This window comes from Colossoma macropomum, unplaced genomic scaffold (genome assembly GCF_904425465.1).
Source record: "Colossoma macropomum unplaced genomic scaffold, Colossoma_macropomum, whole genome shotgun sequence".
Taxonomy (NCBI): Eukaryota; Metazoa; Chordata; class Actinopteri; order Characiformes; family Serrasalmidae; genus Colossoma; species Colossoma macropomum.
Genome location: NW_023494794.1, coordinates 20,781,317 through 20,901,213, shown reverse-complemented (window position 1 = coordinate 20,901,213; position 119,897 = coordinate 20,781,317). Strand labels below are relative to the sequence as shown.

Genomic DNA, 119,897 nt, shown 5'->3' with positions numbered 1-119,897 from the left:
GAAAAACAAAAAGAGAGACAGAAAGAATGAGAGACAGAATGAAAGAGAGACAGAGAGAAACAGACAGAATGAGAAACAGAAAGACAGAATAAGAAGGAGAAAGACATAATGAGAGAGAAACAGACAGAATGAGAAAGAAACAAAGAATGAGAGAGTGAAAAAGAGAATGAGACAGAATGAGAGAGGAACACAAAGAAAGAAACAGAAGGAGAGACTGAATGAGAGAGAGAGAGAGAGAGAGAGAGCCCCCCCCTCCCTCCCTGCTTGTTGACAGCGTGGTGTGCTTTCTCAGACCTCCATTAGAGATTAAATAGCCTGCGCCTCGACTCGGGTCACTTCTCGAAATCTTCTGCGAGGGAATCGTCTCATTATGGGAGACATTACTGTGTGAGACTGTGTCTCATACGCTCGCACTTAATAATAACAAGACATCTAATGGACTACACAGCCTGACCCTGCCTTAATTACACTGCATTATGAAGGCTTTTACTCAAAGCACGCATTAATAGATTACCGAGGAAACCACCACCGCAGCGCCACTCTAATGTTACCCTCCGCTTTAAAGGGGAATTCCACCGCTTTTTCAAAAGTTCTGCATAATCACACCCTGAAGATGTAAACAAAGCCACTCGGAGTGGTTTGGTGTGAAATGCTCTGTTCTAGAGAAACGTACAGTCAGAATTGTTCACAGTGGTGGTGATAGGAACCAGACGTCTGAACAGTTGAATGCCTCTGTTACTAAACTCCTTTGAGGGATGACTGAACTGAACTCCTGACTCCTCAGTGGTGCACATATCCACGAGTGATTAGTGCTCAGCACTGTGGTTGTACTGGATTTGTGCATTTTTTGGCAATTTACACACATGATATTAACTAAAAATCACATACCTACTCACTTTACACTCAAATTAGCAAGATTTTGTTATTGGGATGTGGCAGAATGTTGTCTTAGGTCATGAGAGGGCAGCGGGATTATGAGAGCAGCACTGGAGCAGCAGCCAAAGTTATGTTGAGAATTTTACAAGAAGAAAGCTGCCAACCGGTAACAGCGAGGAACAATGTGAAGGAAATAAAAATTATACAAGTTTTTCACTTGTACTGTAATGTATATGTATTTTAAATTAATGCTAAATGCATGCTAAAAGTATTTTGCTCAACCCTGTAGGTAGGAACGGCTTTTCCTCCCACCATCTCCCACTGCTTCTCACACACAGGCACATACAGTCCAGTTATTTCATTCCACTGACCAGTCATATAAGGAGATTTATAAAACGGATAGTTCCGGTCCTGAAATCTGATTGGCTGAGCCGCGTTTGAAGCCGTTGTAAAATCCACGATTTACCACTTCTATGACCGCCTCACAGCAACTGAACCCTGTATCACTGCGCCATAGCATAAAAAACCCTTGTGCTGTTAATGGAATAATCTCTGACATGTTCCTTGCATGGACCACTGAGGGGCTGGTGACCTATGTTCTCAACTAACTAGTTAGAACTAGGCTGGTCAAGTAGCCAACAGGCTAAAAGATAGCTAGCTAACAGCCTAAACAACTCCATCATTAATATTACAGGCTTGAATTAAAGTACTTACAGTATGATTAACTGTAAAACGGCAGTATAAAAGTCTGAAAATGTCACTTAAATGGCTTACATGCTTCAAATGTTTGTGTTTCAGTCAGAAGTAGCATCAAACCCAGGCTGAATCCCAAACGGCTCCGTACTCCCTAAAGAATGTGCTAGCTATGGAAGTTTAGAAATTCTAGCCTCTGCAACCAAATATGTGGATGTGACTGCGTCCTAAATTACTATTTCTTTTCTGTATTTGGCACCTTTGGGGAGCAGGATCCAGTATTTAAATTCCTACGTAGTGCACTATGTAGGGAGCAAGGAGCCATTTGAGATTCAGCCCCAGCATGAGAAGAGGGACGCCGCTGGATTGGTGCTAAATATGACTCGCGGTGGTAATTTGGTGACCAAAAAGTACTTAGAAAGTGAACGTTTTTTGCATTAAACAGTGCTGAGTTACCATATGTTCATTCTTATATGACAAAAACTTCCAAAAATTCATGAACTGACCGCAGTACACAGCGACGGGCGACCGAACATTCTCCTCCTTGAGCGGTCCTTGGTTGCTTGGCAATGATACCGTACTCTAAAGGAACAACACTTCTTGGCGGAATATTGTCGATTATTATTAAAAATAAATTATTTTCTGAAAAGTTATGTATTTTATCATATTTTATGTTGGCCGCTGTTTTATAAAAGCAATAAGACACTTGAGGCAGTGGTTACTGCGATTTTATTGCGGGAAGGTTTAACACCCCTAAGAACACCCTTCCATGATGAACTGCAGTAACCCCCAGCCTATTGCTTTACTGTTTCATATTAATGCATTTTTTAAAATGTCCAGATTTACTAGTTTGTACAAAATAATCATTGCAGAAATAGCAAAGAACCCCATTTTACGTACAACAAGAACACTTTTTGTTTAAGGAAAAGTAGCGGTATCATCCGTCCCTAGCATGAAAATGGCCTACTTAAAGAGCCGGAAGGGACAAAGAGACACAGGTGATAGCGTTCAGTACGCCGCAGTCCTTAGAGAGTACAGTACCCATGAGAGTCAGCGGTGGCACCACAGTTCTTCATCATTACAGATGGCTAATTAGTCCTCATTAATACTAACTAGCTACTCCTGGCCAAGAGCAGTGTAATACGAAGTGGATGAAAACAGCTACTTCCAGTAAAAACAGCCTTTCTCCAGGTTCTGCACTGGAGCCATGAAAAGAGTTGAGCAGCCAGTTTTCATGCTACTGTTTTACTCATGCGGTCTTCAGACTGCAGCACTAAGACTCTTTGTTCTTGTTTCAGTATTGTTTGTATGTGCCCTCGCTGACTTGCCCTCACCGTTTTCTCATGGGAGCAACGCCATCACCATCTTAAGGCCATTCCATTAGCCTGCTTTTCATCAGCTTGCTGTATGAGCTCTTGGAGGAGATTGGGTCAACAGCTGCAATCTGGGTAAGCCTACCAAACTAAAACCCTTAGCTAGTGCGTAGAACCATGGCTGCCACTGGTAGTGTTCCCAAACATTAGTGCATATGAATTTAAATAGCATACTCAGAATAGAGCATTTTGAGAATAACATGAATTGTTAGACCGCAGCATAATAAACAAATCAAGGATTTTTACGTAGGTTATGGTTTCTATGAGTATCATAAAATGCACCAAACAACGGCTTCATTTTAAGGCCTGTCCACCCAGCAGGTCAAGTTGAAAATGAACACATATTGATGCAGGCATATTGATAGACTACATTTTTTGATTGAAGCCAGCTTGATTTTCTGTGTTGAATTAATGCATTAAATATTAGGCTGACCAATCAGAGCTCTGCCATCATGGCTGCAGAAGAAACAAATGTGAATCAGTGTGGCGGCAGAATAGCTCGGTCATTTTCCCTTCGAGTGGGAAACCGTGTCACAAAGGTTGCAGGGCTTAAAAAGAAGCTTAAAATATTAGGCACAGCTCCAAAAGTCAGTATGTACATTCACACAGTTGACCTAATATTAAATAATACTTTTCCCTTATGATTCTCTGATTTGTCTTTTTTATCCTGTTTCGAAGTCGCTCTGCATCTGTAAAACAGCTCGACACAAAACCAATTTTCAACATTTGAGAAACCATTTTTAATATAAAACAGTATTTTTAAGAGGTTTAACTTAGGAATTTGTATGAAGTTTACTTTTTTATATCATTAACATGATACTACATTTTAAAAATATGTATTTTATTTAAAAAATTCATTTTGGTTACTGGTGTCATCAGGACTCTTATGTTACAGTTTAACATAGTATTTTCAGCTCTATGAAACTGCTTCTCTGAGGCCCATCAGAGAAGAAGCATCCTAAGGTATGAGAAGGTGAGTCACACTTGCTTATTATATTTCATTCATTTCTTAATAATTGTGTTTATCAGGCAGCTCATAACTTCTATGTGTCACTGGTGTTATGTGCTGTAATGGCTCGGTAATTAAAATTTTGGCAAAATAATGGCAAATATCATTTTTATTACTGAATAGTTGCACAAGGTCACCTGACCGCCACTGAGTCAGCCAATTTACAAAATCCTCAGTTTTAACCAGAATGTCACTGGAGTCACAGTCACTGGTGTTACACCATATTCATACAACACCAGAGACTGTAAACTATGTTTGGAATTAAGCTCTCCTTTTTGCAGATATGATAACAGGAGATTATTAAGGAGGAAAAATAGGAGACATATTAAGATTATTTAGTTTGGGGTTGAAAGAAATTGCTTTTTAAAAATGTATCCACTCGAATTCCCATTTCAAATGAAGAATGACCCAGCTCATCTTGCCATTAATATAGATTAAAACAACAAGCAACATATTGGCTATAAAAATGTGCATTTTATAGTCTATATGTATAGTCAAAATACATGGCAGACCATAGCTGAAAGGCTGGGGAATGGCAGTGAGTTCCTTAGTACAGCATAGCGACTGTTTATAGCAGTTTTACAGTTGTTTGATTGTTTATCTAAGTGTTAATTCTGTTCATGCCTGGGAAGCAGTGCAAACTAGTGTTAAAAAAAAACATATTGGACTTGATGTGAAGGTTCCACTGCGTTAAAAACTGTTTATTTTTTTCATCATACTTGGTGTGAATAGAGCTGGCCAACTTGGTAAGACAAGTGGGGAAAAAAGTAACTGTTGTGAAGAGATGCGCATGCATAGGAGTTGAAACAACCTGGGAAATAAAAACTTTTTTGTGCATTATTTGAGCCAAACACCATAAACTATTTATGTGATTCAAGACCAGCAGCATTTTCTGTTTTATAATGCTGTTTTATTAAAATACTTTTAGATGGGCAACTAACACAACTAAAGGGGCCTAAAATTAGCATGTAATATGTTATCTTCCAGTATGTCAGCTTCTAAGCAATAACATTAGCTATCTGGCTTCCTTCTGCAGTAGCCAGCTAGCATGAAAAGAAACAATCAAAGCAGCTTGCCCATACACACATCCAAGTGCTTGTAGGTCCTCCCACCTTTAAGATACATCATCAGAAGGGGGTTTTCCCTCATCTTTAAAATGGAAAAACTCATCCTAGACTACTGCGGCACAGCTGTAGGATAAGAGTAGGCATGTTCACAGGATGGTTCATGTGATGGTTATACTCTTCATTTTGGACAGAATGCCTCTTTAATCTATACATAACAGCTGAACTAACCGTTACTTTACTCTGCCAGCTAGTTTTTTAGCAAATCTTATTTGCATTAACATTAGTTTGGTTTTGTCCTCCTTCCATTTCAGTTCTGTGCAGTTTGAAGGAAACTGAGCGTATCAGGAATTGGCTTTCAAATGGATATGTTGTAATATACAAGTGCGAGTGCGTTCTTATTGAGTCAATCTGCTCCCTAAAGCCTCCTCCTCTGTCTGTCTCCACTCACGACTGACATAGCTGATACAACTTGGAAGTGTATGAAGGGAAATTGACAAGGGTGTGTTGAAAACAGCAATGAAAAACAAGTTTGGGTGTGTTCAAGCACAGTAAAATGAGTTAGATATGTGTACATAACTTCTCTCTCATTTCCCTGTTTACACTAACTTGTAATAGGGGCAACTATTATAAGTAGATTTTCAGGGACTCAAAATAGGCCCGTTCTCTGTGCAGCAGCCTCAGACTCCTGTTACAGAGCATGACTCTGAGCTACGTCTGCATGATACGGACATGCAATGCGATATTTTACTAAGCTGTTGGAGATCATGATGCCTACGAGAACCTATGAGAAGTTATGATTACAAGTGTTCTGACTGTTGCTAGTACACTTTTTCTTTTGCTCTGTAGACAGATATGTAACTAATGTCTTCTTTAAGCAAATAGCAAAAAAGCTATCTATCTATCTATCTATCTATCTATCTATCTATCTATCTATCTATCTATCTATCGCTGCTGTCAGAACAAAACCTTTTTTCAGTTTTTGGCATAGTTTGAAAATGCCTGTTGGCCTTTACATTGTATATAAATTTCATGATGAATGGACCAAAACAAATGGCTCAAAATGACTTAGATAAAAGTCTGGTTCCATAGACTTACATTAAAAATAAAGTATGGTTTTTGCTTCTCCTGTAAAGTTACCATTTTTGAGATTAAATGTTTTGTTCCGACAGCAGTGATATATATTGTTTGCATTATATATATATATATATATATATATATATATATATATATATAAATAATGCAAACAAAACAAGGAAAAAAGTTCTCAACTTAAATGGAGAAATATTTTTTTCTGAGTCATTTTGGACCTTATGTTTGACACAACATAAAGGGCAATTGCCTTAAAATAATGTCAAAAAATATAAAATGTCAAAAATGGAGATACAAGGTTTTGTCCCAACAGCAATGACATACACAAATACATACATCATTAAAGTAATGCAGGGTAGTTGTGACAGTAGTCAATACTGCTGTATATGTTTATTTCTGTATTTTTACAGGCTAATAGTTCAGGATAGAGTAGTTTTTGTGCTGTGTATGTGTCATAATTGGCTGTTTAGCCAAATGGTTAAGTCCACACCAGAGCATGGTTCAAAAGCACTAAGGGAAGCGCTTAGTGATTCTAACATTGCTTTCCTGCCCGTCTAATTATGTCACTGTAACCCTGCATGTGAGCTGATTTGATCCATTAAGTCATTGCAGCCCTTATCAATGTGTATATCGAGGAAACTCATATCACAGTGACAATAAAAATGAGTTATCGTACAGCCCTACAGTGAGCCTTATCATAGTCATTTCAAAAGAGTGTGTGGCCTGAGATTTAAGCCAGAAGAGTTGCAATAACAAGTCAAGAGGTCACTTGGCTTATTCAGCGGTGCTTAATGCAAAACTAAGCTGAATCAGAAACAGCAGAAAAGGTCAAAGGGGCACAAAGCTGGTATAATAAAGTGGAGGCGAGTTTTAAAGCATAAATTAGAACTTTATTTTATTATTACAATATTACAAAAAGAGTAGCACAACTCTCACACACTCTGTAGTTTTCCGCTCATTCATTCAACAGCCACAGAGTGACAGATATGAGAAAGGCTTTCTAGAGCCTTCCTCCATTTCACAGCTATAGCAAAAAAACAAGGAAAAAAAAAGATTTAAATAACAAGGAAAAAAAATCAAGTTCATAATTATAAATAGTCACAAATTGCAAAACTGAAGCTTTGAAACTCGGAATAAAAAGATTTTTTTTGTTACAGCCCAGAACTACACATAGCTATAAAACATAATTACGATAAAATATTATTTTTTTTCTTCATTTTCGTTGTAAAGTAATTCTAAGGAATTGCTTTTCTATTCAACAAAAGCTTTAGTTAATAAAAATAAACAAGGAAAAAAAATTGCTGTTCCTTTATAGTCTATTTGTCATCGTTTTCATAATTATCATCATTATTATAGGTTTCATAATAACCATGCTTGTTTTCAAAGGAAAGTCCAAGGACCAAATACTTAAGGCTTTATAAGGGCTGTTCCAGAGGGAGGCAAGCAGAGAGTGGGTGTGGGCCAATCCACCCACGAACGCACACGCGCACTCAAACGAAACCAGGCCACCGATTCATTCGTTCACTCATTCACGCGCACTCGTTCATCCACAAAAAAAGTCCTTGGTAACCATACCCACGGGTATCCACCATTCACACAATCATTACACTTCTTAGAGTTACAGTAGTATAGCAGATTAGCCAGTGTGTACAATAAAATAAACAATTCATCTGCTGTTTCACCTTTGACAATAAAAAAAACAAAACAAAAAAAAAAAAACACGTCCTCCTTGATTTACCCACAAGCGATCTTGCAAGTGATCAATTTGGTCTATTCAAGCACGTCGTTAGAGTATCAGTAGCAACTCCTAACTGAAGTTATTCCAACAGATACATGAGAAAAACGCAGGATCAAATCATCTTAATCTCACTTTTGGTTCATAGTTAGTCTCTAAATGGTATTAGTAACAATCCACCATACACAATCTTCTCCAGTAGTAAGTTTAGTCCTGCTAACTTTATCACAAACCATCTAATGAGAGAGAAAAGCCCACCCCTAGAATTCAAGTAATAAGTTTTCATATCTTAAGAAAGTGAAGTACAATGGCACCCCATGAACCTCAGTATCTCCTCTTAGCTTTTTGCTTTTTAAATTCAGCCTCAGAATGGCTTCTTAAGATCACTAAAATCCACAATCGTGCTGCCGACTTCATCCATCTAAGTGACTCGAGATGTGAACGGGCCCCTGATTTGTCACAGCACTTTTGACTAAAAGAGAGACGTGACAAATTCTGCTCCCCACTCGGATCAAGCTGAACAAGCGACTCAATTAGCCACGGATACAACCTGGTTGGACGTGCAGTGCTGTGCTAAAGTCTGAGACTATTCCGTTATTTATTTCATTCCCAGTTAAAACGGCCTCTAAGTAGAAGTTCGGATATTTAATAGAAACACAAAAGCCTCAACAACTACTAAATATAATATCAGATTTTCAGTACATTTTTACGGAGCCCTGCTGGTGACATCCCATAAATAAAAATAACGCATGGCTATGACTTAGTAAGCCGTGGGAATGAGATATTTAAGTTGTGGCCACGACTTAGCAAGGCATGGGAACAAGATCCTAATGCGTGGCCAAAACTTAGCAGGGCATGGGAATGAGATGATTAAGCTTTGACCACATGATCTCGTTCCTGTGCCTTACTAAGTCGTAGCCACGACTTGATTATCTCATTCCCACGCCTTACTAAGTGACCATGCGTTAAGATCTTGTTCCCACATGTTAATACAGCATGGCCACGCATTAATTTTATTTATACAAGATGTCACCAGCAGAGCTCTGCAGATTTTGGAATGATCACTTTTTGCCTTTATTAGAGCTTCCACTCTTTTCAGGAGACTAATTACAGGGACGTTTTCCACACCTACAAAGTTCAGTCTTAGAAGTTGGTTGCATTTTCTGCTTCTCATGATCCAAATAATCCCAAACACATTCAGTGATGTTGAGGTCTGGACTCTGGGGTGGTCAGTCCATTGTTCTGAGAACACTAGTAGCTACTTTGTTTGATGTGTCTGTCTCCTTTTCTCAGTAAGAGCTTCTTTCTTTACAGCTACACATCCTTTCAGACCCATAGCACTGAGTTGTCTTCTCACAGTGGAAGGATGGACAGAAACACCTGTGGATGTTTTCATATAAAGCAAGAGTGGAGCTTGATTTTCTCCTCTCTCTCAAAGACGAAAGCTCTAATTACTGTTTATCTGATATTGACAGATGATGATGGTGAGTTTTGATGATCTACCAGGCCTTACACGGTTGTCCCATTTTCTCTGTATCTATCTGAACTCCAGTTTTGGTAACCCTGTTTTTCCTTATCTATACAAGTGCAAAAAAATGAATAACTTGTATTGAATGGCTATTTTGACTAGAAATTATATAAATGATGGGTGGTCTCTGACTTTTGCACAGTACTGTACTTCAGCCAGTCTAACATGTAGATTCCAACGTGGCATCCCTTTCCACAAATAAATAAGTATGCTTATTTCAGAAGAAAAAGAAACCAGGGCTGCCTCTGAACAGGAGCCATGTTATGTCTCCAAAGGATCTTTAGAAACTAGATTTATTCCTGCGCAGGACACATCCTTAAATAAAAAAAGAAAGAAAAGAAAAAGAAAACATCCTGATGCATTATTGAGCTTGCCTGGCTGAATCGTAAAGCTCTGGCATGAAAAGGTGTCGGTTATTCACGGAAAAAAGAGACGAAGCTTAAGACGTTTGGAGGATGTCTTTAGCCCAGTTCAGATTGTATTTGTATGCTACAGAAGATTCCGTGGAAGGAAGTAAAGGAAAAAAAACAAAAAAACTGAGGGACCATTGAACACAATCCCTTAAAGGTGCCCAATTAAAGCACTCCTTTAAAAAAATTGATCACTTGCAAGACTGATGATTAAAAGAAAAAAACAATAGCGGAAACACTGCTCTTTGTTAGATGTGTTTGCTTGAGTACTTTGTTTTTTAACATCAGTGATGCTGTTGTTTTCCTGTTTTTAACTGAACCTGTGATGTGAATGTGTATTAATGCTTCTTCCTCATGTTAAGTAGTATCTGCATTAAGACAGACTGAGAGTAGAGTGTAGAGTATGTCAGAGTATGTCAGAGTATGTGGCTATCTGCAGTGGACAGAGACAGTGGAGCAGAGCCTGTCTTTTTTGTTTTTTTTAATTTAAATCGAAGCTTATCTGTACCCTGGGTGCTGGCCATGGGCCTCGGAAGGGGGGGCCACCACCCTGCCTATGGGGGGCGGCCTGTGCATCTTCCCCATTAGGCCCAGATTTTGATCTCGGAAGCAGGGCGTCTGGAAGTCCCCTCCCATGTAATCCGCCGTTTGCATCAGATTAGTCTGCCCCGCAACCACCGCCACCCCCGCCGCCGGGCGGTAATGGGCCGTTCCTCCCGTGGGGGCGCAGTCCACCCCTCCTGGGGCGGGGTTGGTGCTGCCCGTGCCGTTGCCTGCGGCGCCGTGGAATGGCACGGGCAGCTCCTGCGATCCCGAGCTGTCGCTGTTGGGCGTGGGCAAGATGCTGCCCCACACTGGCGGCTGGTGGTAGTACTGCCCGTTGGTGTAGTGCGCCATGCCGTTGTTGTTGTTTACGACTGGCGGCGAGGGGGTTGGCTTATCTATGGGGGGTTTGAGGGCGTAAGGCTGCCCCATGCACAGCTCCGTGGGGTAGCTCATGCCCTTGCAGGGGAAGCCAGGAGGGTCCCGTTGAGGAGGCTTGCAAGGGTGCCCAACCCCGTCGGAAATGTGCTGCAGGTGGGTTAGCTGATGCTGGTTCCATGACCTCATCTGTTGCTGTTGCTGTTGGTGCCGGCCTGGGTGCTGTTGATGGTTCTGATGCTGCTGTTGGTGCTGTATAGGCTGCGGATGCTGCTGCTGCTTCATATCATTGTGATACAAAGGTATCCGGTTCATGGCGCCCATGTTGTGTGGGGGTGCACTGCCCACTGGGGCCGGAGCAGCTGCTTTGTCCAGGGGTCCCACGGTGCACGAAGGGTGCATAAGGGCACTGGGGTGCCCACCGTGCATGGACACCCGGGAGCTAGCATTGATGAGCAGGTTCCGGCTTATGGGGCTGGGATTAGCAATCTGGCCCTCGCACACGGACGTGGCGCCGGCGCCTTGAGCCCGGGCCTGGCAGAACTGGTTGATCTGGTGCACTATGCTGCTCAGGTCGGCCTGCCGGCCCTGGTGCAGGGCCCCGGCCATGGAAAGCGGAATGGTTGAGGTAGACACGGTCACGTTGGGAGGGGCGTCGGCATCCGGGAGCTTCCTGGCGCCGCCCTGCAGGCCTGGAGGAGGCTGCTGGAGGTGCTGCTGCTGCTGCTGTTGGAGCAGGAGAGCAGGAGGGGGCTGTGGACCTGGGTGAGCCAGGGCAGGGGGGTGCGAGAGAGGCTGCGTCCTGCCCATGCCCTGGGGGTGCTGAGGCATAGCGGAAGGGGGGTGATGCCTGGGAAAAATGGATAGATTAAACTTTATTACTCTCAAAGAAAGCAAACTACAACAGCAAGTAATCAAAAACTGTAAATCACATACATACATTAGGAGATACTGTAAAAAATTACATAATTTATGAGACACTTGCGAGAAACTTCATTAAAATAGTGAATGCTTGAATGCACAGGAGTATTTACATGCACGCGTTTATTTATGAAAGTTTTCTAGAAACCAGCACAGATTTGACCGCCCTGAGTGAAGTACTTGCCTTGCATGGCATTGAAACAATGTGATTTGAGCTCAGCTGATTGAGCAGACGTGAGTTTGACAGCCTACTTTTAGATACTCATACTGACTGAAATCCTTCCTTTTAAAACAGCCCATTTTAAAAGCTTAGTAGTTTTAAAGAAAAGAAAAGCTAAAAAATATTGGATCAATATCAGCCGATGCTCAAGGTTTCAAATGTTGGTAGCAGAAAGAAAAAAGTGATGTGCCATTTCTAAATATAATGCAAAAGCACAGTGCAACATGTCTTTAAAAGGAATGTTAATAGTTGCTGCATTTGTTTACTGAGAGTAAAATTTCTAAACCAATCCAACTCCTTGTAACAGCAGAGCTCAAAATAGGGGGTCAACATTGTCTGATACACAACAAACCTGTTGGATGCAACATAAGCTAGCATGGATAAAAAGCAGGCCATGTGTTAGGGGTCATTTAGTAGGCCAATATAGTGGCAGGCGGTAAACCTTGGTATAAAAGGCTACACTGATTAATACAGTAGGGTTTGAATGCATCACCCTGTATTGGCTGCATTGTGAGAATGGGTAACACTTTATTTGGATGCTTTGTAGATACGTAATTTACTTTCTAGTTACATTTAACTAAATATCTACTAAATTGACCATAAATTTCTGGCTCTAATCCTAACCCTAACCTCAACCCAAAACCTAAACCCAACCCTCACCCTGGTCCTAGCCCTAGCCCTGGTCTAAATCCTAACCCTAACCCCACCACTGCTTAGAATCAACTAAGTTTCAACAGATAGTTTGCTAACAATTTGAACATCTGTAGATAATCTATAGGGGACTATAGTGGACTATCCAAAGATTTCCTAAAAGGGTAAATGATTGGTGATTTGCTGTAAAATATGGCTCTCCTGTTGATTCTCTCCTGAATAATGTGCGTTTTTGTTTCTTTCTGTTTTTTTCAGCACGTGGAAAAACTGCACAGCCCCTGCCCCACACAGCCCTTTCATGGTTTTCAGCTGCTCCACTCTTGATTGAGTTGTAGCACTGGGCCTGCTGCTGAAACGTCCCCGCAAAAAAATGTAGATGAGAACGCATTACATGTGGTAAAAATAAAAATCTTACCCAGAAAAACAGCTCCATTAGCTATCAATAGCATTTTGCTAGCTAGCTTGTTTGGCTTGCAATATTGATTGTATTCTGGATTTCAACAACAACTAGAGGAACTTGGATGCGGCTTTTAGGGGCGGTATCCTTGTTTGTGGTGGATTTCGCTGCTATCCAGCTCCAAATGTTTACTGCAATAATGAGCAGAATCACACTGTGTATAACTAAAGAAACAGAAAGTAACTGCCCACCCCTGATGTGGTCCTCCAGTCTGTTGCTGCTGCTGAGGCTGAGGCTGCGGCTGCTGGAGAGGCTGGAGAGTCTGTGTGTGTTGGGGGAGCCCCTGCTGAACCTGGGTGGGCACTCTGGGGAGCGGCTGCGGCCCATGGTGGAGGGTTAAAGTGCTGGCACCCGCAGGAGCATAAGGGCCTCCGGGGGCGCTCATCATGGCCTCGGGGTGCAGACGTGCCCTCGTGCCGGCAAAGTCCTTGATGACGCCCTTGGCGATGGGCGCCTTGACGATGGCTAGGAGGCCGGCCTTGGCTGTGGGCTGGGAAGGGGGGTAGGGACTGTAGCGCGGGCCGCCCGTGTCCAGGCCGTTGACGGTGCGGCGCACGTGGTTGCGCTGCGGGACCTTGACGCTGTTGGGGAAGATCTTGATTGTGAGGGGGCTGTTGGCGACCTTTTTAGCATAAGCATCCAGCTCCGCGGGGGTCGGATACTGAGCTGATCTCATCCTCTGTGTAGTGTCCCCTGGAGGAAAACAGGAGAGAGAGAAGGAGATGATGTTGTCATTCACATATACAGACAACTTATCTCATCTTGGCATTCATTTACTTGATCAGGTATTCATAAAATGCATGAGCAGCAAAAATATTTGGGACTCAAGCAGCTGTTAGTGCATCTCATATATTTAAAAAAAATATTTTTTTTTGCAGTTTAGCATTTTGTAGGTCAGCTGGTAGTATGTTAAATCACATACACCTAAAATATAAAATAAATCACATTCATAAATCAACCAGACAATAAGGTACGAATCACCTTTTAACATTCCTACATGCGTTAAACAATTATTCATAACAACATAGCAAAAATATTTTAACTCATAACATAAAAATGTTGTTGTTAGTAAAAATAGCCAAAATATCAGTCCTTCATGAAGTACATACAAATGAGAATTACATGTATGATGCACCGTCCAAGTGGGGTAACAAGGGTGACGAGCAAAGGAAAAACAAGGGAGCTGAATCAAACGGTTGATAAAATGAAGAGAGAGAAGAATGCAAACAGGATCAAGGAGAAACCGGAGTGGAGAGAGGGAACCAGAGAGGAGCGAAACCTGACTGCCCTGATATTCTCACATTGCCCGTCTCAAAGCCGCCACAAAAAGGCCCCTGACATTCAGGAGATAAAGCAGTGAGTGAGTGAGAGAGAGAGAGAGAGAGAGAGAGAGAGAGAGAGAGAGAGAGAGGGTACAGGTAGAAGGTCAGAGAGACGAGCACGGGCTCTTTTCTTCCAGAGAGGAAACCTTTTCAGGGCACAACAGAGTCCTGATCAAAACAAATGTGTTCATTACAAACTGTATCTCCTCTCTATACCAAAGTATGTACAGTCCTGTGAACAAGTCTTGAAAAGAGTTTAAAAACATGCATTCGGTTGTGTGTTTTTACCTGCAAAAAACAAAAAAGAAAAAAACAAAAAAGAAAAAAACGTTTGGTTGCTCTTCTCAGTGAACTCCAGCTACTGTACAGATTTAATGCTGTTAATCTATTTTCCAAGACTGGCCCTCCTTTAAACCAGCCGTAGTTACAGCCTGAAGCTCAGCTGCTCGCGAACTGTTTCTGTGACTCTGTGACTGTAACCCTCTTATTCAAATACAGCTTTTAAGTATCAGTGTCTATTGATGGCTCTCTTTATAAAACCAAAGTTATTTCCAGCTTCTACTGTTCTGCTATGTGTTGAATTTGTTCATTACTGAAGTACATTACCTCTAGAACAGGGGTGTCAAACTCAACTCTAAAAATCCGTGGGCCAGCTGTGTTTTATGTTTCATTTTCACGGGCCATTGTTTATTCAAAATATGCCAAAACTGGAACAGCAAAACATGCACTGAATGCCTGAACTATTCAAAAATAATTTTAAATAAAAACAAATTGTTTTATGTAAATCAACAGGCTACTTTAGCTTCAGATAACTGTTAAACCTCTTTGTGTTCTCAAAACTGCCTATTTGCTTGAACACCATCTTTTCTTTTGTGTAACTGCTGGCCTGTATTGCTGTTGGAGGAAGGGGGTCAGAGCACACATTATGTTGCAGTGCATGCTGGGAATTGTAGTGCAGCTCATGGTAAAACAAGCTAATATTAGTAGAAAATTAAAACAACATCGCGGGCCGAATAAGATTGTGCCGTGGGCCTGACTTGTGTTCGACACACGAGCTCTAGAGTATCATTCACAAGCAAAACACACCATTGATGGTAGCAATACCACTGATCCCAGTAACATTAGCATTGAAGGACACCCTCGGCAGACTAGGCTGGACAGTGCCTTCAGGAGACCTATAGATAGAGTGTGGATAAGGTTTATAACATTAATAATAATAAGTTAAATTTATATGCTTTTCACAGACCCAAGGACACTTTACATTGAGAAGCAAAACAGCGTTATTAAATAAATTTGATTATATTATTATTTTATTGTTTTATGTTTAGTAATTGAAAGTACTAAATACTTTCTGACCAAGCTTATTTTTGTCCACTTATATAGCAATAACAAAATGCACTGCTTTTTTAACTGCTTTTTTTCTTTAGGGTCAAATTTGAGGAAGTAAGACGAAAGCAATTAATTGTGATTAATTACCGCAGACCATAATAGTTATGATGGACCAGCTGGGGAGCTCAGGAGTTTGGGGGCCGAGGGGGGTGTGATGCACCTGATCATTCTATGTTTTGCTGTTGTCAGGGAATGTTGTGACCAAATGGCAAAGTAACTGGGCAATTTCATAGCCTCAAGCACTAGCGCCTCTTCACATCCCCCTGGGGGTGCGTTAGCATCCCCAGTATCACTTAATTTGTATTGTATGTAGTTCATATTTTTGATTGAATACTCCTTTTTCTTCTTGGTACCATTTATTCTTGTCTTTGTTTTTTTCTAATAATGTTGTCATTTTTCATACTTTTTGCCTTCTGCAATACTAGCCATCAGGTGAAAGTAGCCAGTAGCAACCTACATGCATGAGGCCATACAGAGACATGATGTAGGTAGATTGTTTAAAAACAAATTTAATGGCACAAATTAAGCCATTAATTTAATAAAAAAAAAGTATAATAATATGAACTGAAATTAAAAAATACAAAATAGTATAATTAAAAAAATGTAAAAAAGAAACAAGAAAAGTAGTGTAATAATAAAAAATGACAATTATAAAAAAACAGTGTAATAATATTAAAATAAAAAATAAATAAATAGTACAAATTAAGCCATTAATTTAATTAAAAACGTAAAAAAAACAGAAAAAGTAGTATAATATTAATTCAAATTTACAAATTAAAAATTACTATAATAAAAAACAAAATTAATATAAAAACAATAGTATAGTGATAAAAAATATATAAAACAGTATAATAATATTACAATTAAAAATAAAAACATTGTATAAATAAAAAAAATCAATAAATAAACAGTACACATAAAAAAAAGGTATAATAATATTAATTGAATTACTACTAAAAAAATAGCGGATTTCAGCAGTTACGCTACAAGTTGCTCCTTGCTCACTAAAACTCGTGACGTGTAAGATCACTGGTCATTTTGGATGGTAAATAAAATAGCTGTTTGTTGTAAAGCCCTGGTTCCTATCACAGCCACTGTAAAGAAATGAGTCAGTAAGTTTCTCTACAATCAACCATTTCACATCAAACCACTCTGAATAGCTTTGTTTTCATCTCAACTACTTTAAGCATGCAGATTCTGTTTTTAGCATGCAGGGCAAAGCAGCCTCTTCCTAATGACTAAATAATGCAGCGTTATGGCATTTAAAAGGCGAACATCTCCTATTGACGCAAGTGAAAGGCAAGATGTGCGAGATGTACCGCACAGACAGCACCAGAAGCAGGTGAATGTTCACCAGCACACTTCCTCTCCAACAACACCACAGGTGACATTTCCTGTGCAGCACAGAGGGATTTCTCATACGCACACCTCAACAAAGTACTCCGAGCACCAATCAGCTCTCTCCCAGACACATTAATGCCTGGCAAGTGCATCTGTTACACAGTATTTAAAAGTCCTAATGTCAATCATCTCTGAGCGTGCGCATGTGTGTGTTTGTGTATGCGAGTGTCACAGAGAGAATCTCAAAGTGTGTGAAGACTAGACAAATCCCAGCAGTCATGAATTCTGCATCGGCGTCTGGATTCGGGACGAGTTCACTGAGGAATCGAGGAAAGATAAATACTGATTGACTTGCATGCACAAAAAAAGATGAACCCTCCTTATTGAGTTTATTTGACTGGTTAAAGATCAACTGCCTTGTATTTGAAACAGACTCTCTTTGGTCGACTGCACAGGCTCTGCTCCTCCAGGCCGTATTTGTCACCTGAACATCAACGCTACAGTGAATCCAAATCCAATCAAAGTTCATGTCCAATGCTACAACATATTGGTTTTAGGGTTCAATATAAATATTTCCAGGTTCAATCCGTCAAATCGATTTTCAAATTTTTATGTGTTAAACATGTATTGACTCTGTAGTGCTCTAATTATATACTACATATACTGGTTTGGCTCATATAAATAACAGTTCTCAAACAGAACTTTTTCAATGCCTTTCAACCCAGAAAACCCAGTCATTTAATAGCATGCATAGTATAAACTCTTCCTCCTCCCTGCCAACTTTACTTTGATAAGATGCACCCAGATGCCCAGTTTTGATCACTGTGGTTTCCACAAAAGATAATATCACTGTATCTGCGTCTAATTTTGAATGTCAAGAATTCATTATTTCAGTTTTTTAATATTGTATTGAAATACTGAGACCCTTAATTGGTAGTGCTACAACATATCAGGATTTATATGACCCTTCAGTCATTTTGTGCTATATTCTCAATTCTCTGTTCCTAGTGGGCATGTATGCGATCCCATGAAAGCTGCAGGTGCCTTCTGCATACGCCCTCATGACTTTGCAACACGTAGCATGGTGATGCATGCTCACTTACACAACAGGGTGAACATGATTCCTTCAAGTAGAACATGTCCCTGGATAAACATCCCTTTCTTGTTTATGGAACAACATTCCTTTTCAACAATCTGTCTAATGTCTAACCTGTCTAATGTCTTCAGTGCGTGCCTGATGTTCCTCCCAGGCCACTTCATATCATCAGTTCAGCATTTCAGTTCACAAAATTAAGTAAAACTGTTTTTGACCATATCAACAGTCAACCAAGGCCAGTGTGGCACTCTTAACAGTTTGTATCCATAGCTAGCTGAAATTAGTCAAGTCAAAGTTTATTTATATGCCACTTTTTACAACAGGCGTTATCACAAAGCAGCTCTCCACTGAAAATCCATGTCCAAGCCCCGGTGAGCAAGCCTGGGGCGACTTAAGGAAAAACCTCTTAGGGGAAGAGGAAGAAACCCATAAGAGGGACCAAGACTCAAAGGAGAACTCATCCTGCTCTGGTCACAAAACAATAACCCAACAATATATGAATAGATGATAAGATTTTACAATTAATTTACAAAATTGAATATAGAGCAAAAGAAAAATAGAAACCAGCCTGGCATTAGACACAAGTACTTAGATTAACCAGTGATAACTGATGAGACTACTGTTAGAGGCCTAACAGAGTAACACACACACACACACACAAACACACACTTTCTAAGCCGCTTATCCTTCTGGGTCATGGTGGCGGGGGGGGGCTGGAGCCTATCTCAGCAGTCATTGGGTGGAAGGCAGGAAACACTCTTGACAGGTCGCCAGTCTATCGCAGGGCAGACAGACAGACATATACATTCACTCACACAGAGGGGCAATTTAGCATATCCAATTGGCCTGACTGCATGTCTTTGGACTGTAGTAGGAAACCGGAGCACCTGGAGGAAACCCACGCAGACACAGGGAGAACATGCAAACCCCACACTGAAAGAACCCTTGTCGTCCGGCTGGGAATTCCATTATTACCAGTGAAAACCAGTGACTACTGTTAGGAGTAACTCACACTGTAAACGGGCGTTAAATCCATAAACATCAGTGTCTACTGTAAGAAGCTTGTCAGAATGATCTGTTAGCATGACTATGAGAGGAGCTCAGTGTATTGTGGGGCAAGTGAAACAAGGTCCATGATTAGATCGAGTCTGTGCAGCACCAGTATCATCAGGAGGGTGAGTGGCATGCAGGCGAAGCTTTCTGAACAGCACTGGACAGCAGGAAGCTCAATGGTGGTCAAACTGGTCCAGAGGTCAGGCAAGCAGGGGCACCCAAACAAGGCAGAAGAAGCAACAGCATCAGACTGCAGAGGAAGGTCAGCTCGGCAAAGAAACACACAGGCGTTTAGTCTGTGTGTTGAGCCATTGCCTCCAAAACAAGCTCATTTCATGGAACGAAATCACTGATTCTTGGAAAACACTGAAGCTGCACCTCAGCTTCCTGGACTAAAACCATTAGCCTAACTGCTGTGCTCCTTAGCCATTTAGCCAATGTTAGCCAAGACTACAAAGAGTGCATTTAAATCATGACTGATTGTTAAAGCAAGAATTTAGTTTTTTTAGAAAGTGAGTTTTTATGATACTTTACCTCAATGCAAAATGGCATGTTGTGGAGGGATTTGAGGGAGCCAGTGTTAGCTAGTTTTGCAGACAATCTACTTAGAGAGTTCCTTGGGGCTTAAATGGTTGACTGCTGCTTAATATAATTACACTTCTGCTCAGTTTTATGAAGTACAATGTTGAAATCGACCAGTGCATTCTGAGGGGGATTTTCAGGGAGGAGTAGGGAGCACACATTGATCACATCAGATGGCAGTGACTGGTTTAAAGAGGTGTCGATCCAGGAACATGACCTACTTGAGTCAAGTCACCTTGCTGGTAGCGCACTTTAACGGACGGCTTACTGCTTTCATATAGACTGACTGTCAAAAGTTGCCTTTTTTCTTGTTTTTGTTTGAAATTGTACCAGTTCATGTTTTATTTTCACTGCTTTTCAATTACGCAAAAGAAAAATCCATGTTAAGGTGCTGTTAAATAATACTTTGGGCATTGCAGCACTTCACGTTTAAAGTGTCTTCCTGGGTATGAAAAGCAGGTTTCGCCTAAATAATGACTTGACAGTCATCTCAGCCAACTCTTGGTCCAAAGGTGGTTCAAACAGCTGAAAGGATTGAGTTCTGATGGGCGCTGACATCACAACAAGGGGATAAAATGTGTCTGGCATGACGTTATTCCCATGATGGGGCTTTGTTCTGTTGTTCTTTTAGTTTGCAAAGAAAGTGTCTGGATTGGAACAGCTTTCTGATGAATGTGTTAAGTCACTGCAAACTGAGAAAGAAAACACTCTGGAAACATTTTGCTTCTTGAGTACTGCTGATCTAGATGCTGTTTTAGACGCTGTTTAAACTGTGCTACTTGAGGTGTCTCGCATCCAGATATGATTTATCCATATTCCTCTTACACTTCGCCAAATAAATGCATCTCATACAGACAGAAATCTGATTTGCTGCTGCTTTTCCTACATTATATGCAAATATGAGATGATGCCCACAGGACCCCACTGAAATTTTGTTTTCTGCAATGATGCATTTATAAGAATGAAAGGGGGAAACTGGCCCTATACTTTACAACATGTACAGTCTAAATCATGATGGGAGCTTTTGTTCTGTCATCAGTGATCTATCTCAACCAGACTGATCTTTCTCTACTGAAATTAAAGAGTGATGGGAGAGGACAGCGCTAGGTGATTTGTCTGACTGGCTAAACAGCTTCTGAATAGCTCTGAACATTGATTTCATATGTGATCGATTCCAAATTCATTTATCTTGAAGGAACACCCATCCTTCATCCTTCACTTTCTGTTTGTTGACAGACAAAAATGTGCCATGTGTCCTGGTTTGCGTACATGTACCGGCTGTTACAAACATTTAGATAAGAACGCTAATGCGTCTTATAAACAATAGAGAGCAGAGACAAAAAACAGAAGGTACGCAGCTGCTTTCGCCTCCGCAGTCATGACACAATTGTTTAGATGGCTGTTGTGGATGCATCAGGATGCTTTAGCGTCCATTTTACAAATGTTCTGTGCTCTCATACGTTCCTGACCACAAACGAAGGTGGCTTGATCGATCAAATCATAATGTGTCCTCGAGACATAATGGATCCTGTTCACACCTGAACTTATCACTGCCCAATTGTGATCGGACCATCCAATGCCAGGTGCAAACAAGGCCTTAATTTTGGCTCTGCTGCGTCTCAAACCTGCTCCTGAAGTGTCTAAGGTTATGTTCACACTGCAGGTAAAAGTGGCCAGAATCAAAGTGGACTCAAAGGAGCTTCACACAGATGAAGTCTGTTTATTTAGTATATTATCACTGTCCAAAGAAAAACATGTAGCCGATCTCCAAAACAGTAACTTTACAGGAGAAGGCAAAAATGTACTTAAGTTTTAACTTAATATAAAGAGGTTTTCTTCCAAGCATTTCTGTTGGTCCATTCTTAATAAAATTTTCAAACAATGAAAAGAGCAGCTGCTTCGCTCAAATGATGCAGAAAAATAAAAATCCACAAAAATGGAGATACACTTTTTTTGTTGGTCTGTGACAATTTTTGGCATCAGATTTATTAGGATTCTTCTTTAAGGAAGGTAAACGAAAGAAACTGAGCTCCTTTTTCTGTTCAGCTTTTAAAACAAGCAGAGAAATTCACCATTTTTACTCTTTTCTGTAAACTTTGTTGAGTGTGGTGATTTTAGGCTATATTCACACAGCAGGTAAAAGCGGCCCAAATCTGATCTTTTTCCTCATATGTGACACAGATGTGTTTTCTGTGTGGCAGTTTGAACAGCAAAAAAACACACTGAATCTGACATTTTCAATTCCGATTTGAGACCCTTTCATATGTGGTACTGAAATCCAACTTAAATCCAATACGCTGCAATGCAACTCAGTCTGAACAGCCAGATCGGAATCCACGTCTTTTGCGTCAGTCCAACTTGACATTCGTCATAATTTCGCACTGCTGAGACCTCAAAAGTTTGGGCTGATGTTTCTGTACAAAAAATTAGAAGACACTTATCCCAACTGCTCTGTGTTTGAAGAGATTTTCGAAAGAAATGACCAAATGCCGTAGGAGAACGAGGCTGCAGCGTCAAAGAAAAGTTAAAAGTCTGAAAGCAAAGTTTAAAGAATCCGAGGACACGAACCAAAGAAATGACTGCGGCCGAATAACGTGCCCCTTTTTACAGCGAGCTCAAACACATTCTGGGTGACGAGCCCAGCTGTCAGTCAGTGAAGCTTCATGATTGCTCCTGTGATGCTGGCGAAGATGAAACTGAAAGCTCTGGGAGCGTCTCGTGTTCATTGGCGGTCATTATTGTTGATCTCTGGATGAACGTGCCACGTGAAGCAATATGAAGCGTTATTCTTTTGCGCATGCGGGTTGGTTTAGGAGCATGATCTGTTAGACTAACGTCGCATATAGGTCACATTTAAAAGACATTGTGAACAGCCAAACAAAAAAATCAGATTTGGTGAGAGAATCAGATTTGGGCTTTGTAGACGTGGCCTTAGTGTCTGCTGTTTATCCTACGAGTTTAATAGCAGTTCACACAGCTCATTTAACAGCGTGTGAAAGGAGACCTTTTGTGCATGCGAGTCAGTTCAGGAGCTTAATCTGTTCAGACTGATGTCAGATACAGACCACATTAAAAAAAGATAATGTGAATGATCAAACAACAAAATCAGATACGCGCAGTAAATCAGATTTAGGCCACTTTTACCTGCAGCCTGAATGTAGCCTGAGCGATCTGATAGCAATTTCCAATGCATCTCAGCTGTGTTTACACTTGGTTTGTCCTGGAACAGATTGCCACATCATGGATCTAAGGCTAATCGGCTTGCTAAGCGTAAGCATACAAACTTGACATAGCGTATTTTGTTTTCGTCTGCTTTCTTCTTTTTACACCAAAATGAGCCTTACACAGTGTTGCAAACATTAACCATAGAAAGCAAGCATTCCAGGCGGAAAACGTATTTATGTTTATGCATTTTAAACTTTCTTCCTACACTAATACTAACAATCAACACTGTGTAAACAGCATAGACTATATGTTCACCCAGCACTACTTATATACACTGCATGAAGGGAAAAAAGAAAAAAGGAAAAAAGAAAACAGCTTGACTTTCTCAAGCTAGTATGACACGTTTGAAGCGTCTAGAGGAGAGGAAAGGAAGGGTTGTTGAAAGAGAGAAGGAAAGACGGCAAAGACGGCACAGAGAGAGAGAAGGAGAGAGAGAGTTTGACGATGATAAGCGTTCTCTGTGAAACTGCTGTCTGGTTGCTGAAAGGGAGCCTTTGTATAAAACAAGCTTTCATCACTTGAGGGGAGAGAGAGAGACAGAGAGAGAGGCAGAGAAGGAGAGAGAGAGAGAGAAGGGGCTTCTGATGTGCACCCACCTGCACTTCCCTACCACTCTGATCCAGAACTAGTGATCCTTCCCTCACGCATACACACACTCATACAGCATGCCCCATTTACATGCATTTCCATTCGCCCCTGGCTCCCTCATCTCTAGACTCTCCACTGTGACCAAGGCCGCTCAGCACAGGCCGATTCACAGTGAGGTCACTCCATTCCGTTGCTCCAACACTCATTTTGCACACTGAAATAACTTGTTTCCTCCCGGGTGGCTCTCTCTCCGATCGCGATCAAAACCGAAGCGTGAAGGCCGCTGAAAAAAAAAAGGCCAAGAAAAAGTTCACCCGTGCATTATGCGGAGTGATGTCAGTACGAATGCTGTTCTTCGTGGCTGTAATTCAGATATGAGCTCTGTGGAATTCAACACTGAACTGATGAGTGACATGCTATAGGTGGGTGGATGTGTGGGGGTGGTGCTGAGGGCGAATGGCCGTGTTAATGACCAGTGCTTGACTGAAATGGTGGCCATGGCATTGGGAATGATGTGTAATGTTGTTGAAGATGCAAGATGGTGTTGAGCAGGATATGTATATACACACACACACACACACACACACAAAATATGCGGACACCCTTTCTAATTATTGAGTTCCAGTGTTTCAGCCACACCCATTGCTAACAGGTGTATAAAGTCAGGTTCCATATTAATGTCCATAGTTTTGGAATGGGATGTCCAACATGCTAGTCAGAGTACAACAATAAAAGGTGATATGCTCTGATACAATGCAATATGTTGTACTGTTACATCCCTGATGAGGCGGTGGTGGTGTACTGTTCAGGATATCCTGGTGGGTTGTAATGGTCTAGGTATACATAATTTTTAAATGAAGCTGATCTGCCAAGACATGTTTGGTGCAAGTTTACTCTCTTAGTTTTGCACGTCATACTGGAGTATAAAATGATATCTGCCAATGTTATCATTACCATTCTTCCAAATGACAGTACTTCAGTCAATGTTTTGATGCTGGTGGTGGACAGCACTGACACATCAGGTGAAAATCTCCTATATGGGTCATTTGGATTGAGATCCGCTGACTGAAAGGCTTAATTTTATACTTATCAAACCATTCAGTGTGTCCCGGTAACTTTTGCTGCAAGTCAGTTTGTTACATTTCTGCCCTGCTAGATCTGCCCCGGTCAACTGTAAGTGCTATTATTGTGAAATGGAAGCATCTAGGAGCAACAACATCTCAGCCATGAAGGGTTAGACCACGCAAATTCACAGAGTGAGTTTAGGTGTGTAACACATTTAAATCATCTATCCTCCACTGCATACTCTCTACAGAGTTCCAGAGTCCCTCTGGATGCCACATCAGCACAAGAACGTTGAAAGTTTTAAGAAATGGGTTTCCATGGCTGAGCAGCTACACACAAGTCTAAGATCACCATACACAATGCCCAGCGGTGTAAAACACGCCACCACTGGACTCTGGAGCAGTGGAAACGTTTTCTGGAGTGTTGAGATAATGCTTTACTATCTGGCAGTCTGGTGGACAATTCTGGGTTTGGTGGATGCCAGGGTTTGGGCTTGGCCCCTTTGTTACAGTGAAGGGTATTATTTTTTGGGGGGAATTTCTTCCAATTTTAGCTGTGTCCAATTCCACCCACTAGTTAGGACTTCCCCAATCACACAATACCACCAGCGCTAGAAGGTGAAGAGTATTATTATTGCTACAGCATATAAACATTTTTTTTAAACAATCATATGCTTTCAATTTTTAGAGTTTAGGGAAGGCCCTTTCCTGTTCCACCATGACTGAGCCCCTGTGCACAAAAGAGGTCCATAAAGACATCTTGACAAGTTTGGTGTGGAGGAACTGTAGTGGCCTGTACAGAGTCCTGATCTCAACCCCAGTGAACACTTCTGAGATGAACTGTAATGTGGATTGAGAGCCAGACCTTCTCTTTCAACATCAATGCCTGACCTCACAAACGGTCTTGGACAGCCTTCCCAAAAGATTTTGGAGAGTGGAGGCTGGAAGCTGTTATAACTGCAGATGGGAGACCAGTTCCATATTAATGTCCATGGTTTCAGAATGGGATGTCCAACATGCTAGTCAGAATACAAAAATATAAGGTGATATGCTCCGATACAATACGATATATTGTACTGATACATCCCTAGTGATGAGGCCTGTATGGTGGTGTACTGTTCAGGATATCCTGGTGGGCAATAATGCAGATATACATAGTTTTACTCTAAATGTAGACAATCTGCCAAGACATGTTTGGTGCCCACGTTTACTCTTTCTTGCACTTCATGCTGGAGTATAAAATGATATCTGCCAATGTTATCAATTCTCACAATTTTCAGATGTGAAAGGAGTCCCAGAGAACAAAACTGCTTTTTTTCCCCCAAACTATGCTTGCGCACTCGAGAGACATTGTTCGATATTGCACAAACCACGTAGTTAGAACAGCTCACGAACAACTGACTGAATAATCTGAACGGACACGTCCACACTCAAAGGTCTACTGCACTCATGCAACTGTGATCTCTTTTGTATTCGCACTGGATTAATTTCTCCTAGTACATATAACACTGTCCAATTGTACAACCCTAGATGTGGCATAATAGTGCTGAAGAGCATAAGTTGTTAAGCACTGCTGTTCTGCTCACAGCCACGGTGAGGAGAGGCCAGTCTGGCCAGCTTTCAACCTCTCCGCTAATGACCAAACAAACATAAGCCTCTCTCTCACTGCAAACTCAGCACTAATTATTTACCACCGAGTCCAACACTGCTGGGCTCTCTTACACACACACATACAAGTGCACATGCACCAAAGCGTGCCTTGATTCTCTTATAGACTGTTTAGCTTTTGCAAAACACCACATTTCACTAGGGATGGAAAGATCAATCTGCTACAGATCGGAATCGGCTGATTTTCAGCCTAATTATGCGACCAGTGATCTGCTCATATTGCTTTAATTTGGCTGACAGTGAGAGCCAATTGACGCAGAATATGAGCCAATGTGAGCCAAATTTGGCTACATACTCTGAAAAGAGACATTTCGTCAGTCTGGCAATATCTGACCAACATCAAGCAAATTTGCAAAGTCATTCATGAGAGAAGAAAAGAAAACACCTTTTTTAATTTTAACAGCATTAACCATACACAGCACTTCAGAGTACCTTATTCAGCCAACTATACCGAGTATCAGAAGAAGAGTTGGGTGGTATAACAGTAATAAAATATACTGCTTAAAAACGATGACAGCATTTAAAAATGATTTTCTATGTCAAATTTCTATTCCACGTCTGAACAGCAAGATAATCACATTCGGCCCATTTACATCTCAGAGGACTCACTGATTGATGGTGTGTGAGTTTACTGATGGGGAAAAATCAGAGGCGAGAAAAACCTCAGAAAAACAGAGCATTATACCGGCTCAGCGACAGCTAAAAGCTAAACACACCACAGAACACGCTCGATTTCGACTGCACTCTCAGATATCCTCTACACGAGTGTCATTTTAGCATCAGTTAGCTGGAACCAGGCCTGTGCTATGATGTTTGGCACACCTGGCCAGCTATCTAAGATATAGTTAGCTTAGCCAAAATGCTACAGTCTCAAACACCACAGAACAGATTTGACTTCAGCTTTCAGCCACTCCAACACCAGTCACTCAACATTTACTCTCAGAAATCTGTTTTTAACATCTACACTTGTTTAAGCAGAGCAGCAGTCAGTCTGAATCAAACCTGTGCTGTGGCGTGTGGTGCTGTTTGGCTCTGTAGCCTGCTCGCTAAGCTAACATGAAGATAGCTGATCAGGCTACACGATGGAACAGGTTCAGTTTAGCCCTTCTGTTCCTTCAGCGGCAGCTGCTCGACTACATTTCCTCAGATTTGAATCACTACTCAGAATCAAACATGTTCCTTGGTGAGCAGAGCTGCTATCATGCTAGACAAGCTAATGCTAACCAGCTCCTCTCTCCTACTTAGCACTGTGTAACATTTAGCAATTGACCATGTAAGCAAACTAAACATTTTGGTTATTTTTGATTTTGAAATAATACAGGAAGAGAGTACAAAAGGAACATAAATGCTTTTCCCAGATAGCAAGCATATATCGGTCCGCTGGCTTGATCAGGTCAGCACCCCGCTGACTGTTCCCCTCGGACCACCCAGATAATTGTCCTGCGTACAGGCTCTAACTAGTTTTTATCTCCCCATACAGACTTTAAATGCACACAGACTTTTACTTCAGAAAATAAACTTACACAAATATTACAAAATACTGAGAGAGAAAAAAATACTAGGCCTAATGTAAAATGATTTTATAGAAAATGTTATTGCTGATATTGTGCTAGATTAAAATCATGTACTAAATTAATTTACAAAGTATAACTAAAGAAAAAAAGGAAGGAAAAATGGACTGTATGTGGAAAACGAGCCATGATAAATGGAATTTTGTCTGTTACTCTGCTTAAACACCAGTGGGCCACCCAGAAAACGCTGACAATGCCAGTGGACCACCAGCTTTGCCATCAGTGAGCCAACAGTGGCCCACTATCCTCTTGCTGTTAGGGTTACTGCATCAATTACACAACCATGTGCCCATTTACTTATGAGTTTGTTGCCATGATTGTTTAAACATTTAACTATACCTTGCTATTTTTGACTAAAACTACAGATGGATATGGAACTGCTATCAGCCAGTCAAGCTAATGGACAGTCATAATCATTATCAGTCTCACAAAATGCAGATTAGTCCATCTTTACATTTCAGTCTGCCGTCCAATGAAGAGGAAGGCAGAAACATTACATGAGTGTGTGCATGTATGTGTACAAAATGCAAACTTGAACATGATGAAGATTATTTGAATCACAAAAAGACAAACAGATCAAATGAAGGTAACTGCTGTATTACTGCATTAGAGATGGAGACAGACTCTCAAAAGGAGTAAGAGAAAAGACTGATGACGAAATGAATGTTGGTAAATTGGCTGCATTTATGTTATTTGCTAGGTGCCTCAGATTGATGGATGTTTGATGGAAGAAGAGTTAAAGCTATATAACAACTAAATAAACAGTAAGCCTTCTTTCTGAGAACCTGTTTTCTGTCTAGTTAATGCTCAGCATTTACTGTGGTGTAATTCTGACATGCTGTGTCAGTTTTGCAAGACATTCTTCAGGCATAGAGTAGCAGCACTCAGGAAGCATTGTTACCTTTATTAATGCTCCTCACAGCCCCTCAGCCAGAGGAGGCCTTGAGGCAGAGTTTGGTATGGATTTATTACGCTTTTGCTCGCTTTCTCTTTGACCCCTGATCTTTTATCCTCTTCTGCCGGCTGCCTTCACCTCCATTCATATGAATGGTAAATACAGAGTCATATTAAAGTGCGAGGTGCTGTATCTGACCTCGCTGACCGAGCCACCGCTACAGCCTGACCCTTAATACAGAGAGAGGGAGAGAGAGGAAAAGAGAATGGAAGTTAGAGAATGGAAGTTAGAGCGGGAGAAAGGAAGAAAAAAAGAAGAGAAAAAGAAAAAAAGAAAGAAAGAGCAAGAGAGAGGAAGGGAAAAGAATGACAGCAGGAGAGAGAAAGAGGAAAAAAGGAAAAGACAATAGAAGTGGGAGTGACAGAAAGAAAGAAAAGGAGTGAGAGAGAGACAGAGAGAGATACAGAGAGAGAAGCGGGGGGCTGGTTTCATTGATTGAGGATCAGTTTATTGTGTTTGAGAACAGCGCTGAGAGGAAACGGTTGCTGGATTACAGCAAAACAGACAATTCCTCTCCACCACTCCGTCTCAGAGGCTCACATTAGAGCAATTCACCCAGCCTGTCTTCACCTGCTGATACAACTCACACCATTCAGAGTGACACCTCACTGACCACAGACAGACAGAGAGAGAAAGAGAGAGAGAGAGAGAGAGAGAGAGAGAGAGGGCAAGCATGTGAGAGAGAGAGAACGGGCAAGCATGTGAGAGAGAGAGAACGAGCAAGCATGTGAGAAAGAGAGACTGAGCAAGAGAGCAAGAAAGAGCAAGTGATAGAGAGAGAGCAAGCTAGAGAAAGGGAGAGAGACAGACCAGTGTCTTAAAAGAGAGTCAGCAAGCAATCAAAAGAGCGAGTCAGAGCAAGAGAGAGCGAGTGATCATGTGAAAACAAGAGCAAGTGAGCAAGCAGAAAAGAGCAGTGAAAGAAAAAACGAGAGAGACAGAGAGAGAGAGAAAGAGAGAGAATGAACGAGCAAACAAAGAAGAGCAAGTGAGCAAGAAAGAGAATGAGAAAGAGAAAGCGATAGAGAGAACTAGTGAACAAGCAACAGGGAGAGAGAGAGACAGATCAATGGTTCGAGAGACAGTAAGCAAGCAATCAAGAGACAGCGAGTCAGAGCAAGAGAGAGCAAGTGATCGTGAGAGAATGAGATAGAGCAAGTGAGCGGAGTAGGAAAGAGAGAAAGAGCAAGCCATCGAGAGAGAGAGAGAAAAAGAAAGAGAGGGAGAGAGAGAGAGAGCACGGACGGGCGCAAGCGATCAAACAAGACAGAGAGAGGAAACGAGACACAGAGAGGGAGAGAGAATGAACGAGCGAGCAAGTGAGAAAGAGAGACTGAGTAAGTGAGCAAGAGAGCGAGAAGGAACAAGTGAGAGAGAGAACTAGTAAACAAGCTAGCAAAAGAGCGAGCGATCGCGAGAGAAAGAAACAGAGCAAGTCATCAAGAGTGAGAGAGAGAGAGAAAACGAATGAGACAGACAGAGAAGGAGAAAGTTAGAGAGAGAAAAACAGACAAACTGAGTGAGCAAGGAAAGACGAAAAAAAACGTCTGGATCAGAAAATCCGGCACGTTTCTCTGTGGGCAGACGCCCTGTCAGATTAGCTCTCTGTCAGGGTGACAAATCACGCCCTGGAGACGCTGTATGAGCATGTGTGAGTGAGTGTGAGTGAGTGAGTGTGTGTGTGTGTGAGTGTGTGCAGTGAGAGGGCTGCTGGCCTGGAGACTGATGAGCAGCACGTCGCCCTGAGGGGAGTCTCCATGAGCAGCAATTATAGAGACTCAGCCACTGAAGTCAAGGGGCCATTCTAGACCCTCTGTCTGCCTCCCTCCCTCTCTATCTCTCTCTCTCTCTTTCCCGCTCCCTCCCTCTGACAGAACGCTGACCACACCAGCGTCCTGACCCTGACAGAGAAGACAGACATGACTGACTCCGTGGCTAAATTCCTTTAGGAATCTTTCCATTAGAGCTTGAAATATTTGTCCGAACCCAATGGGACCTGACCACTCATGTCGGAGTCAGATGCCATTTCCCAAATATGTGCTGGGCCCAGGTCGGGTTCAAATGAGAAAACACTTAAGAGGAAATCGAGAAATAAACAGTGACTCGATTCAAGAAAGTACAGTTCAGTGCAGCCAAAAGAACGTTATGTATGTTATATGTAACACGTTCTGTGTAAAGAGTTGGGAGTTGCAGGATTAGACAGGAGAAGGCTAAAATGTTGCTATGTCAGAACAGTGTGAAAACAGTGCAGTATGGAAAATACTAAAAGTATGGAAAAGACTAAAAACGTTTGAGATGAAGTACAGAAGCATTATTTAATGAATAAATCTATTAAAGCAGAAAACTATTTTGGACAGCTGATTTTTTAAACCTATTATTTTAAATTGTTTATTTATCTGCACCCTGATGAAGGCTATTATCGTCATTACTTGGTAACCAGCGCTATCCGTTTTATTCTGCACTTTGGGATGAACAGCCAGTTCGGGTCAGTTTCTACAGAATTTTGTTTGTACTCGGGTCAGTTCTGAACTAGAAACATGATGTGGTTTGGATGATGCTGTATTCAGGGTTGAACAGAATTTCAGGCCCAATTTCAGCTCTACTTTCCATTCCCTGTTTAACCCTTGTGTGGTGTTGATGTGTTTGTTACTCAGGGGTCAGGTGGACCCACCACATTATTGTTTTTTTAAAATCAATACAGCCATAATAATTTATGTAAAAATACCAGATGTTTAAAATATCACAAGTGGCCAGCGTAGGGTTCTACTTTAGCAGCTGTAGCCAGTCAGCAGTCTGTCCATGTTGTCCACACACACACATATATACAAACACATACACACACAGACACACACACTAACAGCAGGCCATGTAGGAGGAGAACAGAGTGAAGGGAAACAGCACCTCCACACTTTTATTCCCCGTGGGATCGCCCCAACACCACGTGCAATATAAATGTGTAGGGGCTGTACAGTGTGAGGTCAGTGAAAATGTTTTATTTTCTATGTTCTTCACAGACAATGAGGCCAAGGAATCTCAGGTTGAAATAATAATAAATCGCATTATTTTTTTCTTTTGGTGAATATTGAAAATAGGTCCCACAGACCCCAACACCACACAAGGTTTAAGACTACTCCCACACCAAAAGGGATTTCAGTGGAAGATGTGCACTGACAGTGAGGTGGTAAATTAGTCAAAACAATGAGCACCAGCCATAGCCAAACAGCCCTATTATATGTTCTGGTTAAAGGACTGTTTCAGTATTGTTCAGCCTAATCGCTGTCTGCGGTTGATTACCACAAACAATAGTTTCTCTCTGCTTAATAAAAGAAAAAAAAAACTGCGGCTTTATTACTGAAATATCCTAACTCTGATATCTTGTCTTATCTCTTTAGTCACCATGACAACATCAGTTAGGACTGAATTTAGGACAGCAGCTATTACAGAATAACAGTTCCTAAGTTGATTATCATTAAACTTCAGATAAGAAAACATTGCAGAAAATACTGCAGAAAATATTGCTCTCACTACTTTGGTGTGTTGATTATTAATGACAACTTATTAAATAAAGTATTACAGTGATGGTTGTAAATATTGTGGAGACAGAGCTGAACATGTGGCTGTTTATTAGGAGGAATAACATTAGCATGACCAGCTAAAGCTTTGGGAAATGAAACTGAAACTGCAGAGCTGTTATAGACCAAGGGACACTGTCACATTATTAACGTCCAGTTTACTGCACTTTAGTTTTGTTTGGACATTTTTTACATTGGTAACAGAAGCTGTCTTAACATTATTTTGGTTACAGCAGTGTGTGTATTGCTAGTTGCTTGGTAACAGACATAGCAATGGATTATCAACCTCGAATGAGTGGTTTAGGATTTCCTGACTTGAGATAAGATGCTGCAAAATACCATATCTAAATTAAGCTAAGATTTCCTTCTGTAATACAAATTTGTGAAAGATGTTATCTTGACCTTCAGATCTTAACCTAGGACTAAAGACAGGAAGGTTTCTGTTGACTCAAAATCCATTTCTAATAGAAGCCAGTGGGCAGATGCTGAAGCAGATGATTGGAGGTTTGATATCCAGTCCAGACATGCACAAACTTTAACACCAGTAAAGGACATGTTCACACTTGCCTGGTTTGATTTGATTTAAATGAACTGTGGTACCATTGCCTTGGTCACGCAAATTGTTAAAACAAATGCAAACGCTGCCATTCGAATCATGGAGCACACCAAATAAGTGGGTCGAGATCCCTGAGGATATCGGCCAGCAGCACTGAGCGCATTTAACCAGCTCAGCTCAACAGCCGTTGAACTCTATACGGACCACAGACATAAACATACCCTAAGAGTCACTGGACAAGATGTCTAATGTTCTATTCATTAGCGTAAGTGGTTCTGGAGTCTAAAGTCTAAATAACATAAAATATTAACATGATTAAATGAACGTTTACGTGCTCCCAAGTGGCGCAACCATCTAAGCATTGATCCCATCATCAGGAGATCGCAATTTTGATCCCTAGTGATGCTCCCGTGGCTGGAGGTCCAAGAGAGCACAATTGGCCTCGCTCTGTGGGTGGGATGGCTTCTCCCATCCTCCCCCATCACTTAGCACAATACTAGTCAGCATCAGGGGTCTGTTAGCTTTACTCCGAGCGTGTTCGGCTGTCCAATGATGTTGCGCGAGCGGCAGTTTTAGCTTTCACCCGCTCAGCCTACTTATTTGGTGCGCTCCATCGAAAAGATGCGGTGGCGCTTCACAGGTCTTAGAGGAAGCCTGTGCTGGCCTTCACCCTCCTAGCGCGGGTGGTATTGTGTGATGGGGGGAGTCCTAGCTAGTGGGTGGAATTGGAGACGACTAAATTGGGGAGAAAATTGTAAAAAAAAAAATCAAAAGAATGTTTACAGTGATTATATCTGATTCAGCTGTCATCGTTATATAAAATGAACCAAAGATCCACATCTAGAGTTTTACACTGCCTGCTCTTCATATAAGTTTAAACTAATTTTAAAATGAGAAAAGTAAGGTTACACACAAACACTCTCACACACACACACACACACATTCTCTCTGTCTATGTGTTTCCTGCTGTGGTCCAGATGTTGGCAGAGCACATCTGGCATGGGTACAGAGCTCTTGGGAGAGCTCAGACACAGGAAGCAGCAGACTGAGTGACACAGACAGGGGGTTGGGGGGGGGTGTCGGAGGGTGGAAAACAGAAAGAAAGCGAGAAGAAAAAGAATGGTGGAGAATGAAAAAAAATGAGAAAAGGGAGATAAATTGAGAGAGAGAGATAAGAGACAGAGAGGGGAAGAAGAGAAAGGAGACAGAAAGAACAATGAAGAAAGGGATAAAGATGGAGAGAAAGGATGGAAAGAAAGGTAAAAGAGAGAAAGGAGAATAAGAGAAAAACAGATGCAAAGAGAGAGAGAGAAAGAGAGAGAGAGAGAGAGAGAGAGAGAGAGAGAGAGATGGAACACTGTAAATATGTGAAGATTGCTGCCCTTCACATGGTCAGATTCATATGCTAATGAAAAGAGGCATCAGAATCTGTGGAGGCTGTCACTCTCTCTCTGTCATTCTATCACTCGTTCTTTCTAACTGCTTGTTTTTTTTAAAGCAGCAGGAGCACTCACGGGTAGGAAATGAAGGCATGAGCTATGAGGAGAAAAAAGAAAAAGAGACAGAAGAAAAGGAAAAGGAGCCGAGAAAGCCTGTATAAACGCTGTTACATCGCCCCAGTCCGACAGAACCGGCCGGGAGAGGAGCCTTCGATCACGCAGAAGCAGCAGAAATAAAAGTGGTTGGGAGAGAGTGATTTGTTCGGCAGGGGAGCGCAGGAGTGAAAGAGGTGTGTCTCGCGCTCCAGAGAGTGAGTGAGAGAGAGAGAGTGACAATGGGGAACGACCCTGTGTGTTTGTAATGGGGGCTCCTGGGGCTAGACTGATTACTGCTATTCTCAAATCACACCACTGATGAAGGGGAGAGAGAGAGAGAGAGAGAGAGACAGAGAGATGGGTGGATTGAGTAAGAGAGTGAGAAAAAGAAAGGGAGAGTGCTTGAGTTAGAAAAGACAGAGGAAAAAATGAAAATAAGGAGCAAGCAAGGTTGAGCAAGAAAGAAATGAAAGAGCATGCAAGGTAGAGAGAGGGAGAGAGAGAGGAGGGCAGAAAAAAGAAAGAAAGAAATTAAGAAAGGCAAAAAGTAAGAAAGTGAGTGAGAAAGAAAAAGCAAAAAAAAGAAAGAAAGGAAAAAAGGAAGAAAGAAGGGGGAACAGATCAAGAGAAAGAGTAACGGAGAGAAATGGAGAGAAAGAGAGGGAGAGTGCACGCAAGGGCAAGAATAAGGGAGAGAGAGCAGAAGAGAAAGAAAGAAAGAAAGAAAGAAAGAAAGAAAGGGGCAGAGAAAGAGAGAGAGTCATGGAAAGAAAGGAAGAGGGGGATAGAGAAAAAGTGAGAGAGCAGAAGAGAAAGAAAGAAAAAGAAAAAAGGTATAGAAAATGAGAGAAAGTAATGGAGAATAGAGAGGGGGAGAGAGAGCAGTGAAAAACAACGGGGGAAGAGAACGAGAGAAAGCGAGAGAGACAGAGAACGAGAGAGAGAGAGAAATGGGTCAGGCTGGTTTCTGTGGTTGTTCTGCTGTGAGTGAAGCCCCTGGAGATCGGGGGTCTCTGTGGGAGAGTGTGGAGCTGAAGGTGTCGCTCCTCCTCCGCCATCGCGGTCCAGACACGCAGCACCACACCCTGCTCCTCTGATACTGCACAGTTCTGAATCATTCACAGTCAAAACGAGTCCTCGATTTACAGAACAGATGGGACCAAACTGAAAAAATGCAGTGATTTGTGCTGAATATGATCAGCAACATGAACTAACACAGTAAAGAAGCTCCATATTTCACCCAAAACATCACAATATTACATTATAATCCTGTATCAAATATGTCTAAAATTGAATGTCCTATGATGTCTCACTCCAGTACCCACTCGCTAACAGTGCATCCTTTCAGGGATCTTATCCATCATGGTCTCAGTCAGTGGTGGCTGTACGGATGGATCCTTCGCCAGCCAACATATCCACAGGTTCACTGCGTGCCGGCGAGGATTCGAGAACATGGTGTCGTCAGCAGAGGAGCGAATGGTGGCTGAGGAGTTAAAAAAAGCTAATGTGGTCTGAAGCAAAACTTATGCTAACGTTTCGTCTTGTTTAGGGAGCAAAGAGCAGTTAAAGAGAAGCATCTCCAGCTCTAATAAATAAAAAACGTAAACTAAAATCAAAGTTTCTGTCTCCATCTTTAAAGAACTTTAAAAGAACTTGACAAGAGCGGCGTTTCATGACGCAAACAGGAAATCCGACACAGAGCAGACCGTCTTATTTCAGTTCAGCCATCACAGGTCTATGCAGCCTTCGTAAACCGCGTCCTTCGAAGGATGCAGCCCCTCAACTGGGAAACAGGTATAGATATGGTTCCTCCTAAGTGTAACCCCCCACCCATGGGAGTGTTTTTCACGGCTTGGCCTGTAAGGTTTGGAATGTACAGCATTACTACTCTGTTAAATAAAGATTACTGAACTGAACAACTAAAAAATCTGAAAACCATTTTTATAATAATGACACCCCTCTTTTCTCGCGGTTACATTTTTTCCTGAAAGTGCTCTCTGAACACCCGCGGAGCGCCCTGCTCCTGTTCCTTGAGCTGACATGCTTTTCTTTTCGTCCTCGTCCGTCTCCTCCTCTGCGCTCCCCTGTGAGTGGATAGTGATATCTCTCTGCCGCTGTTGACGGCCGGCCCCCGTCGCTCTGTCTGTCTGTCTAACCGGGTTTTTGTCATCCTAACGAGACTGAGTCCTCATTATCACCAGCCTACCTCCCCTGAGAACACACTCCACTGAGAGAGAGACAGAGAGAGAGAGAGAGAGAGAGAGAGAGAGAGAGAGAGAGAGAGATAGAGAGAGAGAGAGAGAAAGTGGAAGAGAGAGAGAGAGAGAGAGGAGAGGAAGGTTTCCTTTGTGAGCTATTAACACAGCAGTTCTGGGTCCAAATGGATGGCGGCGCATGGCACAACTGGAGCTCGAACTATGAATGTAGCTGCAGGGCTCATCTCTGCACTGATGAAGCAGCACTTTAGCTTTTCCTCTCTTTATCCAGCACAGCACCACTCTCTCCCTCCCTCTCTCCTCCTGTCTCTCTCCTTCTCTCTCTGGCTGTTGACCAAACAAAATGGCCCTGACATTTCCTCACTTAATAGCTCTCCTGCCAATCCTGTGGCACGTCACGTCTGACAACACACTGACCGCCCACATTTGTCCACCATTGAAAGGACAGACGGAGAGAGAGAGAGAGAGAGAGAAACAGATGTACAGTGGAAAAGTCAGAGATCACCACTCATTAAATTAAAAGTGAAAATGGCCATTAAGTTATTCATTTTTCAGCCTCATAAAAAAAAAAAACACTCTTTGCCTTCATTACAGTTTCCACTCTTTTCAGGAGACTCACTTTCACTTTTTTTTTAAGAAACCTGTGAGGTTATTCTTCCACACCTCCAAAGTTCAGTCTTAAAAGTTGGTTGCATTTTCTACTTCTCACAATCCAATTAATCCCAAACACATTCAGTGATGTTGGGGTCTGGACTCTGGGGTGGTCAGTCCACTGTTGCTGAGAACACCAGCAGCTTCTTTGTTTGCAGTTCTGCCGATTTGTTAGGAGACCCATTTTCTCTGTAGCTTTAAATCATTAAATCCAGTATTTTCCTTTGTCTTTTCTCTTCCTTATGCAAGTAGATTATCCTGTATCTAACATCCTGAGAAAGATCTCCTGAAAAATTTGTAATTGTTACTAAAATGAAACATAAAATGTGGCCCAAGCAAGAAAGATATGAACCACAGAGAGCGAGAGAGAGAGAGAGAGAGAGAGAGAGAGAAACAACAACAACACTGTAGAGACAGAGCTGCACAAATACAAACTACGCAAAACATTCTTTATAAAATGTAGACAGATTCACCCCCAATTTAACCGTTTCTGTGAAAATGACATACTACCCATCCTGTTAGGAGAGAAGAGAGAGACCAGCATGATATGTATCTGCCTGCCACAATATGCACCAAACACACACACACACCAACATACACTCACACACAGAAGATAATTGATTGCCCTGTTCGTAAACACCTTTACATACTCATGTATCCTGAAACTACTACGTTTATCTGTTCTTTATTATTACTTGATCTATTATTATTATCATTAATTCTTGATTTTTGTCTATTTTATTTATTTATTTATTTATTTTTTATGTATTATTATACTGATGTGATTACTATCTTTATTATTTTTGTTCTCTCTTCCCATAAACTGGGACTTCTTAAATTGTTAAATGTTTCAAATGTTTAATCCTGCGTTTGGATGATGTTTTGTCAATACTGTATCTAAATCTGGTCATGCCAATAAAGCTTACTGAACTGAAACAGAGAGAGAGAGAGAGGGTGGGAGAGAAAGAGAGACAGAGAGAGATGGACGTAGAGAAGGAGAGATGGAGATAGATAAAGAGAGGAAGAGACAGAGAGAGCCAGAAAGAGAGAGAGAGAAAAAATTTGTCTTTTTAAAATTACAGCTCTACAACTTAGCAATTTTGCATTGTTTAACATGTTAAGATCATTTTTTTTTTAATTCCTAGAATCTAATATGTTCCCCTTAAATTGCTGATTTATTTTTAAAAATCTCTGGCAACCTTTGGCAATACAAATGCAGCATATTTGTCATGCCAATAAAGCAGTTATTGAGAGAGAGAGAGAGAGAGAGAGAGAGAGAGAAAGGGCCTGAGATAGAAATAGAAATAGATAAAGAGAGAGAAAGAGAGAGAGAGATTGAGATAGACAAAGAGAGTGCAGGCTGAATGGCGGTGCAGGAGCAGCAGGTGCTCTGTGTCTCTGTGTGAGAGGAGGTGATGGAGGTTGGAGTTGATGGTTGCTGCTCTCCTGCTGTGCCTCCGAACAACGGCGCCTAATTTCACCGAGCGCTCTACATCATTGAAAAGGACAGGCTGGATGGGCAGCAGGGTTTCTCACCAGTGTGTGTGTGTGTGTGTGTGTGTGTGTGTGTGTGTGTGTGTGTGTGTGTGGGCGAGGCTGACAGGTGCGTGGTGAAAAGCACTGCTTATTGGGCATTGGCTGTCACTCAGGGGTGTCATTCACACTGGCACAGATAAACCTGAGGCTTTTTTGTCAGGGCCACTGCGGTCACACAGGTGTGGAAGGCAGGCCGCTGTCCTTAATTTACTTCCTCCACTCTTATCTGACTGCATGTTGCTCCTGCATGACCAATATGAGATATCTGTACTGACGTTAGAGTGCAGAGAGCCACAAATCAGCCTCTTATTGGAGGACATCTCAATTCATAAAGCTGTGAAGAACAGAGCTTCTCCTGTACTGAGTAGGCACAAACACACCGGTGATTATAACAGTATAGTCACTGCTGATAAGCCGGGCTGTCACTGTCAATATTGATGCTAACACTCAAGTAATCTCTCAATTATTTTGACTTCAAAATAAAAGCAATAAAAGCACTAAAAATCTACAAGAACAGTAATAAATCTACAATAACAAAAATAGAACATACTTTATGAAAAAAGATGAACAAGAAAGCCGTGTGGCGCAACCGTCTAAGCGTTGGCCCTATTATCAGGAGATCGTGAGCTCGATCCCTAGTGATGCTACAACCATCCGTGGTCGGGCGTTGGGATGGCCCCTCCTTCTCCCCCCATCACTCAGTGCAATGCTAGTCAGCGTAGGCGTCTGTTAGCTGCCGTGGTGGTGCTGCACAGGTCTCGGAGGAAGCCTGTGCTAGCCTTCACCCTCCTAGTGCTGCTGGTATCGTGTGATTGGGGGAGTCCTAACTAGTGGGTGGACTAAACTGGGGAGAAAATTGGGGAAATTCCAAAAAAAAAGTATCAATAAAAATAATTTTTGTTTATAAATAAAAAAAAATATTTATAATGTGTGTCCAGGCTCTTTGTCTTACTGTAAGAGCTGAAGAAGATTCAAAAATGCATCATCATCATAAAAGCTGCAAACTATATTACTGCTGATTCTTTGAGAAGCTGAACTTGAATCAATGATTAAACTCAAGTTTAACTGAGCAGTCATAACAGCCCTACTGCACATTTGCTCCATCTTGGTGTTTATTGTCCTGCGCTTATTTTATTATGTTTTCCTGTGCTAGTTTATGTGTGTATTGCATACTTTAACATCTGTATAAAATATTTTATTGATGCAGATTTACTGTTTTGCTAGGAAAATAAACCACAAACTAGGAAAGTCTTGCTTGGTTAAAAACTCCAGCAGCACTGCAGTGTCGGATCCACTCGTACCAGCGCAACACACACTAACACACCACCACCACATAAGTGTCACTGCAGTGCTGAGAATGATCCACCACCCAAATAATACCTGCTCTGTGGTGGTCCAGTGGGGGTCCTGACCAATGAAGAACAGGGTGAAAGGGGGCCACCAAAGTATGCAGAGAAACAGACGGACTACAGTCTGTAATTGTAGAACTACAAAGTGCACCTATATAGTAAGCGGAGCTGATAAAATGGACAGTGAGCGTAGAAACAAGGAGGTGTACTTAATGAAGTTATTCATGCTAAAACAACATCAGTTTCTGGTCAATTTCCATTCTTCAATTCAGTTCAACACCTTTAATGTCCCTAAAAAAAACAACATCTGATTAGCAGCCAGGTGAAACAGACAGGCTCAACATAACATAAGAGCATGACAACACAAGCAGACACACAATATACAAAGATTTTTATCCCAATAGTTGTTCTTCTTATCATAGAAGGCAGTTCTTGGCCAAGTCATACGACAAAACCCACCAGACTCTCAGGTGATAGAGAGAAGGTAGTACTTCAATCTTATCTGTATAACCAGCTATCTATGATTACGTGATAATGGGAGACAACTGCTTCCTCTTTATAGCAGCGATTCATTCATTTCCACATTCATTGTTCATGAAAACAATACAAACAGACGGTGATGTTGCAGTGGCCAAGCGGTCCGGCTAAAAAGGATGTTTTCGCTCTTCTGAAGGTTAAAGGTGGACTTTGTATGTTCAGACCACCATTTTTCAGATGTTCACTTTTTGGATCCCGTTCCCTGCCAATCCTGAAGTTGTTAGTATCTCAGCACACAGGATATAGATAGCTAATATGAATGATGTTTTACAATCAGATCCGGTCAAGTTACCTCAGATATGATGACTGTCATATTTCTCACAGTTATTATAACAGCTAGTGAAATATACAAGTGCACTCTATGCACCGTTCATAATTTTTTATTGCCAATACTGATTCCTTTACAGCTGAATCAGATGATTTTTATTAGCCAGTTTCTTTTTTAAGCAACAGGCAACAAAGACAATGACACTAATAGATAGCATTTTTGGTGAGGTACAGCAACACACATACTTAGCTGGGTGATGTTTTCTCAGTTTCTTGCGCATAACAGCTCTCTGTGCAGTCATTATATCACTGTTGTCGGAACAAAACCTCATATCTCCATGTTTGTCTTTTTTTTGTTTTTGACAAAATTTCAAAATGCCTGTTTTCCTTTACATTATGGGTAAAGTTCATGATGACGTCTGGTTCCATTGACTTGCATTAAAAGTATGTTTTTTCCTTCTCCTGTCAAGTTCTCATTTTGTATATACGTGGTCTTGTTCCAACAGCAGCGATATATTCATGAGCTAATTTTCATCACTGGCTTTTTTCATGGTACACTTATTTTTATTGAGACGCAGGCTGAGTAGGCCGCCATCAGTCTGCGCAATTTAGTGCAAAGACGATTACTGAGGCTTTGAATGTAGCGTGTGCGTACGAAGTGGTACTCACATTTCTGAAGTCCAGTGTTCATCTGCGAGTGGGGAAGAAGCTGGAGGGAGAGGTCACCTGGCCCTGGCAAACAGGCCAGCATCTCACACACACACACACACTCCTAGTGCAACATGGGACACACACTCCTCCTCACACTGTAGAGAGAGAGAGAGGGAGAGAAAATGATTAGACAAATTAGTAACAAGTGCACATATTGGTGCAGGTGGCTGTATTCAAACACTGAAGTCATTGTTCAGGTATTCATTAGGCTGAACCATGAGCAGTCAGAGAGAAAATACAGCAATTTAGTGAACAAGAAGGCAGACAGTCAGGCTTTAACTAGGCTTACGATGATCATGAAATATTAGCTGACAATTAACAGCCATTTAAATTTAAATAACAGGCACTTAAAACTGTGGAGAGCAATTAATTGTCTTCTTGCCCTTTGTAAGCAACTACTGAAGTACAAACTGGCCAGACTGGGTGATTAGCTACACTACATAACCAAAAGATTATAGACACCCCTCCTAATAATTGAGTTCAGGTTTTACAGCCACACCCATTGCTAACAGATATATAAAATCAAGCACACAGCCATGCAGTCTCTATAGACAAACGTTAGCTGTAGAAGCTCACTGACTTTAAACGTGGCAATGACACAGGATGCCAGTTTATCAGTTTGGGAAACTTCTGCCCTGCTTGATCTGCCCTGATCAACTGTAAGTGCTACTATTGTGAATTGAAAGTGTATATGGGAGCAACAACAGCTCAGCCATAAAGCACTAGGCCAGGCAAACTCACGGAGTGGGGCCGCCGAGTGCTGAAATGCATAGCACATAAATATAGCCTGTTGCATCACTCAACATTAGCACCAGAACTGTGGATCGGTAGTCTGATGAAATGGGTTTCCATGGCTAAGCAGCTGAACACGAGCCTAAGATTACTATGTGCAATGGAAAGCACTGAACACAGTGGTGTAAGGCATGCTGTCACGAGACTCTGGAGCAGTGGAAACATGTTCTCTGGAGTGATGAATCATGCTTCAGTCTGACTGACAATTCTGATTTAGGTGGATACCAGGAGAATACCTACTAGAATGCATGGTGCCAGGAGCAAGTTTGGTTGAGGTGGAATAATGGGCTGGGGCTGATTTTCAGGGCTTGCCAACTTTGTGGCAACAGTTTGGGGAAGGTTGTTTCCTATTCCAGTGCATTTGATTGCACTTAATAATCTGATCATAAAATTGGATTTCTGCATTTATCTGATTATTCAAATGGTCATGTAAACAGCATACTCTGATTTCTTAGATTGGAGTAATGTCTAGAAATCCGATTAAGAAATCTGATAAAGAGAGCTGGATTTTAGCTCAGTAATCAGATTTCTCAGTGCATGTGAACTCTTACTCTGATTTCTTTCGGATTTCTCAGTCTGCACATGTGCGAAAACAGACGGCGGTACCAGAAATAAGCAAGCAGCGTTGCTGCGAGATGGCAGCAAAACACTTTTGGAGCTGAAACCAAACACGTTTGACGAAATGAAGGATTTAAATATTCTTCATCTTCTTCATATTTTCAGGTGAAGTGGTGTGATGTTTTTTAAAAAAGTTTGAGTTTTACATTACGTTTACATTGCGACGACTTCTGCGAGTTTATTGGCTGGTTGCAAAGCAGAAATCAGATTACTGCCTGACTCATGTAGACCTGGAGTTTCACATTATCTGATTACTGAGGTGCAAGTAAATGCGTTGATCTTATTATTGACAAAATCTGATTTTCTGCAGCTATCGGATTATTAAGTGCATGTAAACACATTCAGTGATTCCAAACTTTTGAAGACTAGTATAGGTAACTAAAGACAATATCAATAACTGCTAAAAAGCCATTTGCTTGCCATATGAGGACAGGGCCGAGGTGGTGCCTGTTAAAAAATACTGTGCAAACCACTGATCAGACTCAGCACACATGCACATGGCTTCAATCAGGCGGGCCGAGCTCAGCCGGCCTGCTCTGGGGCCAGCGGTGTGCTCCATGCAGATAGAGCCTAATCCTGCCCTTTCTGCCAGTGGATCAGAGACAGGTCACTCTCTCACCTTTCAATTCCAAACCCCGCTCACCCACCCGCGGCAGGTCAGGCCACGTTTGATACCCAATCTAAACTTTAATTAAACATCAAACGGGCCACGGACAGCACAGAGAGCTGGGGCCTGGGGGCCTGCGGACGAGAGTAATTCCACTTCTCTCATCCTCTCTCAGTGCATCCCTCTCTCCAAATCCCTCCCTCCCTCCGACATTCTTCTGCACTTACTTTCACCCATCTGTCCACCATGTCTCATGGCCTAGTACTGGTCAAATGTTTGGACACAGCTGATTGAATGCATGTTCTTCAGAATATTACAGACATTTTGATCAACAAGCTTATGCTTAAATGCCTGAAATTAGTTTCTGAGACAAATGAAGTGAAGTTGATGTCTATGTACTAGCGGTTATGCAACACAGGCCCAACAATATGATTCTACTGCAACTTGTAAAAATTTGTGATATGCTAAGTATGGCAAATATGACATTTCTAACTTTACATTATGCCTTCAAAAGAAAATGTTCTCTAATATATATAATAAAGTTTATATGATGTTAACCTCACTTTGATCATTTTAATTAAAAATGAAAAATACAAAATGAAATGAAATTAAAAATACACTTGCAAAATTGACTAAGAGAACATTTTATTGGTATTTCATTAGTCTATCAATGGGCTTAAAGAATGGTTCTACAAAAAACAATCTGCAAATGTGGTCAATCAGCCAAGTCATGTTTGGAGTCCATATTTTGCTTGTTTACTTTAAAACCGTGCTGGTGTTGTCTGAAATGGCTGCCCAAAGCAATGACATTTTCTTCAATTTTATAGTTTATAGACCTGAATGTGGTTTAAGCTGTTGAGACAAGTTGTGGGGACGTTTTTTTATGGAAATTTAATTGGGCTATTTGGGTGACTATTGAATTCTAGTGTTTGCTAGCAACATTAGCCTCATAGTGCCAGTTCTAAACCAAAGAAGCAAAATGTGGACACCAAACATGCCTCAGCTGACCACCTACATCTGTGGTAGGAGTAAATTTGATGTATAAATATTGCAATACAATGTACTGATCCTTTTCTCCCACTCCTACTATGTATAAATTTCATTCCAATATTTGTTTTCAGACTCTCAAACGAGTCATTTTTATTGGCAAAAAGTGTTGAGCAAACGTGCATCTTCAGTCCTGTTGGAGAAAACATCTGAGTTGGCTTGAAAGAATGCCAAAAGTGTGTAAAGGGGCGTCAATGCAATGGGAAAGGCTACTTTAAAGAATTTACAATAGAAGATATGTGTGTTATTTAACAGACTTAATGTTTTCACCGTCATGCTAAAATTGCGTTGTTCGTTTATGTAATGATTATATTGGCCGATATTATCTGCTATTGGAATCTTTAGCCCCTTAAAAACATAATATCAGTCAGACACTAACACACAACATAGAGGATCTCGCCCTTCAACATACTGGGTAGCAGGAAAGCTCAATCTGAATTAGTCACAACCGCATTCAAAATACGGAGCCCTGCTGGTGACATCCTGTATAAATAACAATAATGCGTGGCCATGACTTAGTAAGGCATGGAAAGAAGTTCCTAATGTGTGGCCACGACCTAGTAAGGCCTGGGAACGAGATCCTAACATGTGATCTCATTCCCACTCCTTACTAAGTCATGGCCACAACTTAATTAAGTCATTCCCATGCCTTACTAGGTCGTGGCCATGCATTAGGATATTGTACCCACGCCTTACTAAGTTGTGGCCATGCATTTGAAACTCGTTCCCACACCTTACCAAGTCGTGGCCACGACTTAATTAAGTCATTCCCACTCCTTACTAAGTCATAGCCACGCAATATGATCTCATTCCCACGCGTTAATAATGCGTGGCTACGCATTATTTTTATTTATATGGGATGTCACCAGCAGGACTCCATAGAAAAACAAGATGTTGTCAGATCTCAATACTGAAAATACAATCTTATAAGCAAACTTGCCTCCCTACTGAGTGAAGCTCCTTAGGAGACTAATTATCTCACTATATTTAACACGATCACTGTTAGCAGCAGACCATGGCTTACTGATACAGTGGCTTCATGCACCCATGCTTGTAGTGTGGGTTACAGAAACGTCAAGTATGAAAACCATCTGAATCACACCATCCAAACAAACGTAATTCCTGATTTCAGATGCTAACTGCAGTACTCTGTGACCCTGCACCGAACAGAACAAAGATGACTGGATGATGGGAGATGTTTCCTCCAGCATTTCCCTGTTAAAACGATTAGCATAGCAGTGCACTCGCATCACAGAGTCGCGTCCTGTTTAAGGTCAACAAATCTGAAGTTGAGTCATGTGTCAGTTTCCAACCCACTGATTGGAAATTGCGCACACGCGCGCACACACACACACGCACACACACCCGCGCGCACACACACACACACACACACACACAGTCACGTGAAAGAACTTTTATTTTGAATCGGCAAGCAAGTCTTTAGAGGTGACACGCTTAGCGAAAGAAGTCCAACTTAGTTGCAAGTAAGCAACAAAAAAATAAAAATAAAAATTATGGGCCAAGTGGCCTTGTGTGACATTGGCTTTAAACGACTTTGGCAAAAAAAGCCTATTTCTGAGCACACAACCGGAAAAGGAGCACTTCAGCAATTAGTGAAGGTGAACTGTGTGTGTGTTTGCTCGGTATGCGGCATTCTGTCTTTGTGGGACTGTCCCAACAAGGGATTTTCTTAGTCAACAAAAAGGTCTTGTTTTCAATTAATAATTACCCCCCTTTTTGGCCCAATCCCATTTCTTATTTTTACCCCTACCCCTTGTTTTCAAGCGTCATCTTGCCCCCTGGAACTGAGTTACAGCAGGTAGTGGTTAAAGACTTCCCCTATGAAATGGGACCCTCAAATAAAAAAGAACATTACTGCCCGTCTGCAGTGATAGCAGAGGAGGGTAAAGTTCAGCAACCTCACTGCTGGGCTTTAGTTAAATTTAGGGAATCATAGGCCTTCAAAGAGGGGGATACAACAATTATTTATTAATCACCCACCCCTAATTCTTCAGTGATATGAAGCTGAAGTCAGCTATTTGCCAGCTTCTCGTTTGAATTTTCCCGTTCCACCTTAAATGGGGCAGCAGGTATATTCTGGCACTTCAGACGTCAGAACTGCTGGACCGTTTAAGGTGGGACAGAAAATTCTGCTAGCTATCTACCGAGACATACTATTATCTTAATTTTTAACAGAGAAAATACTCACATTTGTGGGTTTCTTTGGTTGCTTGTGCAGCCACCTTGCCTGTTTTTTCTTTTTTTGGCATAACACACTGTTTGGAGTGAGCCTCTGAAAAAACCTCTGTTTGGGGGGCCATGTAGCCCTAACACTTCGCCCTACCCCCCTATCTAAGGGCTAAGTGGTATGGCAGAAGGGTGAAATGGGATCGGGCCTTTAAGTCATACTATAGAAATTCCAATGATTTTTCAAATTTTCTGCATAATTCAACCATTGAGTTATAAACACGCACTGAGAGTGATTTGATGTGAAATACCCCATTCTAGAGAAACTAAGCAACTGAATTCTTTACAGTGGTGGTGATAGGAACCAGGGGTCACAATGTCCTCAACATGAATACGACCATTTTATTTACTATCCTAAACCTCCAGTGAACTTACATGTGTCTTCTGAGTTTTACATGTAATGTTGATAACTGTAAAATAGCGATACATTAGAAAAAGTACACTGTCTTTGGAAACTGTTACCTTAAAACGTTCTGCATGTACCTCTCTGCCATGAACCGATGTTAAAAAATTTGTTTCAAACTGTCGTAAAACAATGCAATCAATGGCTCATATTCACAAAGCTCTTTAGAGTAGAAGTGCTGATTTAGGATAAGACTCATATCTTATTTATGCTGATCTTACTGACAGGAACAGATCTTAGATCAGTCCTAGTCTGAGATGCTTTGTGAATATGGGGCAATATATTTGTAACCATTTTATGTAATAACTCTCTTGAGGGAGCTTTTAGTGGCATTAAACTCTTCAGATGTCTGGTTCCTATCACCATCACTGGTGGTATCTAGAATGGAACATTTCACATCAGACCACTCTGAATGACTTTGTTCACATCTTAAATTTGAAATATGCAAAAATCAAGGGGGGGGGGGGCGGGGAGTGGAAATCCTATTTAAAACTTCTTTATACCTTACATGGAAGCCTTCATTTCTCTGTCTCTGCTAATGAGAGCATTTCTATTAAACTGCAGGCTACAATTTAGCACACTTACGTCTCTCCAAGTGGTGGGCATACATGATATTCTACTTCCTTTCATCTTTCAAATTTCAAAGGATTTTTTTGTTACTCTTTTCATATTGCCTCCACTTTACTCTTCAGCACCCAGCAAGCTGGACAACTGATGCACCTGAACAGTAGGTTCAGTATAACAGAACAATGCCTAATCTTGTACAGAGACTCACCAATTACACACTTTCATTTGAATATTTACAGTTTTTAACTATATTTCACCTGAAAATAATACAGTTGTATGCAAAAGTTTGGTCAAATTACGAGTGAGAAAAAGTTAGCACATCCTTTACAAAAAACAATTAAATATGGCATTTTTCTACATATTTTAACTACAGAGTTATTTATTTGAGTTCAATATATTAAAAAAATAAAATATATGATGTGCCACAACTTTTGCACAGGCCACATTTAAATTTTTTTTTTTTCAGTCAGCTTACAGGAGCAATATGTAACACTGACAGCAAGCAGTTAAAATTGGAGAGAGTTTGTTTGCTCTGCCCCCTCGTCTCCAGACTCGAAGCTCACACGGGTTGCCAGGTTGGGGACACTAAACCTACATGAATGAGCACAATGTTAAACTTTGACCACAGCAAGCAACAACCAGTCTGTCAGTTGATCAGCTAATGTATACGTTTACAATGTTTTTACTGTTTCCAAATTATAAACCAGCTCATGGGGATTTTTTATACCTCAATGTTCCACCTTAAATGTTGCAGCAGTTACATTCTGGCGCCTCAGCCTATTTGCCAGCTTTTTGTTCGACATTGCCTGTTCCACCTTAAATGGTGCAGCAGTCGCATTCTGGCGCCTCAGGTACCAGAATGTAACTCCTGCAGCATTTAAGGTGGAACAGGAAAGTTCAAGCAAGAAGCTGGCAATTAGGAAGCCGACTTCAACCTCGTCTGCCCTGATAACCCAGCTGCACCTGGACCCCAGAGTATAAATACGGGTACTTGAATGCTGAAATTACTTAAAATGACCATCCCTACAAGCAGCTGATAAATTAGGTTAGCCAATAAGGTTAGCTAACCTCAGCTGAAGCTCAAAGCTTAACTTTTCAGGAGAAAACTAGCCAACTCTGCATCCGTCTTAAAGCCCTTCTGGGCTCTAAGCTGTCTCCATATTTCAAATGCATCGCCAATATTTACTCACATTTTACTGCATTTTACTGGTCATGGAGCTTTTTAGATGGCCGTAGAGGCTTTTTGCTTGCTTCCATGGATGCAGCATGCTGTTTGCCTGCCATTGTGTTTCATATCTGGCAACCCAGGGTGTCGAAACGGTATTGTGGGCTGGATCACAGGCCAAAACTCCGGAACAGAAATTTCAAAGGAGAACATACTGACTGTAGCATTGTTGTCAGAGAAGCCAATATTTCAACATGAGCATGTTTCCTTAATCTCTAATAACATAATATGATCGTTTATGATTTACTACAGTAAATATATTACATATTGCTCCTTTTAATAATTGCCATTATCCTGAATAACTGCAATCATCCCAAATAGCTGCAAGTAGGTGATTATGTCATAACAACAAGCTCATCAGCCAATCACCAGTCTAGATTTTGGAACAAGCATGCTTAACAGCTCGCTGACAAGAACCGTATGGAAATTTGATAACGAACAGCATAGACCTTTATGAGAAATAATTCAGTGGGTAAAAATATCCAGCCCAAGTGACGAGTCGATTATGGGGGACAGCCCTACTGGTGTGTGCCTCGCTCGGACCTGCATGGTTTCCAGGCTTTTAATGGTGATGAAGGAGGCACGCTGGCGTTCAGCTTCAGCTCCAGTCAATTCAATTACAGTATTCACAGAGGCAGACACGCTTTGCCTAAGGAACAAAAGCAGCAGTGGCACGCTAATGGCTGGTCATTTGTGTCTAGCAGACACATTCTCTCGCTTTACTCCCCTCCACCTACCCCCCGACCCCCCCCCCTTCTTTTTTTTAAAAACGTCACCTCTCACCGTGTGGTGTGCAGGAAATTGGGGGGGGAGTAAATAAAAGGAGACAAACAGCTCACACGAGAGGCAATTATCCAACAAACAACCTTGACAGGGCCGTACCCCACCGTCAGAGGGCTTAGCAGAGCAGACCTGGAGAGAGAGAGAGAGAGAGAGAGAGCGAGAGAGAGAGAGAGAGATGTCTAAAGGTCAGAGCGATGGCTCATTTAAATCCTCCTGGTGAGGGTGAAAACAAGCACTAATGAAGCTGCCAACTCACACACACACACACACACACACACACACAACACCACACTCCCGAGAGCAGACAGAGGGACCACATACACTTGAGGGAGAAAGAGAGAAAGCATGGGGGGGGGGGAGACAGAGGGGCACCTGAGGAGAGAAGCATGAAAGGAAAGAGGCTAAGAACGATGTGGGAAGTTCACGTCTTGCTCACCCTCTTTGATGTTCTATCTCTCCTTTTTTCCCCTTCATCCACCTGTAGTGCCACCTCTACACTCACCCGCCTTGCCTTTATATTCTCATTCCCCCTCTCTCCCTCTCTTTCTTTCTCTCATCAACTCAACTCGATTAATGAGGCTTCTTTGTCAGGACAGATCAAGTCACAAACTTTGAGAATACATGAGAAACATATAGAGGCAAAATAAACAGATACATGCAGACATATATACACACACAGACCCATATAGCATGGCCTCTCTCTCTCCCTACAGTGCTTATCCAGGTCTCTCGCCCAGCTCTCTATCCTCATAGTCCTGACTTGCCACGGAGACCACAGCACACTGAGATAAGCCCAAGGCTTTTAAGCTCTCTAGTTCATCCCTCTTCCTCTGTCCTTCTCTCTCCATCCCTTTTTCTGTCTTCTCTATCTCTCCCTCTTTCCATCCCTCATCCTCTCCATTTCTCTCTCATCCCTCTTCCTCTGCTTTTCCCTCCATCTCCATCTTACATCTTCCTATTTCTCTCCCTTTTTCTCTCTCTATCACTCTTCCTCCTTTTCTCTCCATCCCTACTTCTCGCTTTCTCCCTCTCTCCATCCTTCATCCTCTCCCTTTCTCTCTCATCCCTTTTCTTCTCCTTTTCTCTCACACCTCTTTCTCTATCCATTCCTATTTCTCTCCCCTTCTCTCGCTCTCTCTCTACTTCGTTCGTCCTCTCTCCATCCCTTTCTCTCTCTCTTCTCCCTATTTCTCTATATCCTTTGTCAGTTTCTCTCTCTCAATGTATTCTTCTCCCTTTCTTCTTCTCTCCATCCCTCTTCCTCTGCTTTTCTCTCTCCATCTCCATCTTTCTATTTCTCTCTCTATTGCTCTTCCTCCTTTTCTCTCTCCATCCCTATTTCTCTTTCTCAGTCTCCATGCTTCATCCTCTCTCTCTCCATTTCTCTTTCATTCCTCCTACTCTCTCTCCATTCCTATTTCTCTTCCTTTCTCTCTCCATCGCTCTTCCTCTCTCCATCCCTGTTTTTTGTTTCTCTCAATATCCTTCATCTCACTTTCTCTCTCTCAGTATATTCTTCTCCCTTTCTTCCTCTCTCCATCACTCTTCCTCTCCCTTCCTCTTACCATTCCTCATCCTCTCCATTACTCTCTCATCCCTCTTCCTCTGCTTTACTCTCTCCATCTTTCTGTTTCTTTCTTTCTCTCTCTCTCCATCCCTCCTCCTCTCGTCTCTCATCCCTCTTCCTCTTTCTCCACTGCTCTCCTTCTCTTCACCCCTTCTCTCTCTCTCCATCCCTATTTCCCTGTTTCTCTCTATATCCTGCATCTCTCTCTCAATATTTTTTTCTCCCTTTCTTCCTCTTGCCATCAATCTTCTTCTCTTTTCTTCTTCCATCCCTCGTACTTTATCTCTTAATCTTTCTCTGTTTCTCTCTATTTCCCTTACTCTCTCTCTGTCTCCACCCCCCAGAATTTCTCCCTCTCCCTTCCGCTCTCTCTCTGCTGACTCTGTATCACTCACCTATTCCCACTGTCCTCACCCATCACCCCTCCAGCTCTCCTTCCTTTTTGATGTGAAGCTTGCTCTGCCATATGGCACCAATCCCTTGCCCTCGATTCCCCGCGTCACCACGCATTAGCTCTAATTGGCCTGACGTGTTCCTTCTCCATCCTGAAGGATTTGGAGGTGCGTGCGCGGCTCCGTTTCAAGCGGTTTTCCTTTTTTTCCCCCTTTTTTTTTCTTCTTAGGCTTGTTTAATCTATGAAAGTGCCAACGCTTTTCCTGAACAAGTATGACAAGGATTAAGAGAGGCGAAAAGGGGGGAGGGAGGAAAAAAAAAAAGAAGAGTTCGCGATATTGGGTTACAGGAATAGAGCTGCTGAAAGAGGACGGATGCTTCTCGAGGACGATAATGAGAAATAAAGACAACCTATTAAAGCTGCCAGGTTCTCCAATAAGACATAATATCTCTCTCTCTCTCTCTGCCTCGCTCTCTTTCTCACAGGCCTCAGCTAAAAGAGCAGTCTGGATGCCAATAAATGAAACGGTCACCGAAGAAGATAAAACCTAATAGCCAAGCTGGCTGTATCTAGACACAATCACATAAACAGACAGGAAGTCTGCATATGATAGATGTAAGCTGGAGAAGGCTGTGCACAGGCCACGCTAAGGTAATAATGCTGTTACCTATGGGGCACAGCAGTGATGTTTTAAACAGGAGAGGATATCAGACTGAGAAAGAACACAACAACAGAAAAAGAGATGGAGATGGAAAGAAAAAGTATTGGGGAAAAATAGCAATATAGAGAGATGAAACAAAAGATGATCAGTAGAAACAGATCTAGTTCTACTCCAGTGCTAGTGTGACCAAGCAACAACAAGAGGCTGAGCAACAAATCAATACACAGCACAAGCGTCCAACCATGATGTGGTGTAGGCGTGAAGTACAAAGGCTGGAGCTCATAGATCAGTCATAGTCAATTTATACAATCATAAAAGAGTGCAATTTCTGAAGCCTTTGCTTTGGCTCTGTCTTAACTGTAACTGTGAACTGTTTATTTGTAAATCTGAAAACAGATGTGAAACCTTGAGTATCAAGTTATTGTAATGATATTTTATTTTAAACAATTGTGAACCACTTCTGTACGTCTGTTCATCATGAAATTTTATATATAAAAAATTTTTATATATATAGAGTTCAGGTGTTTTGAGTCTGGGTTTGGCGAATGCTAGGAGAATTTTACCTGCCTGACTGCATTGTGACAACTGTAAATTTTGGTGGAGGAGGGATAATGATAGGGGCTCGTTTTCAAGGGTTGGCCTAGACCCCTTAGTTCCAGTGAAGGGAAATCTTAATGCTTCAGCGGACCAAGACATTTTGAACAGTTGTATGCTTCCAAATTTGTGGGAACAATTTGGGGAAGGAGGTCCTTTTCTGTTCCAGCATGACTGAGCCCCAGTGAGTTTGGTGTGGAAGAACTTAACTGGCCCACACAGCCCTGACCTCAACCCCATCGAACACCTTTGGGATGAACTAAATCGGAGATTGTCAGCCAGACCCTCTTGTCTAATATCAGTGTCTGACCTCATAAATGCTCTTCTGGATGAATAGGCAGAAATTCCCACAGACACTCTCCAAAATCTTGCAGAAAGATTCCTAGAAGAGTGGAAGCTGTTACAGCTGCAAAGGTGGACCAAGTCTGTATTAATGCTTATGGATTTGGAATGGGATGTCATAAAAACTCCAGTGGGTGTAATGTGTAGGTGTCCCAATACTTTTGTCCATATAGTGCGTGTATAAATATACACTCGACATTTTGGATAGTAAATAAAATGGCTATATTTACATTGTAAACGTTGCAATCTTTGGTTTATCCACAATGCAATTTCACATCAAACCACTCTGAATGACTTTGTGTACATCTCAATAATAGAAATTTCGAAAAATGTCAAAATGTAATGTCAGTACGTCTGAGATCACCAATATTTTTATAGTATATAATCTGTATTAGATTCACACTTCGTATTGTCGCAACCCCATATCGAGATAAAAGAATATTAATATGCAGTCCTTCCTCTTGGTTATTAAAAACCCGTCCCAGCTCAACCACGGAACCCTAACCCCGAGACTAGCCACTGTAACCCAATCCTCCATCTCCAGGCAACAGTATCACCTGGACGCTGCTCCACTGAACTGGAATCCCACTTCCCATTCGGTGGACGGGGGAGTGACATGAGTTGCAAATACAGGTCAGTCATTTTCTTTTGGAAAATGAAATAACCACAGAGGCATGATGAGGTGAAATGTACTACTGGCAGGCAAGCCATTGCAGTTCATGGTGGTCACTGCCAATCGGATTTACTCCACTTAATTTCAGTGAATTTACACCAGATCCACACATTCGAGCAAACCTCAGGACAGCTGGAAATGATACTACTGGAACCCAAGCGCTCAGCTAGAATTGCTCAAATATCACCAAATGCTAATGGAGAGAGACTATAAATCCGGTTGTTTGGGTAAAAGTGGAATAAACGGAGACAGGATCTGTCCTTTCCTGTTTAAGCTGAGCAAATGTTGTGGAGGCAAAGCATTGGTCTGATGACAAGGAGGCGGTTTGGGTCATATTGGCTCAGATAAAAAAAGGCTGACCCTCACTTTATCTGCCCACTGTTACGGATGGGAGGATGAAAGAGGTGAGCGTTATCTTAAGCGGAAAGAGAGAGAGAGGAAGAGAGTTATTCAGTGTTTCCCAATCCTTTCCTTGGGGACACCCATACAGTGTGTGTTTTTGTTCTAGCCAAGCTCAGCACAACTGAACCGGAGGTGAAATGCCCAAACTACATTCCGATTTTCAAGAACGCAGGTAAACAGAGCAATTATAATACTAATAATAGAAATGTTTACAACCTACACCAAATACGAGGATGCATCAGCTAACGACTTGGCAACAAGAACATAGTGAATGGCATAATCATTGCTCATAAAGCTGCTACATTGAAAAAAAAATACTCAGAGAAATACTCTCTGTTCAGACAGCCTTTCAAATTAGTAAATTCAGCCACTTTAACATGCACCCACTGCTGATATGTGTTCAAATTGCACACATAAATCATGTATAATCTTCATACAAAAGCACTGTCAACTGAATAGGATGCTCTGAAACAGCTGCTCAAGAGCCTAAACTCACTATGCCAAGTGCTGACTGGGGCTATAAAGGCCACCAGCATTGGGCTGCATCCTCTGGAGTGATGGAGCTTCATCCAATACCTTTGGGATGACCTAGAGTGATCCAGAACTAATCATCCAACATCAGTACCTGACCTCACTAATGCTCTTGTGGCTGAATGCAGTTAAACCCTCACAGCAATGTTCCAACATCTAGTGTAAAGCCTTCCCAGAAGAGTTACTAGGCTGTTACTGCAGCAAAAGTGGACAATCTCCCTATTAACACATTGGAATCTTGTGAGCACATCAAACTCTATTCAGTCTTTTGTATGGCACAAAAAACGTTTTATCATAACGTTCCTCATAACCTGTCAAGAGTTTGTTCTTGCAAGGTACCTGGTATTGAGAACCCACGTAATCAGGGTTCTTGGTTTCAGAGTGGTGGCAGACTCCCCATACGTACAGATGGTACACGTTTTTGGAATGGAGCGAATGGAGCCAGGGTCTAGATTAGGAATGCTCTACAGCATGGGTGCCCAAACTTTTGGGGAATCAAAGTGCAATGTAGGTGTTGGGGTAAGGGCCAAAAATACAAAACAACATTAAGTGTAGAATATATAAAATTAAAGTACTGTTTTGTCACTACAATTCTTAAAGAAAATACTATTTTAAAAGGAAAATAAGAGTGTATAGTCATACATGTTATACACAAACATATATATAAATTCACTTTGGTAATTGGGTGAGGGGGTGGAGTTAAGGTAACTTTCTGGAGGGCCAAATCAAATGTCCTCATGGGCTACCTTTTGGCCACAGGCCACACTTTGGGTAGCCCTGCTCTAGAACTGTGGTTCTCAACCCTATTCCTTGAGGACCGCTGCTTTCTAGGAGTGGGAAGAAAAACTGATACAACATAGTGTTACAAGGTTTGGATGACAAGACCCAAAGACATCACAATATTTTGGGTGATAAGACATTGATGTAAAGGACCCCAAGAATGTATATATTTTGTTTTATTGTTAATATTTTCATGTATATTGAAGATGCAAGTTTTCTTAGACAAAAAAAGTTTTTGGTGTATATGCAAACGCAGAAGAATGTTAGGTAAATGCTGCTTGTTTACCAACAACAAAGACTGAAGTGAGATGAAGAAAAGTAAACATATAATTTGCTTTTGAAAATAACACACTTCAATACATCACATTATGTCATAAAATAGTCCTTAGCATATCACATAATCATACGAAGGCTCAAATATTGCAATAATATCACATCACAGGGTCTCTAATGATTCCCAGCCCTACCTGAACACCCCTAAAACCGACAGTATTATTCAGATTAAAACTATGTTTAAATGCAAAATGATGTCTTTTTGGCCAAAACGACACAGTGGTTTGAGTTCATACTAACGTTGTTAACGATTATTTGATGGTTGATTAACAGCCGATAAGAATTTATTCGACTACATTATATATAATCTAACAACTTTCAGTCTTCTATTAGCTTAATTTATATAAAATTATGTGCTAAATTTGCCATGTGTGGGATCATTTTGCAAAGAAACATGGTGGTAGGTGCACTGCTGGCTTTGTGACGCTAAAACATTACTCCAAAATATTAACTGCAAAGAGAATTTGCAAAAGGACTGAAAAAGACATGATGCCAACAAACACCATGAACAATCAGGGATTTAACAGGGAGCTCACTAACTTCTAAATTCAGCACAGCTAGCTTTGGTCAGTATCATAGCTCTCACAACTGAGTTCTGGACTGTGTTGACCACGGTTACAAGCCACAACGTTGAGGGGGAAAAAACTTGTAGTATTTTCAAGGCCAGTCTGTTTCAAATTTATCACTGACTAATCGATAGCTGTTTGTTAATGTTAGCAATAATTCATCAAGGAAATTCAGTTTTGCACTGTGAGCCACTTGCTAAGCAGAACTACTGATTGCTGTGACTGGCCCATGGGTCACCTTAGTTGCCTATTGCTGCATGGAGTGGACATCCAGCAGCATAGAGGTCTTTTTAAGCCTACATGAGACAGCATGTTTATCAGCAGTTCGATTTTGTTTAGTTCTTTCGTCGCTTGAAAAAAAGAGCTAATTAAGAAGCCCTTCCTGAGCTGAAGTGGGTGTGTCAGAGCAGGGAAATATCAAAATGTGCAGAGCAGGGGGTACTGCTGGACCAGGGCTGGAGAGCGCTGCTCTAGATGAACATCCTGAGGGATAATCAGGCTGTGACGGGGCGATGAGCACTAGCTGTGACAGTCCAGGGTAAGAAGCGCTCAGTATGCATTCACCAGGCAGACAGATACGTATAAGCTAATTACACACAAACATGCACATATTTCAGAGGAAAGGTCAAAGGAGCGAGTGAGCAAAGGAGCGGGAGAAAGCGAGAGAGCAAGAAAGATGGTGAGAGACGGGCAGAGAGAGGCCAAGGCTGTTTCTAGACCAGAAATAATAAGGCAGAACTCATTTAAAACCTTCCAGTTCTCTATTTTCTTCTGCTGAGGAGGAACAGGAGTGAAAAAAGGACAACACTGAATAAATAAGCGTGTTCTTCTCTGAGTATTAGTGTCACGCTCTTAGCAGTCCAATTAAGAGCAGCGGTAATTAATACAGACTAAGCCTGCATGTTGTGTTGTGTGTCAAAGAGAGAGAGAATAGAGCTAAGGGGAGAGAGAGAGACAGAGGGAGTACAGCAAGCTGTTCTTATTTAATTGCATGTTTAGCCTCAGGTTATGGGTCCATAATGGAACTATGTGTACAAGAACGAGGAGAGAGAGAGAGAGAGAGCGAGAGAGAGAGACAGAGAGAGAGAGAGAGAGAGAGAGAGAGAGAGAGAGAGAGAGAGAAAGAGAGAGAGAATGAGTATGAGAAAGAGGAGAGAGAGAGGGAGAAAGAAAGAACTGTGTGAGAAAGAGTAAAAGAGGAGACAGAAATAGGGAATGAAAACGAGCTAGAGAAGAAGAGGGAATAAAAAAGAAGGAGAGATGGAGGGAGTGTTAGATGGAGAGAGAATAACCATGAGAAAGAGGAGAGAGACAGAGAGAGAGAGAGAAAGAGAGAGAATGAGTATGAGAAAAAGGTGAGAGAGAGTGACTATGAGAGAGACAGAGAGAAAGAGAGAGAATGACTGAGACAGAGAGAGAGAGAAAGAGAGAGAATGAGTATGAGAAAAAGGTGAGAGAGAGTGACTATGAGAGAGACAGAGAGAAAGAGAGAGAAAGACTGAGAAAGAGGAGAGAGAGAGAGAAAGTGAGAGAGAATGACTGAGAAAGAGGAGACATTTAGAAATAGGGAATGAAAACAAGAGCTAGAGAAGGAGAGGGAATGAAAAATAGGGAGAGAGGGAGGGAGTGTTAGATAAAGAGAGAGAGAGAGAGAGAGAGAGAGTGAAAGAAGAGACACAAAGAAGGAGAAAGAGTGAGAAAAAGAATGAAAAGAGAGCATGAGAAAGACTGAAGGAGAAAGAAAGAATAGAGAGGGAACAACAGAGACAATGAAAAAGAGAGGGAAAAAGAAAAAGCGTGAAAAAGAACAAAAGGAGACAGAAATAAGGAATGAAAATGAGAGCAAGAGAAAGAGAGGGAACAAAAAAGGAGAGAGAGAGAAAGAGCGAGAGAGAAATAAAGAAAGAAAGAAAGAAAAAGAAATAGGAAAAAGAGAGGCAAAGAAACAGTGAAAGAAAAGAGAGAGAGAGAGATATTGAATGTAATCTACTGTGTAGATTCTCTAAGGAACAAAAAGCCATAGAGTGAAATGACTTTTTTTTAGGGGGGAAAAGCAGAAAAGCAGGATTGTGATTTCTTTTATGAGAACGACGGCAGGAGAGTGAAAAAGACTGAATGAATGCACCATGTTATCCTTGAATACAACACCAGGCCCTACCTTCATTCAGAAAGAAAGGAGGGAGAGAGGGAGAGCAACACAAAGAGAATGAGTGAAAATGAGAGAGAGAAAGAGACGGAGAGAGAGAAAATCCCAGGTTTGGACAAATGTTACTTGTAAATAAATGTCCGCATCAATTCAGGCCTGGTTTCAGCATTAATCTACAGGCGCGGGGTGACAGAGAGCTGAATAGGATTTGCTGAGGCAGTGAATGCTGGACCAAGACCTGCAGCCGTGTATCTGTCACTCACCCTGAGGGGCACGAGGGGCTCTGATGACTAAAGCACATACCGAGGCGTTTAGCTCCAACACATTTCACTTTCAGCTATCGAGTCCGTCATCCCACCAGTAATCGCAAAGACCAAATACTGTTTCCCTCACAAACTGACTGCACTAACACAGGGATTAAATAAGAATAAGATCTGGCGGTTGGCACCTTCCCTCAAGCGCGTTCAGCTGTCCAATGAGGCTGCGAGAGCGGCAGTTCGAAAAGATGCGGTAGCGCTTCACAGGTCTCGGAGGAAGCCTGTGCTAGCCTTCGCCCTCCTAGGACTGGTAGTATCAGGTGATTGGGGGAGTCCTTACTAGTGGGTGGAATTGGAGATAACTAAATTGGGGGGAAAATTGAGGAAAAATCCCCCCAAAAATAAAAATAAGCACACAAGCGAATTCTCACCAGTTTTTGTATTTCTAGCAGGAATTCATCGGATTCATGCTTGACATCAGTGAAACCATGGCAACCAAGAGTCCACTTAAGTTCAGAAACGCCCTCAGACGATGAGCAACCATCGATCTGGGCAACAAGAGGCGAAAAGTCACTGCCGGTGTGAACACAGGGTAAGTCTCGGGCCATGAGGGTAAACAGTCTTGAGGCAATAATAGAAATGTTAGACCCAATTAACTTAACCTTGCGACACACATATATGCGTCCTTCTTTAGCAACCGTTGCTAGATGCTCAACTGGACAAGCCTTACATGACGTTAGCAACATTACATTCATTATAATGAGGAACTGCAGTGCACAGCTCAGCTTATTAAACCAGGTAAACTACAAATCACATCAGACCGCTAAAGCCTTGTTTAGAGGAGCTATAGAACCTCAAATTTACAGATTAAAATGTTAACTGAAACAACAATAAATTTGCCTCCATGCTAACATTGGCTTGATTACATACCAAAAAAAAAGCACTCGCTCCTAACAGCGCGCGACCTTACACTGAGAGTACATAAACACACGTTTAATTGCCTGAACGAGGAGTCAAAACTCTCCATCCTCCTTCCACTTTTTTTCAAAACGGGACGGATACTCAGCGTAAAGCAAGTGTTTTGACTTTTTTGAGAGAAGCAAAACGTCACCTCAAGACATCTGTGTGTTGCAGCATGTACACTTTTTGAACAACGTGGAAAAGTTCTAGAAAAATCAAGTTGCATCCAGCGTGCATACAGCCTTGAGATTCAGAGTGTAACAGCCTTGAAAGAGAAAGAGAGAGAGAAAGAGAGAGAGAGAGAGAGAGAGAGAGAGAGAGAGAGAGAGAGAGAGAGACTGTAATTATTATAATGAACATGCTTATTATTTGCAGTTCTTTTTATCTTCCTTCATTTTCATTATTGTTTTCATTGTTTTCCACTGTTCTGATGCTTTAGCAATACTGTACTTGACAGTCATGCTAATAAAGGCTATTCTGAATGGAATTGAATTGAGAGAGAGAGAGAGAGAGAGAGAGAGAGAGAGAGAGAGAGAGAGAGAAAGAGCTTTCTAAGTCTTTGGTGAACCCCCCGTTGTTCCAGTGTAAGAGAATACGGGTGTAATGTAAGGAGAAGGGTCAAAGCAAGAGGCTTTTAAAGTGAGGACAGGAAGCCGTATCTTCCACTGATCTCCTTTCTGACTGCGCAGCCGAGAGATAATAATCTACACACAGGCCAGAGTCAGAGAGAGAGATAGATAGAGAGAGGTATTTCGGACCCTCTGGCTGCTCCACACACACTGACAATTCTCCTAATGACCACTCAGACTCAATCATGCTCTGGACAAGGTGTGTGCAGCCAGGAGACTGTGTGTGTGTGTGTGTGTGTGTGTGTGTGTAAGAGAGAGAGTGAACGTGTGTGTATGGAATGTTTTAGTGATATGAAACACTGTGGGAGAAGAGAAGTGAAAGAGAAAGAATGAATTTATCATGATTAGTAGGTGAGAGAGTGGATGTGCTTTACTTAGTCTTCTGGGTCAGTGTTGATATCCAGTATTTTTCATGCGCGTGTCTGCCAAAGCTGATAAAGATACGTAAACAGTTATACAATGTAGAAATCAGGGGCTGTATTACAGAAATTTCCTGTCTTTTTGTCTTAAGATCTGACAGGTCAAGATACGATTGTTCACAAATCCGTATTACAGAAGCAAATCTTATCTTGATTTAGGAATCTTATCTGATCTTACAGCATCTTATCTTCTCCCGTTAAGAAATCTTATTCGATCGAAGTCGACAATCAACTGTCATGTCTGTTACCTAGCAACCGACTATACGCGCACAGCTGAAACGTAAACACGTCCTCAAAGTAAATAAGCTAGTTAGCCAGGCAGCTAACATTAGCTACTGTTACTGGTGTAAAAAAGGTGAAACAAAACGAAAGCGCGATAAACTGAAAGTTAAGAGTATTGTTTCAGTGTTTCGTGCTGTTTATCAGAGCGTCGCTGCTCTCTACTTTCAGTTTAATTCCCCAAACACTTTAGCCGAGCGCGCTAACGTTATTCCTCCTAATAAACAAGACACCCGTTCAGCTCTGTCTCCTCTTTATTCACCACCATCACTGTAATATTTCATCTGACGAGCTTTCATCAACATTAACACACGAAGGTAATAAGAGGGGACGGTGGAGATCGAGTCTGCAGCTTCTAGGGTTTTATAACGCTGTTATATGTTTACACAGCAGGTGGCCCAAATACGACCTTTTTCCTCATATGTGACACAGATGTGTCATCTGTGTGGCAGTGTGAACAGCAAAAAAAACGCATCTGACATTTTCAATTCCGATTTGAGACGCTTTCATATGTGGTACGGAAATCCGATACGTATCCGATCTGCGGCAATGCGACTCGGTCTGAACAGCCAGATCGGAATTCATGCGGTTTTTACGCCAGTCCAACTCGACATTAGTCATAATTCCGCGCTGCTGAGACTCATAAACGTTTAGGCTGATGTTTCTGTACTACAAAAATAGAAGAGACGTTTCGCAGCCGCTCCGAGTTCGAAGAGGTTTCGAACGAAACGGCCGAGCGCGGCCGGAGGAGCCCGAGGAGCGTCAGAGAACAGTTTAAAGAATCCGAGGACACGAACCAAAGAAGCGGCCGTGGCCGAATAACGCGCACTTTTAGGGCGAACTCGAACACACTGTGGGTGCTGAGTCCAGCTGTCAACCACTGGAACTTTATAATCGCTCCTGTGATGCTGGCGAAGACGAAACTAAAAGCTGCGGGAGCGACTGGCGTTCACTGGCCGTCATGATTGTTTACCTCTGGACGAGCCACGTGAAGCACTGTTCTTTTGCGCATGCGGGTCGGTTTAGGAGCTGATCTGTTCAGACTGATGTCGCATACAGATCCCATTTAAAAGATAATGTGAACAGCCAAACAAAAAAATCGGATTTGGTGAGAAAATCAGATTTGGGCCACTTTTACCTGCTGTGTAAACGTAGCCTTAGAGTCAAAGCACCGTTTTCAGTGTAACGTTATTAGTTACAGTGAAATGTGCTGCCTGTCACTGAAACAGAAGTTAAGTAGCTCTGGGGTTCATCTTAAAGTTAGGACAGACTTTAGGAAATTCTGTCTAGTTAGGATGTTTCTGTAATACTGTGCTCTTCTCTGGAGTTAATGGATTATGAACTTTAGAACTGTTATTCTGTAATAGGCTCCATCTTCAATTCAGTCATAACTAAAGTTGTCATGGTGACCAAACAGATAAGATAAGATTTCAGACTTAAGAAGTTTCTGTAATATGGCCCCAGGACTAGATCCCCCCAGACTGGCCTTATGGAGAAAGATTTATTTCTGTTGGGTTACAAATGCAGCAAAATGATTAAATTGGAAACATGTTCGCACAGCAGCCCAGTGTCTCCTAACCATTCTGCTCTTCTCGAGTACATTAAATATGTCATCGAATATTGGTTTGAAATATCCGTCACATCTAATCATTGGTGTGATGCCAGTAAATTACCTCTCTGTGTGACTCATCACACCTTTGTAAAAGTGACGGGAACAACAGCAGTCCATAAATATAAAGGCTACTCTATTATGTCAAGAAACATTTTTGGGCCCATATCCTACATTATTTTTGTATTTATTGGTCCGCTTGTAACATTTGTGTGGTTTTATGTACCAAAAACAGTCTGAATTCATTTGTACATGAACACTTTCCAACCTCTTTTTATCCCCTAGAATTTGTTACTGCTTTTGTTACTGTACCTTTAAGACTGCAAAAAGCAGTCCTGGTGAAACACTCTTTATAACATCAGTGTGAATGGGCTGTGCTAAACTGCTGTAGGCTGAATCAGAAAACTTGTAGAGAGGAGAATTTACCACTCTGTAATGTCTTCCGGGTTGCTCAAACACTAGAGGGCGCTCCCGAGCGAGTCCAAAATGAATGGGTTAATATAGAGCATTTAAGCAAAATCATAGTTTATAAATGCTTAAACATTTAATATAAAAGAACACATTCATTTCCTGAATACAGAACAACATAAAACGTTTTAACTCCACTTTTAAATTTTAAAACACTTTTGGACTCGAGTTATAGACGTTTAAAACGGCGCCTCATGTATGTTCATGACGTCAGTGAGCGTGAAAAGCCAATGAGCTGCTCCGCTCACCAACCAATCAGCACTTAGTAGCAATATTGTTAGCGTCCTGCTGCCCAAAATCCATTTGCTGTAGAAAAACTGAAATATACAGGTTAGTTTTCGTTGCTTTTTTAGGGAAATGCACCCTTCTACTTTCTAAAATTAAAGGAAAGTACTGGGGAAGTTCTGGGGAAGTGTTTTTCTATGATAGGGGCCCTCTAAAGGAGAGCAAACACACACATACACAAACACACACACACAGATTTAGGCTCTCAGACTGTAAATCTGATTTAACACTCAGCGAACGCCTGTCAAAACAAACACCGTCCTTCTCTCCCTCTCTGAAAGCTATGAACAAAGTTATTAATCATAATGAAGGAGAGAAAAAAATTCTATATAATCTGCACCTCTATTGCCCTCTCACTCTCTCTCTCGCTCTCATTTCCTGTCGGTTCAGGTAGGCTGTGCTTGGCTCTTCATCTGAAGCATCACACAACTGTTCAAACACAGATTGGTCTGCAATTTATGGCCGATGCCACAGTAGCAAGAGCCTGGAGCGCAAACAGAGGCTAGGTGGGGTGACGAGGGGGAAATGAGTGTAGAGTAATGAAAGAGTCCCACCAGAACAGGCCTCAGGGTCCACACCTGACTCAATCATAACTACTACGAATAGGTGTTTTAACCATCTTAGCAGTTTGAAAATTCACATTTTTAAACAAATAGTATTTCAATTTATCAATGAGAAAATACTTACATATCGTTAGAAATAAAATATAAATACATTTTTTTAAATAAAAAAAAGTGTTTAAATCATATTATTTGGACAATTTAGTTATTCGCCTATGTGTTTTAACTACGACTGGTAATCACGAGTATTTAGTGGTCAATTAACCTATATATTTTTTTAATCAATGCATTTATCTAAACGAGTCAATTTCTAACGAAAAAGCTATAGGACAACACAAACTTCACTTATTTTTTTTTTTTCCAATAAAGAATTTACATGCAGTTCCAGTTCATTAAAACAACGTACGTTCAGACTATAAATGGATGCAGTTGTGTGCAAAAGTTTGGGCACCTCTACTTACATGTTAATGATTTTCATAGTTAAAACAAGTGAACACACCCTCTGCAGAGAACACACTTCTGCACTTTTTAATGCATGATTACTGTATATTTGCTGAATTTATTAAATACCGGGGGGGGGGCATTTATTTCAGCAAATAAATACAAAATTATAAAAACTAAATTAGCAGACAAATGTCCTGTTTAAGTTGAAGACCAGGGGTGTTCAAACTTTTTGCACATGAAGGTGTTTTGTTGTAGCAATCCACGGACGGAATATCTTTCCATGTCAAACATGAATGTGGGCTTCAATGATTCTTAAGTTGTGATTACATCAAAGTTGTTAAATGCAAATATCAAAAAATTTAATATAGGCCAGGTTAACAGCCTAATATCAATAATAGGGCACAATAAAAGTAGCATTTGGGCTAACTTAGCACGGTAAGTTTTAGCAAGAACGACCCATATCCTATTTTTTTCAAGCTCCACTTGTGATATGTGTGATGTTTTATGTGCCACAAACAGTCATAATTCTTTTTTACATGACCATATTCCAACCTCTCTTTATCCCTCAAAATTACAGTCTGATTTTATTGCTGTGCCTTTAAGACCGATACACTGATATGATCCTCATAACTTCAGTGAGCCAGTTAAAAAATGAAAACAGATCAAAGTTTCAAGATCTGCAAAAAGCTGCCTTGAGTACCAAAGTACAACATATGGCAACTGCCTCGAGCAGCAATGATGACTGCAGTATTTTGCATTTCGTAAGCAATCACTGATGATTTCTCTAGACTTGGGCCTGTTATAGTCAACCAGAAATCAGACATGTTTTAACTTGCTTGTTCATGTATTAAGCACGATTGTATATTAAGCCCTGAGCACGTCTTCTGATTTGTGATTGCATCACCATCACCAACAGTCAGGGACTTTAATTAGTTCATTAGTTGCGTCAGGTGTGCTGGGAGCTGGGGAGACTGTAAAACATGCGGGGCAGTGGTACTCTAGGAGCAGGAATGAGAACAGGCCGTTTGTATCCACACTCTTATAAACAAGAAAAATAGGTTCCTAAGTGGTTCTTGGCTTGGACGCACAGTTCTAGGAAAATCTTTAGTTGGTAGAGAGCAGAGATGTTCACAATTAACCAAAAACTGACAAATGCATAAATGTTTGGCCAATTTTTTTTTTGTTATTTCAGATAAATGACTGATATTAGAATAGGCAGGTTTTTCATTCAACTTGATCGTTTTTGAGTTGTATGCAAGAGTCTGACACTCCTTCTGCTGGAGTGGACAGAGTTAACTCCTCAACTCCACTTAATTATTGTTTTTTTTTTTTTTTGGATTTTTCCCCAATTTTCTCCCCAATTCAGTCGTGTCCAATTCCACCCACTCCCCCAATCCCACAATCCCACCAGCGCTAGGAGGGTGAAGGCTAACACAGGCTTCCTCCGAGACCTGTGAAGTGCCACCGCATCTTTTTTAACTGCCGCTCATGCAATGTCACTGGACAGCCGAACACACTCAGAGGAAAGCGCCAACCGCCAGATCTGTTACGTCAGCTAACAGACACCCGCACTGACTAGCATCGCGCCAAGTGATGGGGCGGAAAAGGGGGGCTATCCTACCCACCCAGAGAGCAAGGCCAATTGTGCTCTTTTGGACTCCTAGCCATGGATAGCTGTAGCATCACCAGGGATCGAACTTGCGACTTCCTGATGATAGGGCCAACGTTTAGATGGTTGTGCTACTCGGGAGCCCTAACTCCACTTAATTATAACTGGTAGCTGTTAATAAAGGAATACAGCCAAGATTGAGCCATCCTAAATTGTTGAGTAGCTATACATAACAGTGATGTGATGAGAATCCTTGCTTTCCATCTCTCAGAGTCACCAGCTAAGAGTCGACCCTGACACTTAGATGTGTTTGAGCTGAAGACTGAGCGCAGCTCATGTGGATAAGTTGGTATTTCTAAATAAAACTAACCAGGACATTTAGCCACAACACAGAGCTACAACTGACGTCATGTTGCTTCTGTTGAATGTAGCCTTAACTATAACTTACAAAGCTGTGACTTACAAAGGTATTTGTCAGCTAAGGGTTAACCTATGTAGTTAATCCTACATGCCTTAAAAACTGCAAGCTACAAGCTACTAACTGTATTGTTGTTTAAACTATGCATATCAACTTCATGCTACTCAAGCCATATATGTTGTTAACTTGGTCTAACAATACGTAGTAAATGTGAGTATGTACTATATTACGTTTCTACCATATCTGTTATGGTATGTCTAGGCTGTGTTTTTCATTCAGTAAAGCCTAAGGCCTTGTTTATATAAAACGCAGTGCTGTCTTCAGTGTTTTCATGGGCTGTGTCCACGAGGTTTGTCAGTTTACGGTTAATCAACACCTGATAAAGGTTGTATAACAGTCTAAAGAAGCTGCTAAAATTCACATTCCTAGGTCAGAGCCTTTAGATAATGTGAAGGTTGGTCAAACTTCAAAAAGGTTCTTTACACTCACAGTTATTTAGCTGCAAAAATACTTATTTTAAAGAATCATCTATTGCAAGGTTTTTAGGGAACTGAAAGGAGTTCTAAAACAACCTTTTCTGGCACCTATATTTTGAACAGTGTTCACCACAGTTAAATCTAGCTAGACTTGTGTGTGTTTCGCTAAGCTGCACCATGAGCTAACACATCAAAGTACAGAGCAAATGCACTTCTGAACTCACACTTTCTAAACACAGATTACTGTAAGTGTAGCACATGGAGAATGACCTTGGATAAATGAGATAGCTGAAAAAGTGGAAGAGAAACACACAGAGCAAGAGACAAGCCAGAAGCCAGAGGGAGAGAAAGAGAGAGAGCAAAAGAGAGAGAGAGAGAGAGAGAGAGAGAGAGAATGCAAACAGATTGGGTTTGGTCCTGCTCATTGAACTGTATGTGTGAGCAGTAAATCAGCAGGTTTCTCCTCTAGGCAGACCACAGGCACCGGCAGCCTCATAAAGTCTGTTCACTGACAGAGCCGAGGCCAGGCCACTGCCGCAGGCCTCCACTAACACCCGATTAAACACACACACACACACACACCCCAACCCCACACACACCGCACAAGCACCTGCGAATATCTGAGGCACATTCCATTCCAGACTTATTAACGTATGTACATCCTTTCCTAAACTATGCCACCATACAAGGCCCACTGAAGTCAGCCTGTGCCTGGTTAACCAGAGTACAGCGGTAACAGTCATAGATGGTTAAAAAAAGGCCTTTTTTCAATCCATGCTACGCATTATTAAGAAACTTGTATTCCCATGTGAACATAACTGAACTTTTTGCATGATGTATGATGTGACATCCCACATTAATACCACATTTATTGCACCTTAAGCCTTGGATACACTATACAACTCTTAAAGTCCTAACACAGGGGTTGGAAACCCCAATGTTAAGAAGAGCCATTTAGTCAAGTTTCAACAAAAATCTAACCACCTTGGGAGCCACAACATTTCATGTCCATTTTACTGAAGTAACGTTTCACCATCTTGGCTGTAAATATGTCTCAGTATGTGCTAATGTCCTAGACTAAAAATATAATATAGATGAAAACGCAGACTTACTTTGCTCTGCTTTAAGCTTTAGCTCAGCTATAGCAGTTTTTCTCGCATCTCTGGCAGGAAACTTTTCCGCAAAGGTAGAACAGTTTCTTGTAAAATGTCTTGTAATTTTTTGACATTTTACAAAGCTGAAGTCAGCTTGTCGTTTACCAGCTTCTTGTTCGTAATGTAGCTAACTACGTAGCTGACTGTTGCACCATTGACTTCAGCTTTGCGACTTTTTAGTGTTTGACAGTTTCTTGTTGCAGATTAAATGTATTTGTAATGTACTGTACTGCACTTTTGTATTGTATTGTATTGCACTGCTCTGTGTTTAACTCTGTTCCTTTTTCTCTAGGTGTCAATAATGACTTTCTGATTCTAGCAGTATCTGAGCTCAGGACTGGCTTTCTCTCTAACCTATTGGTAACTAGCAAAGATACTTTCTCTGGATAGACAAAGCACTTTTTCTAAGTCACTCTGGATAAGAGCGTCTGCTAAATGCTGTTAATGTAAAATGTAAATGTAAATGTATCAAGAAACCAGCTGGAGTGCTTATACATGCAAATAAGTCCATTTGTCTATAAAATTATCGATGTTCGTCTTAAATCCTTTTCTTTGCTATTTTGTTAGCTGCTAGCTAGGCAAGATTGTTAATTGTCTGTGTCGCTGTGTGACCAGCTGTTTGCACACCTACTGTCAGGGTTAAAGGGTGAATAAGCAGTTATACATAAAACTCCAGCGTTTAAGACCATTTATAGTTAAAACTTTGTTAAAATTATGAACAGGTATTTTATTTTTACCTAAAAGTCTAATTCTGCTGTGGAGCCGCAACAGTTCAGTAAAAGAGCCGCGTGCGGCTCCAGAGCCTCTCACAATCTCCGACTGGTTTCTGCTATTTTTTTGGGCGACAAATATTGATCACACACAAAATGACATGGGATCACACACTACACAACTTTTTATTTACTGCAGAACTGGACCGAACTGATCGAACTTATGTGAACGCACATTTTCTCCTGTTACTATGAGATGCAAATAAACAAATGTGAAGCAGCCTGCTGCTGCTGCTGTTTTAGAAGCTACGTATTTAAGTGAGGGTTTTGGATGGGATGTAAAGATGTGGCAAGTGTCGTAGATTTTGGAGTTTTAGATGTTCATGTACTCGATTGTGCTCGTGCCTTAATTTTTGCTTTTTTACTAGTGTATTTTCTTCTTTCGCAGTCTCAATTATTAGTGGCTGTCGGAGGAATCCTTTCAAACTGAGTCGCTGTCCAGTATTAAACCAATAATAGATCAAGCCCAGAGTTGGGTCGACAAAAATCCATGTTTGATATATTTCGACTGGTCTGAAATGCTATTAGGACACAATTTTCTCTGTCAACTATCAACTCCGAGTGCCTCAAAATCTGTAGACTAGAGTCAACCAGCCCAGACTCAGCCAGCCTGAGAATCAGGGCTAAAATCAGGGTAAAAGTAACCCCAGTTTAAGGCAGATATCATGCATGTAGAAAAAGCAGCACATTACAGTGAACATTTTAGGACATCCTCAGATCACAGTGCCAGGTTTCAGAAAAAAAATTATTCCGAATCCGGGAAAACACAAGTAAAAACACATCTCAGCTCAACGGGAATGTCTCAGGTGACACAGCTTTGAAAAAAAGGCATCAGGCTGTGGTCACAACTTTAAACAGGGTTCAGTTCATATAACAGTCACAATTCCATTCTTTATTGCTAAATTAAGTAATTGCAGTTTTGTGGCCAAACTAACGATCATACAACAATCACAACTTTTGTTCTGTTCTTTTATATAACAAAGCCTCAACTCACATGCTATGACTGCATCTGCTTCAGTGGAAGGGACTGTTGCAAAGTTACTGAACAAAAAGTCCAAGCAAAAGACAAAAATGTCTCATGTATAATAAGGAGAAAGTAGCCACCCCTTCAGATGAACTAATGGTAACGCTATCGTTAAAACTAACAGTGGAGCTAGGCAGTGCTACGCTGAGGATTATTAGTCATCTTGTATGCAATATCTTTTATCAAACTTGTAAAACAATACAAATGATGGCATGTGCAGGAGTGCAAAAATACATTTAGAAAAAAAGCAAAACAGCATAAAGCTTGGATTACTATAATAATATAGACAATATAAACTTTCCAGTCCAACACATTTATCCTGAGGTCCATTATGAGATTACGTTCTCTCATCCCTTAATTCAGACTTTTAAACTATCAAACTTGATACCTGCACTCAGGCTGTTTGAAATAACTAAATAGTATTTTCATAGCATCATACCAGTATGTAGTTTATTGTACTGAGTTTATATTGATGCAAGACTCTTAGACCAGCTTAAATAAAACCCATAGATGCATAAGTAAACCTGTTTTTGTAGGTTAACAGTGAATGTCCCTTCACTTTTTATAAGAACTATTTCTAACAATCAAAGTAAACCTGAAATATTTTATTGTGCAACACAGTTAAACCAAATCAGAATAATATGTAAAAAAAAACCTATGTTGATATTGCTTTACAACACTAGCCCCTCAGGCCTGGCAAAAACTGTGCAAAATGTTGTCTCATGTCTGAATGTTGAAGGATGAAGTTGGCTTCTTATTGGGCAGCTTTTTGCTGACGGATCGTCAGGCGGTACAAGAGAAAGTGTGGTAATACCAAGGCCCAATCCCATTTCACCCTTGTCCCTACCACTTAGCCCTACCCTCTGTTTTGCACGTTCACACCTAGTGGTAGGGTGTCCCGATTTTTGTTGAGATAGAGGGGTGGGGCGAACTGTTTGGGCTACATGGCCCTCCAAACAGAGGTTTTTCAAAGGCTCACTCCAAACAGAGTGTTATGAGAAAATTAAGAAAAAATGGCTGTGCAAGCGACCAAAGAAACCCACAAATGTGAGTATTTTCACTAGTAGTATGCTGTCTCAGTAGCTGGCTAGCTAAATGTCCTGTTCCTGGCACAACAGGCATCAGAAATGGATCAGGAAAATTCGAACAAGAAGCTGGCGAATAGCTGACATCAGCTTCGTATCACCAAAGAATTAGGGGTGGTTGATTATAAATAATTATCACATCCCCCCTTGAAGGCATATGATGCCCTAAATGTAACTAAAGCCCAGCAGTGAGGAGCTGAACTTTACCCTCTTCTGCTATCACTGCAGACTGGCAGGGTCGCCTACAGAGCAGCGCTAGTAGCCTGTTAATGAAGTAATGTTCTTTTTTGTTTGAGGGTCCCATTTCATAGGGGAAGATTTCAACCACTACCCCTTGTAACTCAGTTTCAAGGGGCAAGATGACACTCGAAAACAAGTGCTAGGAGTAAAAATAAGAAATGGGATTGGGCCTAAATCAAGGCCAATCTTTAACCATGTCACATCAAAAGTTCACTGAGGTGTGTGTCACAAGGAAGCTTATCACAAGACGTACTGCATTCACAATATGGGATTCCAGATCATATAGATTAAATGAAAAGGCTACTGCTTAACAATGTGATGCAGGCCTCGTCTCATGAGAAGTTCATTAAAAGCCCCCGTAAGCACTCGTCCAGTCCAGCTGCCTTTGAAACTTTTTCACACAGCTGCCGCACCTCGACACAATTCAGACTAAACAGCAGCAGCCAAAGAGCCGAAAAAGGTAAACGTGACTCTGATCGCAAGGAAAACATTCCAGCAACGTTTTCACACCGGCTACAGAACGAGCCACAATATTGCTGTGCTATTGTAAAACGGAGACATAACAATGAAAAAGCCGACCCTTGTGCTCGTAGATAAAGCAAAGAGAATCTAATGCTGTCTTCGGGACATTTGTGGACACAACGATGTTCGACAGACAGCGCTGTCATTATGGCTGACGTGCGCAAAAACAAATGAGGAGTGAAGATGGGGTATGATGATTTAATTCATGAACAGGTGCATCCATTACGGCATGCCGCTCCTCCCCACTGCGCTGCTCGGAAATTGGACACCCCGGTGACAGCTCGAGCCGAGCGATTGAAAGGACGATGAGGGAGGGAGGAAAATAAAGAGGAAGAGAGAGATGTTTTTAAAGGGGCACAGTGGGTGATTGTGATCTGGTCCTGTCTTTCTGTCTGTCTGTCTGTCTGTCTCAATGCATGGGGTAGGGGTGGGGGGAGCTTCCTCTCGCAGTCCAGGTGTTCTGACAGCGACCGTTTTTTCTGTCCCAGAATGCAACCAGCACAGCACTCACAGCTGCCATTCTCATGCGAGAAAAACACAGACAATGGGGAGTCCTTCGGAAATGCAGCCAGATGTAGATTAAGACTGTTTATATTGATTATATAAGTACCTGAGTAATCTACAGATTTTTTTTGATGATGAAATTGAGTTAAAATTGAATAAAAAAAAGCCAAACAATAAAAACAAACTGAGCAATAATCGAACTATGGATAGTCTTGTCCTGTCTGTCCTGATTGGCCGCCCTGTGTTGCCTTGCCTAATTAAAAATGCAGTCCAGGCCGAAACACTTCTTGTAACTTCATTGTGAGTGGGCGGAGCTAAACTTCTGTAGGATGAATAGGAGGATATGTAAATGTTGGTTTTTCACAAAAACAATTAATTCAAAATGGGCTGTTTTCACAGCTTAGTTTCCATATTTACTATATGGACTTTGCAGCAAACAGTATGTTTTGAATGTTTACACACTACATCAAACTTTTACTTAAAAAAAAATAAGAGAGAAAATTCTTTTTTCCATGATATGAGCTCTTTAAAATAACCCTCACTCTCATTATCATCATGCAAACTACCAACATCAATTTTAATTATAGAAAGTGTAATGATAATCATGCAATCGACTTTAAATCAGTAATCTCAACAGCCTTAATACAGACTCTCACAAACACAAGCACACAGTGTTTGACATTGTTCTAGGCAAAGAGTTACACTACAGCGACTCATAGTCTAATAGGACACTATTTCAATTTCACACATCCACAGATCCATACAGGCTTGACCGCACAATCAATGCAGATACACAGAAACTGAGAAACTGTCCTGAAACAATACAGGACCCAATAAAACACTCGTCTTCATAACACATTCGTGACCATTCCAAGAGGACCATTGCACTAACAGTTCAGACAAGGGAGGGCAATATGATGACATTTATCAGTATAAATGTTGTGACTATTGTGATAATTATGTCAAATATCTCCCAATATGCTTTTATACTGTGGTTATCAACCGTACTTAAAAACACTGAGTGACTATGTGTTTTGCAAAGAGAGTATAATTAGTCCTGTTTAACTGGATTTAGTGCAGCACAGTATGTGAAATGCAGAACAAAACACATTGTTATTTACATTTTTTTTTACTAATAATTTTTAAATGCGCTGTTGCTTCTTTTTTGTGTTGTAACTCTACCTTATCAATCCTGAGAAAAACAGAATATCATATGTAACATGAAAATGTCAAAGTATTGTAATAGGTGTAGGCGATATGGTAAAAATGTAACATCTCAAAACGTAATGACTCATGATTGATTATGATATTTTTTTTCTGACATCTGACATATAGTGGCATATTTTAAAAATACAAAATATCAAAAAACATGATTCCACATACTGTGCTGCACTAAAACAGTCATTCATTCATCAATCAATCATTAAACAGGACTACTATTGTGCTCTCTTTGTAATCAAACACGCACGTTTTTAAGAACTGACGCAAAGATATGCTCAGAAAAGCATATTATGATGTATAATGATGTAATTTATCATGATAAAGATAAATATTGACATATTGTTCAGCCCTATATTATAGCGTTATATTTGTGCCCCAGCGTCCATCCCTAATTTTTATATCAAAACTGCAAAGCCAATTTTATCCTACATTATTCAAGGTTGTTTTAACAAGTTTTAAGTGGGGAAATTCAACATAATAACACAGAGCTGGTGAACCAGCAGTCTGGAACACTACATACAGCATTAAATCCTCAAGGTTGAAAAAATGGATGTGCTGGTCTTCTTGAGGGCTAACCTTCTAGCTTAATTTACTGAAAATAATCACATTTAAATAGCAATATTGGTCAGAAAAAAATCCAAAATTAAACATTTCCCCCAAATCATTCAGCTTTAGACTGCAGCAGTGATTCCTCTGAACTGCTTCAAATATATGTTGCATCCTAAAGCCCTGTTCTTGTATTTGGAAGGTTAAAGTGTGAAACACACTTGTAGTACACACAAATGTAGTAAATCAGTCAAGACATGTTTGGTGTCTGAAGTCAGCTTCTTTAGTTTTGTATTGGAGCTAAAGGCTAATGTACAAAAGTACACTGCATAGCTAGAAACACCCAACCTAAGGCCTATTTTCATATCTAGCAGTAAGTAATTCAGAGATTCCTTTTAAGTGCGTTCCATGATGCAAAATTGATGTACTTAAGCCTCAGTTGCTTGTTAGCTACATTAGCCTCACAGCTCCACTGCATTAAATTAGCCTCATAGTTCAATTAGAATCATGCAAGTCATTATGTAATCTCAAACCGGCTATCTTATGTGGGTTCTCACAGTGAATTAAACACTGCTAGTATTACAAATGTACAACTTAGGCTTTGCTATACACTGCAGCCCTGACAGCAAGAGGATAGTGGACCACTGTTGGCCTGCTGATGGCAAAGCTGGTGGTCCACTGGTGTTTTGCTCAGCATTTTCCAGAAGGCCCACCGGTGGTTAAGCAGAGAATTCGACAAAATTCCACTTATCATGGCTCATTTTCCACTCACAGCCGAGTTTATTTATTTTTTCTTCCTTCCTTTCTTTAGTTGGACTTTGTAAATTAGTTTAGTACATAATTTTAATCTAGCACAAAATCAGCAATAACATTTTCTATAAATCATTTTATATTAGGCCTTTTTGTTCTTTCAGTTATTTGTAATACTTGTTTTATGTGTTTATTTTGCAAAATAAAAGTCTGTGTGGATTAAAAATTAGTTAGAGATTGCATGCAGGACAATAATCTGGGTGGTCCGAGGGTGGACCAGCAGTGGCAAACAGTCAGTGGGGTGCTGACCTTATCAAGCTAGCAGACCGATATATTCTTGCTATCTGGGAGATGATACATAAAGGGCGATACATTAGCCATTAGCTCCAGTGCAAAACTACAGAATCAAACTTCACACACCAATCATGTCTTGGCTTATCAACCACATTTGTGAACTGTACTTTTCACCAAACTAATCTATTAATCTTCAGTCTAAGAAAACTGGTCCTTGGTCAGAGCTATCAGTTGCACACAGACAGGAACACAAACAGAGCAAAAGCAGCCCTAACGCTAACGTTTCCTCAGCCTCTCTCCGAGAATCCCAGCACTAGAGTGTCAATGGAATGCGATGGAAGGAGCGGGTCAGTCGGCATGGCAACAAAGCTAAAGGGGAAGCCAGCAGTCTGTGTGATTCGCCTCTGAGGAGGACCTGACACACAAACATTACACGAGGTTACACAGACAGGCTTAACACCCAAACACAAAGAGGGAGCTGCGCACACAGGCGAGCTTTTGAGCGAGCTCTAGAAGATGGAGCGAGACCCGGAGCTGCCCTGAGTCGGAGTGGAAGGATGTGTTTGATGCCGGAGCTAACAGGGAGACGAGATTCAATCTCCCTCTCCCACATAGGCACCGCACTCCTGCACTCAAGCTCACACTCGTCTGGATATCCCTTACAGGAGGTTTGTTATGAACGGAAGAACAGATGGGGGTGCAACTTAAGTATGTCCAGCTTCTCTCAGCAGTGTTTGTTTGGGGTTCAGGGTCAGATCACCAGCCGGGACTGTGTTTAAATTAAGCTCAGAGCTGCCCATCACAAACTGATAGAGATGGTGGGTCAGGGAAGAACGAAAAGGCATGACAAAAATGAAATGATTTAGTGTTCTCTGATGAGAAAAAGAAGCTGACCGATATGGATAAAAAGACAATATTGCGATTATATTGCTACATATTGTAACTGCAACATACCTTGTCATAAATTAAAGCACTCTGGCAAGCCCTTGCAGTGACATGTTAAACAGTCGGTCTGCACTGCACTGTAACGGATGCAACGATCCGACTTTTTCCTCTCCCAATAACAACAATTCCAATATATCATGTTTTGGATTCTAAAACATGATATATCTGTTTAATTTTTTTTATCACTACAAAACATATCTTTTTTATTTTACCAATTATGTATTTTTTAAATGAGGCACCATATTCTACTAATTTACTGTTTTCCTGTGCACATCGTAACTATCATTTTATTATCTGAATTTATTTTTTTTTACCTACATTACATTGATGAAAATGTAAAATTCTGAAACAGTTCTTTGCTGATGAAGCTGGTGTGAAGCACAACAGAATTAGGCTATCAGAATAAAAGCCCTGTGCAGGTTATGTCATCCTTTGTTAAAAAGGGCTTTTATTTTGACATTGTAGGGAAACATATGGCGCAGTTTATGTTAGCAAAGAAATATTCATTTTATCTCCTTAAACTGAAATGTTTGCATGTAATGTGATCACTCATAATTACTAGCTGTATATAGAGCATTTGGTTCCATAAATAAAAACACAAAGGTGAGAATTTGATGTTTATTTGTTTGGAATGACACTTTCAAAGGTCAGTATTAGTGTCGATACCGATCCAGTGTGTCAGTAATTATTTTTGCCAAATTTTACAATTTAGGTTTGTTAGGTTAGGTCAAGCCTTGATTAGCAGTTGGCAATATGATGATGTTTAGCATTATCACGGTAAGCTATGTCACATTATAGTTTTCTGAGCATGTCGCAGATATCGTCAGAACTACAGGTACTATATACAAATCACTGTATTCATAGTTTTTGATAGCATTTTTAAATTTACCACTACTGGTTATTTTTTAAACAAATCTCAGAAAAACGAAAGTGTGGTACACACTGCGTATTGTGACAATGTCCTGAAACGTTATATTTTTATTATATTGCCCACCCCAGTCGTGATATATCTACACATCTCTGATTAGTTTTACGAATTCAGCAATTGGTTAGAGACTAATTTGCATCTATGTCATATCAGTGTTGCAAAGACGAAGATATTTTAATGACCATTAACAAACAATAATCTCCTTCCAACCAAGGTTTCAATCTTAACTCAATCAAATTACCAGCTGCCAGTCTTTGGACTAATAGTGAGGGCCTTGACCCTGTAAGTCAAGCAAACAAACAGAGCAAGGCTGGACTCATGATGGTCAGCTTTTCACAAAAATGTGTGACCATGGGAATCTCCATTTTCCACCAGCTGAAAGTTGAGCTCCAGCACAGCCAAAGCCACAACAGAGACAAACCTTCCTGTGATTTAGATGTGAGGTACTCAGCCTAATACACAGCCAGAAAAACAGCTCCTGAGACGGTAATGAGAAGAACTTGCCCTCAAAGCTAAGTTCAGCTCTCCTTCACTTTCACCAGCCACTTCATCTGAAGAGGATCCAGCACTCCAGGGGGCACAGAGTTGCCATTTTCAAATAAAAGTAACCAAGTAATGTCCTTCCACAGTCAATTTATGGTCAAGCAAAGTACCACCAAAGTGTCACTTGAAAAAGTTCACACTGTAGCCCCCAAAAAAGGAAAAGTCTGCTCACTCCCAACATTACAGATTCGGCCTACAGGAAATGATCAAGGGAGCGTGAGTAGGGCTAGACAGTCCATTTTCTGAACTGGAACGGCAATTTGGAAAAGCAGAGAGAAACACTGCAGTTGGTTCTGGGTTAGGAACAACATTTCCACACAACAGGATCTCCAGGGGGCCGGCTTTTCAAAAGATATCTGATTGGATTTTTGGATTCTGAAATGAATTAAATCCCCGAAATCGCTGTTGAAGCAGCCAGATTGCAGCCCCTTTCAATCCAAAAGCCCAAAATTCGATCGGATAAAAAGAAAAAGCCTTCTGTACCACTGAACTGGAATCGGTTGTCCCATTTTAGGGCAGTGATGGTGTGTTTCAAATAAAAATCCTTTTTCTCCCAGCAAATAAAATTTTAAACACAGTAGGGATGCATCAATACAGAATGTCTGTGCAGACAACAATAACCAATAATAAACAGCTCAACAACACTTTCTTTTTGTATTTTAAAATATGCTAACTGCACAAAAGGGATTACAGTTTCAACATAAAGATTATTAACAGTATTAAATATTACTGATTTCCTTTATACAGCTTTCACACACGTAGGGTATATAAGGGTGGTCCCACAAAATACACGGACAGCCACAAGTATATTTTTTCCCATTTTAACAATGTCCAAATATATTTTATATCATAATGAATAAACAAGGACATATTTAATTACCATGTGATGCAATATCTGCTGCTAGTGTTTCAATACTCATTTTTATTTCAATGCTGCACACTCTTCTTTATATTCCAAACCATGTATGCCTCATTTAAATACCCAAAACGCATTATATTATAAATATACTGTCAGAAAAATCTGTGCAGGTACATTTTTTCATTCAAGTTACAAGCAATATAAATGTACCCTCAAAGGCACAACAATGGTTTTAAGTTTTTCCCAGGGGAAATGTACATATTTGTACATTGTTCAAACATAATAATTAAAAAAAACAGACCAATAAAATAAAAAGGCTGGAGACAAGACAGGGCGCATGGAGTCAATACAGCTTAATATAATTTCAATGGAATATAGTACAATTTTGTATTTTTTTTTTAAGTGTAGTGGTGGTCATTATGGCAATATTTTACCATTATTATGATAAATTACACCACAGTATTCTTTTTCAAGCATACTGAGGATATTGTCGGTACTTAAAGGACACTGAGCAACTGCATGTTTTATTACAAAGAGAGCATAACTAGTCCTGTTTAATTAGATTTAGGGCAGCGCAGTGCATGAAACACTGCATAAAAATCACTGTATTCATAGTTTTTGGGGTTTTTTTCTATTCCACCTTAATAAACCTCAGAGAAACTAAACACTGTGATGCATATCGCTGCTGTCAGAACAAAACTTTACAGGAGAAGAAAAACATACTTTACTTTTAATGTAAGTCAATGGAACCAGACTTTTTTCCAAGTAATTTTGGGCCATTTCTTTTGTTCGATTTACCATGAAATTTTGAAACAATGTAAAGGGTGACAGGCATTTTTGAATTATGTCAAAAACTGTAAAATGACAAAATGGCGATACGAGGTTTTGTTCCGACAGCAGCGATTTAGTGTACCGTGAAAATGCCTTGAAATATTGTGATATTGTATTTTGGACATATCGCCCACCCCTACACCTAAAACGGACACCAGCCCTGTTCCTGGAGCTCCACCTTCCTTCATACTTTAGTCCTAACTTTAATTGACCCCACGCTTCCATCTGTTACCTGTTCTTGATTAGCTGAATGAGGTGTGTTAGATTTGGGTTGGTGGTAAAACCAGCAGGAAGGCAGATCTCCAGGAGGAGCATTGGTGACCACTGCCCAAAACAAAGGCATGACTTGACGGGCTTTTCTACTGCAAGACAAGACGTCTCACGTGTGCTCCAACAAAATTCTTTGCAGAACTTGTGCCAAAATCTACACTATGAATCAAGCAAAAGATGGACGATGAATCAAGACAGTTCTCGAGGTGTTAAGCTGGTCACACATGCACAGGTTACATGTTCGACGTTCTCCATAACGAACACACAATCCTTCGATCTCCTCCTCCCTCACCAACACAGCCATTTTGTTCCTGCCCCAGCGAGAGTGCTCAAAAGGTGCTTATGACTGAGCAGGGCGCTACTGCAGCCTGCAGCAGATTTTTGTGATCGACCCACACGCTCTCTCGCTCGCTCTCTCTCTTTTCAATGAGCACTACAGCATCAATCACTCCAGATACCAGGCTGTTGACACAAGGGCTCTGGGGAGGCGGAGGGGGGGCCTGGAAAATTCCATAAGTAACGAAGCTTATGAAGCGAGGCTTTGGGATGAGACTACAGTGGCCTGACAAGGTCAATAAGCTTTACGGCCTGGTAAACTGCTGCGAAACTCGCAGCCAGGCAAAAGGCATTTTTCGGAGGCACGAGGGAGTCGAGCCGTGGCTGCGGCTTTATTACTTCATTCTTCGCTCTTTGAGGCGTCATGTTATTTTTGGACTCACGCTGACCCAAGTGAGATTGTAAGTGCTGATGCACATTGACTAGGCTTGTTATAGTTTGAGGAAAAGCAGTAGGAGAGTTACTTCTTATTTCTTTTTACTGATAAACGACTTGACCACGGTTCAGCCAAGGCCACCAGCCTCCTTGAGAGGAGACGTCTTAGGGATGAACACGGTAGATCATCAGCAGAACCTATCCCAATTTATCACCTGCTACCTAAATCATGCTTTCTGCCAAGCCTGTTTTTGCAGTCTCAGCTCTCACAGCCACAAACAAGTGAGTGGTGTATGTATGTGTGAAGGAAAGCGTGAAGGTTTCATATGTGGAAAAAAAAACTGTATGCATGTACCCCACTCGTTTCTGAGAAACATGATTCTTCAACACTTCGCTAGATACAGAGTCCATTAACGAGGGTCATAAAGTAGAACATACAGCAGGCCATTAGCTGTGCGCCATAAAATCAAATGTCTACTACCCACAGTGTCCACGTACTACTGAGCGACATATAACTTCACCTGTCAACAAAGCTTACTACCTACATCCAGTTCAATACTCTCAGCTGGACATACGAGTCTCAGGTGCAGTTAGCAAAGCTGCTAGCTGAGTGGGAGGGCAAGTCTTACTTAAATGAAAATAGTAAAGGTATTCTTATGTTAAATGTATCAACATACAGTACTGTGCAAAAGTTAGACACCACCCTTCATTTATTTAACCTCCAGTCAAAATGGCCATGAAATACAAGTAATTAATTTTAAAGTGTTCGGGGGAAAAAAGCAGATTAGTAGGCAATTAGTAAGACAAATAGTGGACACATTATATATAATTTTTTTTTTCCAGCATTCAGTGGGTCCACTATTTCCCTTAATTACAGCTTCTACTCTTTTAGTTTTTCAAACAAATCCACAGGGATATTTTTACACACCTCCAAAGTTCAGTCTTAGAAGTCAGTTGCATTTTCCACTTCTTACAATCCAAGTAATCCCAAACACATTCAGTGATGTTAAGGTCTGGACTTTGGGGTGGCCAGTCCATTATAGCTCCTTTGTTCGATCTGCAATTTTATTTCTTTTTTGTCTATTTCCTTGTCTCGGTAACAGCTTCTTGACAGCTACACCTCCTGTCAGACCCATAGCATTAAACCGTCTTCTTTGTCTAGCTCCACTGTGTCAAACACAAGATCAGGCCCTCGACACAACCCTATCTGGCCCGCAAAAGTATTTCAGCTTTTTATTAACATTAGCCCATTTCATAGTGCCGGTCATATTACCAAATACACTAGCTGCATTTCCGCTGCAGTTCAGCCGATATCAACACCTAACATCAGCTCATCAGCTCAGAAATTGAACCCAAGTATTAATGAACTTGCAGCAAAGAAAGGAAGCCAGGTGTCTAGTTCAAGCAGATAGGTAGGTTTAAAAGACTGAGCAACAGGGGAAATTTGAATTTTGAATATTTCAAGTATTCATGCAATATTTCATTGTCTACTATAACTTTTTGCGCATTTTCAATAAACGATGGCCAGTTCGGGATAATTAAAAATGAAATAAAAACATTTCTTTTCTCTGGTCCACAGATTTGTTGAGAGTTTTTAATATGGTCCCTTCAGTGGTTGAGTTTGACACCCCTGGTCTAGCTGATGGTGAAAGTTCTGGTAGTCTTTTGCACAGTGCTGCAGTTTACAGGTAGTAACGCAATCCCAGAACTATCCATATCCTGGTTCAGAACTTGTGTCCATTTCTTATCCAACAACAGCACCATGAAATTAGGTGAGGTTCTCTGGAGGTTGTGGTCACATGATTGCTAATGTTAACAGTAAAGAAAAACAGTAGTAACAATGGAGCAGCCTTACGTTCTGATTTAGCTTTTACTCTTTTTTTTTTAACTCTGGTTTTATGTGTTCAGTCACAGACAGTGTTTCTGGCCAGTTAGTGTTTTTTTTAGTGTTGTTTGTTTTTTAAAATGCCAGTCATCTGACTCAAGTAACAGTGTGGCAATTCTGTGGTGACTGTGTTTGACCAATCGATGATCTGCACCATTTCTAGCACCAAAAATATGTCCCAGCTTGGCATGCTTGGTACTCCTGAACAAAGGCTAACCCAATTCAGCATGGCTAGTCAGGTACAATATGATACGGTTCACTTGGCAATGGAAATGATTACAAAATGCATGATCACAGGATTGTAACTATACCATACAGCCTGTAGAACAACACCTTAAGATAGATATGAACAACAGAGCCCTGGCATGTTGAACTCATACTGACCTAGTGTGTACCTGCAATCAATCCTGGACTTTCATTTGCCAAATGAGTACGCCTCTACGAAGAGAGGACACCTGATCCTAAATCCTAAACCAGGGAGGTATTTCACATATCCAGCATACTGGATAAGCCTGCTAACTTAAGCCAAAAGTGAGGAATGTTCAGTCAGAATGACCCTTACTTCCTCTCCTTTTGGAAAAACTGAGTTTTGGCTTTTGTTAAGCGGTTAGCAGAGATATGCTGCTCTGTGAAATACCCCCAGCGCTCTAACCCTGGGAAGCCTGATACGTATGGTCTCGTGTTCAGCAAGCATCTCTGGATGTTCATTCCGGATCACTTGTGCATTGTTAGCGCCCAGTGACTCAGTGTAATATTAAACAGCAGGGAAGCTGATCTCTGATCAGCCATCCCACTCGGAGCTACTTCAAGCACGTAGGTCCGGGATCAGATCAAGTGGGCTTTGCGGAGGCAGAGGCCAATAGCTCGCGTAGGAGTGCTAGTGTGAGAAGTGGAGGCTATAAGCAGCACGTGGGGCTCTGAATCATGCGCCAAAGGAATTGAAACTCGAATGCATACGCTCCTGTATATGATCTGTTGCCGTTGCGTTTTTTTTTCCTATGGAAGCAATGCCCATTGTATTCGCTTCTATTGTAAAAGGTGACAGCTATTGGAAAAGCCTGCACTAGTTATGTATGCATGACATTCCATAAAAACAAAGGCGATATCGCAGTTTGCAGGGGTTAAGACTCTGAAATGGCAGAAAAGAATGAATGCAGCCTGCTGGCATAGATGAGATTCAGGCTTCTCCATAGTTCTTCGGTCTCTTTATGGAGCTTGCATGCTATGCCATTCCATGGGCGAAAAACGGGCGGCTACAGCGTAGCATTATGTGAGAAAAACGCATATAATGGAGCTGTTTGTATGGGAGGAAATGGCCGTGTGTAATGGAGGTTGCCGCAGCGGAGAGGCTTTTGCCGATGCTGGGCCCCAGGCCGAGTTGACTGGGTTCAGTCCAGCAGTTCACACAGGCTGGCCTAATCTCTCCAAATCCCCGCAATTTCACTGACTGTGCTTGCCTGATTAACCGCAACCCTCAAACCCCGCGTTTGACGTATTAATTTAGTAAACTCTTCTAGTGATTATAGCTGCTAGTTATAAGTCTGTGTCTGGGGTTTGAGGGGGTTGGGTAGTTTGCCGCAATCATGAAAACAACTAAGAAAAACCTACATAAGGCTTTTCCCCTCCTTGTTCAAGTTGCAATTTGGAAGAACATAAGAGGTTCCTTTCCTTTCTTTTTTGTGGCAAAAGCAGCTGCCGCCAACAATCAAAGGTCACTTTGTTATTTTCTGTGAAACGCAATAGATGCGGAATGTCAGCAACACCTTGGGTATGTGTGCTGCCTCGTCACGCTGGTATGCCATCTCGTTCCCTGGCCTGGAGGAAGTGAAGGGTAATTTGAGGCACACTCCTGTGGGTGGAAAAAAGGTTGCCAGAAAGATTAACCCGGCTTCCTTTTATAGCCCCCGACAAGAGGTTAAATCACTCGTTACTGCTGGGCGCTCTAACCTCCCCCTGAATAATTAGATCATGAATATTACAGCGGCTGCCTCGGCCAGACCACGGCTGATCAATCCTGGCTGCGGTGGCAGTGCGCGCAGGCCGGATAAGCCTCCCGCTGCACGGAATGCCACGCTTCCACAGGGGGCCATTCTAATGAAGCCGAGGACGGCCATGTCAAAAAGGACGCCGTGAACCAGAATAATTTTGTTTTTGGTAATAACAAAGCCGGTCAGAGCTTTTTTCAGAGCTCCTTGTGGAGCTCTGACACATTTCCCCAGTGTCTCCAATAATCAAAAAGCAGCACAATTTGACAATATTCTTGCTCCCCGATTTGGACTACTTCATTAAGCTCGCTATTAGAAAAAGCAGCAGCCAACAGCATTTGTGCTTGTTTACAAATGTGGGGTCACTGTGCCATAGAGCACTAAAGGAGGCTGAATGCAACTAGAGAATAGTGTACTTTGTTTTACACAAATCTGAAGCCGTTGTATTCTGAGGGTCTTAAAGTTCTCCATTTTTTGGGTATGTTTAATTTAGGAAAAAAATAAACCTAGGCTTATTATTCAGTCTCAACGTTAAGACTTACTATTTGGTCACTACACTCTCAAACAAGATAGTTCTTCAAGGGTTCTTTCGTTAAGACAACAGATCTATATAGAGCCTTGAACATTCAAAGAACAATCTGCATGCTTGAGTGGTTCTTTGCATGGTGAAATGGTTCTTCAGATTGATGAAGGATGTGTTGTATATGGTTCTGTAAAGAAAAATTTGTAAAAAGGGCTCTAAATAGCACCAGAAAGGGTTCTTCTATTGTTACAAGCTTGACATCGACATGAAACTAAAATACATGTTATGTAATTGTGAGAGTGAGGAACCAAAGTGTGGCCCCATATTCCCACATGGGAATTCCACTGATTTAATCAAATGTCTACATAACTGAACAATTAAGATATAAACAAAGTACACTATATTTCCAGACGTATCCAGACACCCCTTCTAGTAAGTGAATTCTGCTACTTTAAGGTACACCCATTGCTGACACAGGCATTAAATTACGCACACAGCGTGTATAATCTCCAAAGAAAAGAACGAACCAACAGAATAAGACACTCTGGAGCAGCCACACTTGAGCCTAAGATCACTATGTACAAAGCCAAGTGTCAGCTAGGCCCCCAGCATTGGGCTGTGGAACTGTGTCCTCTGGAGTGATTGAGCTCCATCCAATACCTTTCAGATGAGTTCGAGTGATCCAGAACTGATCATCCAACATCAGTACCTGACCTCACTAAAGCTTTTGTGGGTGAATGCAATCAAATCTTCACAGCAATGTTCCAACATCTAGTGTAAAGCCTTCCCAGAAGAGTAGAGGCTGTTACTGCAGCAAAGTAAGTACAAATATTCGTGATATTAGGAAAAACTCATTCATTCATAGGTTTGATGTGAAATTCTCAGTTCTAGAGAAACTTATGGAGTCAGAACTGTTTGCAGTGGTGGTGAGAGGAACCGGACATCAAAAGCGGTCAATGTCTGACTTATAAATATTAGTTATTATTATATGAAATGGTTGTAAATACGCTGGCCAAGACACTGGTTTTCAATGGCAACAAATCCATTCATAAAAGAGACATGTCGGATGTTGTAAGGCAAAACAGCACCAAACAAAAAAAATTTTCCCGGTTTTAGTAGGTTCACTAGTCGTTTAGTCGGTAGGTTTCTTTACAGTGCATTTCACATCAAACCACTCTGAAGGACTTTGTTTACATCTGTTCCTAAAACACTGTCTGACGATTCCGAATCATCAGATCCCTCTTTTATTTGTCTACAATGAAAAGCTTCATGTAGCATCTGAAGACATCAAACATAGCAAAAAGAACATATTTTAATAACAGGTTTGCTTTAGAATGTCCATTTTTAAAGAAGCAGTAGTGATGGACAACGTGAACCCTGGACAAATCAATCAATGAGTCGAGTAGGAACATGATGTTCCTACTTAATAAATCAATGTGTCAAGTAGGGGCATCATGTTCCCACAAATGATCCCAAATGCTATTTGGAGCATCTGAGAAAACTCCTTCAAAGTTCCGAAGTAGAAAGACACAGAAGTCTGCGATGCACTCTTATTTGGTTCCTTTCACGTTAAAGAGGAGCTTCAAAAAAAATCACACTGCTGTCAATTGAGCCTGTGACAAGGTTTTTAAAAGAGGCTCCTACGCACTCAGACAAAACGAGAAATAACGGCATAATGCCAAACATCTCCTCTGAACAAAAAGCTCTCTTTGAGCAAAGCTCCCTGTTTACCTCGGGTTCATTTTTAAAGCGCGCAGCCTGCGGAGTTCCAGGGAACGCTGAGGCTAAGAGCGTGTACGTGTGTGTTGTCAGGGAAAGCTGAGATATGGGGAGAGAATATTTGTCAGGCTGGGCAGATAACGCCTCTCCAATCCATCCTGCTCTGCTGCGCGTCATCGCAGCACCTGGTTCTCCGGCTGACGGCAGGTGAGAGTCCCTATTAATTACAGGAAGCTGCCACGCAGGGACGGTCAGCATGCGGCTGGACCCTGGGACGTCAAATACAGGAAGACAAATGGCCTGACCATGAGTGAACGCATACACACACACATACACACAGTCAAGCACTCTCCTGGCAATGTAGCCCTTGGTCAAATTTCGCCCCCCATCCTCCTCGTCCTACTCAATCATATGCTACAGTACAGCTCGCGATACGCTTTTATCCAGTGACGGTAAAAAAAACAGCCAGGCTGCTTTGTATTGTAGAAAGTAGGTCATACAAGGTTATGTGCTTTTTTCTTATGATGAAAGCTGACTTTTTGTCCTCAAAGCTGCATCGATGTAGCGTAGGCTACGTACAAAAAGATGCAGGCGTGCCAGAATACAATACGTAACCAAAAATGCACTCGAGTAGATATGCCCAAGAGCATGCATGAGCACGCAGATAAACAACACAATGTTAAAAGGTGGCAAAATGTACAGTCTGCTTGGCTGCATGTAAGCAATGAAAGGATATGTAAGCATGTACAAAGAAATGTGGCGATGCACGCGATGCAAGGATGAGCACATAAAAACAACACGATCCTAAAAGGCTGCGAAATACACTGTGCATGTCCACATGATTGTATGGGTAGGCAATATGGCGATGTTCAATGTTATCATAACTCCTGCCACGATACAAATTACTGAGTATATTGGAAATATTGTCAGCACTCAACCCCTTTTTCACAGTACCCGTAAAAATTAACTTCCCATTTTAGAGGAAATGTACGGTAACATCCCGCATCGATAAATATAATGCGTGGTCATGCCGTATTAACGTGTGGGAATGATTAATGCATGGCCACAACTTAGCAAGGTGTAGGAATGAGATAATTAAGTTGTGGCCACAATTTAGTAAGGAGTGGGAATAAGATCATGCCTTACAAAGTCGTGGCCATGCATTAGGATCTCGTTCCCATGCCTTACTAATTTGTGCCCACGCATTAGGATCTCATTCCCACTCCTTACTAAGTCGTGGCCACACATTAGGATCTCGTTCCAATGCCTCACTAATTTGCACACAGTCTTTTCACACAAGGAGAGTCAAGAGTGTCCTAGTAATCTGATAACAGAGTTAAAGAGAAAAATATTTTATTAGTGCAGTAGGTGAAATGTAGAATTAAAATCACTGTAATTATAATTTTTGATTTCTTTCTTAAATATAATCCTACTGTTCTTTTTTGGTTTGTTTCAACATCAGAAAAACTAAACATCATGCAACCCAACTTGAAAGCAATGCAAGGATACACAAAATACAATGTAAAGTGTTGATAAACATATAGTATTTACGAGCCTGTATGCAAGTGATGCAAGACACACACACAAGAAAATTTCATCATGTACTGAAGTACCAGACATACAAAACAGGGAAATGCTTTAAGATGTGCCGCTCAATGAGCACTGAGAGATGCCTGACCAAAAAAACGACAAAAAAACACTTTTCCTACAGCAACCCATCTACTCACTCACCAGAGAGAGGAAGGACAGATATAAAAAGACAGAGATAGAGTGATAGTGTGTGTATATGAAAGCGTGAGTGGGGTGAGAAAAAGAGAGAGAGAGAGAGAGAGAGAGAGAGAGAGAGAGAGAGAGAGAGAGAGAGAGAGAGAGAGAGAGAAGAGAGAGAGTGGAGTGAAAGGGACAGGAAAGAGATAAAGAGAAAGAAAGACAATGATAAAAAGAGTGGGAGATATACAAAGAGAGGGACTGAGAAAGAAATGAGAGAAAGACAAACGAGAGAAATCAAAGCATGAGAAAGAGAGGAGAGAGGAAGAGCAAGAGAGACTGAGGCAGAGGAAAAAAGAGAGAGAGAGAGAGAGAGAGAGAAAGAGAGAAGACAGAAAGAGCAAGAAAGAGACTGAGGCAGAGGAAAAAACAGAGAGAGAAAGAAAGAAAGAGACAGAGAGAAAGAAAGAAAGAGAGAGGAGAGAGAAAGCAAGAGAGAGACTGAGAAAGAGTAAAAAAAGAGAGAGAGAAAGAGAGAGAGAGAAGGAGAGAGGAGAGAAAAAGAGCAAGAGAGAGACTGAGGCAGAGGGAAAAACAGAGAGGGAGAGAGAAAGAGGGGAGTAAGAGAAAGAGAGGGTAAAACAGAAAAGGGAAGAGAGGGGGGAGTGAAAGAGAGAAAGAGACAGAAAAGAGATAAAGAGCGAGAGAAAGACAGACAGAATGTTAGAAAGAGAGATATATGAAAAAGACAAATAAGAGAACTCAGCATAAGAAAGAGGCAGAGGGAAAAAAAGAGAGAGAGAGAGAGAGAGAGAGAGAGAGAGAGAGAGAGAGAGAGAGATACAGAGAGACAGAGAGAGAGAGAGAGAGAGAGAGAGAGAGACAGGGAGCATGAAGGCCTCAAATAAAAGTCTCACGTGTTGTAAGCTCGCTGGATCAACATCTTTTTTTTGAAGCGCTTCAAGCAGAACAGCAGCGGCCCGGGAGGCTCCCGCAGCTTCTGACATGGACATTAAGCCTTCCTCTCGTCTGTCATCGCACCTATCCACACTGCCTCCTTTCTTACTTCCTCCCTCTCTTCATCTCTCTTTCTCTCTCCTTCTCTCTCTTCCCATCACTCACTCACTCACTCTCTCTCTCTCTCTCTCTCTCTCTCAGCAAGTCATACATTAGCACGGCGGAGGAGTCACTGTTCGCGGCCATCATCCGACGCTGGGCGAGATTGATAACTGCAGCAGGGCCGCTCTGATAAATCAGTTTGAGCTGGGAGGCAGCAATCAGACGGAGCACCTCTCGTCCTCATGCCAGTTCCTGACTGCGCAACCCTTTTGATTTACTGCGCCATGACTCAACACTTCTTCTCCGGGCTTTAAAGACACATTCTAGAAGATTGCACTGCTGGAGAGCATGAAAAAACACAAAAAGAGCAGTTCTAAGAATTTGTTAAAAGGCCTACATCATGGAAAACCAGGCTCTCTTTTTTTTTTTAAATAAGTTATGTAAAAACTGCTAAAGTTTTAAAACTCTCCAGTCTATAATATACATATATGGTAAGTAAGCAGCGAAAACAATTCGTTTTGAATTCACTGTTTTTGTGACGACACAGAAACCAACACATCTATATAACGACTGGTACATAACACACACAAACACAGACACACACACTGATCGACCACCTCCTTATTTCTACACTCATTGTCCATTTTATCAGCTCCACTCTATTAGACACACCTGCCTTATTGGTCCACCTTGTAGATGTAAAGTCAGAGACGATAGCTCATCTGTCCAGCTCAGTCCAGCAGTGACACTGAGGTGTTTAAAAACTCCAGCAGCACTGCTGTGCCAGATCCACTCAGACCAGCGCAACACACACTAACACACCATTACCACGTCAGTGTCACTGCAGTGCTGAGAATGATCCACCACCCAAATAGTACCTGCTCTGTGGTGGTCCTGTGGGGGTCTTGATCATTGAAGAACAGGGTATAAGGGGTCTAACAAAGTATGCAGAGAAACAGATGGACTACAGTCTGTAACTGTAGAACTACAAAGTGACTGCATAATAAGTGGAGCTGATAAAATGGATAATGAGTGTAGACACAAGGTAGGTGTACCTAATAAAGCGCTCAGTGAGTGTATGTATGTATATATATATAAATATGTGTATATCTAAAAAATGTAGGATGTAGGCCATTCACAACAAGTTCCAGAGCTACTCTGAAGGCCTCTGGGCATTGTTGACTCCTCTGAAAGAAAAATGACTGCAGATTTCAAGAAGCTGACATGGACGACATCCAGCGCTCAGTTTGATCTACGGCCAACACTGACAGCAGGTAAGCTGAATGTAATTTTTCCATGCATCCAGAAGCACATCCCTGAAGACGGCTCTTTGATCTCTGAAGATCGTGTCTCACACAAACACGACTCATATGATATCACCTCGCTAAATGTTTGGAAATGGCACCTTCACGGCTGCCTGCGTCAACTGAGCTGACCTCTTGGACGGTCCACAGTGTCCGGCTGTTCCCGCAAGCAACGTGGCACATTCCTGAGAGAGGCGGCCAGGAACGCGCTTCGGACAGGCCAGTAAACAGAGATGTCATTTAGCTAGCCTGCTGCTAGCATTTAACAGATCCTTTATTTAGGCTGAGTGGCTCTGACTGGACCTCAGTTTGGCGTCATTATTGTGTTTCTGCACCAAGAATTGAAGCAAGAGGCAAACTTCAGACACCAAACCTGTCATGGAAGTTTGTAGACACCTGCTCAACCTACGTTTCTTCTGAAATCAAGGGTGGTAATGGGGAGTTTGTTCCCTCTTTGCTGTAGTAACAGTCTGTATTCTTCTGAGAAGGCTTTACACTAGATGGTGGAACATTGCTGTGAGGATTTGATTGCATTCAGCCACAAGAGCATTAGTGAGGTTAGGAACTTATGTTGGATGATCTGTTCTGGATCACTCCAACTCACACCAAAGGTACTGGATGGAGCTTCTACACCAGAAAACACAGTTGCACTGCTCCACAACCCAATGCTGGGGGGCTTTACACCCCTCAAGCTGACGCTTGGCATTGGGCAGGGTGACCTTAGGTTCATGTGCGGCTGCTTTAGAGCATCCTATTCTATTGGTCAATGCTTTTCTCTGGAGATTATAAAAGCTGTATGTGCGCAACTGAATGCTTGTGCCAGCAGTGGGTGACTGGATACTTCTGGACATAAAAATACTGTACATTTAAGGCAACGGGACAATTTCTGTGAACCATTACTTCAGGCATTAGTGATGCAGGTCTTCGAGGCAGCTCATGAACAGCTTAACTGCAGATAAGATCGCTCTTAGGCTTCTCAGGAACAACATCTTAAGCTGGTTGCGTAATAACAGGATGGTCCGGTGAGATAATTTCCTCCTCTAAAATTTTCACTTACTGACGTTGCAGTTGCCGAGACCAAGGCTATCACTATCAATTACATTCATAATCGTCTGATTATTCTAATGATTAATCAAGTAATAAGTGCTTCTAAATAAAGACCAAACAATGAAAAAGTACTTCCCTGAACAACAACAAAGAAACGAGGAAGCTTTTAACAAGGCTTCAGTAAAAAATAACAACACTATGCAGCAATAGTGCTTATAAATAGGCATGTCTATGTTTCCTAAGAAGACCTTCATGTAAGAGAGACGAACAGAATTTCAAATATGTATTCTCCTCAGGCAAAATGACACCTTATCACCGCTGTCTCATCAAGCATTCATGATTAATCAAGTTATTGTGAAAGCAATGTTAAACCTGTTTTAAGATGTTTTTTTTAGGACAGCAAAGCCGCATTTGTCACTCATTTGTGCATAAAATCATAAATGTGCTAGTCGTTCAATCCAGTGTGTCAGTCGAGTCATTTCATTTATTACTAGTACAAATAACCTGGAAAACAGGTAGAACATTATAAAAAATAATGGCTTTAGCAATGCATTAGCACAAGTGTATTAAGTGAATCATTTTATAAGACCCTTCCCAACACCACATTATTCCGCCCCCATCTCCATCAGCTCAGCTTAGAAAACATGACGGACTGAACGATAAGAAACACGCTAAAACAAGAATCACCACCAAAAGCACTTTTCAAAGATGGAATTATTACTTTGTTAATTATTATTACACACTAAACTGTAGTGCTCCTGATTTTTTAGCCTCTTAACACCAGAGCTATCACCTAAACGAGTAAGATGATGTCGACGCAAAACATTTCTAAAATGTAGAAATTACAACCCTGTCCACCTGGATTAGCATAAAAGAGAAATACAACATTTATTTCTGTATGGTTACAAATGCAGTAACACAAATTAAATGCAGATATTTTAGAGCAGTAACCCAGCATCACCTAAACACTCTGCTGTTTGAGAGTACAGTAAATATCAGTTATCATGGTCAAATCTAAACATCTGTCCAGTGCTGTTTTTTTTAGCCAATACCTGCAGATACCAATATCACTGAGCATTTATAATACAAACAAAAGTAGGTTTCAAGCAGCATTATTTAAATTTATTTTTGACTAATAAGTCGATTAATTGGAAAAAATAGTTGATAGATTATCCGACTATAGCAGTAAGTTAGCTGCAGTCCTCTTGGATTCAATTTAAAGTCCTGAAACATAAACAATCTACAGAAAAAGTTTTACACACATGCCAAAAATATAAAATTTTTACTTCGGGAAGGAAAAACAAACTACTTTGACAGAGTGGGCAATGCTACTTATCATAATTGTGATAAATTATATCTCAGTGCTTTCCTAAGCATATTGTGGATACTGTCAGTACTTAAAGAACACTAAACAACTAGAATTATTACAAAGAGAGCATAAATAGTCCTGTTTAATTGAATCTGGCATAGTGCTGTATGAGAAATGCTCAATAAAAGCCATTGTACTCCAGCCTTTTTTATACAGTATTAGTACAGTATTAGTAGTGGGGCTTTTTGTGTTCAAACTTTCTATCAACCTACAAACGAAATATCATAATATGTTACTGTCAAAATTTCTATGGCCCAAACCAACAGTAGGATGAAACAGTACAAGTACAGTACTGCAATGATTGAGGTTAATCTCCTTTGCAAAGGGCAGTGTTCTCCATGGAACGCTTCAACTAGTGACCGCAACCTCCACACTCGGCAGCGTCATGCAGACTTTCGGCGCTGAAGACAAACAGCCATTCAAGCCTTCTGTCTGCTTTCACTCGGGTCCAATGAAGGTCACCGCATATCCTTCGCCTGGGCTATCTGTCGCCGAGAAACCGAATCGGATCTCTCCATCACATTCGCGACAACAAAACTGCCGCTCCTCTTTCGCTGCCTTTGTCTCGCTGTATCAACAAAACTCCAGGCCACCTCTTCGTCTTTTTTTTGCTCTCCTTGTTTTCCTTCTGCCCGTGTACAGCAGGAAGAATGTCATCTGGCCGTTTTCTCTCCGCGCAGAGATAGCATTCAGCATTCAGACGCTCAGACAATACTGCCTAACAAGAGCGCAGATTCAGTGTCCCGCATAAAAGACCCCTATTCTACAGCCCCAAGTCGTTCACGCTGGAATAACACACACGCTTCGAGACCCGTGCACACATACACACACACACACACGCATAATGGCATGCTCTTTTGTTACAGCACACTGAAAAGAATTTCTTCAGGATGTGCAGGTCAGTGCACTTTTGACTCGTGCCCTCACCTCACACTGCAGTTACTAAACCAGTGATAAGATACAGTGCACGTACACATACACACACACACACACACACAATGCACACAAAACACACACACACACACACACCCACACCCACACAACACACAAAAAAAAAAAACACACACATTGCTCGGAATCCACCAAGAACACTATCAGATCACCAGGACTGAACAATTCAGCTTTATAAAACAACATTCAACATTAACTTCTACCCCCAGCTGGCCCATTTGGGCAAGTGGAGTAAGAGTTTACTGTTCTGAAAAGAGTTTACACTGTCCCAAACTAATTTCTGCTTTTAAACATAAATGAGCATTACATCAGCGGTTATCAAACCAATCCTCAGGGCCCCCCAGATGTTTCTGTTCTATCCCTATGTGTTGCAAGTTAGGTTGGAGCAAAAATCTGGACCATCTAAGGACCAGTTTGAGAACCACTGCTTTACCTAAATATCTTCTTTCGGAAGGGGTCCGAACTAACTTTTTTCAGAACCGTCCCAGAATCATCCTGAAAAATACTCTCAGCCACCATCTAAAATTTTAAACTGCTTCGTTAACATTACAGGGCGGCAGGCGCCTCACAGCAAGAAGGGCCTGGGTTCGATTCCCCGGCCGGGCGACCAGGGTCCTTTCTGTGTGAAGTTTGCATGTTCTCCCCGTGTCTACTTGGGTTTCCTCCCACAGTCCAAAGACATGCAGTCAGGCCAAAGGGTGATGCTAAATGGCTGCCCAGGTGTGTGTGAATGTATATGTGGGTCATTCTCCATTTGGAGTGGGAATTCAGGTGGATACGTTTTTTAAAAATCCATTTCTTTCGTCCCAAAACTAAATAATCTTAATATGTTCATTAACATCTCCTATTATTATATATGCAAAAAGGAGAGATTCATTCCAAACATAGTTTACAGTCTCTGGTGTTGTATAAATATGGTGTAACACCAGTGACTGTGACTCCAGTGACATTCTAGTTAAAACTGAGGATTTTGTAAATTGGCTGACTCTTTGACAGTCAGGTGACCTCGTGCAACTATTTACAATCAGTAATAAAAATGATTTATGGCATTATCTTGACAAATTTTTAATTACCGAGAAGTTATGTGCTGCCTAATGAACAAAATTATTGATAAATTAATGAAATATAGTGAGTGTGGACTCGACTTCTCATACCTTGAGATCCTTCCTCTCTGATGAGCCTCGACCCACAGAAGCAGTTTAATAGAGCTGAAAATACTGTGTTAAAATGTAACATAAGAGTTCTGATAACACCAATGACCAAAATTCCTGTGACAAAAGTATTAAAGTATTATTTAATCTTAGGTCAACTGTGTGAATGTATATACCAACTTTTGGAGCTGTGACTAATATTTTAAGCCCTGCAACCTTTGTGACATGGTTTCCCACTCCACGTGGAGAACGACCCATGTCTCTGTGTGTGCCCCGTGATAGACTGACGACCTGTCCAGGGTGTTTTCTGCCTTCTGCCCAATGACCACCTCCAGCACCCCCTGCGACCCAGAAGGATAAGCGGCTTACAGGAAGCGTGTTCACATTATATTTTCAAACATCAGATAGCAATGGACAGAACACACTTGCCTAGCACATGCGCGTGTATACAATCAGACACTATGTAAACAGTATCTATGAGAGCATCAAAAGCTCTGTAACTGCATTCTGCATAATCAAATGTAAAACAAACCTCTGTGAATTCACATTGTGTTCATGTGTAATAACCTCTAAAATGACTATTTTTAATACAGGAATGCTGTATTGAGCGTGGGTGTGAACAGCTGCCATGTTCATGATTGTATGATTATGTTTTTACAGTGATAAGTTTTTGCATTCCAGTTAATCATCCCTGAAGCATCCTAAGGCAATTCAAACATCGTCCTGTGTGGCATTTTTATCGTCCCTGAGATGACGGGCTGGCGTTAGTCTGGAACCCTGCTTTAGGGAAGTCAACATTTCAAATATTTTTCATGTTTGTTGATTGCGAAAACTAACAACTATGGAAAATGACTATGCAGGTTTTTTTCTCAACCAGCTCTAATATTTGCAACGTAATTATTATGCAATAAATGTGACGGGCCTAGAAAAGTGGTTGGTCTAATTTGGAGGCACGATAGGTTTAATGTACAGAGATCCATACGCGAGTGCCGCCATGCTTCCAGTCCACACTGCCTCTCACTCAGCTGCATCACAGCACCACTTCAGGCATGAGTATCAGCTCTTTTTTCTACTTTCTTTCCAGTCAAACAGTTTTACTGTAGGTTTAATCCCAACACAAACAGCAGATCTGTTTATTTAGACAAAATCACAATCGCATGTTTTTACCGCTGCATGAGAGACAGAGAGACACACATATAGACACAGACAGAGGTAACTCTGACAACGTCCTCTAACAGATATACAGCGTACATTAGATAACACAAAGGAAGGGGGCTTTTGTTTTTCTCTTAAATTGTGAAAACTTCTCACAGCTCTTATCTAGAAGCCAGAGAGAGGGTGAAAGGGCACAAACAGAAAAGGGGGAGAGAGGAGAAATTAAAAGACAGGCCTCCCTATTTGCAAAATGAGCCACTGATTCTTGCCATTTTTCCTTTTTCCGAACTTTATCCAAACAGCTTTTCAAACACTGAGCCAGCGTGATGGACGGTGCTGTGGTCAGACTTTGGACGGGCCTGGAGCAGGAACAGGGAACTTCACCAACCAATAGGGGCGGGCTGCGATAAAAAGGCAGCCAATGACGAGGCTCTGCGGTGGGTGCAGGCCTGGGGGCAGAGAACATTCGTCACAATGCGTTTATGAGCGACAGAGCAACTACAGTCCAAACATCCTGCATCATGACCCCCATCTCTTTCTTTCTTTCTCCCTCTTTTCCCAATCTGTTTTCTCTTTTCTTCCTTTCTTTCTCTCCTATTTCTCTCCCTTTTTCTTTCCCTCTCCCCTCTCTCTTTTACATTCTCTTTGTCCTCCTCTCTTTTTCTCTTACTTTCCCCCCCTGCTTTTGTCTTTTCCCTCTTTCTTTCAGTCCATCTTTCTTTCCTTTTCTCTTTTTCACTCTTCTTCTTCTTTGCTCTTTCTTTTTGTCTCTCTATTTTTCCTCTAATTCTTTCCCTCCCTCATTCTGTCTCTCTCTCTCTCTCTCTGGCTTTGTCAGTTGGCTTTGCCTGCCCCCCCGTCTGTAACCTGACTTCACCCTTTTGTGTTTAGGATCCTGTTCCCTGATCTGGCAGGAGTCGTTCTGGCCTTTCGGCTTCATTTCCCATTGTCCTCTCAGAACGGAGTCTTAAGTGCTCCAGTTAATCTCAATGCATTAAACGGTCTCGCTTACGCCGGCAGCCACATAATGGAACGCGGGACACGAGATGTACAAGATATGCGCAGAAAAGGTAGAGGCACACATACACATACATACAGCCCTGCAACTGCTCATATGTTCCTACCATCCTATAGAGCCACACATGCCCCTATTGGATGCTGATGGAGATAGACAGAGCCACTCAGAGGGCGACACCTGTCTGTATCCTACAATCTAAGACCACACAAATTCAAACGTATTAACTACTTATTAAAGCCTTTGATTTGTAAAATGTAATTTCAGACAAACTAAGACTTTGCAGACACCTGGTAAAGCGCAAGCTGGGCTGCACCACCACCTGATCCAGCCAGTGTTGTTAAGAGAAACAGAGCACGCTTCAGCCCTGTATCGGAGACAGTTAGATCATTCCTCTGCTATCCCATGACCAGCATGAACTGAAAATCAATCACAGACAATAGGGCTTCAATCAGGCCCACAGATATTGTCTCTTTACGTTACCTTTATATGGGCTTATATTTTAATAGCTGCAAGCAATGAACATAGAAAGAGAATTAAATTGTTAATTGCAATTATTTATATGACAATTATTCATCAGCTAAAATTTTAGGATCGTGACAGCCTTATGGATACTTGAAAACATTTGTGTGATGCACAATACGCATCTTGATATAGTAGTTTTATATAACAGTTTTTTTGAAGGTTTGATCAAAATTCCTATCAAAAACACAACAGTTACACTAATTCTGCACTAATTCTATTTAAACAGGACTAATTGTTCTTTCTTTGTAATAACACATGCAGTTGATCATTGTTCTCTAAGTACTGACAGTATCCACAATATGCTCAAAAAAGCCTACTGTGACATAATTTATCACAGAAGTGTCATATTGCCCTCCCCTGTCCAAACCTGACGTCATTGCAACTGACCCACTGCACTGAACCCAACCCGAGCCCAGCAAAATTCTAATGATAGCACCTGCTACATTACCTTAGTGGCAATGTTGTTAGCTAGCAGCAATAACAGCCGTCATAAGATCACTAATCACTGAACAAGTAGCTAAATTATCAGCCAAACTTCAGCTTAAATAATTGCAGAAGACAAATAATTAGGAAATGATGACCTGACTTAACCAAGCAACCCGACAACAGCCAGATCCCACCAGGTTTGGCCAAACATTTCACTCTAAACGCACTTTTGATATTACACTGCAGATGTATCTGTTAAGCTTTGTAGTTTTATTCGCACATCCAGATGGACTTCAGAGAGGGAACGTGTTTCCACTTTGTTATTTTTGGCGGTTTCAGTCTGGCCGTGCAGCGGCTTCAAAGCTTTTGTACATATGGACGCTGCCCATCACCACTGTGCAAAAAAAGCTACTGAATCAGCCACTTGCTACTGCTCATTTCTGCGTCTTTCAACGCCGTGTCTCATGGCCTATATCGATGGAAACATGACCCACCATTCATCAGAAGATGCTGATTGGTCTGGCCGGTACACCCCCACTGTTCGGAGAAGGATGCTGATTAGTCCAGACAAAATGCACACTGAAAGGCTCCCTGTGGCAGCAACGCCAGACTGAAATCACAATGCAGAAGGGTGTGAAAGCTCCTAGGTTTTTGTCATGCTCAGTCAGGACTGACCTAATTCACCCTCTCCTGAATAAATAACTGGATGTAGCTCAATTCAACCTCACCTCTAACTCAAAAGACATTTATGTTACCTAAATAGTATGTCCATATTTGAAAATTTAAACTTGTTCTCTGAGCACAAACCTGAAATTATACAAATTGACCAAACAATATTGGTAAAAAAAAATTATATATCACTTAATTTATCTCATCCAATTCAGTCTTTTGGTCACAAGGGAGTACTATTTTTCATAGAAACCATTATTAAGGATCAAAACATCTTTCAGGCATTAAAATAGATTGTTGAATTGTTTAGTTATAGTCAAAAATGTTAATAATAAAAATGAAAGAATAGCCTGGCCTGGAATTGTTTCAACACGTTCCTGTACTATGATCGCTTTTTAACTTATGCTATAACAGTTATTAACAGTCCTTCCTTTTTCTTATCATCAGATTTGTCACCAGTGGGGATTTGCTAAAATATTTATAGCAACATGAAGACCAGACCAACACTTTTAGTGACACAATGGAAAGAAAAAAGTGCCACTGTAATAGCTAACAAAACAGAATCTCTACTCCCAATTTATGTGCTATCACTATTCCTGTTAGTAATATTACTTATTTGTGTTTTCATATTGACATATAAAGCTCAAGATATCAATAAGTGTAACTGTAGGTTTACTTTGTTTACACAGTTTTATGTTTCAATTTGATGCTGTCAGATCAAAACCTCATATCTCCAAAATGATAACTAAGGAAAAAACATAGCTTACTTTCAATGTAAGTCTACGTAACCAGACTTTTTTCCAGGTTATTTTAGGTAATTTCTTTTGGTCTATTCATCATGAAATTTACACATAATGTAAAGGGCAATAGGCATTTTCAAACATTGGCAGTCCCTCCCAGTTGTCAGACGAAATTCGCACCCTCGGTGGTAAGAAAAGAACGGGTTGATGTCATTGAGCTTCAGTTCAGTTAAATCAGAACATAACTGAGACCTTCACTCACCTGCTGAAAAAAATATAAAGAAACGTTGCTTTCAGTTCAGCCACTGAAATATACATTTCTTGGTATATTGATAAGGGGTGAATGAGGTCCTCATTAAATTTAATGAATGCAGTTCGTTTCCATTTGAGCTGATTAAACCAGTACTGAATTAGCATTAGCTACAGATGAACCTGCAGTGACTCCTCTGCTCCCTTCTCCTGGCATGACCTGTAAGTAAAAACAACCGCAGCAGCGTGCTCCCACTCCGAGACCCACTGGCCTCCAGATGGGTCTCTAGCTCTAGATTCCAGACTTGCACTCAAGATCACCCCAAGCTCATGTGTGTTTCGCTATCTCTCTCTCTCTCTCACTCACACACACACACACACACACACGCACACACGCGCACAGATTCACTGCCAAGCAGTTCTGGCATGGGAGCCGGAAAGGCAAACGACCAAAGTGCCGCCATGCTAATGGCATCTTTGCAGATTATGGAACAGCCTTGCCAATAACCCCTCATTAGACACCAACGAAACAAAATGGAATGGAGTGGACTGCAGGCTAGAATGAGTCTGGCCATCTAGTTTGGGGCATCTCGTCTAGTGTGACATGGAGATAACGGTTATGAGTGGACCCATCAATGGTTTGTGAGGGCATTTTTATACCCAATTTCCTGTGAGCAGGACCGGCCAATGTTTGATCATGGTGTCTAAGATGTACTGCAGTAGATCCAAATAGAAACTACTCTAAATAAGATACCAAGCAGCAGAATTTTAAATCCTCAACACCTAAAAAGAGGTTTCCAAGCACCATACATTCCATTACATTTTGCTTTCTTCTGCAAAATGAAAACCTCAAGCAATAATTGAGATTGTGCCACTGGACAGTAAAGTGGATAACACTACTGCCCTAAATATAGGAGGTTCAATTCTCTGTTCAGTCAGGAATTCTGGCAAAACACTGCATTTGTCAACCATATTAAGCTCCCTGGATATGAGTGTCTGCTAAAAATGTAGATATTTTGGAAAAGAGTGAAGATTTAGTACCAAAAACACCTCTTTCAGCACCTCAAACAGCATCTCCTGTAGTGAGAAATAGGACTGTAAACCTTTCTTTCTTGTTTTATATGAAAAAAAAGACCTTGATTATTTCAGATACCAAAACCTTATGGCTGATTCCAATACTGATCCAATACTTATTTCAATTAGCTGTCTCTAGCTAAAGCACTTCACCTAGGATGACCTGTTAAAAGTACATCTTCTAACATCTTCTAAACTACAAGAAGAAATATACAACAAACATCCAAACTTTCCCTGATTAGACTTTCGAATATCACTGCAAATCAATGTGCAAAGTTAAAACAGACCAAAACAGACCAAAACAGACTACCAGAAGGTGTAAGTGTAGTATAAATGTAGTTAACGACTCATTGTTCTTATGTTAATATTGTGGTACGTGTTATTGTGACTTACTTTACTTCGTTTTACATTATGTTGTGCTTTTGCCACAGAATTAAATCACAACTGTTCCTTTTTTTCCTCCTATATCCAGCAGTTTGTGCAGATACTGGCCCGATACCAATACTGGGCATCAGCTTGTTGCCATCTCCAGTATGAGGACATCTGACTGCGACACTTTGCTTTCAAATCCCCTCAACCAGTCTTATACAAGAAGACAGAGAGACAGGCAGACAGGCAGACAGACAGACAGGCACAGGGGGATAAACACGTTGTGCAGTTCAAGAACATATAAACATATTCAGCTCAGCACACACAAGCAACCAAACACACGCACGCCTTCCCAAAATACAAATCAGTATAATCCCTGCTTAAAAGAAGGTTACAAAAAGACTCCATATCACTGAGAGACGAAATATAACTCCGATTTGGAAGACGAGAACATTTAAAGGATGTGATGAATAGACATTTCTGAGCTGATGCCAGTAATTCATTTCCATGTTTACACTGCTGTCTTAGGCAGCTTATATTTAATTTAATTATGATAACAGAGTCCATTAAACAGGTTCAACAACGCCTGCTACGAAAATAGTCATTACTGTAAGACACAGCAGCTGACGGTAGATAGCCGTTAACCCCTTAATCTCTAGGCCTATCATTCAATCACTAATCTCAACTACTGCAAATATTTGGTAATTATGACAAAACCAGATTTAGCCCATTCATGTCCAAAAGCTAAAGGTAGTATGACAGGAAAACTGCTGCAGAACGTGTTCTGATTGGTCTAGAGTGATAAATCTAACCGCATCCATTCGAGCGTTTTGATTCCATCATTTCCGTTATTTAATTCTGTTTTATTTTGTTATTATTTTATTGTTTTGTTAAAAAAGTCTGTAGTTTCAGGTGACCACACACTAAATTTAACAGGATAAATTAGGTGACATACTTAATTTAATCACTATTTAGCCATATGGCTTGATTGATTTAACACATTTCTTCAGTTTTGTGCTCAGAGCTCCGATAGGGACATTAGCCCCTTAAGGGTCAGTGGTCACTTGCATAAAAAACATTAAGTGAATGCTGAAAAATCTCCTCAGGGAAGTGCTTACGTGAAAAGTGGAAAAATATATATATAATTGTAAATTGAATTTTAGACCGCAAGTTTAAGTTTCAATTAACAATTAACTCGCAATTAACTTAAGATACATACTTAGCAGGTTTTATGCAAGCAAGTGCAGAACACGACGGTGGATCCAGACCACTATTACACACTTTATAACAAAAATAATTCAGCCAGTCTGCATGGTTTTCTATGTAATTATCGAATAAGCCTCAAGATGTGACAAACCTGGGATTGTAAGGGGTTAAACGATCCAGCATTTGCAAGATTTTGCTTTAAAAGTGTTGCCCAATATTACCTTTCCAGGTTAGCTAACTTTTTTAACAAGTCAATGTTACAGCAAGTTATAGAAAGTGTAGTGAATTGTAGCCACAGAAGTGATCAGTATTGCACAACAGTGGATTGACCCAACTGACACAATGTATTAACAGGTCCATGGTCTACTTAAGTACACTGCAAACCTAGTGGTGTTAGCATTGCATAATAGAAGTCTACTAACTGGTTAACGGGTTAAGACATGAAAGATAGACGAGATAAAACAGTGGGCCACGAGAGCTCTTGCAGTTTTGGGGGTTAAACTCTAATATCAAAGCAAAATCCATATGGTCATGTCTGGCCAATACTGAAACATCATGCTGATATCTCAGTGACTATGATTCCATTTAAACCCAGCGCTGTCAGCAACAAAAAAGCATGGATAGGAATTTGAGCTTGTGAAACACACGTGATACCCTCGTGAATCAAGAAAGCGGCTTCATAAATCATTGCGTTGCTCGTTTCCCAAGCATGTTTATGGCTTTCCGCACTAGTCTAAGAGTTGTTTAACTGTCTGTTATGGTGGTTTAGGTTTGGGTTTGGGTAGAGGAACTGGTCACAGAGCAGTGAAATCTTATGAACAGCTTTACGATGTTTCGACAGCTGAACTGATCACATGAGCTTCTCCAGCCTGAGCACTTCTCACAATGTCTGATGAAAACACTGTTCCTTGCTCTGTAACTGAAATGTAAATGTAAAACTTAAATCAAACCTAGTCAATATTATGTGTTTATATTCTACATACCTCACTTATAAAAATAAAACAAGGAGGACAAACAACAACTGCCCACTGAATAAGAGTAGGGCTATCACTACTGATTAAATCAGTCACTGAACGCATTTACATGCACTCAATAATCCGATCATAATCGGATTCTGCAGTTATCTGATCATTCAAATGGTCATCCAAAAAGCATACTAACAATTTCTTAGATTGGAGTGAGGTCTCAATTAAGAAATCTGATAAAGAGAGCTGGATTTTAGCACAGCAATCTGATTTCTCAGTGCATGTAAACTCTTACCCCGATTTCTTTCGGATTTCTCAGTCTGCGCATGTGCGAAAACAGACTGTGGTACCAGAAATAAGCGAGCAGCGTCTACATGAGATGGCAGCAAAACACTTTTGGAGCGACACTGAAACCCAACACATGCTTGAGGGAATGAGGGATTTGAATATTCTTCATCTTCTAGATGATGTATGTTCATATTTTCATTTTCAAAAAATAGCTGTGGCATGAAGTTTTACGTTACATTTACGTCATGTCTTTTTCTGTGAGTTTATTGGCTGGTCGCAAAGCAGACATCCAATTATTGACTGACTCATGTAGACCTGGAGCTTCCCCGTTATCTGATTACCCAAGTGCATGTGAACTGATCAGATTACTGACAAAATCAGATTTTCTGCAGTTATCGGAAAATTAAGTGCATGTAAACACCCTCACTGATTATTTTGAGAACACCAGATAAAAAGGACCAAACAATAAAAATGGACTTAACTAGACCTAAAATAGCTGTCAAACAATTAAAATCATTAATCATGATTGATCACATTCATTTGTGTAATTAATCGTGATTAGTCACATTTGCCTTAGTTGCTTAGATTTGACTAATTTTTCCATTTAAAAAGCAGTGCATCGATATACGAGTGGACAAATTCATCTTAATCAGAATGTATTTATTACTTTCAATAATTTTAAATGTGAAACAACATAAAATCAAGGTGAATATGAAAACAAGGTGAATGTGGTTTTTAATTTAAAGCAACAGTGGCTACATTGTTCAATCTACATTCATATGTCATACGTAACTCCTCAGCGATTGCAGCCTCGCTCTCATAACGTTTAATACGACACGCACTGCTTTTAGAGGAACTAGAACTTTACACTTTCCTATTGCTTTTGTTACTTTGCTGCTCATTGATTTACTTCCAGGTCTTCCGTGGGCACTGTCCAGCGTAGTCTGCTGAACTACTGGTAGTGCTGACATCAGTGGTGTGTTTGGCTTGTAAATGATACTTTAGACTCAGTGTACTTCGATGATAAACAGATTCATCATAGCAGTAGCTTGAAATACCTTTGGTTTTATCAAGAGAGCCATCAACAGAACTTCTTACCATTTACAGGCTGTATTTGAACGAGAGGGCTACCACTGCAGATCTCATCATAGTAACAGCGCACGAGTAGCTGGGCTTCAGCCTGCACTACTACGCATTGTATGGAAAAATTGGTTAAAAGAGCAAAAATGTCACCACTAAAATAAAATAAAAAACCTGGTGCAAAATGCCTCCCCACTGGGTTTTACTGTATGATGGACCAGTTGGAGAATTTAAAATATGCACTATTTTCATGAAATTGACTGAAGGTACACGTCACGCAATGTTTTTTTCAACCAGGTTAATCAATTGACTGTGGCTCAACATAAATGCAAACGTAAAACACACATGAACCCAAATATCCTAAAAAAAACTCCACTCAGACACATGCCCACCACCCCCACGTGCGTCTCATCAGAGAGCGAATCCAGCCAGATACGGGCAGTGGAAGAACAAACATGAACTGATCCTGCTGAACCCGAAACCAAACAGGGTGCGCCAGCAGCTGCGTTAGCCCAATCCAGGCCAGTAAGCCAGCCCAAAGCACTGCGGCAAAACCATACGGCCCGTCTGGCCTCCCTGGTCCGCTCCGATCTGGGTTTCTCATAGCTCCTGGATCACCGTAAAGCCAGCGAATGCAAACCCTGCATCTGGAGGATTCACAGACTTTAAACTTTCAATAACTTTCTTCTTCTCTGTTTGGAGAAAGTATAAGTAGGAGACCATATGCTTGTATGTGTGTGTAATAAAGAAGAGATACATGTTGCTCTTACTGGGATGAAAGATGAGTGGAACCTCAGTTACAGTTTTATTGCCTGCATGTATCTAGAGACGTTTAACTGCCATATGCATGTGTGGCCTGGGCTAACAGCTAAGCGTTTGACTGGAGGACTCCCTTAGGTAGGCAAAGAAAGGAGAAAGACAGGCATCCATGCATTCTTCTCCCCTTGAATCACTCTGAAAAACAGCTGTGCAAATGCAGACACACACACACACACACACACACACACACACTAGAAATTCAATATGGAGGGGTAACCTCGATAAGGTTTCCTGTCAAGCAAAATAAAACAAGTTACATAACCCTCGGAGGAAAGAAACACTCAAAACAAGGTCCGAGGGGAAAACTGTGTTGTTGTGTTTGTTCATCTGGGTCATAAACTATGGACACCTCTTCACACTGAATTTTATCAAATGACCTGCCAGATTTTCAAATTACCAACAAAAACAGCCTCTGCCTCCTTCTGGGGTCAAACTTCACAGCATCATGACAGAAACCTCTTCAATTTGAAAACAGATCCCACAGTAAACAGTGTGCCACCAGGCAAACAGTCAGTTCATCCAAAACAACATACAGCGCTGTCAGGATTACTAAGATTTAAAATAATAATCAATTAAAATGTACCTTTTGCCTCAATCATTGGGCAAATCATGAATTAAGTCAGCAATTTTAATGATTACAATGTATATTTTAAATTCTCCTACTGCTCTCTCCTATTGTAAGAACTGGACCTTGATGGACAAGCCCATTTATGTGCATTTTTGCCATACAGTGTTTTTATAAGGGACAAACCAATAAGGAGGTCAACGCCAATATTCCAATGCTAAGATTTTTTCACATACATGTGTCTCATGCTGATATGTACATATTTATAAAATGTATTAATGGGGACCAGAGAAATGTAACATTTATTTCTAGAGGGTTGCAAATGTAGTAAAATGAAAAAATGCACATTTTAGCACCAGGGACCAGCATCCCCTAAACATTATCCTGTTCTTGGGTATAATAACTGAGTTATTAAACATCAGTTTGAACTACTGGTCAAGTCTAATCATCTATCCAGTGTCAATAACGTTTTAGCAATTACCTGTTGATATAGATGAAAATATTGTTATGCACACATACTCTTAAAGCCCCTAATCTTGTTGATTTTTTCCAGTTGAGCACTTTGAATCTTTGAAAGGCTCTGCATGGTTTGTTTTTACTTTTTGGCCATTTTTCAAAACTTTGATTACTCAGTAAATAGCCACAATTTGAGATGGTCTGATCAGCACTCTGTGAGGCTGATCCCGATTGCCCTTTAGCATGACTGGCCAACTCAGATTCCAAACAGGGGTGGGGACGGGATGGTGTGACGCTTAACTATCCAAGCAAAAACACTAAACATGGTTTAAATGTTCCTTCTATGCCTTAAACCTTTTAAACCTTTTTTAAATGCCTTTTAACCTCAATTTTACTTTCAGACACAAATAGCAGCAAGTTAAACGATTGTTGTAACAAAATTTAAACGTAGGCCACAGGCGTAATGCAATCTCACAAACTTTAATCACTTCCTGACTTACATTATAACAGCAAGATAAAATATTTTCTCCACAGTTTGGTAGCTTATTGTTCAATGTTGTATTATCTATCTTCTCTAGTTATGCTGGCATCTGATGCTCAGTGTATTCAGTCAAATGATGTACTCTAAAGTGTTGTGTCTGGTTAATAGCGCTAAAACAGCTTCCCTCATGAGTCACATTCATTTTTCAGACTTTGTAAATGATACTGGCTTAGTGTGAGTCAGATATTATAAAAAAAAAAAACTGCCAGACTGACAAAAACGTTCAGCACATGCAGCAAAATTTGTCTCACGTATTTTGCCTCATCGAGTGCGTTTACATGCACTTAATAACCCGATACCTGCAGAAAATCAGATTTTGTCAGTAATACGATCAACATGTTTATATGCACTTGAGTAATCAGATAATGGGAAATTCCAAGTCTACATGATTCAGACAGTAATTGGATTACTGCTTTGCAACCAGTCAATAAACTCACAGAAGACGTGACGTAAATGTAACGTAAAACTCAAACTTCATCCCACAGCTTTTTTTTTTTTTTAAAACAAGGCGCCACTTTACCTGAAAATATGAACATTCATCTAGAAGATGAAGAATATTTAAATCACTCATTTCGTCAAGCTTGTATTTGGTTTCAGCATCACTCCAAGAGTGTTTTGCTGTGTCTCGTGGCAACGCTGCTCGCTTATTTCCAGTACCGCCGTCTGTTTTCGCACATGCGCAGATTGAGAAATCCGAAAGAAATCAGAGTAAGACTGAGCTAAAATCCAGCTCTCTTTATTGGATTTCTAGACCCTACTCCGATCTAAGAAATCAGAGTATGCTGTCTCCATGTCCAGGTGAATAATCAGATAACTGCAGAAATCCGATTATGATTACTGAGTTCACGTAAATGCCATCAGTCATTGTCTCCCAATATCGGCCAAAAGAAAGCTATAGGGGATGACTTCATATTTAGGAAATCACCCGATTCTGGGCAATCTTCCCATCTCTAGTCAAAATAATGAGTAGATTAATAAAAAGGACTGATAAAGGTAAGTGACAAGCCTACTTACCACAAACTAAAACAGCGATGGCCAACTTCTGCAGCCCGCTCGACAGCATAATGACAGAAACCTCTTGGATTTGAAAGTGTACCCTGTGGTAAACAACGTATTAAACCGCCAGTCATGCAGTCAGTCATTCAAAAGCGACAGACAGGTCTAGGTAAAGCCACATTTAGATCCCTGGGAAGATATGCTGGTCAGGTTGCTCTTCATTACTTGGAAAGTGTGGGTGTGTGCATGTTAGCTGCATGTCAATACTTTTTAGCCAGAGCATGAGCGGCTGTTTGTGCATCCTGTTTGTATTGCGTTCGTGTTTTTCCATGCGAATGCGGCCGCTTGTTTGTATTGGCAGGGTGTAATTTGGTGATGAATGAGGCTGGATTCTGAAGCGGGGGGCCATCAACCCGTGAACTGCCCTGCGTCCTCCGAGCCATGCCAGTAATCTGTCCATTCTGACCTCGCTCCACTCATCCCTCTCCCGGCTCTAAAAAGTCTCAAATTCACTTATCTTGTGCGATGGGCCTGAAAGTAATTTGCCCTTGCACTCTCCCTCTCTCTCTCTCCTTCTCCTGCTCTATCTCCCTTGCCCTCTCCCTCTAAGCAATTACTATCTGTATTTACAACCTGTCTCTGAGCTGCGCTGTCAGAGGTCATGATCCAACTGCCAGAATATAAAATTACACGACGGCACAGTATCGTGGCCCTCTGACACGTTCGCCGCGCTTTCATTTTCTCCCTCTCTCTCTCGCACACCCTCGCTCAGCCAGAACTTATTTTAAGACTTGATTGGAAACATCTGTTCAATGACAATCACCCAGACAGAGAAGTATTGACACATTTGCTCCCGCTCCATCCGTTTCGTCTCGCCCCGCTGTACCCTTGGCGCACTTTAAAACATAAGAGCCAGGGCTGTAAAATGCAGCAAGGCATACAAAAACGCTCCGCGGCAGGAACGAGATACATTTATGGCATTCATAAAGAACAGATTAACAGGTTTGGGATTTCTGCCATGCATGCACATTAACGGCTGCCTTTTGCTCTGAACCTGCCTTGCCCACGCAGACACACACAAACATGCAGGCACGCACACAAACGCACAAAGACTCTAATTAATATTTACTGAAGTGCTTTGCCAGCTTGGAGTGCTTCGCCGAAAAAAGGAGAAAAAAAAAAAAACATTAATGACAAACACGCAGAAATAAGCCCGCGCTCTCTTTATTTGCCCCTTTGGCTGGTTATGCTTCTGAGCAGGCAGGTCAATTAAACACAATAAAGCACTTAAAAGACAAACTCAGCCACGAGCCCTCAGCGCGCGGACACGAAGGCACTTGCTAATTAGCGCATGCATTAGTAGGTTGCTTCGCATTGTAGCGCTCCGCGCTTGGGCACCATCGGAACACAGAGGCTCTTTCTGCGGGGCCGCACCCGGGCCCATAATGATCTCATTGTTACTCAACGGCTGCTCTGGAGAAGGCACTTCCAGGACTCAGACACGCTGACAGTACTGTGGCACCGAAGGCGCACGAATACTGCAAATGACTACAAATCCAGTAAAGCTGCTTTACAAAAGAGTAACTTGGAGCAGGTGAGTTTTTTGGTCCCTTACAGGTCTGTTTCTACAAGAGGAGACTACGTTCAGACCAAGACTTCAGTAAATACCATAAATCAAAAACAGTGGAACATGGAACAGGTGAGTTTTTGGTCCATTATGATCCTCTTATTCATCTTACTTGTCCAAAATGAGGCTAGGTTCAAAGCAGCATGTCAAAAAATAAGACTTTTTTTAAGTTGCTTTCCAAAAAAAGGGCAGCAAAAAGCCGGTGTGTTGTTAAAAAAAACACTTGTTAAAAAAAAACTTTAAAAAATGAAAGCCAAAACTTCAATTAAATCAAAAATCGCTGTTTTTCAAAATAGCAACAATGAGCAGGTGAGTATTGGTCCTCAATTACATTCCCCAAATGTCTTAAATGTCCAAAAGGAACATCAATTATGAACCCTTATAGTCTTCCTGGTACAAAAGGAGTCTACTTTGGATCAAGAAATCAAAAAAATGAACCATTAGAAATCAAAAACAGCTTCTTTCCAAAAGAGTAACTTGGAGCAGGTGAGTTTTTTGGTCCCATACAGGACTGGTTCTACAAGTGGAGACTATGTTCAGAGCAAGGCTTTATTCAATACTATAAATCAAAAACAGTGGAACATGGAACAGGTGAGTTTGTGGTTCTCAATTATGATCCTCTTATTTGTTTTACTTGGCCAAAATGAGGCTAGGTTCAGACCAATATGTCAAAAAAAGACAATGTTTTTAAAAATAAATATTAAATAATAAATATTAAAAGGAGACCATCTCCACACCAAAACTGTTTTTCAAAAGAGCAGCACTGAGCAGGTGAGTATTGGTCCTCAATTACAAATCCCAAATGTCTTAAATGTCCAAAAGGAAACTACATTTTACTTTGGACCAAGAAAAAACATGGACCATTAGACATCAAAAAAAGCTCCTTTCCAAAAGAGCACCATGGAGCAGATGAGTTATTGGTCCCCATCTAAGATCCTCAAAAGTCCCAAACAGATCTTCAATAATAAATAATTACTACAAATTAAAAATTGCACACAGAGAAAGCAAACTAGTCCCCAGTTGAAGCTGTCCAACCAGTTTACTTGTACAAAAAGAGGCTACCTAAAGACAAGATGTCAATAAATACTACAATATTTTTTTAAGTGGCTGACCAAAAGAGCAGGATGAAGCGTTGTGGTTGCACTTTACAAAGAGAGGCTAAATTCAGACAAGAAATACTATAAATCCTTTTCAGAAGAGCAACACAGGTGGATTTTTGTTCCCAATAGGTTTGTGTGTAGACAACCTTTAGATCAAAATTACAATACATATCCAGTCATTGCAAACAGCTGCTATGCAAAAGAGCAACACAGGGCAGGTGAGTTTTTAGTCCTTAGTTATGACCCCTTATAGTCTCATCTGTCCACAAGGAGACCACCTTCAGACCAAGACTTCAAGACTACAAAAATGTATTATTTCCAAAAGAGCAACATAGAACAGGTGGTTACTGGTACTCAATTACAAACCCCAAAAGGCTCCATTCAGACCAAAACTTCAATAATACCAAAACCACTTCTTTCCAAAGGAGCAAAAGACAGCAGGTGAATTTTTGATCCCCAAATATGGCCCCTAACAGGTTTAAGAGAAGACCACCTTCAGACCAAGAGCTTAATAACTACTTAATACACACATATACAACGAGAGATAAGGCTAAGGATTTATCAGTAAGCATGTGTCTGATATACTATCCACCATCTGAACTGCCAGATCACATAATGGCCTTTCACTGGGAAGCCAAACATTACACCCAGACGTCAACATGACTCGCTAATTGTGCTGAGAATAGGAGACCTACGGCCTGAAACTTCATTAGCCGCTCTTTGGAAAATGTAGGGCGCGACAGGAGGCTGAGCAACCACGTTAAGAAAGAAATAACAGTGAAGTAAATGCCAAAGCTCTGGGTTTTTGGACAGCCTAAGCAAAAACATGGCAGTGAGCAGAAGATGAGTAGAAGATGTGGCGTAAATCAAACGAGCACTCTGCGGTTGTGCGGAGAAAACCACTTTTAAAGAACTGTCAGGGCTCAGGGGCACGAAAAGAGGACATAATGTCAATGCAAAACTCTAAAGAGAGACAGTCAGAGGGAGAGGGGAGGTTGAAGAAACAGAAAAGCCCTGAAGTAAACGACAGCCTGCTTGAAATTCACGCTTCGTTTAATGTTGAATGGCATTCACAGCCACCAATACTTTACACGAGAATGATAAAGCTCTGCTGGAGTCCAAACACTGCCTCTGTATTAGAGGTGGACGATATGGCATAAAATATAATATCGCAATACTTTAAGAAGCTTTCACGATACGTATCATGATATTTTCAATATCTGATAAGTTAGAACAAACAAAGTAGTGCCATGTTTTAAAGATACTACCAAAAACTATGAATCCAATTTCACACACTGTGCTGCACTAAATCCAGTTAAATGGGATTAAATATGCTGTCTTGTTAATTAAACAAGTACAGATGATGTCCACAATATGCTTAGAAAAGCATACTGTGACATATTATTTTGTCATTTATCATAAAGATAAATACTGTCATATTGCCCAGCTCTCTGTGTGTGTATGCATGTATATATATATATATATATATATGCAAATATGTATACATATATACATACATACTTATACATTTATATGCATACATATGTACACACACAATTTCTTTTTCTATACATAGTTTCGGCGTCATTCATTATCAACTGTCACTAACCCATATAACTTTTATAAGCAGTGATAACCTATATAACCCACATTACATTCTTGTGAGAAAAATTATGAAAGCGATTAGGCTATTAGTGCTCTGGCCAAACCGTAATGCACGTTATTCATCAATGTGACAGAGTGGAAAACGGCTGTACGGATGAAAAACGCCCGGCGCACAGCACCACATATGGGCTACCGGAGTAGACAATACGGCTGGCTGCTTGAAAGCTCCACAACAAAACCCCAGGCTCGCCTTACCCCGCGGTCCAGACGGCAGACGGAGGACATTCGACGAAAAGGCTCTACGTGTACATTTAGCACAGGTCCCCGTCGCTCAGCGGCATGATTAAAATCCAAAGCAGAAGCAGAAATTTCAAGCAAGGGGGGGAGAAAATCCACACGTCCAGCGAGAGAAAGTCACCTCAGGCTGGCAGGCAGGCAGCTCCGTCTCCGGTCCGGGCAGCGGCGACTCCGGCCCTGCTACTTCAAACACCAAACCCCGCCCACGAGCTGCGTCAGCGCGGAAGTTTTCGTCTCCGCGCACTCCGATTGGACCGCGCTCGGAGGTGGCGGCGCCCACCCGTGCTCTCCGCCAATCGGGCGGCGCTCTCACAGAGCACGGGGGCGGGGTTTCGGCGGTGGAAGTCACGCGGCCGGATGCGGTGCATGACGTCAGCCCCTTTGTTACCTTGCCGACCCGTTTCGCTCGAAACAGCGTGAGAGTTAAAAACATGTGAAAATACACAACATTGATGTTTCATATAAATATATAGAAAAGAGCTCTCGCCGCACAATCGAAGCCACGAATTTCAAATACTCGTGGAGGCAGAGTCCTAGATTAATAAACACTAGCAACACAGCAGCTTAGTTCCCACTAGCCTACATAATGAATGAAACAGCCTCGCACAGTAATAACAAGGTAATAACCTCGTCCTAACTACGTAACAACAATATTCTAATTGTTATATCCTGCAGCCTTGCAAGATTGACGTATTTCAGCCTGTTATAACCCTGAGAATGCAACTGCAAGCACTAATCTACTAAAACCAATCCCTAATCTAAGGTCCAGCTGCTAAGCTAAGCAAACAGCTGACATAATTCATGGAGGCAGCCAACCACTCTCCTAAAAACTTCCCACCTAGCAGCTATACTACTTGTGCAGTGGGCTGCACAAATGAAGCCCCATGCACGTAACTCAAAGACTTGAAATAATGACTCCGAATCATTGTCCTAGATTAATAATACTGGCAGCGAAGTAACGGATATATTAGCCCACATTAAGGAATGGCATAGCCTTGCACAATTATAAAAAAGCAATAACATAGTCCTAACAATGTAATAACATACTATGCTAATAATATTTAGCAGGCTTGCAGAATAATGACACATTTTTGCCTGAGAAACTGGAAACTGCAGCTGTGATGCAAATGCAACCTAACAATAATCATTATTCTAATAGCAATTCCTAATCTAAGGTCCAGTTTACATAAGCAGCCAAGTATTCTTCTAAAAAAAAACTTTTTCCCCAGCAGCTATTCTGCTGTCGGCTGTCAAAACGCCCAGCTTCAAAACACTGCGCTCGGCACACAGATCCCCAGTGACATTTTGAAACAACGGCTCTGATATTCAGCAAAGGTCATGACGATGAATGTTTTTTTTTTCTTCCTTGCTTTCTTCTTCTTCAGAGAATGAAATGTGACTTTATTTGAGCACAGCTTGTGCCTGTCAACCTGCCTAAAGGCCCTGGGATAAACAGCCCATTTCATTAACACTGTCGTCTGGAAATACTGTCTTATTAGCATAGCATGCACAAAAAAAACATTTTGCAGAGAGAGAAAATGCTTTATAGAAACAAAATTGCACCTTTTGCATGAATCCTCTGAACTGCGTCTACCTCTCTAAACACACCTATCAGCCTAGAGCACTTACATAATGTATAATGTTGTGCAAGTTTCTACTGAATATTATGTAACTAAGAATCTTGCAACAATGTGTAGTTATAATGCACCTGCCAAGCAGGATGTAACTGTAATAATGAAGTTATAAGCCTGTAACTCCACTTTTCAGGCTATACATACACTTCGTCTCAAAGATTAGAACACGTTGGATAGGCTGTGCGAGAACAGAGAAGCATGCACTGTCCATAGACAGTGCATTTAGTGGCATGAAGTTGGCTTCTTATTGGAATTCTACGTTCTACCTTAAATGGCGCAGCAGTTACATTGTAACGGCTGCGACGTTTAAGGTGGAACGGAAAATTCCAATAAGAAGCTGGCGAAAAGGGAGCTAACTTCAGCTTCGTCATTCCACACACATTTTTTGCCCAGCCTGCACTAAAATCTAGCTGGTCAGCAAGCTAGTAAGCTAACTCGCCTGCTTTCTAGCAACGTTAATAGTGCATAAAGAGCTGCTGACTCCATTGTTGATTCCCAACGGTAAAAATAGTTGGAGAGCGACAATAATAAAGCCACTATAATACACGAAGGCAATACTCACTCTCCGTGGACAACGGCAGCGTACGCGGCTCAAAACATCGTGATGGTTTGTTATACAGGTGCAGTGTGTGTGTGTGTGTGTGTGTGTGTGCGTGCGCGCGTGCGTGTGTCTTTTTTTCCTCCGTGTTGTTGCTCTCGTTGCCGAATCACTGCTGCTGTCTGCAGCGCATGCGCACTGCGGCGTTTCTCACAGCGACAACCAGCCATGATTGTAGACGCTGCATGTTTTCAGGTGCGTCTCGGCGTCTCCTGAACAAAAAGTACCTGTTCATTGACCTTTCTGACTTCATTTTCTTTAATTATCTTCAATAATATGTCCGCATAAAAGCCCGATAAGTCTGATACCGTTAGCTTTTTCTGCTAACCCAGAAGCTAAATTCGTGTAAACTGTGATTGAAGCTCCCTTACTGATGTACACTATATGGCCAAAAGTTTGTAGACACATGCTGACCCGTTTTCCAATGAAATCTAGGGCAAGGAAGGATAATTCAATCAATATTTTAAAACTTTAGAAAAATTCAGTCATTCGGATGTAAACAAAGTTATGAGTGTTTTGATGTGAAATGGTGCAAAGTAGAGAATCTTAACGTCTTACACGTCTTTACAGTAGCAGCGATAGGAACCAAGAGTATAGGAAGCAACACAAATATAACCATTTTATTTGTCATTCAAAGTGACCGGTCTTCTGAGCTTTTATATGTAATGTCTATAGTGTTAAAAGAGTGATAAATCTGAAAATATTATGTTTTCTGTGGGGATTGTTTTCCTTACTGAGCCCTGCAAGAACCTTTCCGCCATCAATGTATTTAAAAAAAATTTTATTTAAAGTTTATCTCAAAACTATCGTAAAACAATGTGTCAGGCATCTGACAGTGTATTCATAACCGTTTCATGGTGCCTTTCACATCAAACCACTTTGAAAGACTTTGTTTTTTACATCTTGGCCAGTTACTTATGTGGCACTTTGCAAAAGTTGCCCCTTTAAAAGTGAGTGAGTCTGTCCATCCGGTCCCCCCAAACAGCCACCCTCTTAATGGCCCTCTTTACAGTCTCTACTCTTCTGGGAAGGCTTTAAACTAGATATTGGAACATTGCTGTGAGGATTTGTTTGCATTCAGCCACAAGAGCATTAGTGAAGTCAGGTACCCAGTTCCACTGCTCCACAGCAATGCTGAGGGTTTTTATGCCCCTCTAGCAGACGTATGGCATTGAGTATGGTGATCTTAGGCTCATGTGCAGCTGCTCCAGAGTGTCCTATTCTATTGGTAAAGAAGAATATACAAACTGTGCGTGCACAACTGAACACCGGCATCATCAACAGATGCACCTTAAAGGGGAATTCTGACCTAAAACTAGCATTTAACATGTTATTTATCATGTTGTGTAATATTGTTGTAAGCTTATGTTAAGATAATTTAACTTATTACCAAACATTATTTACTTGTTTTAAGTAATTCTATTAAGTAAAATTATCTCACTAGATTGGCAGATAATTTTACTTGTTTCAAGAAATGTGCTTGAAACAAGCTAAACTATCTGCCAGTATAGTGAGATCATTTTACTTAATAGAATTATTAAAAACAGGTAAAAATGTCTAGAAATAAGATAAGTAATAATATAATAAGTGCACAACCATCTAAAAATAAGAAATATTAGATATATCGACTAGAATTAAGATAATATAACTTGACAAGAAACTATTTTTTGCAGCATATGGAGGCACCACTGTAGGAAGCGAGTAGGCATGTTCACAACTGATGAAGCAATGGGTATGTTTCTCATTTTGGCCAGAGAGCCCTTTTGAATTAACTGAATTAACAAATTAGAAGGGGTTTCTGGATGCTTTTGGATATATAACACCCCTTCTCATTGACTTTGTGCTACAGACTTGCACTGGAAATTAAAGAATATTCATACCAATGTTATACATATTAAAAGACCCATATAATAGAGTTTTGTTTTTTTATCACTGCTTTATCTCTGTGTTTGTTACTATGCTTTTAAGACTAATACGTGTGAATGAATGCTGTTCTGATTGTTTGGTCTGTATTGTGCCTTTATTCAGACAGTTGACTGGGCTGAAACACTCCTTATAACTTCAGTATAAATGGGCAGGGCTAAACTGCTGTAGACTAAATAGGCAGATATGTGTAAATGTGTTGGTTTTAGTGACATCACAAATGCAAATGAATTCAAAACGTCCTGTTTTTGCAACTTAGAGCCCATATATGAATTGTATGGATTGGTATATTCAACAGTGTTTACATATTACTCTTTCATTTCAAAAAAGCATTCAGATAAATTCAGTCTTACATGATGTGGGTCCTTTAAAGTCCAAGGTTTAGGCCCGTAATAGCATAAAGTATTGTACACAAACTGGAATTCCAATCTTTAAGGCACCTTGATGAAGCTAAATCCATAATGAGCGCTGCCGATAACATCAATATGTTTTGGGTGTTTGATAGAGAGTTCCATTGCGGAGTTTGGTGTGCCTGATGCTTTGGCCCCAGACTAAAATTTCTTGACAGCTGAGATAAATTGGCTCATTACATGCCCCCACCTGCTGTCTATGTAGTATTGATAAAAAAAATGTCTTGACTCACTGAGCAAATGAATGCAACTTGGTGAGAGAACGTTTGGCTCTCCAATATGTCATCCCCAAAGCTGCCCGCCGAGGAGTTGGAAGGAATATGTAATGTAACTTGATGTTTCACTGTCACGGTTATGCGGTGGTTCATGTGAAGTTAAATCAATACTTTCCAATTGATGACATGCGCTCTGTCTTTCACTGAAATCAATCATCCAAGAAGTCATATATGCCATCATCGCCATCAGCAGCAGGGGCTGCTGTGGCTGCTGTGCTGGCCTCTGCTTATCTATTCATTGCAGGCAGAAGTGGCGATAAGCTCTGATTCATCTGCATCACTGACACGCAACAAAAAAGCCACGACGGTTCAGACCAGGCCGCAAAACTCTCTCTGGTCCTTTTCTTTGAAAAGAAAATCCATCAAGCGACAGAAAAGTGTCCTGCTCGGATTGATCCGAGTCGTCCTTCACGACTGATCGGAGACCACTACTGCGGGCCGGCCCTAACGCTAATGCACAATGGGGGCAGCAGAAAGCTGCTCCTAGTTCAGCACTAAAGGACAAAGTTGTAGTCTGAGGGCCTGTAGCAAGCAGCGCAAGGGAAGTACTCAGCAGTGGGCTCCATCAGGCAATAATACAAAGTTAATGACGCAGAATGGTGTCTTTCTTCGGCCCTTGGAGACGTCAATACAGGATGTTTAGGAACGGTGTTCCTAATTACGCTTTTTATTTCTAGCTCTGACATGATTGACGATTTCAATGGGGATGTATTATCGATCCACTTCACAGACAAGTCATATTGATTGCAGTTCTAGATTGGGTATGGCTTTTTTTTTTATTCCACCCTCCTTTGCCTCTTTTTCCCTCTCTCCCTCTCCCTTTCTCTCTCGCCAATCAGAGAGGGAATTTAGACTCGGGGGCGGCCAAATGTGACCTGTGGGTGTTTTTTTGAAATTATGCCTCTAAAAGCTCGCTGATGAGGGCGCGACAAAGGATGCACCAGCTGCGTGGCTTTGTGCGGTGGGCCGCAATCATGTGTAATGGATCGGCGCGCGCGGCTGGTGCGCGCCGTGTGCGTCTGAGGCGCGGGCGTCCCTGGCCCGGCGCACGCTCGCCATTTCATCAGCTCTGTTATTCCTCCTCCCCTGCAGCAAGGTTGAAAAATGGCACAGGAACAGCAGGCCGCTCCGAGCCCCGCGCGCCTGCATGTGTGTACGCGAGTGTGCGCGTGCGTATGCATCCGCCTCACGCAGCCGGGAAGAGGAGGAGAGGCCTGTTGTTGAAATATCTGACATGACAGCAGTTTCTCTGCACCCGCAGCTCCTAAATGACAATGACACCAACAGCAGCGGCAGCACACACTGCAGGGCTCAGCCAGCGATTGTTCAGCTCAAATTGCTGCTCTCTTTTGTCAAGTCGGCCGTTTTTCTCCCCCTGATGCACACAAAGCCTTCGCGTGCGCTAAATCACACTCATATTGGTGATACTCCTTTGTGAAGTTGTCTGCTTTGTTAGGATTTGCTCCCTATTAGGGTGAACTATTAGTAAAAGTGGGGCACTTTTAGTAGATGCACCAGCAGTTATTATGACTAGAGCTGGTTGAAATTCGAGATACGATAATACTATCGAATATCGAAAAACTCTATTCAAAGTTTAAACTAATGCTGGGTTCGAGTGCTCATTGGGAGGTTGTAGGAGAGAGCGGGGCACAACATTTTGTTCTTTGTTGGATAACTTTAAAAATATTAAAGTTGGAATATTCATGTTTTTGTATAAGCAACATATACGTCACTGTTACAAACTAACAAATGAATTTTGATTCTAGCTCCTACCGTTCATGTACGATTCCACCGAAAATGATGGGAAGTGCAATGTTACAGTTTACCCCATGGGTGGGTTCACTGTGACAGAGGGTAAGTTGTAACACTTGCTAGAAAAGTCTGATGAATTAGTGAGAATAAAGTTAATTAAATATTTACATTTATGTCATTTGGCAGACACTCAGTTTAGAAGGCAGAGGTGTTACA

The 119,897-nt window shown here is 41.1% G+C and overlaps 1 protein-coding gene across 3 annotated transcripts; it reads right to left on the bottom strand.

Moving 5' to 3' along the window:
• Nucleotides 1–6,975: 6,975 nt before the first annotated feature.
• On the bottom strand, nucleotides 6,976–115,385 carry fam222ba (family with sequence similarity 222 member Ba). 3 transcript variants are annotated; one of them, XM_036580544.1, is made up of 4 exons: nucleotides 115,286–115,385; nucleotides 41,693–41,829; nucleotides 13,142–13,643; nucleotides 6,976–11,551 (listed from the first exon to the last, which is right to left on the bottom strand). In XM_036580544.1, exons 2-4 carry the CDS (start codon nucleotides 41,772–41,774, stop codon nucleotides 10,279–10,281), a joined length of 1,857 nt encoding a protein of 618 aa, XP_036436437.1. In that variant the 5' UTR covers nucleotides 41,775–41,829; nucleotides 115,286–115,385; the 3' UTR covers nucleotides 6,976–10,278. The 3 variants fall into 3 exon arrangements, with proteins under 3 accessions (XP_036436437.1, XP_036436438.1, XP_036436439.1); XM_036580545.1 differs by lacking the exon at nucleotides 115,286–115,385 and adding an exon at nucleotides 113,048–113,237; XM_036580546.1 differs by lacking the exon at nucleotides 115,286–115,385 and adding an exon at nucleotides 89,610–90,109.
• Nucleotides 115,386–119,897: the final 4,512 nt, after the last annotated feature.

Excerpts from the sequence above, each read along its gene's own strand:
- fam222ba (XM_036580544.1), bottom strand. The coding sequence starts at position 41,774 with ATGCTGGCCTGTTTGCCAGGGCCAGGTGACCTCTCCCTCCAGCTTCTT. Across the intron at positions 13,644-41,692 it reads GAACACTGGACTTCAGAAAT|GGGACACTACACAGAGGATG; the intron begins GTGAGTACCACT and ends GTTTTCCTCCAG. Across the intron at positions 11,552-13,141 it reads ACTGGAGGACCACATCAGGG|GCATCACCCCCCTTCCGCTA; the intron begins GTGGGCAGTTAC and ends CATTTTTCCCAG.